General features: G+C 42.0%; 6 protein-coding genes across 7 annotated transcripts in view; 5 read left to right on the forward strand and 1 right to left on the reverse strand.

Moving 5' to 3' along the window:
* The first annotated feature begins 17970 nt into the window (after positions 1-17970).
* On the forward strand, positions 17971-28801 carry si:dkey-174m14.3 (uncharacterized protein LOC563117 homolog). Its single transcript, XM_061091898.1, has 6 exons — positions 17971-18068; positions 20695-20856; positions 21732-21798; positions 23197-23304; positions 23671-23751; positions 27389-28801. Exons 1-6 carry the CDS (start codon positions 17971-17973, stop codon positions 28799-28801), a joined length of 1929 nt encoding a protein of 642 aa, XP_060947881.1.
* A 1799-nt stretch (positions 28802-30600) lies between these two features.
* On the reverse strand, positions 30601-33270 carry rdh14b (retinol dehydrogenase 14b). Its single transcript, XM_061091803.1, has 2 exons — positions 32857-33270; positions 30601-31729 (listed from the first exon to the last, which is right to left on the reverse strand). The coding sequence occupies exons 1-2, from the start codon at positions 33208-33210 to the stop codon at positions 31112-31114; spliced, it is 972 nt and encodes a 323-aa protein (XP_060947786.1). The 5' UTR covers positions 33211-33270; the 3' UTR covers positions 30601-31111.
* A 1357-nt stretch (positions 33271-34627) lies between these two features.
* On the forward strand, positions 34628-42681 carry LOC133024645 (interleukin-31 receptor subunit alpha-like). Its single transcript, XM_061091804.1, has 16 exons — positions 34628-34833; positions 36640-36909; positions 37005-37122; positions 37225-37394; positions 37487-37605; positions 37778-37801; positions 37910-38063; positions 38464-38546; positions 38676-38892; positions 39016-39180; positions 40199-40300; positions 40378-40527; positions 40612-40752; positions 41045-41129; positions 41315-41396; positions 41780-42681. The coding sequence occupies exons 1-16, from the start codon at positions 34779-34781 to the stop codon at positions 42230-42232; spliced, it is 2388 nt and encodes a 795-aa protein (XP_060947787.1). The 5' UTR covers positions 34628-34778; the 3' UTR covers positions 42233-42681.
* A 1308-nt stretch (positions 42682-43989) lies between these two features.
* On the forward strand, positions 43990-115374 carry rngtt (RNA guanylyltransferase and 5'-phosphatase). Of its 2 annotated transcripts, XM_061091146.1 has the most exons (16): positions 43990-44375; positions 46933-47042; positions 47122-47225; positions 47325-47413; positions 49155-49230; positions 50035-50287; positions 52310-52419; positions 53561-53662; positions 67293-67428; positions 69652-69723; positions 76628-76792; positions 92686-92754; positions 101323-101423; positions 105980-106046; positions 114389-114512; positions 114785-115374. In XM_061091146.1, the coding sequence occupies exons 1-16, from the start codon at positions 44312-44314 to the stop codon at positions 114949-114951; spliced, it is 1809 nt and encodes a 602-aa protein (XP_060947129.1). In that variant the 5' UTR covers positions 43990-44311; the 3' UTR covers positions 114952-115374. The 2 variants fall into 2 exon arrangements, with proteins under 2 accessions (XP_060947129.1, XP_060947130.1); XM_061091147.1 differs by lacking the exon at positions 92686-92754.
* Positions 115375-138544: 23170 nt separating this feature from the next.
* Positions 138545-139942, forward strand: cnr1 (cannabinoid receptor 1). Its single transcript, XM_061091935.1, has one exon. It carries the CDS (start codon positions 138545-138547, stop codon positions 139940-139942), a length of 1398 nt encoding a protein of 465 aa, XP_060947918.1.
* Positions 139943-143396: 3454 nt separating this feature from the next.
* The window catches only part of LOC133024659 (akirin-2-like), a 5224-nt gene continuing 4441 nt past the window's right edge, over positions 143397-144179 (forward strand). Inside the window, exon 1 of the mRNA XM_061091823.1 lies at positions 143397-143916. Coding sequence (XP_060947806.1) covers positions 143745-143916 — 172 coding nt within the window. The 5' untranslated portion in view covers positions 143397-143744. The remainder of the gene's footprint in view (positions 143917-144179) is intronic.

A 144179-nucleotide genomic window follows, 5' to 3' on the forward strand; every position in this document is an offset into this window, starting at 1 on the left:
TAGTGTCCAAATTAGCTCATGTTAAAAACACAGTAAGAGATCCTCTGCCGGAATCAGGCAGGCAAGTGGGCGTGTTGATGACTTTTAAAATATGCAGCAGATGCAAAAGAGAAAAAAAGAAAAGCAGTGCCACACGCGTAGAAGACACCACTGAAGATGTAAGGGCACAGAGAATGGAACACCTATCTAATGCATTTTTCACAGAGGTTATAAATAGCTCCAGGTGCATAACAGTCAAATAAGAAATAGCTTAGCTAATGTAATTTGAATGCAAAAGAGCCCAAAAGTAAACCCAATGAGTCGGACTGTGCTGTGTGTCGACTCATATGTGTGTGTGTGTGTGTGTTTTACATTAAGGCTCTGCTGACAGAAAACTGTGGGTTATGGTAATGACATGTATTGAGGTCAGCTGGTCCCCCTCCCTGGAAACGCTTCCTTATAGAAATCAGGGTTCATCCAGTCCAGACCCGCTGTAGTCGAAGCTATCGATTGAGATTCTGTCGTTGTGCAGTTCATGTGTTCACGTGTTTACATCTCTGAAGTCTTTGATCCAGCACAAATGCTTTGGAAGAGTCTGTGCCAACATGCTTCCTGTTAGAAACAGAGTGTAATTGCTGTCTTGCTGATGCTGCAGCAGACCTAACTGTGTGCTCTGCAGGGATCCCGGGAAACCTATCTCCACATTTCCAGATTTAGCTGGCCCTCATTCAATTTAGTCCATTCTCATTTGATTGCACAGTGTGCTCCGCTGAAAGCGACCCCACGAGTCCAGAGGCATCGACAAGTGTCTCCGCATGAGATGGATTAGTAATGCATCATCGACGTGTTGCTTCCTCATTTAGCTCTTCACACGTGCACCTGTTCTCCATTATTGACATGCTCAGCTAAGATACAAGATGCTGTTAGCGGGCTCCCTACCCCCCGATACCAATTCTGCAGACCTGCAGACGGGAACAGGTTAAGTGATTCTCTGAAAATGCTTCTAACGGGTTCGAAATCAATCGCTGCTTTGAAAAAGAGCCGAGCCGGAGAGGGAGGCAGCATTCGTGCTGATATCACGTCGCTTGAAGTTTTTGGTCAGGTTGCCCTCATGCACGTTGTAAATTCACTGACACATTTTATGAGTTTGTGGGGTAAAAATATTAAATGGTGCAGCGTGAGAGTAGAAAGGCTTTTTCCCTCCAGCGTTTTAAAATGTATCTGGCCTGTGCGAAAGGGGATCGGCTGCTCTTTGTCACCGCCATCTTTCATATGTGTCCCATGCTGTTTTATTGCCGGTCAAACTGTCTTTTGTCATTTCTTTAGAAGCATCCCAGTGACCCCGTGTCCGGCCAGTGTTTAGCACGAGGCTGTGAGGACAGATGGGAGAGCAGCCTCTGATGTGACGAGAAGTGCAGGCCGAGCAGGGACAAGAACAATCTGCCATCGTAACAGCTGAGCAGGCCATACCTCTTCGTGGCTAGAGCGGATTGCATTGAGTCTTTTCTGCAGGCTTAGCAGGGGATGTAGAGCGACACCAGTAGCCAGCGACGGGAAAGCAGGGTGCGACCACTGGGCAGGCAAGCATCGCCAATTATCTCCGTCTCTGTGCTGGTAGCAGGAATCCATTTCAGCACCATTACCTCTGGGCGGCCACGGTCTGACACTCTCCCCCATCAGGGCGATAGTTCTAAATTGGCTCCCACCCTTTCTACACTTCCTGAGATTGAGAAGAGATTATTAAAGTCATTCATCATAGTGGAGGCCTGAGCCTTCCTGCAAGGTCTGGAAATGGTGAGAAATGGCAGCACAAGTCGCGAGCGCCTGGAGGAAAGAGGAAGAGAAAAGGAGAGATGGAACGGAGAGGAAGTGATAAAGAGATATGTCTGGCTGGAGGCTCGGTGCTCCTCCCTGGTAGCAGACACGGGGGGGGGTCCGCTGGGGGTCCTGTGAGCAGCAGAACAGGGTGTGCGGCCCCAAGCCTTGAAGAACACATGCGCAGAGCAGGCCACCCTGTCGTGACTAAAACCCTACATATCGGATTCAGCGCTAATGATATCCCCGGAGACCCAAACAGTCTGGCTCCTGCATGACAAGTTGCACTGTACAGTTTATTATCCTCGTCTGATCCCGGTTGATTTCCTGGGGGAGGAAGGTAAAGGTAGGCAACGGTGAAGGTCTCCTGGTTAAGACTGTTTTACATTGTCGCACACAGCACAATCCTAAAGATGGAATGCTCAAATCTGAACCGTGTGGTCGCAGAGCCGCTGCTGAGCCGGCAGTTTGACGTCAGATTTCCTACGAGCACTCATTTTAAACCGCTTCGCATCCTGGTTTGACTTTAAGGAGACTCCTGTGGCCCGGGACGGCTTTGTGGCCTTCGATTCCTGTCCAACCGCTGCCACTCGCTCGCCAGCCATGACTCTCTTCCACTCTCCTCCCATGCACCAGCCGACAGAGGTGTTATCGATGCAGTTATGTAACCACCTGAATATTGATGAACGTCAGCGCTACAGTATGCCCATATGAATACACTGTTCAGTATGTGAACGCTGTCTCCACGATACAGATGGCATGCATATCAGTGGGTGGTTACATTTAGAATTAGGACAAGACATAGTGTTGCAGCACAAAATGTGAAATGTGCATGTAACATGTGCATAGAGAGTAGAAAAGGGAAAACCAGAATCTAGTATTACAAATACTTACACGTCTTGGTTGGATGTGAGGTGAGTAATATAAAATATGTTTTCCCGCTAGAACGAGAGGATCAATACCAGGTATGGAGCTGTAGCAGGGAGGCAATTAGCTCAAGGGTTTTGTTAAGTAATGAATTTTGTGATCTCGTCAATATTGCTTAAGAAAAAGCTCTAAGCTGAAGAGAGAGGAACAGAGGAGAGTTTGTGATATTATTGACAAAGACGTAAAGACTGTAAACATTAGTTAAAACAACGTGAACATTGTAGAACTCATAAAGACGGTGTTCCTGTTAATATTATGTTCTTGCTTAGGCATTTCTTCTATTTGTGTTTATTTATTGTTTATTTTACAGAATAAATAATGTAGAAAAAATGTTTACGTTTGACCCCCCCCAAAAATATCTTATATCCTTTTTTCAAAATTCTATGTATTTGGTTGTATTTGTGTTTAGGAATCTTTTCCATTTTAAAAAAGAATATATAAATCGGTCAAGATATTGTTTCTCCCTATTAGCGGTTACCTGCCGACCCCCTAAAATTGATTTTGGTCGATGTCTATTCTGGAGTTAAAAAATATACCTATCAGCATCTCTAAAGCTAACTTACATGTTGTATCTTGTTTTGTTGGTCACAAACAACACATAAACATTGTTGTAAAACCATCAATCTGCTTAGGTCTTATGGGAAGAAAAACTGTATTTTTCACCAGAGCCAGACTTTCTTTCTCCCTCAGCTTACAGTTTTAACAGACATGAGAGTGGTTCGAGTTTTGTCATCTAACACTTAGCGAAATAGCAAAATAAGTGTGTTTTCCAAAGAAGAAAGAACAGAAATGAAAAGAGAAAGTCTCCCTCCATTTTCAAACATCTCAGAGTCTTTATATAAGCTCCGCTCCTTTGTTAATGAGAGATATTGACGAGATTGCCGTGATCCATATTTCAAAAAGCTCGTCCATTAGTCCGTGTGTCTGCTCAACATGTGCTCTGTTGGATCAATCCTCGTCTACAGCCGCTGACCTGGAAAAAGCAGAAAAAAGCTTTGGCTGCTCTGCTATCAATAGACGGTCTAATTACGAGCAGCACCTCGGAGTAAGCTCTGCTCAACTAGCAAAGACACTCGCTGTAGGACTGCATTCAGATTCCCTCTCATTAAAGCCCGACCTGAAGCTTCTGCAGATTAACAGCGGCGCTGATTTTCACTCTTGTTGACTTTCGCCTCAAAGTATCTGTTTATTCAAAAGTTATTATGATGTTTGCAGGCAAATATTACAGAAGCGCTGATAATTTTACTAGAATTACAGTAATAGTGAGTCTCCATAATTCTCTGCATTAAACTTTAAGTCGTGGATGTCCTCCCTTATCTTAGCAGGGGTTTATCCTGGCACCGAAGGAGGCCATCTGTTCAGCCTAGAGTGAAAAGTGTTGGCCCTCTACTGGGTCACGCTTGCACAATAATGACACAGGATTGGGGTAGAACTCTTTAAAATCAGAGCGTTCCACCAGACCATGCATTATCTGCCAGTTGCATCAATTAGAGAGTGAACACATCCATGCAGACAGAACCCAAACCAATGGACGGTACATGGCCGGCCATCAAAGAAATGCTGAGCCTCCTCTACAGCCCTAGGTCCTGTGTTTAATGGTGATCAGGTCTGTCCATCCAGCAGTGAAGGCACCTGGAGTGATTACAGCTGGAGCTCGGGAGTGACCTGCCTCCTGCACAGCTCCATCAAGAAACAGAGCCCGGGAAGCTTTTCATACTCGACTCAGGGAGGAGAGGAGGTGGAGAGCAGGTCCCTCCACAGGGCATTGTGGGAGAGTTCATCAACAGGCCGATCAGAGAGGAGGCAGCGATCGTAACAAGCTGCACGCATGGCCAGAGAGAGGTGGGCTGTGTCAGGGGAGGGGCTCAGCACGGACCCACACGAGCCCTGTCTGCCTGTCGGAGGAAGAGATTGAAGCCAAACAGAAGTTTTCACAGTTCCTGGATGAGGCTGCATCCAACGTGCTCGACCCAAACAGCCTGAAGGCATTTGGGAAACCGGTTTTTCCCTCCAGCTCCACCAAGCCAAACCCAGATCAGCCTGAGGAAAAGGTCCAAGTGGTGAGACAGTGGAGCCCCAGGCCGGTCCCGCTCAATGGCCCAGCAGCAGGGCTCTGTACTCAAGCAGAAGAAGCCCCAAGAAGAGCAGAGTCCCCCTGACCTGACACAGAAAACCTATCAGGAGACGGACATTGACGCCGTGAGGAGCAGTGGCGAGCAGCCGGACCTGGAGATAGGTGAGGAAACTGTGATTCCACCTCATCCAGAGTTCTGTCAAGGGTTTAAGACGAGGAGTCCTTTTCCGTGAGTTTTACCGTGACTTCAGTAGATAGATACCCCTGCAGATCGGCCTCTCTGCCCAGGGGCGTCAACATGCTGAGTGATACAAATGGTCCCAGTCTTAATTCAAAGCCAGGCCTCCGAACATATGTTGTGATTGGAGCGGATATTGTGTGTCACAGTCGCAACTGGTGTCAGAATAGATTTAGCTTTGGGTCATTTGAGGGAACTGTTCTAGATTCTTTCTTTTCTTTTCCTCCTCTGTTATTAAGAGATATTGGGGGAAAGAAGAGGCAAGACAAGTTTGGGGTTTAGTTTTAGTCCAAGTTTTAAAACACATACAGGAAATACATTAATAGAAATACAGAAAATAGAAATTATGGCAAATACCTAGCTGTCCGCTGTGTCCAAAAAACGATGAGAGAGTCAACAAAAACCAGAAAACCTAAAACAAAGAGCTGGAAGATGCTATAAAGCTCTGCATGGCTGATGTGTATCACAAAGTGCTGATGATCCATTGAGACGGGGAACCCCTTCCACAGGTAGATATCAAAGCAAAAGCAAATCCAACTGCTTTGACTTTTTGACTGATTCTGGTCGGCCGAGAGGTTGATGTGGTTGTAGAAGCTTGATGATGAAGGAAAGGAACGCGGACCCAGTACTTACAAGTATAATGATGTTTATTACACAAAAGTAGTACAGGTCAGGACAAGCTCTAGAGCCTCGGAGAAATCACACAGCCAAACGGTGAAGTCTGTCTTCTCCCTGCAGGGCAAGAAGTTTTATAGGTGGGAGGTGGGACCCCAAAACTAGAGATAACATTACATCACACAACAGGGCTTCAGCCTAAATAAGGGCATGTTTAGTCTCTTGTAGTGTGAGGCGTCTCCATGGTAAAGGTCAAAGAGTATTCTCTGGGGGAGAGGGTTAACGCATACATTCCATAGTGTTTAAGGAGTGTGAGAATTTGAGAATCAACACACCGAAGATGATAACATGTCATCGTGGTTAATGACCATGTTAAAAAGAGTTATTAGCTAAAATCATTAACTCTAGTGAATACACGACACAAACAAAACAAACTTGAGGTGTAAGTTGATCCAGACCGAGGTGCCACCGCTCAGCTGCTCCTGGACTCAGGTGGTGGAGGATGACGCGTCCGAGCAGGAGCGCTGCTTCCTGCTGACCAGCGAGCGGCGTGGCTTATGTGCTCATTAGCTTTCTACACATCAGCAGCTCCTCCACGCAAACAATCTGACCTGAACAACGCAGCCATTTACTGAGTCAGCCACTCGACAGCATTTATTGTATGACCGTCATCATTTACCAACAGTTCCTCAAGTGGCTGTGGATGCAGAAAAACTTGATTAAACAATTGTTTTCCTCGGGAAAAGCAACCGGTGGTTACTCCAGACGTGTAAATGTCACAGGAGGACATGGTTGAAGGCTCAATTAGCCGTTACTGCCTCAATAATGAATGTATTCATCACAAGTGGTAGATTATTACTACAAATCTTTCTCCCTGGACATTGAAAAGCATCTCTGAACGACTGATTCCTCTGTTCTGATTCACAGTCCGTCCGCGTCCTTTCACGCAACACACCTGACAAAACAGAGCCGTCACATCGCCACCAAACCGAACCGCTGCCATTTAATAATGAAGGAGAAGATCACGTTGCCTTAATTTATTGTCTGATTAAAATTCAGCCATTGCCGTCACCTTAGCAACTGCTTGAAAAAAAGGTGGGTGGTGTGGGTGCCGAGAGCCGAGGCATGTGAGGCTGTTGGTGTTCATCGCAGTGTAGTGTGTGAGAATCTGTGTGTATGTGTGTGTGTGTGTTTGTGAAGTTTCCTCTCCTCACACAAGTCCTTGCAGTAACAAAACATTCTTCACAGGCACACAACCTTCTGCTGTGCACTAGCCGAAGACGCAACCTCAAAGACCAGGGGCAGATCTACGGTTTTTCTAAACTGGGGGGCACTAATGGGGCCCAATTATATGGCCAGCATGCATGCATGCTCAACTCCTGATGAAAGTGCATTTTTAAGTAATTCCCTACTGTTAGCTCTATTATTTTGTGCCTAGTTGAAGCACATTGATTTCTTCAATAAAGCTTAGAAAATAAAAATTCTTAACAAATTGTCCTTTTTACTGTTAGTATTAGTAAGAAAGTCGTATTTTTCAACCCATTTAGACTGAAGGTGTTGAATAAAAGCTCACTCTAAACCTCAGCATTGAGAACGACCTAAATCCTGAGGGTTTTCCAAAGAGCCAATGTTTATGAAAAACCTTTAATATCTTTAAATGTTTTGTTTGCTTAAACGTGCTTTTTATTGCAAGTCGTTGCCTTCTCCTTAAACTTTGGGAACATAAAAAAAAAAGGCAATACAGCCAGCAAACTTGCAGAGATCCCCCCCTTCCTCCTCCTCCTCTTCCTCCTCCAACCTGTCTCTCTATGGACTAAGCCTGGGTCAGGGTCTGAATCTTCATTGTGATTTCCATTGTTGTTTTCATCAGTGAAACCCTGCTGTGCTCTGCTTCGACATCGCTCCCCTCGCTTAGAGCGTCAACTTGTATACAGGCTAAACTACATTAACCATAATGCATTTCACCTATCCCGCAAAACGTATTTCAGCAGTCACATGTCTGGAAAGTGAGGACATCATGGATGAACGTGTCTCTAAAGGTAGAAGCACGCAAAAACCCCACGCTTAAAGATAGATACACGCATATATCGCATCAGAACTTAATCGGTTAAGACTACTGCTGCGACAGGAAATGGGCACTTCAGGGACCAATCGGATTTCACCGCTGCTGGCTCCGCCCCTGAATACATTTGCAGTCTTAAATAAAGACATTTGTTCTTCGACACACTGACTAACCTGACTCGCAGCAATCGCCTCCCCCTCATTAGCTATTCCCCCCAACAGATGGGCTAACCCGACTTTTCCCGCCTTTTCCAAATCACGGAACGCGCTAGCACAGCCGCGCGGACGCCACGCTCCGTCGGGCCTGCACCCTGAACCTGAACGAAGAGGAGGATTCTGGGGGAATATTCTCAAAATGATGCATCATTCATGGCGTTCAGAAAGAGGGCCGTCAGCAGACTGGTAGATTCAAAAAAACGTATTCTCCCAAACAGCTTGGGACTTGAGATGTAAGATTCAACAGATTGAACCACCTGTTCCCCCTCACCCCCCTCTCTCCTACAGCTCCCCTCTTCCTCCATCTCTGTTCTCACCCTCCTCCTCCTCCTCCTCCTACTCTTTTTCGATCCAGCACCTCGACTGGGATATCGAGTTGCGGTTGGGGGTGGGGGGGGCTTGCCATGTATCTGCAGTCTGGCTGCAATGGAGGTTTTCCTCTTCCCTCCCTCCCTCCCTCCCTGCTTCTCTTCTCACCCTCTCCTCTCACACTATGATATGATTGTTCTCTTCTCACCTCGAGTGTAAGTGTAGATGTAGACAGCCGGGATGCAGTCTGATGAGTGTTGCACAGGCTTGCTCACGAACACGAGGGGAAGGGAAGAGGTGGGGGGAGTAAGGAGCGAATGAGGGAGGGAGAGAGAGAGAGAGAGAGAGAGAGAGAGAGAGAGTAGGAGAGAGTGGGAGAGAGAGGCGAGGAAACATAAACAAAAACAGAGGGAAACGGAGACTGTACCTGCTGAATATGTATGTTTAATTTCTTGTTTTCCAATGAGTGTGTGTGTGTTTGTGTGTGTGTGTGTGTGTGTGTGTGTTGCAGTGGGACTGGTCCCATCCACTAACATGCTGTCATTTCTTTTAGGTGCCTGAAAAGAAGAGATGAACAACATAGACGCTATCAGGTGAGCCTCTCTCTCTCTCTCTCTCTCTCTCTCTCTCTCTCTCTCTCTCTCTCTCTCTCTCTCTCTCTCTCTCTCTCTCTCTCTCTCTCTCTCTCTCTCTCTCTCTCTTTCTCTCTCTCCCTCTCTCCATCCCTCTCTCTCTCTGTGCACATATCTTCCAGCGCTCCATCATCACACCCCCGCGTTCTCCCTGTTTTCTTCCTTTAAGCTCCTTCCCTCCCACTCTTCCTCTCCTGTCTTTCTACTCTTGCACAGTCTCTCTCCCTCACTCCCTCTGTCTTCCCCCCCCCCCTGGCTCAGCTGCTGATGCTGCTGGTGCTGATGCTGATGCTGATGCTGGAGTGGCGTGGTTGTGCTGGAGGTGGCGACAGCAGCAGCAGTGGTGGTGGTGTGGTGGCGTCGTTGGTGAGCATGTGTTGGGGGTCTCTCTGAGCTTTAAGGGGGAGTAATCCATCCAGATAGCACACAGAAGAAAGAGGGGTTTTCTCCCGCTTCCCCGGTGAGCCTGCAGGGAGCAGGACATTCTTTTTTCTTTTTTTTTTTAAACCTCTCCAGGATGAAGCTCTGCGTGCGTGGAAGGTATTGCAATCTTTGATTTGGATTACAAAGCTGCCTTGATTTTGTCTCTGCCTCCCTGTGTGTGTGAATGTGTGCTCATCTGTATGTGGTGTGGCTGCACTCGCACTGTCAGTCCATGCTCTCTGTGTACTAATGCAGCTCTATGGGAGGAAGGATCTGCTTTTGCTGATAGTTTGTCGAAGAATTGAAAAAAATGTGTTGTTTCTTTGGTGGCAGGAAACCTCTGGGTTTGAAAAGCACTGCAGTGTGTTTGTGTGGCGTTACTCAAAAAGCTTCTCCTCTCAGGGATCGATCAATAGGGCTTTTTAAATCTACTCTTCTGTACATTAATGTTGCAACACATATACGCCTCTGCATGTTTTTGGACTGTCACCTGTCGGAATGCACCTCTAACAATAACTCACGATTTTCACTGTTTTACAAATATATAAATCACTAATTGCAGCTGTAATAGGGGATTTTTGTTGTGTGTGTATTTGTTTTGTGCATTTTTTGCGTCTAAAATCACGATATCACACAGCTGATGCCTTCATACGCCTGCACAAACACATTTTTAATGAGCTCATTACAAACATTGAAAGCGCTCCCCCACTTTTCTGATTAAAGTTGCATTAGACGGGAAATCGAGGCGACGAGGCAAACATCGCTCTCCCGCTCTTCCTCTTCCTTTTCGTTCCTCATTGTGCTACCGTAGATTTTAATTAGTGCACATTACTAACGGGCCATTATTAATCTGGCACGGGAATAGATCCCGCGCTTCCTCTCTTTTGTGTTTGATCACTGATGGGTTTCTTATTATTCTTAATACCGTGATTTCAGGCAGATTAGAGTTTAAAAGCCGTTTAACCGGCGGATGAGGAGTGATTAATGTGTTTCTCAATACGAGGCATCAATTGTCCTCACCTCTGTGTCACAGCTTTAATTGAATTATAGCAGCTCTGTCGAGATAAGAGAGAGAGAGAGGGGGGGTCATGTGCTTTTTTTCTCCTTGCTTTTTGCTTAAGAGGAAACAAGTTCGCCTGTGGCCTCTGTGACGAGGTTAAACAGGATGCTGCCCCCACCTGAGAGTCTGACCTGACATCCCAGCCACCCCCCACCCCTCATCTCCGAGACGCCTTCCAGACTAAGTGATGAAATGTCCTGAAATCTCGCGTCTCTTTCTGTCTCTCTCCCTCTCCTCCCCCCTTCCATGTCGCTCCCTTGGCCGGGCTCCTGCGTCGGGGGGGCCCTGTGGCAGAGATAGAGATGCAAATTCTAACATGGAGACACATCAGAGCGTCGGAGCTTACACAGCCGAGCAGAGCAGAGCAGGGCAGATCTCGCTCATTTAAAGTTTCTGAGAGTGGTTGAAGACAGAATATTCAGGCAAACAGCAAACGTTGATCTTCTGCTCGAACTAATTAGAAGTGTGTTATTCTAGAAATTAGATCGACAACAGTTGAGACTAACAAAAAAAGGGGGCAGCTGCTTTTTGGGAATGAAACAAGGCAAAAAATATTCTGCCGCTCTCTGAAAGATGGATGACGACACGTTGTCCCTGAGTTTCAAGAAAACACAGTTTGATTCAGGAGGAGTTTCCTCGAAAATTACATTTTGCATTCATCCACCAGTCCCCTCGTGAAACCACAGTTAAGTTCACTAGAGCTGGACTTTTATTTGGATCTTGACCAAATTAAATACACAAAACATTCCACATTTTTGTCATCAAGAACCATGAATTATTCTCTGAGAAATGCCTGGATCCGACCCCTGATCTGTATCAGTACCATAATTCAATGAGTTGTTTCATGACCCTGACCCAAACTGTATCCCTCCACTAAGTTAAATATAAATCAGTTCAGTATAGTCTTTAACATAACTTGCTTAAAAACCAACCAACAAACAAACAAACAGACAGGGGGTGGAAACATAACCTCCTGGTCAGATGTGATCTTGAAGAAACTGTTTTGTATTTGTTAATAGTATTAATACTGTATATTCCTCTCATTTTATTTATTTATTTAGTATTTGTTCGTCTAAAATATAATTACAGTTTGCGCGGTTATGCCCAAAGCTGTTGCGGGGTGATGGACCAAGTAATGACATGATTAATAAAAAGGACTTAAGTACACACAAGTATTCCAAACGAACGTTCTTTCATTTCCCTTATGGATACAAAGCAGACGCATTGAACCCTCTGTGTCATCATGGATGAATCAGGACTTTTATCCGAGATGAAGTGGTGATGGATGAGAGCGGGAGCAGACATGTATTTGTATGGAAGTGCTGTGGGAGCGTGGCTGCTCTGAAGAGGCTAGAAGTTAGTTTTAATCTGCCTAAGTGGACAGTGTTGGTGTAACAGACTAATGCTCTCATCTCTCCTCTGAGGCTCGCGCGGCCAGCCCCTCTCTCCCACTCTGTCTCCAGGCCTCTGTCTCCTGGAGCACTGAGAGCTCCTCTGGGGGTCGTTAAGCGTATTTTATCTTAACCCCTGTTAGGACCTCAACAACCCCATTACTCCTCCTCCCCTCCGCCCTCTTCAGCACCAGGGGTCCGACACATGCAGGTCGGATTTATTCCTCGTGACGATGAAGCAGTCGACCGTATAAATGTCTGAAGGGCTTCAGTGCATAACTCAATTTTTTTTGGCCATTTGACTCAGGTTGAAGCTTTTACACAGAAGTTCACAGGATGTGTGTTGAGTCAGGGCCGTGATGCTTCTTGCACCCGTAGCCAGGAAATGGTTTGTGTAGCTTAGCATGAAGACTGAAAACAATAGGAAACTCAAAGTGTGGTGATGTTTAAAGATTGAAATCAGTCTACTTGAACCTCTAAGGCCCAATATTTAGATGTTCAATATTAATTTGTATTTCTTTTTGCTTGAGTCGTACAACAATGTCTAAAAGAAACTATAAAAACAACACAATTGTCTTTCTGTTTCTGCACTCATGCCTGTATGCTCAATATGAAGCTAGTGAGTATAGCATATCCCTTTAAAACTCCTACTCCTCGTTTTTAAACACTGTTCTGTGGATTTTGTCTTGACAGACACAGACGAGCTGTTCGTGATCTTGTAAAACTCTTTGCTGTAAACTGAACATTCTGAGCGTATTTCCCACACTGTTGAACTTTTTTTTTTTTTAAAGCATTGAACCAAACATAAACCTTTTAAATATAAATCACAGTGGATGCGCAGTATCAAACTGGGAGAGGCTTTTTATTTCCCCACAAATGAATGTTCTCTTGAAAATGTCTGTTGCTGTGATGATCTCAAGCGGGAGGTCACAGATTACGAGTCCTTTTTTTAGCTACACTACATTAATGGCGGTATGCGGGAAAGCTGTTAGTGCTTTATTGCTTTCTATATTTTCCCCTGCATAGTCTCTCTCTTTTATATAAAAGCTCCATTTGTGCATCCCCCTGAGTTGAGGCCTTTTAGGATGCCTCTTGAGAGTCATGGATGGACCAGTGAGTACATCAGAGCCGCCGCCCGTGTTTAAGAACGTGAGGCAAACACTTACGGACGCACACACTCACAAACAACACTAGCCCGCCAACAGGGGACCGAGCCAAGTGTGGACCATAAGTATTACAATTCTGTAATGGGGCGACTTGCAGCCCTGTCTAAGAGGGGACCTCATCTGGGAACAACAACTCCCATGATCCCACGCTGCTTCACAAGGTCATGAAACTAAGTCTTAAAATTATATAGTTTCACACGCTAATAATATATACCTTGAAATACCAAAAATAACTTTATATCGTGTATGCTGTTTATATTAGCATCTATTGATCTAGATGGAGTAGGCAAATATAATAATGACTTCTGTTCTATTATGGATCTTTCAGTGCTTTCAACATTTCTAAACCATTACCTTAAATCTACAGAGCAGATCTTCATCTTAGTCAGAACCTCTGGGTGTGTCTCAAAAGGTTCAAACTAAATCCCCGAGCTAGATGAAAAACAAAACATATTTCCAATATTGAGTCTTTTAAGTAGTTTTTAAAAATCATTTAGGAGATGTTTTTTAATTTTCAGTGCAGTGTCTGGGGATTGAACCGAAGACCTGTGGTCTTCTAATGCCATCAGCAATTTGACCAGCAACACTCGAGCTTGGTTTCTTGCAGCTTTCGACTTTTTCCTTTTGACAATGGAAAATTCAATGAGCATCAGAATGATCCAACCTTTGACCTCAAAATTGATAAATCCCTGAGCTGGCCAGGTCCATTTCAACAGCATTTATGTCTTCATGTCTTTACTGTGACTGCAAGACTTCAATCTTCACTTAGCCTCTCAGAGACATGGAACCTCAGAAGTGGTCATCAGTGATGCTGAGCTAATTAGATGAAGAGTGTTTGCTTCATCTGAAGAGATTTTGACTCTTTCCTTTGGGGGCTGTCCAAGGGAAAGATTGGGACGAGGTCATGGTGGCCAAGTGGAAAGGAACTGGAGTAACAGGATCATTCAGACGTTTTAAGGTTGTGTGTTTGATCCTTAGGCAACTTGTTGTACTTTGAAGACCCAGCACCCAGAGGAAAGATTAAAAGGCTGAGGAATAAAGTCCGACACCCAAAGTGAAGACTGATAAGTGCTCAGAGAAGAGCTCCCAGCGCAAACCAGACTTGGTGGGTTCAGGCACTTGTGTTGTCTGGTTGGAATCCCACCCATTGTCGGAAACCTCGAGCATCAAAACACATCCCGCTGCGGGGGGGTTGAGAGAGTGTTTCTGTGCTGCTGGTGCCCAAACAGCCCGTTCTGTCATGTTTGTTGGGGTGCATGCAATTCAATCTATTATACGGACGCGATTAAAAATAGTATATGTGAATATGTTGTCGTAATACCTGCTCCAGCCTGCAGAGGCAGTGCGGAGTAAAAACATCAACTCTCAAACATCTGCAGGTCCTCTCTTGGCTCAAAATAAAATGGACCTCGAAAATGTCCTCTCCATGGCTTCATTGTTGGTGAGTTTATAAGGTCTGTTTGTGTGTGTGTGTGTGTGTGTGTGTGTGTGTGTGTGTGTGTGTGTGTGTGTGTGTGTGTGTGTGTGTGTGTGTGTTTGTGGGTTAGTTACCTTACACAGATACATGGAAACAGAGCAGTGCACTGCAGACCAGCAGATTTGCAGAGGTGGTTTCTTTTGTTGTGTTTAATCACTACCTGTCTATCTGAGCTCTTCTTGTAAACAATATGTTGTGATGGTGGGCGGCGTTCTGTGTGTGTGTGTGTGTGTGTGTGTGTGTGTGTGTGTGCGTGTGTGTTCTCTATTTTTAATGAGCTGAACCCTTTTGAAAGCTGCCTGTGCTTCTCCGTCCTGTCTCCTTTTGGTTGTGGCTGAAAAAAGACAAACATTGGCCTTATTTTTCTGTTAGAATGAGCCAAATATAAATGACTGCTCCGCCAACAAGTCATAAACCAAAGAAATGAGCCAAGTGAATTAAGTACAGAGGACAGATTTGGGATTTTATCACCCCCTCACTTATGTCAGAACTAAGAAGCGAAATTAATTAAGAACCACTGATATGTAACATACAATAATGAGAATGTTTGGAAATTGAGTTAAAGGTTTGAGTTTTAGTGAGTGAGCTTGGATTCTGGGTTGGGTTCCAACACGCAACAGACGCAATCAAACGAAAATTAAACAAATATCTCCCTGTGAAAAAGTGGTTTCATACATAAGATTAATATGTCCAACGAGTGTTTGTGCTGAGAGGAGACGACCCTGGTGTCGGTGTGTTATCAAGTAAGAATTACGTGATCTCAGCAGCGGAGTCGATACATCGCTTCCACTTCTAAACTGAATAATGCAGAGGATCTGTTGTAAACACGTCTTTGCAGAGAACCTCCGGCTGTGTTGTGTATGTGTGAAAAGCAAACTTGGTTAAACTCTGCATCCTATTCTCCGGATTTTCTCCCAAACGTCGTGACCGAACAGGGCTCTAGGTGTCAGCTTCTGGGAGAATCAATGCCCCCCCCCCACACACACACACACACATACAGAACAGCACCTTCATTTGACGGTTCATTTTTTCCAATAAGGTGGTTGAGTCACACTGCACTTGTCGTGGCGCTGAGTGACTGCTGCAGGTTAGCTGCCTTGTTAATCTGAAGGCACACAGGGCAGAGCATCGTCTTGGCTTTCTATCCGTGCTGCTGCTGCTGCTGCTGCTGCTGCTGGATGAGTCAGCCACTCGGGTTCCCCCGCTCTGACGCTGAGGTCTGGGCCTGTGATAAGGGCTTTTCCTGAGAGCCAATCTGTCTGCAAGGTGGATGCAGGAACCAGGAAGGCGGAAAGGGAGAAATGGATGGAGGCAGGGGAGGAGGAGAGGATTGAGCTGATTTGCAGCGAGGCGTCACACCCACTCTCTTCGCTTTTCCTCTCTAATTTGGCTTCTCCCTCTCCCCCTGTCTTTTGGGTAAAACGCAGATACTCTAGCTGGCGTCCTCTACTTTTCCACCTCTCCTTTCCTCTCCTTTTTTTCATTTCATTGCTCTGAGTTCCTCTCAAATGTCAGCGTGGCACGAGTGGGTGGCAGGCAGCGCCATCTGAACGAGCCCCGGCTGTGGTTTTTGCTGCAGTGTGAGGATGGGAAGGAGAAGCAAGGGAAGGAATGAGAGCGAGGGAGGAAGTGTGGTTTTGACACCTGCAGACGTATCGCTAAACTAACAGCTCTCCCTTTTCTTTTCCTTCTTTTTTTTACTTTAATGGGCGATAGCGTTCGGGGATTGAATGGGCAGAGCAGCAGCTGCAGCAATAACACACACATATAAATTACACAGACACTTGCAGGTACACACTCATGCCAGAGCAAAGAGACCTGAAGACACATGTATTGTGCTCCATGTAGAAAAACACTTTTTTTTACAGGTCACGCAAAAACAAGCTCCCACCCACCTAGTCCTGCACACATGCGTACATACACACATCCAAAAGCTGGTGTGCTATGACTCACAGGGAAGCAGCTGGAGTGAAGGCTCCAGTGGCAGTGGTGAGCTGTCACCATCTGGAGGAGTACACGTCTCCTCTGCCTCCTCTGCCAACAGCACAAATCACCTCCCAACGACTGGGAGGCAGAGGATCAACACGTCGCTCTGTACGTCTGGTTTTTACATTCTAGTTCTAATTGTTTGTCTTTCCGAGGTGGACAGTCCGGCGCTCGGATTCAGAGCGGCTTTGATCAGACTTCGATGCCGCACCATTTGTGTGGGGAGGGGTGGCGGGGGGGGAGATATTGAGAAAGGAAGTGACGTACGATGTATTGGCCTTGTCACATGCTTCCCATCGGGATCGAGTGGAGGTTTCAGCTAATGGGTTTGGACGTGAAGGAGATGAAGATGTCGAAAAGGGATCCAATCTGATATCTGCCTGTGACAAACTCCCTGCTTTGACCACCAGTGTTACGAAGTAGCTTGTGTCAAAAAAGGATGTTACTGTACGTGTAAAACTCAAAAATACATTTTATTTAATTTTAAAGGCCGTAACAATACATGTTCCCCACCACCCCTTTATTGCTGGTGATGGGTTTCTACATTAAAGCTATTTCTGTACGCCTGGTTTCCTCTGGGCTCTTCTGACTGGTTTGAGCTAGACGAGGCCCAAATGTAAGAAAAGAACATTTCATGTATTTCCCGGGTGACAATCGTCGGGTTGTTTGAAATCTGATGAAACCAAAAGCTCACACTCGCAGAGATCTCAGATTAGTGTTTGAGTGTCAAACAGTTTTATCTTCTTCATGAATATTAAGTGTCATGGAGAAATAACGGGTTTTTATGGGTATTAAAACCCACCAGTTTATCCCCATGTAGAATACATGTTGAGGGAAACAGTTCAATCAGGTTTGTTTGAAAGCATGGAACATTTCATTTAATCAGAATATTGGATATTGTGATTGTTGAACTTTAAATCTGAAGGACTGAGGCCAAAGTTTGACATTTAACACTGACGTCTGATTCTTTCATTTCCACTTCCTCTGTATCTTTGCAGGAAATAGCACTGCGGCTGTTGACCTTATTCAGAATAAGACATGATTTTGATTATAATGTTTGCACCAGTTGCTAATAGAATATTCCATTCATATTCCTGACTAAGGCTTGAATAGCTTATCAGAAAATACTGTTTTTATGGGGGTGAGTATTGGAATTCTGGCATCCGTGTAAACGTGTCTACTAGTGTGATATTGTGAAGAAGAAAGTACAACCCCCCCCCCCAATAAAACCAGAATAAAATTAATTCCAAAAACTACATCCGCAATTGTTTAATTATGCATTGTACCATCCAGAAAGCTGCTAACCTTCAAAATGGGTTGTTAATCTGGATTTAGTTCACTGCTGTTTCAACATTTCCTTCCCTGCTTAAAAGAAAACTGTGAGGAATTTTGCTATTGGCGTGACTGTGATTGCAAAATATCTTTGTCCTTCACACAGGTTCCTCTCTTGAACCGTAGTTAATTGCCAACTTGTTCTTTTGCTTTGTCCGGCAGGGTCAACACAGGTAGAGCGCTCAGTAACTCAGCAGTCCAGACTTAAGTGGTTTCCTTTGGGAAAGGCACACACATGCTGGCACCCTGTGGTCAACCCCTATAAACACATGAGAGGGAAGGAACACAGACAAACCATGAAAAAGATATACATTGGCAAAACCGCCTTAAAAGTCGCCCGAAATGGCGGCAAACATCCGAAAAAGAGGTAAGAGTGAACCTGTCAGACGCCGATCCATCCATCCGTGCTCGTTTGTACCTGTTTGTCCGCTCATCCGCCCACGAGGCGTCCCCCCCTCGCCGCCCAGTGGCGCCCAGGCAGCCTCATCCCGCCTCTCTCTGGGCCCGGGAGTCACGCTGCCTCGTCATCTCATCTCGGCGAAATGAAAGCACTCATTTCGTCTGAGTCAGCGCCCGTTCGCACAGGAGGTCACTAATGGGGGATTTTTCATCCCTAGAGCTACTTCACGTAAAATCATCCTCCATCAAACAACAAACACCTGTATTCCCCTGCTAATGCCTGTCAATCAAAGGCAAGCAGGAGGTGAGGAGGTCCGGGGCTGCTGGGTAATGCGGCACTCAAATGCCATCCAGTCCGTGGAGATGTGCATTGAAACGCTTTGTATTTCTCACTCACTGACTTGATTGTTGACGCTGCGGTGCTCTGTGTAAACTGAGGCTCAACAATAAACAACATTCAGGGTGAGGAGTGAGTTTATAATTTCCATTTTTAATTTATCAGCGTTTAACCCATTCTGTTGAGTTAGTTGATTTAGTAGCGACTGAAAAACAGTTCTTGGTGAAAAGCTGCTGGAGGCATAAATACTTGTAATTGGTTGAGTGAAAAATAATATAAAGGACAAAAAGTCAGAAACATAGGTTAGTTTGCTGGAAACCCTGAGAGGAGCTGTGGTCATAAAATATCCAGAAAACATCAGATTGAGCCCGATTGAGAATACAGCAGGAGTATATCCGGGAAAAGGACAATAAACAAGTGTGTGTGTTCGTGAAGTTTCTAACATGTGACGGACAGAAAACTGAAAAGAGCAAAAACAATTCGAACATCTCAGGATGAAAAATAGACGCCATACACATAGAACCCGTTGGAGAAGAAAGCTTGTGAATCTGTCTGACTCTGACAACCTCCTGCTGTGTCTTTCATATGCGAGAGACAAACTCCAGATAATATCTACACCCAATTCTCTGGACTTTTTCCAGAGTTCATGCCTGAAAACAGCTTTAGAGAGGATAGTGGTGCCTTGTGGCCTGTTTCCTAACGTTTCTGCTCCCTATGAAAACCACATTTCATAAGCCAAAGTGAAATGAGTTGCCCAAACTTAATCCTGCACCGTGTAGTTTGTCATATTGAGAACACAAGCGATTAAAAAACAAAACAAATGGCCTAATTTGTCGTCTTGCAGGAGGACTTGCTGCCAAAAGAGTTGTTTTGTCACTGGCAGTCAAAGTTAGCACCAACCACTGAGGGGGTTTTTGCCTCTGAGGCAGCTTCGTTTCTGAGAAATAATCTGGAGTATACTTCAAGTCAATCTATGAATATACTTGTGACCGAACAAACCTCATGTTAGCAACACACGCAATAACAAACGTGGCTAATCCATTAAATCCACCGGGTAGAGTGAGTGTTAACATGTCAGTAAAATCATATTTCAATTGTTTGTGTGACTCCCTGAGATTAGTCATCATGTTTAACTGATTTATACGACCACATTTTTTAAAATGTAAAACTTCCACATATCCCCAGAGAAATGGTTTGACTGGTAATATTTAGTCTAACAAGCCGTAGTTCTGTATAAAATGTGGGCGGACCCAGTCTACCTCTCGTTCCCCTGATTGCTTAAAAGATGACCATGCGTGTTAATTAGACGGAAAGTGGATGACACCCCCACTTAGTCTGGAAAATGCACTGAAACTAACTCGCACCTGAATTCCGTCTCCTCGCCCCCCCCTCCCACCACCACCACCACCACCACCACCGTGGGCTGCATCTATAATCTCGTTAAAAAAGAGACAAAAAGAGGAAGTGAAAAGAGCAAGGTGACCACATCTCCATCCGCTCTCCCCTGCTATCTGTTATCTGGCGGCAGATAGAGTCATTACCCTCCTTCCTCCATCTGTCCGTCAGTGCAGGCTCCATTAGGCCCGGCCGTGCACACTCAGATACATCAGGGCGGCAGACATTTCCTCTTCTCCCACTCACACTTGCCCTTTTATTAGATTGAAGCCCAGGTAATGCACATGCTTTAAAAATAGTCATCATTGTGCTGTCTCGCTGAATTACATGTGTGTGTGTGTTGGGGGGGGGGGGGTGGTATCGCTGCTCCGTAAATCTGAGCCTTCACAGTCCATTCATGTGATGTATTAGAGTTCATTGGCTCATATTTCATCACAGATTACACCATCCATTATTTTTTTCTCCTCCGTCCGTGGGGCCAATCTCACTGATGATTGGGTTTTCTGTGTGATCTGCTGCATGGCTTTAATACAGAAGAGAGAAAGAGCCCTGGACCCTCGCCTGGATTCTTAATTAGAGATCTGTGTTTTGGTCTCATGCTTTCTTCATACAAAGCACTTTCACACACAACTTTTCTGCTTTCATCGCCCCCTCATGATGTTCTCATCACTTCTGCACGGCCATTCAGGGGCGCATTAAAAAGATATATGGACCCTTATAAGTCCATTTAGATAAGGATATGCCCAAGTTACAGGCTCGTCTTCCTCACCATATGCCCTAAGAACAAGCATCTGCTGTGTGCGTGTGTGTGTGTGTGTGTGTGTGTGTCTGTGTGTGTGTGTGTGTCTGTGTGTGTGCACAGCTCGTTGGTGGAGCAGAAGGAGGACCTACGGAAGAGGCTGTCCTACACGACACACAAGCTGGAGCTGCTGCAGAGCGAGTTCGACTCCACGCGGCAGTACCTGGAGACAGAGCTGCGCCGAGCACAGGAGGAGCTCGACAAGTTCACCGACAAACTGCGCAGGTTGGCCCCGAGTACACCGTTCAACACTTCAGAACTTTGATCCCTTACTCATGAAAAATTAACCAAAAGCACCAACGAACTAGAAGACTCAGTCGAGTGCCAAGGCCCAACAGTCCCCTTATGAATCCACATTTGGATTCACTAGATCTGGATCTTTATTTGGATCCGTAAACTACACATTCTCATAGATATCAGTCCCCTAAATATGCCTGATTTGTTTCATGTAGTAAAGTTGGTGGAAATGTCTTAAAACGCACTTTCTCACAATGTTAAAGACAGGGATCTTGGATCCGCCCATTAGCCCGGATCTGTGCCGAAAGTTGAACTTTGATTTTCATTTTGTGTATCAAATCTCAACCATTGTACCTCAAGACCACAAACATGATGGCCCTTGAATTAAAAAGGAAATAATAAATAAGTAGTAAATTAGTTAAGTTTAAATGCAAACACAGACAATCAGAGGATTTACGTTGGTTCTCACAAAATTATCGTTCCTGAGGACTAATGTAATCAGACATTCTCAGATGGGGGGCTCTCTCAGCTCGAGACCCCAGGTAATCACCTGCTTTGCCTCCCCTGTTGCACAAGCCCTGCCCAAACATGGTCCTGTACAGTCTCTGCTTTACAGGAAAAAATAAAAGGAATGAAGCATTCACTAAATCATCATATCAGTAGTGTGAGGTCACAGGAGCTGAAAACTGGAGCCACAGCCTGTGATTTATCTCATCGGTACACTGAGGTGGTTGTTCTCCTCTCAGCGAGGTCTCCCACTGTTACACTATACACATGTACAGTGTGTGTAGGTGTGCGTGTGTGTGTGTGTGTGCACAAGCAGTTATCTGCAGATGAGCATTGTTGTTTATTGTGTCGTTTAGAATACAAAGCAGCTACTCAGCACTGCAGCACATCAACCAAGACCTGGAGGAAAAGATCCATAGAAATGTAAGTGTTTAGAGCCTCTGTGTGTGCGTGTGTGTGTGTGTGTGTGTGTGTGTGTGTGTGTGTGTGTGTGTGTGTGTGTGTGTGTGAGACTGTGTGTCTCTGTATCCAGGCCTATGAATTATAATGCGTATGCGTATACGTAGAATAAAAAGAAGCATGTAAGCAAGTCGTGGGGTTACAGAGTTGCTACAGAGCCTATTTGAATATGAATGCCTTGCTGTTGGGCCCCCTGACGTTAATTATGGCTCATTACAATTGGCTGTCCTCCTTCCAGTGGCAGAGTGATAGCGAAGCCTTTGTTTCCCAGTGCAGCGCACCTCACTTCATTTGTCAGACATTGCTTTTGCCAATGGGAAGATACAATTAAGCCGGCAGCCTGAGAACACTGCACGACCATCAGGTGTCTCTGCTGAACAGACAGCTGAGAAAAAAAGGTTTTCTGTTATGCCACAAGATAATAATCACATCGGTCATCGTCATGGTGACGACAACGTGAGATACCAGGTTCAGATAATAAGGAGCTAGAGGTCAAACGACTTTATTGTGAGAATAATTTATTTGTAATAACGGCCACCAGTTTTATTTCTTTTCTGTTCCGCTGTTATTGATTAATCTCACTTATTCCTTCCTCGTGGGTGAGAGGTGATGAGTCGGTCTCTCTGTAATCGTGAAAGCTTGTTTTCTCAAGAGGTGCCACAAACCCATCTGACCCCGTGGCCCTGCTCAACCACAGACAACGTAATTACAAGACCGATAAACGCGTTGATAGAGCGCAACAATATTTCCAAGGAGGGAAATTCAGAGTCTAAAGAGCTCATGGCGATGAGTTGAAAACCTTTTATTAACGATTACAGAATTTGACGCCAGTGTAGCTGGTGTACAGTTTAAAGAAAGACGGTCCTCTGATGTTTGGTGCAAACCTAAATTATGGACTTCTTGTTCTCTTCAGTGTCTCATATGAAACAGAATTGAGCTCAAACAGTAGAATATTCTCTGTTTGCTGTCACATTCAGATGTTTCATGATTAGTTGAAGAAACATAAAATATGAGGATTTCAGGATTGTAGTTTTAGGAGTAAAATGTCCCTCATTTCTTGTGACTTCTTCTGGATGAATTTTCATAAAATACCTGAGGTGTGTTTGAAGGACAGGCAGCTTTTATTTGTAGTATCTGGAACAGGAAAGTTGACAAATGCTTCACTACGGTAACAGACCTTTGGTTTTGTCCTGAGCCGACATCAAAAATCTGCTAAGAATATGTAAGAAAAATTAAAAACTGACCTACTAAAATCGGTATGTAAGTTCTGTTGACTGTTTTTCAGCTGTACACCGTCTGCAAAATGTAGTTCTATTTCAACGCTTGTTTTCATTTCTAAATCTCCTCTCTTGTTGGCTTCAGTCCCAGCACCATGACGACGAGAAGCGAGCTCTGAGCAGAGAGATCATCGTTCTCAACAACCACCTGTTGGAGGCCAAGCTCACCATCGAGAAGCTGCAAGAGGACAATGTACGTGAGAGAACAGTGAAAAAATATCTTTAGAGTAGAAATGGTGACATAGAGTGAAACAGAAAAGATGATTTCATTTAGCATTGCCTCAGTTGGTCACAGCAACCATTTTCAAACATCATCACTTACTTTGGCTGTTATTGCTCTTTGACATGCCACAGAAGCAAAAGCCACAAAACCGAATATCACCATTTAAAGTAATTAACTACCAGATTTATTTCACACTTCTTAGGAGGAAATGTAAGATTTTGTGGATAGAAGTAAAAGTGATAAATATCACTCCAGCAGAGACCAGAAAAACAATCAGCAAGGTTATTTTCTGACTCTCTTTTCTCGTCTTGTTGCTGTGACGTTGTTTCTCAACAGGATCTGTACAGAAAAGACTGTAACCTGGCTGCTCAGCTCCTCCAGTGCAACAAGTCTCTCTACAGAGCCCAGCTCTCTGAGGTGAGTCTCAGTATGACTGTCAATGTCATTTCATCTTTTATTCAGACTCAAATCAAAGAAAAACATAGTCTGACTCTTGTTTGACCAGTTTCTTTGATTTTATCTAGAGTTCAATCAGTTTAAGTAGAAAATTCTGTCATCCAACAATTGCTAAAGCCCATTTGAGCCTCAAGCTTGTTGCCCCCAACTTGCACGTTAACTCAAGACATTTCATACATGAGGAAAAACCAATCATCTTTCAATATAGTGGGATCCAGAAATATTTGGTAGAATGGCTGTGATTTGTGGGCGAGAAGAGGAGACGTGAGTGAGGTGTTTCTCTGGCGGCGCTAAGTTGGATTTTTTCAGCTCATGACACGAGACGGGGGGGAAAAGTGCTTTCTTGACTAAAACTGAAGGTCATCTCATCCTCTGTGAAGCGGAGGAGATAAGAGACGAGAGTCTGTGGAGAGATGACGATTGCAGGTCACAGCAGGAAGGGCAGAGACTGAAGAAATAAGTGATTTTGTCCAGGGCAGAATAACCTCTGCTGAGCTGGAGAGGTGGGAGTGAGACAAGGTTTTAAAAGTTTGTAGCTGATTCGCCAGTAAGACATATACATATACACACACAATATATACAATAATACCATACTTAATAAATCCATATAAAAAAATCTGTCATTTCATATTTTAAATTACACTTTGTAATTCCCAACCAGGTATAGAACCGTTCTGCTGAACTAGAGCAGCATCGTTTGTAAACCTGCCTGTTTGCAATAAAACCTCAAAAGGTGTTTAGTTTGTTCAGTCTGGGCTACTGTAAAAAACATGGCTGCCTCCATAGAGAGGACCTGTTCCGGATGTAAATATAAAGTATTTAAATATCAAGGGCTGATTCTAGGGTAAAGAAAACAACAAGGAGTATAATTTAGATGAAACACACTAGTGAAAACAGCAGTAATATCATTTTATATAAACATTTCTACCAATAGATCCCTTTCACCTAAATCTTACACACTGAACCTTTAATGCTGGTTGCCGTTTTCTTCCTGGAACTTACTGTGACCTGCAGTCATTAAGCCACGGCAAGTCGACCTGATGCTGAAAGAGCTGTTGTGAACCAGGTGTTGTTGTCCTGATCCACGTCACTTACGTTGATGAGTCCCAGCCGCTGCTGTTACCGGGCTGTGTGGTCATCTGTTTATTCAAATTATCAAATTATCAAATATCAAACGTAGCCTCGAGCCACATACAAACAGAGGTTTGTGGAATGTGCTAATGGTATGAACAGTTTGATTTTCAATGGCAGAATGGTGCTATACCTTGTAGGTTATCCGTATTGCTGTTTATTTGACCGTTGTCAAAAACACCCGAGCAGACGGACAGACAGAAAGAGAATTCTGGAATTAATAGATAGATCATTAATATTTAAACAATTCAAAGAGCTAAAACTACAATATCAGTCAAATTGTAAATACAGAGCGCTCCGCGGCGTCGCCATGGTTCCCTGCTTGTGCTTGTGAAAGGAGATTCGTGTGTGTATTGATGAGCGTTGTAGCACCAGCACCACTTTTTACTGCGTCAGCCCTGGGCCTTGTGCCTCGTCCATGTGACACGAGTAGATTTTACAGCTGGCGTGCGTCCAAAAGGTAAAAGAATGCATCCCCTCCTCCCCCCACCACCACCACCATTGTTTTACCCATATAGGTGAATGGAAATGTCAATGCAAACTGCATTTGGTTACGTAACGCATCCCCCCCCCCCCCACACAAAGACTGCTCTCGCTGGCTCTAAGCGGTATAGGATCTGTTGTGGAGTGAAAAACTGTTCCGCAGGCTCACTGCCAAACATAATAGAGGTCAGAGGTTACATATGCACTCAGTGTATGTCCATCGTTCCGCTGCTCCTGTGGGTGGAAGCTAATCGAAAGCGTATTGATGAATGGTGCTGCAGCATTTTGAGGAGTGCAGTGGCTCTTCAGCGCCCACTGAAGTGCTTTGGTCGTTTGTTTTGCTGCAAAACAAGCACAGAAAAGGGGGGGGATAAAAAACGACCGGGCTCGAGTTTCTGAATGCCACATAAAAGCTAAACGTGATCCTGTTTAAAACAAATGTAAAAAATGTGGGGACTGTAATGAAGTGCCTTTTAGTTTGGTCCAAGTTGCGATAGAACTGTTAAAAAATGCATTCGTATATTCTCTGAGGAGTTTGTCTCTTCTCTATCGACTAAGTTATAATTAACTCTTCTCTCGTTGCCAATTAGGAACAAGCGACTAGATCCCTGTTGATGATCTGCTGCAGTTGGTTTAGTGCTGGTTGCTATGGAGAGGCACAGATATTGGATGAAGGGTTTTTTTTTATTGAGAAATGCTCAGAATAGAACAATGTCTTTCTTTCTTTCAAAGAGGGTGACTGAGTTCTCTTGAATTCTCACTCAAATCATGTCTCTTTGTTCTTGAGGCTCTTGTCACTGAAAAGTATCCGTTAAATTCTTTTCCCCACCGTGTTCACAAACACACATGCTGTGGTTATATAAATCACCCGCTGTACTATATGACATACTGACACACATTGCGCAGAAACTACAAGTAGATAAAGAGACGCATATCAAGATTATTACTGTAATGAGAGCAATAGATATCTTTCTATTGATATGCACTCATCGAGTATAGATGCAGTGAAAGGTTCTTCGGTTTAAAGGAGACACACAATGCTCATTGATAGGTTTGTAGTTTTAATGTGTGTTATTAGTTGACATGAGTTGCTCTTATGTTCAGGAAACACCTTCCTAAGACTGTCCATTGCTGCAGCTCCTCTTTTCAGCCTCTGTCTAAAACAACTGGTTCTAGCTCCTGTCTCTTTAAGGCCCTCCCTCCTGATAAATGCTCCGAATAGCCGTGTGCATTAAGCAAATGTTGTCATCCGGACTACTGACAAGGTATTTCAGGAGCTGGAAAAAATGTTTCTGTGGGGGAGAGGAGCTCCTTTTACCACTGACTTTGGGGCTTTTTAACTTTGCAGAATCTGTACATAAACAAAAATACTAGGGCTGGGCAAGTTTAATCGAGTTAACTCAAGTGATGAGTTAACTCGATTAATTATTTTATCTCTCATTAACTCAGGTTTGATTATTTATTGTTTTATTGTGAAAGTCAGGCTTTTATTTTGTGAAAGTCTGTTGCTGACTGCTGCAGAACAGGAAAAAAGAAAATAATTGGCGGATAAACAATCGAGTTAACTCATCACTTGAGTTAACTCGATTAAAACGAGTTAACTTGCCCAGCCCTAAAAAATACTAAATAAAACATGAGAAGAAAGAAAAATTGAAAAAGGCATTTGAATGTCTTCTTTATAGCCTGTTTATGTTCAATGGTTTTGTCCTGTCTGATGCCACTGAAGTGTAATCATGAGAGAAGATGTATGCATGTGAAACCAGAAAGTTTGCCCTAGAGCACACGGTGAGACATGTCCACCAACAGTTGTTTAGTAGCTACAAAACACAGACAGTGTCAGATGTTCAGGGCCAGTTTCCCACAGGGTCTCCAAACCAACCAATGAGAATAAGGTGTTCACATTATCATATAAGAATTATCCATCATTTGAAGCAATACTTTAAACATCTATTTCCCTGCCCTTCTCTTTTCTCTGATATTCCAGCTGCCTGCGGATTTTCAGGAGCGACTGACCATGCACATGGAGGATTCTCCGCTCTGTCACACCTATCCGGACACTGTCCCGGCCTCCCTCATTGCCAAAGTACTCGAGAAGCCAGACGAGGCCTGCTGCAGCAGCCAGGTCTCCCGTTCTCCAAGCCCCCAAACCCAGCAACAAGCTTTTATTTTGGAGCGCTTGGGCCCAGGAGCGCGTCTGGGGCTCCGCGCCGCCTACAAATCTGACCTGTACGCCAGCGACACGGCCCTGTACGTCCCTGATGACCGGCAGCGTGAGCGGAGGCCCAGCATGGATCTCCACGGTCAGAGGAAGCTTCTGTATGGGCCCCAAAACTCCACCGACAGCAATCCAGAGGAGGGCTCTGTCGGGTTGATTGCCGGTTTCTCCCAGGAGCACTTCGCAAAGTTCCAAGCCACGCTGCGTGGAGGGTCGAGCTCCTACTCCAGCTTCAGTGGAGGGGGATCTGAGGACAAAGGCAACGGTCCTCCCAGCAGTGTAGCTTCCTCCCCTCGACACCATTCCCTCTACATGGAGTGGAGAGATGCAGGGGACTATGAGAGGAAGAGTGACTCATCCTGGGAGAGAGACAGTCCAAGAGGCTTCGCCAACGCTCATCCCTTCCAGCAGCCGGAGCTGAGCCACCACCAGAACGGCAGCTCGCCCGTCTACAGCCGCACCATGTCCTCCTGTTTCAGTGAGCCCTACGAGCCGCTCCCTCCCTCCTCGTCCCCAAGTGTAGCCTACGGAGACAGTCGTCGAGGCAGTACCTTAGCCCCCGAGGAGGATGAGCTGATTGGTCGATGGAGACAACTTAGCGTGGAGGACTTAAGTGCCCATGCCTACCCCAGCCCGGGCCGGGCTTCACCCTACAGCTTCTCAGAGCAGCACTTCTCTGTACGGCCCGCTAAGATTCGACTTGGGCCGCTCTACAGCAGCTTCCAGGAAGGGGCTGACCTTTATCATCAAGCAGCGGGCGCCATGGACCCTGCGTGGGTGGCCGCCAGCCCCAGCCCCGAATGCAGCCCAGGGTTGCGGCAGGCACACAGCCAAGCCCACCTGTACCGAAGCGAGGACAGCCAGGAGTCAGAGCACAGCCTCTACCACTCAGGGAGCTCCAAAGACCGGGAGGGCAACGTGGCGGCTGGGGGCCAGGGCACGGATTACGTTGACCCCAGCCCCAACAGCTCCACAGAGTCTCTCCACCAGAGGTCCATGGAGATGGCCGCAGAGCTGCAGCACTACCAAGTGGAGATGCACAGCCTGCCAGCCCAGCCCAGCCAGTCGCCTCCACCGGTTCCAGCCCCTCCTCCTCCGTACAAACAAAAATTTGGCTCGCTGGGACTTTCCAGGAAGGACAGTCTGACCAAGGCCCAGCTCTATGGAACTCTTCTGAACTGAAGGACTTTTCCCCATCAGGTTCCTTCTTTGACACAGAGCAGAACCACTTTGGAAGGAAATGGTTTGATTAAAAACCCAGAGTTAAATAACTCAGCATCAAGAACCTGTTACTATTGCTGGTTCTTTAAAAGCTTGTGGATTGTGACAGATTACACCACAACGGTCCAGAGCTGGTATAGTGACATAGTCATGTGAGGAGTTGGAATTGGGCCGACTTGAGAAGTGGAGCTCAAGCAGCACTTACATTTGTATTGATATGGATTTAAATTTACACATAAATATATACTTGTAACTGCAAATTGAGTGATATATTTTGTATGTGGCCGTTAGCAAGAGATACATCCAAAAACAATCCAACAAATCTTGATAAACCTGGAACTTGTACATAAATTGAAAAAACTGCCAATTCTATATTTGAAAACTCAGAGAGGTATATTACGTGACAATTGACCCATAGATTAGTTTCAGTCATTATTTTTTAATCGACTGAAACGGCATTGGCCTTGTGAGGATTTAAATGTCAGTGTTAAACTTAAGAGAACAAATGATTCACTCAAATGAACAATACATTTAGTTTTCCTTTGTTGATTGAACTTGACAGTATTGATGAGTGTTATATTGTTATTGATGGAACGTATTGAGATCTGTCTGAACAGTCGGTATTACATTATTTCTGCTCTTCTATATTTCACGGAACGTTTTTCTTATTCCCCCATTCTACCTCAGATTTGGATCCCCACAACCCCCCCATTAAGCCACTGTAAGTTTGTTTCTTTGACGACAATGCATGTTTATATATTTTGGTTGTTTTATTCACCTATTAAAGCACAAACTACACATACGAGCCCGGAGCCTTCCTTTCATGTTCTGGTGCAGCCGTGTGGGGTTTTGAAATGTGAGAGCGCAAGCGAGAGACATCGTGTTCAAGCGTCGTCTGTGATCAGTTGTTTTTGAGATAATGACTCGTCTGCTCAGCGTAAAGTCGAGCGCCTGAACTGAGAGGCAGACCCTTCATCACTCACATTGCTGCAGCATGTGGTGCGAGCCTGCTGAGTCACTGTATGAAGCCCTGCTTTATTACAATTTTGAATTTGGAAGTAGGTTAGTGGAGAATGATTTGTTTTTGCCAAGATCAGCAAACTTAAAACAGAGAGGAAGCTGATTTGTGTTCCCCAGATATGCATCGTCAAGAAATTGGACAGACTGAGGAAATTAATCTTGTGCAGACTATTTATGATATTTGACACACTTTGAATAATAGAATTAAAGCTTATACCCCAGCATAGTATATTATGGAGTATATTTGCCTTTAATATGTTTGACATTTGAAGCAACATTATGCTTCATCTTTAAAATAGCAGCTCCTACCTAGAATGGGGCCACTTTATGATATTCATGTTTTTAATTCTTTCAAGTCTTAAAAAACAGTTTAAAAATGTCAAACCCAAGTTTTAAAAGTCACATTTTGTTTGTTTTAAAGTTCCACACCCAAAGATATCACTTCCTTTTATGGAAAACAAAGGATATCTGAAAATGTTCATATTTGAGAAAGTGAATATTTGTGTTGACAGATTAACAAAATTAGCAGCCAATTTAAATCAATTGACTTAAGATGAGATAGTGTAAGATGTTTGGGGGGGACGAAGCAATTTTCTGGTATTTACAGACATTTATATTGATTTATTGTGAAAATAATCCGTGGACTGATCTATAATCAGTTGTTTTTACTCCACCCTCTGTATTAAACATCCTTTACAAGCAGGGGTTTTATAAGCATATAAAGGACATGCAGTCATCTCTGGAGTTTTTCTTGTATTTATTCTTGTGCATCTGAATTTCACATTATAGATAATTGCTTCATATCCTTTCACTTCTCTCTGGGGTAAGACAGGATTTATATATGAGACTCAATCCATCCACAGGAGGGAGCCACACTTCAGCAACAGCAGCAGCAGCATCTCGAGGATCACATCTGGAGTTTATCTATACCTTGTCTTTCTAGTGATGTGAAAAGTAAGACACAAACTCTTGTCCACTCTTTAGAAGGCCATCAATTTTACAGGCTCATTTTTCACTTTTTAAAATTTCACACAATCTCTGCAACACTTCAGCAAATAGACTTAATTTACACACTTATTACAAGATGACATAATGTCAGGCCATTAATTATTTGATCCCAAAGGTGGCAACTGGTCTTTACACAAGCCATCTCTCCCCGTCCAGTCAACATAAAGCTGCCGGGGATTAATTATCTTGTCCGAGAACTCCCCCCGAGTCCCCTGAGGAACCATCGGCAGAGCAGGGCTGTGCTCAGTCAGTGAGTCCCACCATCCTGCTGCTTATGTCCCACAGTTTCTTGGCTGCCTGGTCATCTGTAGCTTTGGCCATCAGCTCCTCCTCCTCGCAGTTAGCGAAACACTTCCCCGACACTCCCTCCACCTCTGGGGAGCAGGTCAGGTAGAGGGGAGTCTGGGCCCCCTCCAGTGGACTCTTGAAAAAGATCAGCGAAGCGAGATAGAAGAGCGGCTTTGCCAGGAGAGGGATTTGAACGTGCCTGCCGAGCCTGGTCCTCACGATGCCCGGGGTGAGAGCGTTGACCGTGACCCCCGTGCCCTCCAGCCGACGAGCCAGTTCCTGTGTGAACAGCAGGTTGGCCAACTTGCTCTGGCTGTAGCACGAGGCCTTGTTGTAGTCGCGCTCGCTGTTCAGGTCGTCGAAGTTGATTTGGCCGTACTTGTAGAGCTTGGAGGAGACCACCACGATGCGGCTGGGAGCGGACGTCTTCAGGAGGTCCAGCAGGAGGTGGCTGAGCAGGAAGTGACCCAGGTGGTTCACACCGAGCTGCATCTCGAAACCATCCTCCGTCGTCATGTGGGGACACTGGTAGAGTCCTGCGTTGTTCACGAGCACGTCAATCTTGGACTCCTCCTAACGGGTCAGAATCAGAATCAGGTTTATTGGCCACGTAAGTTTGCACAAACAGGGAATTTGACTCGGTAAAGTGGCTCTCAGTGTGCTTACACAGAATACACATCACAAAACAAAACAGTACAATACGAACAGTCACAAAAACAATACAAAATACAAACAGTGCGACAGTCTAAGAAAAGAAGTGTAGGTATAACACGGTATGTGTATTACGGTTACACAGTGAAGTGAAATAAGATAACCATAATTAAATATAATTATAATATATTATAACATATATAGAGACATCTTAATACCAGACTCAAGGAAGGAATAAGAAATAAATAAGAAATAAACTTAATTTAATCTGTATAATACAGCGCTTGTAACAGAGAACATACTATATATTTATCTTATATACACAGCAGACCTTTACCTTGAACCTGCATTCATTAAAGCTCCAATAGATTATCTGAATAAGTCTTTTGGTGTTCACACTGAGACACCCAGTGGTCGTGGGAGGTAAATGTTGGCTCAGGGAAAGAAATGATGAGTACATGCAATATTTCACAGAAATATCCCAAAGGAAACACGACTTACATGAGTTAAAGTGATGTAACAATTTGGGGGAAGTCTGAACTACATTCATCCCAGTATCAAAAAAGTCTGATTAAAACCTAGATGTTTCAAATTACTTTTTTGGGGGGTTACTAGGAATATTCACAGGATATTGTGTACATATATTACTATGTACAATATTTTAATACTATGCATATTTTCATTAATGTTTTACTTATTTTAGTGTTTCTGTCATTATCTCTCTCCTTTTTTCTTAATGTGCTTTATATTACCCTCTATTTTTCTACTCATATGTTTATTATGAAATACTGATTCAACCTTCACTTAGGAGCAAATACGTTTAACAAATACAAAAACAAAACTTTGACATATACTGCAATGATTACAGATAAAGCCTGATATGAAGTTCGTTTATCTTGATGTTATATTTTGGACTTTTCAGGTGACTGTGGGTTTATTGACAGTTCTGAAGTAAACAACTTCTACAGTCATTCGTAAAGCAGAGCTAAACCATAATGAATAAACTGATGAATGAACATTTGATCCAACTTCTCCTCCATCACACTGACCTGAGAGATCTCCCCACAGAACCTCCGGACCGACCCGAGAGAAGCGAGGTCCAGGTGTTTGACCACCACCTCCCCTTGCTCCGCCCCGGCCGTCCTCCGGAGGTCCCGGGCCGCCTCCTCCGCGGCCCCCCGGTCCCGACAGGCCATGATGACCCGGGCCTGGAGCTTCAGCAGCTCCGCGGTCAGGGCCCGGCCGATGCCGCTGTTCGCCCCGGTCACGATCACCGTCTTCCCCCGCATCGTGCCGGCCGCATACCGGAGCATCTTTCCGGCCTTTTTCCCGGGAAACAAGCGCCGCAAGAGGACGAGGACCCCTCCGCCGACGACAGCGGCGATCAGCACCGCGGTGGACATGGAAGCGGGGACCGGAGACAGGTCAGCGGGGACGAGGACCGCGTTACGGTGTGTTATGTGTCCAAGTTACAAAATAACCCCGGAAGTAATAACTACACAAACCACAACACACTCATATCAACGTAACACTAAATATTATGGGTTATATACTTAAATACCAATACAAGTCATAATACTGTAATGATAATATTAATAATGATGATATTAATAATAAACTAATTTTGAATAACTGCTAAGTCGTTTAGCAGCAATGTAAGCATGGCTAATAACAGCAAGCTAACAAAGCTAGCTGCATTAGCTTGTTTTCCAATGCACTAAAACTACTTCCGGGTTATTTTTTTGCAACCGAACCACACCACACGATAAACTAATTGTAGCTCTTCACCTGTTTAAAACATTTGTAAACACAGAAGACATTATAACTGAGTTAATTTATAAAGGAGCAGACTATCGGCCCAGATCGGCTTCGTATTAATATCCATAATTAATGAGGGATAATATTAAAATGATCATTTTACTGATATTGTCTTTGCACCATATTCCATCTCCTTTTAAGTTACAGGCATCAGCCACTAGGTGGAGCGATATGCCTACAAAGTTGTTCTATGTATCTCTCTGTCCATCTCTATCTGTGATGAAACCAACTGTTCATATGTACAAAACAAAACTAGTTGCTGATTAATTATCTGTACGTCCACCAATCCATTAAAAAATCAATTAATTAAGTGCAGTAATTGTCGCATATAGAAAGATTTTCTTATTTTTTAAGCATTTAATAAAGATTGACATTGCTCTTATTTACCTTATTAATATTTATATATCTATTTATTCATTCATTCGTTTATTCATGCAAGTCTTTCAATTTTGTTGATCTTCTTTCTGCTCATGTTCCATGGTTTTTATCTCATCATTTCTTCCTTGTAAAGCACAAAAATTGTTAAGAGAAGAGCTATGTATATATATATACACAGCCTACTGTTATTATTGACATTATTAGTATAAGTAGTAGTAGTACTATTAGTAGTAGTAGTAGTAGTAGGGGTGGTAGGGGCTATAATTTTCCAAAAGGCCATTTTTGTGGCACAATAAAGAGTTTTTGCTTTTCTGATAAGTCCAACATTTTTCATAGTTGATCATAATATAACATTACTGAAACATACCTGGCAGAATTAGATTATCAGGCTCTCTGTCTTTTGTGTATGAATTAGCAAAGTTATACACAAGGTGCGCTGCCAGGGATGATCTGAGTCACTCTCTCCTGATCCGTTGCCACAAAACCGACACAATTCATTTAAGTCTCAGAGGCATCGGACATGTTACTTCACTTCCTCTTGGCTCTCCGTGTCTCCAGTTGTGTAATCCCTCTCGTTTGTTACAGGGTTTGCTGTACTTCCCGTTTCCTTGGTGGCTGATATACAGAGTTAGAGAGGAAATGCGGTGCAGTGCAGGAAACAGTATGTTTTAACAGCAACTTTAAAACGCTGTTATCCAATGCCTCTGGATATCCGACACCTCTGAATTTGTCTAAGACGGGACTTTCTTTTATCTGTGGTAACCGGACAAAAGAGATGTATCCCTTCCGAGTGACATTTATCCTGGCTTTAATCCTCTTGGTTGTTAAAGGTGAGAAATGCTTTTATATCTTAATTTGACTTGGCGTAGGTGACATATGGTGTTAAAATTCAGAGGCAGGACCTGAATTGTTAAAAGCTGTAATGAGCTTTCTGGAAAATTCTTCTTTTGTTTTGGTTTCATAACATACTGTTTACCGTGGTTGATAGGGGATTGGTATTTATTATCTCAACAAAAGCTGAAAATGTTTATAAATCAAATCAAACTTTCTTGAGAATTTTGTGTCCAGAAAACGTGTTTATCTCTGTGACAGGAATATAACGATGTAGTGTTGCTGGAGTGGATGATGTTTGGAGCCCATTTTTTTGCTCTGATTGAAACAAGATATTTCTGTAATGGGCTCTTCATACCATCTGAGCTATTAAGAAATAACTCGTGGCACTAATGTACTCTAAATGAAACTAAAGTCTTCCTGTGCCGCCGCTTCAACTTGAAATCTAAGTCTGTGTTAATCAAAATCATGGAGATTAGGACGTTTTTTGCCACTTCTTTGTAAGAGGCTCAATTTCTAACACTACATGGACAATTAATGTCTCAGCTGAGTTTTACTGCATGTGAGGAGGAAAACAACAGCACATCACTGTTAATCTCCTGTGTCCATCCCCTCAGACTCTGGATCGCTGCCATATTTGACACAAGTCCGGAAAAGGAGTTAAATTAAACCAAAGGCCGCTTTCAGTCATGCACGGAACTACGGGCTGAGTGTGAAACAGAAAATATCTGAGTCATTTTCTTTGGAAATGTTCCATAATATCTCCAGCTTTTGGCGTTAAGGGCCGACACCTGTGTTGATGTGCCGTTTACAAAAAAATTAGATTTTCAGTCCTGTCCTGCCTCCTGCATGCTCTACCCTGAAGCCCTCCTTCTCCTGAATGATCCAGACTTTTCTCTGGTGTCGTGAACAAGACCGATCTGGACAACCTCCTGCTGTGTTCTTCATACAAGAAAGATTAACTCCAGAGAATGGCGGATATTTCTCAATAAATTAGTTAATTCAGTTTCTTTGTGATGGAAGATTTCTGGAAGCTGGTGAAAGGAGAACTCAGGCAGCAGCTGATGTCTTATGCAGAGGATTTTAATGTAGACTTGATGCATCAAAGAGACCAGAAGGTGAAACAATGTACCAACGCCAACAGAGAAACATGAGCAATCGTTACCCCCAAGTCTGAAGATGTCTCCCCCAGAATCCCAGTATATCTCCCTCACCCTGAGTCACCCATTCCAACAGCACGTGAATGAAAGGCTATCACGGCTGTCACTCTCTATGTTACATGTAGGTGTTCACATCCCATTGGATAGTTAAGCCTAAAGCATGCATTTCTAAATCACATCTCTCTACTGATCTAGTGTAGAAAAGAATTGGATTTGGTGCCTCACCGTCTGGATCATCTGAATTAGGTATAAAACTTGTGCGAACAAATGAGCGTAGACACTACAATGTACTGCTATGTGGCCCTTTATCTACAACCTGACCTTGGGTATTGCTTGGAGAGAAAGGAGTATGTGTGGAATGAGTCAGGCTGGTGGTGTACAGATATAATGTGTGAGGACGGTCAAAGATTCCTTCTCAAGGGTGAGACGATAGAATCGATGTCTGTTAAGTACAAAGTTGCAGCCTGGTGCTTTTAGCCTAGTTTAACTTAATTTAATATCATCTCATGTAACCCTTGGCAAGATGAAGTTTATTTCACAAAATGTCAAAGTTTCCCTTTAATGTAATGGTTTGTTGCATCATTAGGAAGCTCTAGATTTTCCTTCACATTTTGAGGTGTCGCATTACATTGTCTCTTCCTGCAGGCCAGCACGTGACCAGCTGTGATGTTTACCCTAAAGATCCGTACATTGAGGTGGGATCGGACACCGAGGTGTTTTGCAAGAGGTGTTTCCCAGGCGAAGTCTACTGGACTCAGGACAAGGAGCGAATCGACCAGAGTCTGTCAAACACCATCAACAACCAGACACACTCCGTCCTGTCGCTGACCAACTTCACAAAACACAGTGCTGTGCTGGAGTGCCACAGTGCAGATATACACCAAGTCCTGGGGGGCACCATCATCAAAACTTACAGTACGAAGCCTTTTATATTGATGCATTCTAGCTGTTTAGATGAAATATATACATATTTATTTATATTTATGATGCAATACTTCCTCTTTCCACAGCAAAACCCAGCAAAATATCATGCATGTTGGATTATGATAATCAAGAAAACGGAGGTGTACCGGACCTGCTCAAGTGCAAATGGGAGCATCAGCATCGTAAAACAAACTACACTCTATCGTGAGTAGCTTCTTGTTTCTTTTGTGTCTGTAAGAATCATTATAGTAACATTTATATTTCCTTTGTCATTTATCTACTTAACTCAAAACGTATATGTTTCAGTTTCTCCTCGCCAAGCGATTCCTGGAGTAAGAGCATCTCGAATGTAACCACATGCACCTACCCAGGAGATGACATATTACTGTTCGAGAACTTCACTGTTACTGTGAGAGCTAAAACTGATGCTTGGGAAGCTGACTCCGACCCTTACGTATTTGATCCCTTTAAGATATGTAAGAATCAAGAAGTACATTATTTAATTTCTCGATTATTTTATATGCTCATTTGTGTATTTGAAAGTGCTGCTCTTATTATGTTCCCCTAGTGAAAATTATCCGTCCGAAGATAAAGGTATCTGTCGAGTCTAATAATCTGAAGATTGAGTGGAAGGGGTCAATAGCCAAGTCAAAGGGAGAAATAAAGTGTCAAGACAAATACACCGAGGTATGTCCGACAAATATAAGTAAGAAATACAAAACAGTTATTTAAATGTGAAAAACTACCATTGCTGGGTTCGTTGATAATTTAGTGAATGCAAATTTGAAATATGTGCTAGTAGCTGTTTAAAATGCTGGTAGCTGGTTTTCAAATACCTCGGGTGTGTTTTCTCTTCCAGGCTGTCGGTAACAAAACTCCAAACGTAAGAGACACATTTTTCCCTGGCACCTCAAAACGGAATTCATGTTTTCAAGTAAAAAAAAAACTACTCGTCTCTAACTGATGTCCTTTCCTTTTTTTTTTCTCGAAGGTGTCCGATATTACTGTAAAGCCTGGAAAAAATGTGTTAGTGTATAGAAAGGTAGAACCCTGCAGATGCTACAAGGTTTCAGTCCGCTGTGCTTTGGACGGCGCCCCCTGGAGCGACTGGAGCCTGGAGAAGACGGTTCTGACTAAATTCAATAGTAAGAAGAAATGTTTACTCCAAACTGCATCACACTATATCCAGCTGTTCAGAAGGTATCATCTCACTATTCAAAACCACTGAAAGATTATTAGATCTGATAAAAGGGGATCATTTAAATAGATCACTTCCTTTCCTTGTGTGTTGGTTGGTTTGTATGTGTGTTTGTAAGCAAGTTTACATAAAAACAACTGAACAGATTCCCGCGAAACTTGGTGGAAGGATGTAACATGAGTCCCGTAAGAACATCAGAAAACGCCAAATAAGCGTAGTTCTATCATCAATTATTTGCATCTGTTGTAGCTTTAAGTTCTGGGCTTCATTTCGAGGTGTGAACAGTCTTGTTGTGTTGTGATGTGTAGTGTTGTTCCTTGTGTGACAGTTTGATCATATGTTTACAGAGAGTGATGTCAAGCTGCACATGTGGAGGACAGTAACCAAACCGGATACAAATGGAATCAGAAAGGTTCATGCCATGTGGATCGTAAGGAGCCCTCTTCATGTTGCCTTTGCGTCGCACATTTTGAAAATCACTTCCTTCTTTATAACCCACATTTTCTAAAGAAAAACCTGAGTTCCTTGCATCACTAAGTGCTTCAAACTTTCTCCACAGCCGATTCCTGCAACATGTGAGGGCACATTTCACTACAAAATCCAACGGATTCCCTACAAGCAACACACAACTGGGCTCAATTACACGGAGACTTCATGCAGCAATTCGACTTGTGATGTTGAACTGAATGAAGAGGAGCACAGAGTGGATCTCACAGTGTTCCATAATGAATCTCCGCTCGCAAAGGACTCTGTTTACGTTCCAGCCGCTGCAGGGAGTGAGTCTTAATGTTATAGATTTTTTCCTTTTTAGCAATGTATTGATCGACTTGTTTTCAGTGCATTTGGCCTCATGCGGATGTTGGCGATGCGGCATTAAACAGTTTCTTTTCACTTGGCAGGCCTCCCTCAGGTGACTGAAATCCAGACTTCAGCCGAAGAAGGCGTCATCCTGGTCAGCTGGACGGCTCCTGTGCAGCCCGTCAGAGGCTACATGATCCACTGGACCCACGATGGAAATCAATATTACTGGAATGAGACCACATACACGAACACGTCGCTGTTTGGTGAGTCAACCGACCTGAAATGGAAAATAAACGTCAGATAGAATGAATACTGAGTGACAGTAAACAGGAAAACATAGAATAAGTGGGTAGAATCTGAGTCAAGCCCATCACTGACTCACTGTGAACTTGGCTGACCACCAGATCAATTAGTGTCTCATCTTTCATCATTCAAGTGTGGCAAATAATGGATACACTGCTCGGTAGTGCATTCGCTAGTAAAATCTTGAGGTTTTTGAGAAATATGACTCACCTCTCACAGTGATGACTCATACACTCAGTGGTAGAACGATTCTGAGTTCCATTGAATAATCCCAGTGATGTTTTCACTCGTGTATTTTACTTTCATTTTAGGAGTTGTTGTTTTCTTTATCTTACAATGGGCCATTTATATTTAAATATTTTTTATGTACATTGGGAGCGGGTCCTCTCTACTGAGGCGGCCATTTTTTTTTTATAGTTACCCAGACAGGCCAAACTAAACAGCTTTTGAGTTATAATGACAACTGAAGGCCATCACAGGGTCTTTGAGGTGAGGGGTATTAGGCTACAACATGCAACTTCACCACTAGATGTATCTAATATCTACACACTGAACCTTTAATTCACCTCATTCTATGAGTCTGTGCAGTAGAGATTGGGGGAAAGCAGCCAAGCCAGGTCCTGCTGATACATGTTTTCGACCAATCATGAGTCAGTCTCAGCTGTTGATCATGATTTTTCACACTGTTTTTAAAGCATAAAAGAAGTAATTAAGCCAAACTATAATTATCTCTTCTTTAATGCTAAGAACTACCTGAAAGAACAAAAAACATCTTTGTGAAAAATGTATTCACTGTTTATCTCGACTTTTTAGTTGAGCTAATTTAGTGCATCTACTAACATGAGCTGTTTTCAGACGTGAACTCAGGAGACTCATGGGCTCGGACTTTATTGGGAGTTTTTCTTTCACACATGAACAACACAGCAGGAGCTGCCTCTTCGCTGTGATAGATTTTCAAGTGTCTTCCCTTTCTTGCAGACCTCCTGGATAAGACGCAATACACCATCACAGTGACTCCCTTCTTTGATAACAAGACGGGTCGTGGCTCACAAGCCGATCAGATCTGCTCTCGAATAGGAGGTACAACCCTCTTCATGCTATACAATGACTTAGAAGTTTAACCACAGTCTTTAAATTTGAAAACATGATCTCCACAGATCCAGATAACATCACTGCCAGTGTTCGACCTTACCACAGAAGTGCCAGTGTGAGCTGGATCACACAGTCGCAGGAGGAATGCAGTGGTGCTGTAATCTATTACACGGTCTTCTACAGGACCTCTACAACTCCGGAAGGACCGTTGCTCAGTAAGGCAAGCACAGACTTGTATGAAGAGATTTATTTCCTTTGACAATTCCATTCATGAAATGTCTGTGACGGTTTTCTCCTAGATGTAACTGTTTATAGCAAAAAGTGGGACGTACTTCTAAAAGACCTGAATCCAGACACCCAATATAGCATCTACATCGAGGCCACAGCTTCCACTGGAACTTCTAACAGCAGTCAGAGTTTCTTTAAAACCAAAACATCTGGTAAGTATAACTTTGAAAGGGCTGAGGACATTTCTGGCTTTCAAAACGAATGTTACACATCTTAGTTTTGATTTTTATGAGTACTGCTGCAGCCCTCATGAATTTGCATATATCCTTGGTTGACTGGGGATGAGGAATTACATCATCAGCAAGTTTAGAGCTGCACACGCCATGACTCATTTATGTTGCTGTGACACCAACAGAACATAACAGTGATTGTATGGAGATTTGAACATGCTCTCGCTCCACCGTCTGATACTGCTGTGACATGGTTTGGTTTTTTCTATTACAGATCCGTGGATGATAACTGTGCTCAGTGTCTGTGGAAGCATCTCCATAATTATTGTGATATCTCTTGGATTATGCTGCGCTATTCAGTAAGTTTCACATTGTTAGTGTCTGTCATGATTTAAGAAAGGTTGATTTCGAATTAAACCAAAGGACATTTTCATGTAAGCAAATTTAAAAAAAGCTGAAATTGGCGCATTAACACTTAAGATTGTGACCATTAAATCTTAAAACGTGTTTCCTTCATGATGGTTATTAATCTGCTTTTTTTTAGATGTAAGAAATTCAGGGAGAAGCCGATGCCGGATCCAGGCCTCAGCTCTCTGGCGGAGTGGCTGTTACCACATCATCCAAAGGTGAAGAGGGAAATGGGAATAATGACTTAATACCATATTAAAGTGGATGAGATGAGTACATTCCAGACTATTTTCATTCATGACTCAGTGGATTTGGAATAGACAATAAGAAAGTTCAATCACAGTTGAAACAGATTCTCTTTGGGTGGCAAGAAAATTCAAACATTTCATCTTCTGCAATGATAAATTATAATAGACATACAGCATTTTACCTTCAGTTTACAGAAAAAATGTATACTTTATTAAAAACATAATCTTTCGGTTAAACATAATAAAAATAATGCTCTGGGTTTTTTGTAGGTTTTATCTCCTGAGAAAAATACAACAAAAAATCGCTTAATGTCTCTTTGGTCTTTTCTTTTACGTGAATGTTATGTCCGCAGGGAATGTGCCTCTTCCAGCCTTTCAGTAATCCGTCTGAAAGCTTCTGCGATAGGGTTTACACAAAGGAAATGCAGAAAACACCCGACTGTCCATCAGCTACAGGCTATTACCCAGAAAGTGACGAGGATGAGGAATACAACGCTTCTACCGCGTCTCTTACATCCAAACTACACAATGAAAAACCAGATGAACACGTTGAGACACATCCGTGCTCGTCTGGAGAATCCACAGAGCTACTGTCGCCAGGGAACAAACTTCTCGGCCCATACCGAAGTCAGAGGTCTGTGGAAACACCTGATCTAAACATGAGTAAACAAAGTAAGGGTGTTCCAGTAAAACAGTCAGAAAAGAAACCGATGACTGTTTACGTCAGTTTGAGCATGTTGAAAGAAGGGCCGGTGATAGAACCAGAAACAAACTCCAATATCCAGGAATACATAAGACCTGACTAAAGATTTCCTAATTCATATTTCCACACTAGTTTGTTGCTTGGCAACGTGTCCACAGATCGTATGTTTGTAGCAGCTTTATGAAATCCAGCTTAAGTATTTACCTGATGTAAAGAATATTGTGACAACTGTATATGCCTTGAGTAACAGTTTTTCATTTGAACAAAATCTATGTGGACTGAACATTATGCACTGTAAAACATATTCTTTTTTTATTATTATACAGTTTGAGATGTTTCTTTGTTTGTTTTTACTGAATAATAACACTGGTGCCAACAGTATTGGGTTGTATAGTACAGAGGTTGTGTAAAGTTGTACAGTTTATATTATAGGGAATGATAACCTCCACCTTTTTGTCCCTCAGTGAGCAATTGTAAAGAGAGTAATTGATATTTAGTTGTTAACCCCATAATATTAGCTATGTGTTGTAATAAAAATAAGATTTCCTGTCATTCCCTGTCTGTTATCACTGACATATTCAACGTAGATGGCATAGTTGGGACTATAATGCTCCTACCCACTTGCTCACAGCCATTATCTAATGTATGATCACAAACAGCTAACTTTGTGAAATGTTTTAATCGGTTAAGACTTTATTAAGTACCACATAGACACTCAAAATAAAACTCGGTCTACGATTTCACGTTTAAATTGTGTTTGGGTGTAATTGAATTTCAAAGGCATGAAGGGTCTAGAAAATCACAATATTCCTTCCTTTCATTTACAAAAAACATTCAAAATATTGAATATTTCAGAAGAATATATAACGGGATAAATCTGATCCTTTCCTGATGGAGTTCAGTATTTTAAAGTTTATATGTTGAAACATATATAATTGGTTACAAATGACAAACGAGAAAAAAACGTTTTAGTAATGTCTTCTTTGATATTGATGCTTAGCTTTATTTTTTTAACCCTTTGATACACAACATGGGTCAAAAGTGACCCGATTGAGTTTTAATTGTAAATATCTTTGCAAGAAATTTATTTTGTCATTCAGAATTCCAGAAATTTCTCAATTAACTTGTTTTTGATCATTACAAATTCTTATTTTAATTTGTCCTTTTTTACTTTTTTAATAAAAATCATTTTTGTATCACTACCCTTCTAAGGCACAACATGGGTCCAAAATGACCCATATTCATTTCACATGTTATGTCATGCATGGCTGTGCTTCTTTGCTATATCTTTTTAAATCTATTTATTTAAACAGTTAATATTACAAAGTTTTCATCAAAATTTCTTGTTTTTGATTACCACAAATCATTATTTTCATTTTCTCTGTCTTCATTTTTTAACTAAAATAGTTTTTGTATTACTACATCAAGTTTACACACACATGGGTCAAAAATGATCCATGTATGCAAGTGTGAATTTGATAGGAAACTTTGATTTGTAAATGTTTGTAGTTAGGAACATGTTTACTGTGGACAACTTTTCACATGCCACACTTGTCAGAACTACTAATTTGAATATTAAATGATGAAATTAATTGATTTCCAAAAATATAGCAAAGAAACACTCAGCCGTGCATGAAATAACATTGTAGGTCAATACGGGTCATTTTTGACCCATGTTGTGCCTTCGAAGCCTTTGAAGGGGTTTGCATCTTGTGTTTCAAAGCCATAGACTGTATATATGCTGAAAGCATGTACCACAGGGTTTAACTCAGTGTCACTGCACCCAGCGTCCACAGTGGGCAGTGTGACGCATGAAGTCACCTCAACTACAATTATTAACAACCAGAAGAAGAATGCTAGTTTATGTCCTGAACTAGCTAGCTAGCTACCTCCATCTGTGGCTGCTGTGGATTAAAGGATAAACACACAGGGAATATAACGCCGTCGTTGGGATACTGATATGCCGAGAGTCGCTGGAACATATGTTTCGTGCACTGGCCCGTCGGCCCGGCAGAAAGTGGACCGGCCTTAAATTTCTTGGATGATTCGCCTGAATTAGCAGCTGAAGGGCCTCGAGTCCGCGGTGCTCGGGTGATCGACCAACCGGGGGAAAGCCACGACCTCGCGGGGGGTAGCATCAAGCCGCAGCCTGCTATTTACCGAGGATTCACTGCACCCGAACATGTCGCACGTCGGACCCCCTCCTCGGTGGCGGAACTGCCCCAGAAAGGGAAATCCTGTGGCGGGTGAGCAGAGAACCAGAAACCCAAACAACTCATAGCACCAGCGTTAGGGTCGAGGTTAGCTTAATGCTCGCGGGGCTAGCTAGCGTTAGCTCCGCGTTGTGTCTCACAACATGCTGGTGCAACACCGCCTGGTTCACTCGTCCTGCTGCTACGATCACTGTGTTGCTATCTCGGTTCATTCCCTGTCCCTTAAAAACTGCCAGGTTAGCATCACAATGTGACGATGTTAGCATAATTGTACACATAGCTAGTTGTTGTTGCTAGCAGGTAGATAGCCGATGTATTGAATGAGCGCTGTGGATAATATAAGTGCAAAGTTTGTTAAATATTAGTGTGAACTTCTGTCATTGTCAGCGAGACAGTCTTTATTTTCCACATTTTTAAATGGAGCTTGGTATGAAGCTGTATCTATAGCCGACTTGCTCCTGTAGCTAACGGGCTGTCAGAGCTCAACTCCTCCCTGATAAACGTGGAATCTGCGAGTGTCTAACTCTAAATTCACTTTACAATAAACAAAGTTGTGGGCTGTGTTGAGGTAGTTAGTTTACCAGGCTTGTACAGCGCTTAACTTAGGTGTTGTTGATGTTTTAGCCTCAGCTAGCTGCGTTGTGGAGGCATCACGTGTCAAAACAAACCGGGAGCATGGTGCACTGTACATGATGCTGGGATTCTGTCACATGTCCTGTAACATAAATACCACATTTCTTCACACCAGTGCATCATCCAGACAGGGATCCAGATCCAAGGTGCACACTTATTACTCTTTAGAAAGTAGAATCCAGAGTTTTATTGATTATCACCTAGATACATTTATTTGTCCCAAACACATGCACAGACATGCACAAGCACACTCATGCAAGGAGGGAAATTTAACCTCTGCTTTTAACCCATCTGGTGCAGGACACACAGAGCAGTGGGCAGCCATGTACGGAGCCCGGGGAGCAGATGTTAGGGGAGTAAGGTGCCTTGCTCAGGGGCACTAGACAGGGTAGTTTTGGACAGATCAATCCAGGTTCGTCTCTGGTTCGACTCCACGGAGAAACAACCACATAGACGAACCTGGATTGATCTGTCCAAAAATCTATGACCTTTTCTGCCCATAGTCCAAGTTTCTGCCACTAGTCCTGATGGGACCTCAGGACAAACTTCTACCTTGTTGTGTTTACTTTTAATCCAAACAATAATATCCTGTCTTGGCCTCTCCCCGCAGGGAATTTGACAGTTTTGTTTTTTTGTTTAGATATTACTGTAATGCAGTTCATAGTGTAGCCCTCAGCTCCATTGGTGAATCCCTGCTCCCCTATGAACCTGCAGAGCCTCAGGTTCTCCAGCCGGGCTCTGCGGACTGTCACTAATTCCAGACTCAAGAATAAAAGGGAACAGAGTTTTGCAGTCAAGGCTCCTCTGCTCTGGAACTCCTGGCCCGAGGATCAGAGACTTGCATACTTATTATTTAAATGTTTTATTAATACTAGTACACCATTATTTTATCTACAAACGTTGGCATGTTTATTATTATATATCGTTATTCTTTTCATCCCGTATTTCATATAACGTATTATTCGATCTTACAATCTTATTTGCCTCAGTTGTGAAATGTTTATTTTATGTTTTAATCTTGTTTCAACCATGTAAAGCCCTTTTTTTTAACCTGTGTTGAAAAGTTTGTTATATTACCAGGCCAAAGCAGAAGACTAGCCAAGTGGCCCCAGACTCCCACATTTACTCCGTATTATTTGGATTTTCATATTTGCAATAATCACAAACTTGTTGGAAATTCTTACCAGTGAGAGGCAATATCAGCTCTGATGGGTCGTCCATCTTCCACCTGCTCTTTTTGTGGGACCATCGGAGGAACTCTAGTTTGAAGAATCTAATTGGTTTGGTTCTTTCATAATAGATAGAGAACTTTAAGGCTGTAATCAACAAGTATTTCCATTCATAAGATGTCTCAAAATTATTTTCTATTTTCAGGTTAATATACCATAATATCTTGTTTAGTCTGAAGAGCTGTCAAAAGTTTGAGGATGTTGGGGCTACTGCAATAGGAAACTAGGGGAAATTAATTTTTGGGGCATTTCTTCTTCAAAAAAAGACTTTAAAAAAAAAAAAAATTATTAGCTATCAACATCACTGCCAGTTCATTTTCTGTCCACCAGCTAAGGGATTAATAATCTAATCATAGAGTGAGGGCACCAAGGGGAATATAATGAGACTGCCATCCATGTGTAATGGGGGTCAGTCGGGGTCCGAACAACAAATCATCTCCTGAACCCAAACAGCATAAATCTGGTCATGCAGCTTTAACGCATAACCCCACATGATTCATCAAATTTTTGTATCTTTAATTTGGTAGGGTGATAAAGTGTTGTCAATATGGTGGCTTTGGAAATAATTTTTTTTTTTTAGAAATTTAGGTAATTGAATCGATAAAAATACAGTGTGCACGAGGGCTCTAACAAAACTATCCACCTTTAAGAGTCTCTACTCCACAGAGGTTTTATACTTCATACTTTAACAAAATCACAGATTGATTGGTTTTTATTTTCCCTCTCAGGTAAATTCCTTCCAATGAAAACAATGTTGGGCCCCCGATACGATGACCAAGTTGCAGAGGGGAACAGGTTCAATCCGGAAATGCTGTCCAACTTCTTAAAAAGCCTAAAAGTAAGTAACTCCACAATGACCTAAATCCTGATTCTGAAACTGAAAAATTAACAATGCGCCCTGTTGTTTTCGTCTCCAGGTGAAAATGGGTTTGCTTATAGATTTGACGAACACTACTCGCTTTTACGACCGCAATGACATCGAGACGGAGGGCATCAAATATTTGAAACTGCAGTGTAAAGGGTAAGAGTGTAGTTGCCTTCATGAGTTGGACAAATTGTAAGTTGTTGTTCCTTCAGTGATAATTATGTAGTAAGTCTAACGAGCCTCTGTTTGTTTTAGCCACGGGGAAAGCCCTTCAAAAGAGACCACTGAGATGTTCATCAAACTCTGCGACGACTTCATAGAGAAAAATCCAACAGAAATGATAGGTAAGCGAACTGTAGAAACCGTAACAGTTGGATCCATCTTTCTTTTATCTATGCCACTTATCCCCTGGACAGGTTGCCTGCGTAACACAGCGCCTCACATTCATACCCACGGTCAATTCAGAGTCTCAAGTTCACCTAACCCAAATTTAGCACGTCTTTGAACTGTGGTAAGAAGCCAGAGAACCTTAAGAATATCCACACGGATGGGACATGTTAACTCCACACAGAAAAACTGTATTCTTGCCTTGAATTCACTTCAATTTGTGAAAAACTAATTGAAGATTTCTATTACAATGTTGTAAAATGATTGCATTACTCTATGTTACCAGCAGAGAGCAGCCTTACTCCAACATTGGACAGTTGCGAATGAAAGCAAGGTTATGTCTCATTTAAAAACAATTCTGTAATGGTAGTATTGTCTTTGACATCCAACAGCTTCCCTGTACAACCAGTCTGCTCAGTGTTCTCGTGTGTTACTGCCCTGAGTTGCACATGCACCTTTCCAGATGTGCATGACCGTTAAACAGATCATATATCAACACAGTCTTGTGCAAGTCATTTTATTTTTGGTTTTCTAAGTATGTAGGAGTTCCACATGAGAAACAAAACACTTTCCTCCCACAGAACTCTGTGTAGGTGATTTTCTAGGTGCAATGGCATCGAAAGGCACCAAGGCTGAAACCTGGTTCAACATGTGGGCTAATGCTTTTATTCTCTGTTGTTCTGACTACATTGTATTTTTTATTTCCTTGAAAATTATATAGTTGTATCAGTAAACATTTTTTAGCAACAGCAGCAGTTACAGTTAGATCAGGACCCTATCAAGTCCACATATCACAGGGATATTGAATTGTACTTTCACCTCAGTGACAGCAGGGTGCTCTCTTACATCGGTCTCACACCTTCTCATCCTGTCCAGATCCGCTCGTACCTTTTTTAACAGCTTCTGATGTGTAAATCCAAACCGCTCAAACATCAGCACAATGTGTGAACATCACATCAACCATGTGCCGTCGTGAACCAGCCGGTGATTAGGTTTTGTTGTCTCTGCGGTACACATGTGCAAATTGGACAGTTGGGCTGCTAAATCTGATCCTCGTCCTCTGACACTGGTTCATTTTATCTTCATTAGCGTTGCCAGGCTAACCTCCTCTACTAGGGAAATATGAGATTCAGATGGTTTGAACTCGTGTGGCTGAATGCTGCTGTGAACCATTTAATGAAGATGTCACTTTGATTACGATGTTTTTCAGAAGGCTTTTATATTAGCCCTGGAATCCAGTTTCTCCTTTTATAGACACGTCCGCTTCACTTCAAAATGGACTGCACACTGTTTGTCTGTTTTCTCTGTTTCTTTTTCCCTTTTCATCCACTCTTTACCTCTCTGAATGGTTCAACCACCTCTTGGTGGCCCGTGTGTGTGCAACGGCTGGTGTCAGGCTGGTTTTTGATGTTGGTATAAAGGCAGGACCCCCCACCTCTCTCTCTCTCTCTAAGAAGAAGGGGATCTGCTGGTTAGTCTTTTGACGGTGGGACTTCAAAACATGGACTCAGCCTGAACACATTTCAAAGAGGACTTTTTTTGTGTTGTGTTAAACCACAAGGCACAATTCAAATGAGTGCTGATATGAGTTTCTACATATTGCACCTCCAATAGTGTTTTTTAAAAATGCTTATGATATGTATTATAAATGTAGACTTGAGGTAGAGTTCTAAGTTTTGGTCCCTCTTTGTCCCGAAGGTGTTCACTGCACACACGGCTTCAACAGGACAGGCTTTCTGATATGTGCGTACCTGGTGGAGAAGATGGACTGGAGGTAAGGGCTGCCCCCCCATTAATCACCTTGCCTGTTAAAACATACACACACAAACACACACACACACACACACACACACACACACACACACACACACACACACACACACACACACACACAAAGCTTCGCAGATATGCTGGCCGACTAACAGTGACAGGATTCGTTACTTCACAACTGAGATGTTTGAATAATTTACCACAGCTCAGCAGAGGTGGGGCGGGTGGGGATACGCCTTTAGTGAGAGGTGGAGCAACAGTCTGAGGAGGCAGAATCCCTGGAAGCTGCATAAAACCCTCCCACCACTTCCTGTGTTATGAATATTCTGAGGGCATTTACAGCCCTGTTCCAGTATCATGCGATGGTAGATAATTCGGCGATCAAATAATCAACACTGCTTTATCTTTTATCATTTTGCATGTAAATATATGCATTACAAAAAAATCTGCATTTAATGGCAGTCATATCTTTAAAGCATTTGTTCAAGCAAGTACATGTAACATGTACTAATAAGTTACTGATTAAATAGTAGAATAATTTAACGGGTAAGGACCTCCAGAGAAAAGCTTATCACAGACTGAGGAATATTTTTTCAATATTATGATCCTATGGGCAAATATTGTTTGTTTCCTTTGAAACCAAATCTTATCTTTAACCGATAATGTTTTTTTAAAAAGAAAGTCTTTAGTTAGGCTATATTCATGAAATAATTGCAAGTTACAGCCCTACATATAATTAACGTACACTAAGGAATATAAGATTAACCTTATCATAAGACAACCTGTCTGTGTTTTCTTTTCTTATCAGCATCGAGGCAGCTGTGGCTGCTTTCACCAAGTCCAGGACTCCAGGGATCTACAAGGGAGACTACCTCAAAGAGCTTTTCCGTCGCTATGGAGACGAAGAGGACACACCCCCGGCCCCCGCACTGCCAGAGTGGTGCTTTGAAGACGTCAACGAAGGGGAAGTGGACGATGACGGCAACGCGGTCGGCCAGGATTCTGGCCCCAGCTCCTCTGGGTCGGGGCCTGGCAAACGAAAGAAAGAGAAGCTTAAACTGGTAAGACTTCCTGGAAGCAACAGGAAATGGACTTTCAAGCAGAAAGTGGGGTCCCTCTCTGCATGACACGGATCCCATGCAGGGCAATGCAGTGTCTCTGGGGAAGCTTCCCTTCTAAGTGATGGAACTGTTCAACTTCATATACAAATCCAGTAAATTTAATCTTTAGATTAAGAGAAAACAAGCCTTTCATCTCCTCAACAGCTGGCAAAGGTATAATTTGGATTCGATGTCAGGCGTGTCGTGATGTGGCGCTTTCATCAGCGCAGTCGAGTGAAATTAGAAGTGGTGAATCATCTCCTGTTGCGTGTAATTAGGTTTTCTTCTGTTTGCAGATGCTCTCATCCGAATAATCTTGAGTAGTTACAAGAAGCTCAAATTAAAATGGCAGCACCAACATTTCCCGCACTCAGAGTAATGGAGGCAGAATGGAAAGACAGAAGTAAATAGAAAACATAGAGTTGTGCAAATTTCATTTACACTCGGATACAAACTGTAAATTATTCAGTATCAGCTTTATTGCTCATATAACCAACGGAAAACCTGAATCAAGCCGAATCTAATAGTTGAGAATGTGATGCAGCAGAGATGTCTGGGGGGAAGAAGCCAGACGAGAGAGAGAGAAAGCAGCAGCAGCTCCTCTTGCAGACGACATTACTTCACTGTCATTAAACAATACTGTCTCTAGGTTGAGTGGTTTGCCTCACAGTCAGACTTGGTGGCCAGTTGGCTATTATGCAGAGAAATGTCTGCTCGGACGATGTGGAAAGTAGAAACGCTGCTCTGCTATTTTGGAAAGTACATAGATTAATCAATGATTGGCTCCTCAGTGTTGGAAAAGTGTTCCTGAGCTCCCCGGGTTAGAGATACTGGATGTGGTCAAGGGAATCCGGTTTCAGCCTCTTGTGGACTCGTTGCACTCTGCTGTAATGTGCTTGAACTATCCAAGGAGGAGTATAAATGTAGATGGCCTTACACTTAACACCCGGCTGTAATTCAATATCGTCGCGGATCAACTTTCTGAGGAATCAGAATGATTTGATACTAGCTTTTAAAAATACGAGCACGTCACAGTTGCTCAGAGCCAAAGGTGGCGTGACATGTTGAAGATATTTGATTTACTTCTTTACCGTATGCCATTCATCCTGAGATATTTGTGTTCCATTTGTGGAGCTTGTGGTAATTTGAGCTTGGAGCTTGGTGTAATTTGAACAAACTAAACGTTTTTTTAGGATTAGAGCTTCAGCTAATGATTAATGTGCCATTGATCAGTTATTAGATCATCAACCGTTTCCTCAACCTAAGAGCCAGAGTCCAAACCTGAAGAAAACCAACAATTATTCTCCCTCTGACAAATGAAGAAACTGCAATGTTTTTTTGAAATATCATTTAAAAATTAAACTTTTAATGATGAATTACTTGTCCAAAATATTACAGTTTCATTTTTCTTAGGCGAGATACCGGCTGATTAATAAGCTGCATTTGTCATCTTGATACCATCAAAGTCAGATTAATGAATATTTCAGCCACGTCACCTAAAGCTGCTCATACAGCACCTTATTATCTCTGGTCTTACAGATGCATTTAACTGTGGAATGTGTTACCTGAGCATGAGGAGTCATTTATTTAGATGACATTCCCATAAAACAGACACTTTTTAAGGTGGCCTAGTTTGACTCTTTTGTGTTACATGTAGAATTTAGAAAGTCGTAATTAATACAGTTTTCAAAGAAAAAGTCCTTAGAATGTAATGCAACTGCTTGTGTGCTGTTGGATGTCCCATATCTGTCGGCTGAAAGCACTAATGTCCCTGAAGTGAACTGTGTGAAGTTGCAGTGCTTGAATGCATCAAAGCACATTGACCCTGTGCTGTACTGTGTCTCACAAATTTGAACACTTACTCAATTTTGCTTTTTTACCATGTGTACTTTCACCTCAATTCAGAGGGATATACTGCTGCTTTTTTTCTTCTCTGAACTGCATCCAAGTCCAAGCATCTTTTTCTTTCTCTCCTCCTCCCAGGGTGCAGTATTCCTCGAAGGCATTACGGTGAGAGGCGTCACACAGATCACCATACAACCCAAACTAGGCGAGATCCAAAGAATGTGTCAGGAGTTTTCAGAGTGGGACAGGTAGGTCTCTCCGTCTCTCCTTGGCCTCCACATCCCCCTGTGGGAGACTGTGCATGTCTCTATGTACATGTGTGGGTGGACTGTTCTGTGTTGTGTTTGACCCATTGGTCCTAAACCACCTTTTCTGTAAGTTCGAGACGCCTCCAGACAAAAGCAGTGTAGGACTATTTTTTTTCTTTCTTCTCTGAATTAACAAGTTGTTACAGCTTTTTTAAATGAAATCATCAAGTTGACTCTACTGCTGTTTGTTGTCCCAGCAGATGACATGTCAGGCTGCCGTTTTTAATCAATACCTGCTGTTGCCATTGTTGTTTCTGTTATACCTCTTCTCCCTTGCGGCCCTGTGCTTGCTTGTATCTCTCATGTATGTGTTGTGTGTTGTGTTGTGTTGTGTTGTGTTGTGTTGTGTTGTGTTGTGTGTGTGTGTGTGTGTGTTGTGTTCCTGTATTTCTAAGACTCGGCTTTATCATAAAAAAGACTAGTTTATATCTACAATTCTTTTATTTAGTCAGTGTTGTGTTTTCTTATTCTCTCAGTCACACTTACCAGTGTTTCTGTATTTTGCAGCTCAGTTAATATTACACATATCGCACCTTCCGCAATTCATTCTTATTTATTTATTATAATTTTGTAGTGAGGACAGTGTGCTAACACTCAGGAGTGTGAGTGTGAGTGTGAGTGTGAGTGTGAGTGTGAGTGTGTGTGTGTGTGTGTGTGTGTGTGTGTGTGTGTGTGTGTGTGTGTGTGTGTGTGTGTGTGTGTGTGTGTGTGTGTGTGTGTGTGTGTGTGTGTGTGTGTGTGTGTGTGTGTGTGTGTGTGCGTGTCACTTTAAATAACACTGAGGCAGGTGTTTTCACATCTGGGTTTCGATGGAGTCTAAAAAAGTCTTTAATGTCCTTAAATATGTTCAAATATAATGTACTAGGTCTTACATACTTTAGGTCGGTCTTAATTTTGTTATCCTCATTTAATGCTACTACCGTCATGCTTAAAAATATATTTTTAATAGAAATTTTCTGGCGACCTGCATAGTTAGCAAATTGAGGTCGCCTGTAAAGATTAGATACAAGAGGGCGTATTTGTCGGGGTTGGTTGGCATATAAATTAATGTCACCCATTGTGTTTTGATCATTTTTTTCAGGTCTGGTTTTCCCGGTGCTCAGCCCGTTTCCATGGACAGACAAAACCTAAGTTTCCTGGAACAGAAACCATACAAAGTCAGCTGGAAAGCTGATGGCACACGGTGGGTCGACTGTTCATGGCTTTTCTTTCCCATTAGTAACTCTTTGTCCCTGTGTGTCGATACCAGTACCGCTATCTCCGAGCTATTGGTTCCTCTAATTGCTACCTTTCTGAGTCAATACAGACAGTTTGTGTCCATGGGAGCTGTCCATCAAGGTTGTATGTATCAGAGGTGTCAATTTACTTTCCTGGCTTGTTAATGAAGACTGAGTAGAATACTAACACGGATTATATTTCTTATCTCGTTTTAATTACAGTACCTTTACATAGCTAATAGGCGTCAGTGGTTTTAAGTATAGCTCTGGAGATGTGGACTGTATTTTTATAAATTGGCTGCAAAGAGCAAACAAGGATCGTTTTCTCCAATGTAGAATAAGAAATGTTGCGGAAGATCTTCCTTTTCGTTCCTTCGGGGGTTGAATTTGCGTTTTCTTTTGTTGTTTTACTTTCTTGCCTAAAGCTAGTGTTGAGGGGGGAAAAGGAGTTTTAGTATTCCTGTAGTCTGCTGTCTCTCTCGCTGGTGCAAATATGCAGTGTGCTGGTGAATATTTAATGACTGCAGTCAATTTCCGATTTTTACATATCGCCGCTTTAATTTCCTCCGAGCAGAGCACAGACATGGCCCCAAACCAAGATGCTGCTGATGTGGGTAATCGTCTGCCGTCATCTACGAATACTGGGAAGTGTATTTAAAAAAAGTTTTGCTCTTACATTCAAACAGAGACACTGATCCCGAGCTCCTCCTCTGCCGTCATGATCATGCCCTGCAGCTACTTGAGTCTGGGAGAGTAGTGACACCTAATGTCTTCAGTCATGTGAAACAGAAATAGAGGCACAGTATGATGGGTATGAGTCATCACTCAACTGCAGCACTCTCACGTATTACTTTCTCTTCATATTTTAGGTAAAAATGGTTTGGATGCAAAGCTGAGGATTTTTTATGAAATAAAATGATAACAGAATCAGTCAGTGCACTGTATGGAATCCTATACGAAACAAGGTGTGTGTAGTAATCCATTAGCATTCCTTGTGCCTCTTTCTGCTTTGTGCTGTGTTGCGTTATCCTCGTTCCATTCAGGTGATACGGTTTTGCTCACAATGGAAGAGAGCTTGCATTTATATGCATAAAGTGGATGGTCTTTATTCTGTCTGAGGTACGGCTGGTCTGATATTACTTCTACCATTACCATTCAAGCGAGCTGAACAATGGATGACAGCTTTTTAAAAGTGTTTCTACCTTATTAGTGCCTCGCCTGGACTGCCATGCATTTTAATTTATCCAGAAAATAGTCACGTCTCTCCTGCCTGTTTGGCTTTTGTGCGAAATTGAAATGGCACCGAAGAAGTGACTTTCAGAGGCATTCTGGTGTGTGTGTGTGGGGGGGGGGGGGTTGAGGGGGGGGGGAGTGTTATTAAAATTCTTTGATGTGGCACTTCATTAAATCCAGGTGATACCTCAAATTGATGTACAACAAAAATGGTGTAACAGCCAAGATACTGAGAATTTTCTTGGGATCTGTTACAGTGTTAATTTCGTTGACAATAACGAAAAATATTCGTTAACGCCCCTTTTCCCATGACTAAGACGAGACGAAGACGTAACGAAATGGATCTTTGAAAATAAAAACTATGACGAAATCTATTTTAATTTTCGTTAACGAGACGAGACGAAACGAAAATGTTGGCGGTTGACTAAGTCACAACAATTTTTAAAAACATAATCGTATCAGGCCGTCATGAAGTACCCGGAGCGGCGAGTGTGTGTGTCTGTGCGTGTGTGCGTGTGTGTGTGTGCTGCCAGACAGCGCACAGGTCCCGAGGCTCCGCCCCCGTGCACTCGCTCAGAGAGACAGTGAGATCAGAGCTCGTTCATGTGAAGCAGGCCGGTCACTGACTCACCGGCTGCTTCTTAACTATGGAAACAGTGAAAACACAGAGTTTCTCTGGTCTCAGCTGCGCTGAGATCAGCGCAGCAGCTTCTGGATCAGAGCAGAAGCTGCAGCTGGTTTCTACAGAGCTGCAGTTTCACTGTCCGCCTCCAGTCTGATCTGCTTTCACTATTTGTTTTCACATTTCGCCAACTAAAATATATAGGCTGCAGCTATATGTTTTTATTTATTTCAAAATAGGGTTCTTCTTATTTCATACATTTCCCACAAATATGGGGATGACTCAAATAACCCTACATAGTTCTGCGTTTAATTTATTTCAAAGTAGGCCTACACTTGCCTGTGTATTTTCTTCTCCTCTTCATAAGCATTTGGTGTTTCCCTTTGTTGTAACAGGTAAAAATAAATAAAATGCCAACAGTTTTCTTTATTGTTGTTCTATAATTTCATAAATGCAATAATCTACAGATTAGTATAGTATAACTTTATATAAAATTTTATCAGCTTTGTTATCAAATATGTTTTGCGGCTCCAGACAAATTTTATTTGGGGGAAGAGGGGGCAAAATGGCTCTTTTGATAGTAAAGGTTGCCGACCCCTGCTATAGACCTATAGGAGGGACATCTAATGGACAACCTAAGTACTGCAAGCTAGACTAGTATGCAGTTGTAGACACAACACAGGGGGTCCCTGGGCCTGAGAAGGGAAGATAAGGAGTTTAATGTGGCTATTAAATGTGACTAAAACTAGACTAAAATGTAATTTGTTTTCGTCGACTAAAACTAGACTAAAACTAAGAAGGATAAAAATGACTAAATGTGACTAAAACTAATATGCATTTTCGTCAAAAGACTAAGACTAAATCAAAAATAGCTGCCAAAATTAACACTGATCTGTTATCAACATTAAGCAAAGTTAATGATTGTATATATTTGTGCCACTTGATTCTGCTGTTAATCACCATTTCCTGGGCTCTGTTCATCCTAAACTGGCTTTAGTGTTTGGATCATTTTAATTCTGAAAAAATATAGCTTAGGTGTACATAACGTACTATACAACGTAGGTTTTATGAGTTTGGAGCTGTGACTGTGTAATATCATTGAAATGTACTGACTCAATTGTGTTCTCAGTTTGTCATTCTCCACATGAATTGTGCAGAGTGTGCAGAGAATTTTCCATTAAATGTCCTGCGTTGTAGCCAGTGGCACCTGAGGATCTGAAATGGGTTTTTAATGGGAAATTTTTCTCTTCAAGGTGGACTGGCAAGATCTTTTTCTCTTTTGGATATCGCCCGTAATTCTCACTTAAATATGACGTAAAGTATTCTGAATCCCTCTGGCTTTTCATTTGTTACTGAAGATTAGAAACTAATTAGTACTTTTAGAAGAAGCAATCTCCTTTTTTTTTTCTTTTTGTATTTCATACAAAAACATCCTAAAAAAACCCAGTTGGCAAAAGTGTTCAAGAACAATCAAAGCCCTGGATGTTTCCATGTAAACGTGGCTCAGTTTTAAGAAATTATGTCATCATGCATTGTTGAAATGCATCGTGGGTCCATTGCTTTGCTTTACTTGCAGTTTTTGTGGTAGAAGTTGAGAATTAAACTCTCCAAGCAGCAGCACTGGTACCAGCCTATTCAATATTAAACAAATACAGTTTCTGTCTGACATCAAACGCAAAATGAGCCTGGAGAGAAGAGGCAGCTGTTGCACCTGATATGTGTTCAGCTGCTTGCTTACTACCATTCAGCATTGCGTGGACAGGCAATTTTGAATGTCCCGAGCGGTTAACTGTGATTGGTTGTGGTCGTTATCTTTATCGCACCTGCAACAAGTATCAGGCCCCACCGTCAATACGAGTGAGTATTGTGTTACACTCAGACCCTGTTTGAGGATTTTTGCAATCTCTTCCTACGGCTGCCTGGCTCTGCATCAACCCGACAGTTAAACTGCCTTGCTCAGCAGCAGGATAACAGGCACGATTCTGACAAAGTACTGCAGCTACTTCACTTAAATATACATCTAATGCAGCCACTCCTGACAGACGTTCCAGTCATATAGAGAAAAAACTGTCTGTGCAAGCTATCTGTCAACAGCGGGGCTTCTAATGGGCTTTGGAAAAGACAAGAAAATCAGTGTGTTTACCAAGAGGGGAACCAAAGAGTTGGGTTTTTAATCAACTTGTTGTAGAGTCTTCTGTCAGGCTTAGATTGGTTTGTGCCCCAGAGAGGAGGACTGGGAAGGAAGACAGGGGCCAATTATTTGCCTGGGACCTAAAACAAACAATGCTGCTCAACTTGGACTTCATCAAAGAAACTGGACTTGAGATAGTCTTTGGCTCTCTTAATTTTTTTTCTCCTCAAAGTCCCTGCACTATCTGAACTAACACTTCAGGCGCTGATTTAAAACATGGAATCAATAACCCATTGTTTTTTCTAATGCCAGATGGAATCTTTTTAGCAAAAGAGTGTTCTCTGACTTGGCTTGTTATTTATTAGTTGTAATTAACAGTCTCTTTAAGGGCTGTCATGGTTTAACTGAGGTTACACCATCACAGTACAGTTAGTGCAGAGTCAAACTGACGACTGCACTACTGTGATGTATATGTATAGCTTCATAATAATACAAAAATACTAATACATGAAATTCATTGTAAAGATGCAGCGCTCTCTTTGTTAACCTTGTTGTAACAGCCTAAATTAGCATTTTTTTTGTTAATATTTGTAGCAGTTTATTGCCAGATATAACCTATAAATTGAGCTGAATAGATGCATTAGTGTAAATACTGGATGTTATTTTGATGTCACTGCCAGCAGCGGTGCTCATTCATTCTGCCAACAGCCTTTCTATTGTTCTTTTGGCCCAGTGGGAGAGACAGTCAATGTCCAAGTCAGAGGCTGATGTGAACGGTTATTGCCACTAGTCTGCTTGTAATTACTGTTGAACCTGAGTGACTCTGTAGGAGACCCCTGTCAGTAGAGGTAGGCATTTTACCCTGCTGCAATGACGAGACATTTGTATTTGGCAAAATCGAGTCCTTATCAGCCCAGCTTTCACAAAACTTTAAAGTATGGTAGTATGAAAAAGTTATTTTAATGACAAATGTTTAAATGCCTGTGTAGAAAATTGACTTTCAGGCAAAGCAATTTACCCTCAAATGTGTCTCTTATGCACTCCCTTTGTTGCTTCTCCAGAAAAAGTAATCATCATCAAAGATTAGACTGCGGAATATAGTCTGCGCCCAACAACATCGTGAGACCGCTCTTCTTGTTTTCACTCTCAGCTCTGCTGTCACAGATGAGAGATCAGCCTGGCCTCTTTGGGGCTCAGAGAGCATCCCTGCCCGTTGACGCACCACTAATGATGTGCAAAGCTTGTGGATCTGATCTCAGACCCCCCCCGGAGCTCAGCTGCTGTCAGTAAAGCCGCGGGACTCGACTGTTAAAGCAGACACAATGGCCGTCTGTGCCTCATTAGGGCTAAAGTGCTAGGGGGACAGGGCTCGGGGATAAGGACAAAATCTGAGTCTCACGGCACCCATCAGGGGACGGGCGGAAAGGCGAGGGCGTGCAGAGAGGCGGGCAAACACTTGTCTGAATAAAGGCACATGGGATTGACTATTTTCCTTTTTGGCCATATAAAAATAATTCAGTCTCTGCTGTTACCATAGCTTCAGAGAGAGGGAGATGTAGGTGGGACTGCGCCGAAGAGGAGGTACAAAGTACTAATGGTCTCCCTCTGCTTTCTTCTGAACATGCTTGACAGCGTTAGCCATGGCTAACTGGCCAATTAGACAGTAGAGGAAGCACTTGTGCCTGTTTTGTCCTTACTGGTTGACAGATCTTCTCCGTTGTGACGCTCATCCTATGCGTTTGATCATCTCTCACACTGGTCCTCCCCTGAGATTAAAGATTCCATCCCTGTGCACACGAGGACCAACCTGTCTGCGGGAATCATCATTTGCTTTCACATGTTCAGGCAATTCTGTTCCCTCTCCTTATTCCCTGCATGTGTTTTTAACGCATTCATTGTGTGTCCACTCCCATCCTGAAAATGGAAGTGAAGCTCTATCTGGCCCACTCACCATTCTTTTTTGTTTTGTTTTTCCTTGCTGTTTCTGTAAGACTTTTGGATGACCCTGATTTATATCTCAAGGCTTGTCTTTTTTTGCTCCCTCGTGTCATAACCGGAGGGGGAGCAGGGGTCAGAGTCATCCCTCTCCACCCATCCTTGTTAACCAAAGAGCGTGATGAGGGTTGTGATCACCACTTTCCCTGGCCAGCACGCTTGAGAAACATTTGTGTCTATTCGAAATAATTATCTTAAATGTCTAGCTGCTCGTTTCCCCTCCGAAAACATAAAAGCCCTTTGTGAAACTATAACAGTAAAGGGAGTGCCATCTACCTACACATTTAATCCCAGGGGTACAGACAGCAGAGCATATATTGCTCTGCTTTCTCGTCCCCACCCAACTTCATTCTGTCTTACAACTATTCACTGTCCTCCCAGGCCAGCAACTGAAAGTAGTTATTCCCTAAGATCAGGGAATTTGTACACCACATACTTCAAATTGATGGACTTTGTAAAAAAGGAAGAAAGAAAGAAATGCCATCTAAAGAAATTGAATTCTGTCTTGTGTTTGGCCTCGGGTATGATGTCAACCTCAACAGGACATTTTAAAGTGGGGAACATCTTATTTCTTATTATTTTATCTGTTATTTATTTTCTTCTGGTTTTTATGCCTCTGTGCCGACCACAATCGCTGCTTGAGGCTAAGAATTCACATGATAACTGTGACAGAAAACACTCAAACCTTTCTTTGTTTTGTTTAATTTCCTCTTAAGTTCTTATTACATGTATTACGAGTTGGACAGATATTGATTTAGACTCTTAATGATTAGCAGCATAATATTGAAACTAGGCAATTTGCTCATATTTATCGATTTACAGCAATGATTTCCGTTAAGTTCCATGGCTCATCCATAAAATAATTTTTTGGTTAAATCATTATCTCTTCCACGGATGACACCACAATTTATCTTTCAGTATATCTATTTAATAACTGATACAAAATGCTCTAATCTCAAAAGATTAGTTTGGTCCAGTGTGAAGATTTCCCACCTTTTTATCAGATTTACATCCTTGTTATCCATCAAAATAACATCAAGTTGAGTTTCTGACTTGACCGACGAAATGTTTTTTTCAATAATTCAGAAAGTATGAATTGACAACGAAAACAATCATTAGCTGCAGCCCTATATTTTACAACTGAAGAACTGCTTACTGTTTAGAACAATGCTTTTAAAAGCCACATCTCTGCTCTCAGTGCAGACTATAGTCTGCTGGTGTTGTGTTTTACCAACACACTTGCTTGTCCAAGTTTCCCACTTTGAACCAGCTGGTACTGATGGCATATTTATTACCTCTAATCCCTTTGTGATGCTGGTGGAGAGACACAGCAGGTATGAGAAATGCATAGCTTTGTCAGGGGGAATCATTAATCTCAAATTCATCTCTGTCAAGGTGTTCTCATATTTTCTCACGGAGTTGCTTCTAAGATCAAATATCGTAAGAGCTGTCTACTCACAATGGTCCAAATTTGCCCTAATATGCTCCCTGCACAAGATAATTCGCCTCAGTTGTTAGTTGCCTTGATTAAGATATTTAACCTTTCAAACTCTAGCGGTTGCTCGTTACGATTTTGATTTATCCTGCTTTATTCATCACTTGGTATTTTGTTTTAAAGAGCAGCAGGAAGTCCACAAAGTGTAATTGGATTCATAAACGGTCTATACAAGTAATTTCACAAGAGACAGTGACAGACATTTACTTCTCGTCTGTGTGTTGTATCACCATAAACTGAGTGATTTTAGATTTTTTGGCTATTTCTTAAACACATTTCAAGATGTTGCCTTAGGCTTAAAGAAACTTCGAGGAACCTGGCAAAAGTTGAATTATAAAGCAGTCGATTGGAAATATTTTCCCAGTCAACGTCTGCCGTTGTTACAGTTAAAGATGATTCTCGAAGAGGACACAAAGGCAACAAAGGTGTCTGTGTTTTTGCAGTCTAGCCCTTTTTATTCAGTTTCTCTTTGAAAACTAACAGACGGGAGGATCAACGATTTTGTCTGAATGTTCCCACTTTTGAATTTGCCTGTCTAGGCTGCCAACTCAGTGATTAGCCAACTCTGTTGACCAAACGATAAACATTTGGCATGAAGGTGCCGGTACCTTTGCCGGCACTCTAACAAAACATGTCTTACCCTGAGATGAACACTGTTTTATTTATTTGTTTAGTTATTACCTCTGTTGGGATTCGTGTCCAAAAGATTATGTGATTTTCATGTAGAGTTAAAAACAAAGCCTCTCAATTGTGTGAACGGAGCTCTGACTGCGTACTCCCACTCACTGATCGGAAGCACAACTGAATGGATATTACCCATGATCCCCGGCTTCCTAACCCAGAGGATCTGTCACAAGTTGACAAACTCTGAATATTGGGTATGAATGGTGCTTTTTGATGACTTCTAAAGCTTTCTAAATGATTTACAGTTCAATATTCCTCTAGAACTTGCTGGAGCCTGATTCTGGCAATTTAAGCTTCTCACAGGAGATCGTACCCGCTCACCAAAGTTACACAGAGCAAGAACAGACTTTTAGGTTGACAATTGGGAATGAAAAGAGACATTCTCCCCATTTCAAGTCAGTGAACCATCAAGCTTATTTTAAAGCTGCTATTTTTTAGGCAAAAATATGTATATTGTGTTGCTTTTAGTCTTTTTTAACTAATCTACCATCTAAGTTTGACTTTTTAACTTGCAGGGCCTGATTCTTACTAAGTCTAAGTTGCTGACGATCACTCAGTTAAGCCCTTCTCTCAGGAGATCATACCTGCTCACGAAAGGCTTCATATTGCAAGAGCAGGCTTTCGGGTGCAAACTGGGAATGAAAGAGACACAAATCTCCTTGTTAAAAGTCATTGGTTTAAAAACTAATGAACAAACTGTTGTCATTCAAAGAACTCATCAAGAATCTTTTAATTTGGCCTCAACCATCGTAAAACATCCTGTTGCAGGCGTCAGTATTGGTCTGTCTACATTTAGCATGCAGAGAAGAGTGGAATTGTACCGGCAGTTCAAATGATTTTACTATTGTCCAGATGGAGGGTTTATATCATCACGTAGTACATTGTAGGAGTAGTGGTGCTGCGAGCTGTTAACAGATCTGAGAAGAAAAGATTATTATTTTACAAAGTAGAGAATCTGAGTTCACACCTGCAGTGTACTTGTGTTATTTTTAAGATATGCCCCCTCCACTTTGAGATTTCTCAGTGCAGAAGGAGCAGTGAGGCTAATAAAAGTCCAAAAGGATTGAAGTGGAGTCAAATTAATACCAACCAAATGCTCATATCACGACGCATGCTGGTAAACTGATCTGTTTTGACGGATATTTTAACAGTCACTGCGGGCGAGTTTTTGAATATTTCAGTCGAGTGCAGTGCACTCATGGAAGAAAAAGTAATTTTCCAGCATTATCCCCTCTTAAGGGTTTCTCTTCTAAAATGCCCCATGAAATGAAAAGAACATCTTCCCAGTTTTAATCCTGTGTCCATCTGGTAATTTATCATTCATCAAAGTATTTTTATATCAAAATCCCCCTTTGCTTTTTTCGGTTGTAACAGTTTGATGACTCATCCTCCACTAAGGGATGTTTACTAATTTTGCGACGAATAATGATGCTTTCACTTGGAATCCATCCTTGTTATTATAAATTCTGCCAGCCACTGACTGGTGCACAGGGACCAACGCTGCCGGATTCTTTCCATGTTGAGCTGCTATGGTTATTGTCAACTCTTCTTGTGGGGGCATGGTGCACGCTCAGAGCTAATGGTGCCAGTAAAGGCCGATCAATATCTACGACATTACTTAGTGGTTTTACTAGACACAAAATCAAACGGCACTCTGACATTTGTTAAATAGCGTCTCTAATGAACCTCGGACTAAGTGCAGAACATCACACCACCACTAACAAAACTAAACTTCTATAACTAAAGTAAACTAGGGTATATATATAGACTTCATTGCTTCAGGGTTTAGAATGTTCCTAACTAAGTGCTACACATTGTCCAATTTCAGAACATCATTTCCTCGATGTGTTCATGCAGCGTTGGGACAGTGGAGGTGATTTTTTTTTTCTGTTTTGTTACTAAGTCGTTTATCTCACCTCTAAAGGCTGGCATGGATTAGCCGAGCTTTATGCTCATGCAAAAAAATCACATAACCATCGGTGACGTTTGCAATTTGCAGAACGAAAGTCTTTTTTTTAATGTTGGTGCAAAGCAACTGGTGACTACTGGAAAATAAACCAAAATATTCAGCATAAGATCCATTTTATTCACAAGTCTGTAAATAGTTCAGGTATTTGTGAACTTTAAGAATCTCCTCTTTTGTATCACAACTCAAACTGCTATGGTTCTGAGGCTGGTAAAAGTTTCTGATTGAGATGTTTCGAGCAGCCACATTGATCAAAAACGCCTTCTGCTTGCAATGATAAGTGCTGCGAGATAAAAGGAAAAGTGGTCGCTTTGATAATAGGTGTTAATTAACAGGTATCCGTTTTGAAGATGCGTTTCCTCTTTCAGACATGATAAAAGCTCTCTTGCCTTCACCTTACTTGTTTTCATTTGGATTGAGTGCAACCAATTTGCACATTAGAGGATGTGCACAGTCTTTGTTGTTTTTGAGCGCTAACTGGAGCCCAAGTCTCCAGAGTTGTTTTTCTTTGCTCACAGCAAACAGGGTTTAAAGTATGATTAACATATTTAATCCTCCAAACAAACTAATTAAATGAAATTAAAGGCAGTGTTGTCCTTACCTCCCCCAAAGAGGTTATGTTTTTGTCTACGTTTGTTTGTTAATTAGTTAGCAGGATTGTGCAAAAACTACTTTCCAGGAAAGTTTGTGGAGGGCAGGGTCATGGCCCAAGGAAGGATTTTGGTGCAGATCTGAATCGGGGTGGATCCAGGAGGTTTGAACCTTGTGCAGCTGTGCGATCTGAGAACCATTGTAGTTGAAGATTGAAATATGAGTCTTAAGATTGTATACATTTTTGTTACAGCTACATTGCCAATGTTTGCATTAACGGCTGTTTTCTTCTCAGTCTAGCCTAGGGATGCAAAATTCCGGGAATATTCAAACTTGGAAACTTTCCATGGGAATTAACAGGAATTAACGGGAATATACGGGAATATACAGGAATTAACGGGAATTAACAGTAATAAACTGTAAATGTTGTAGGTAATTTATACTAACTGTATTTACCTTGTCATATACAGACATAAATATAAACATTTTATTTTGTCATGATTTGAGCCCTGAGGAAACTTTGGGCACTTGACTATATGCTTCTGCATCGTTGTGTCATTCTTTACATAGGTCTTTGCACAGTATTTGCAAATGTACACAGCTTTTCCTTCTACATTGGATGGGGTGAAATGTCTCAACACATGACATAGTGCACATGGCATTACTCTGTAGAATAAGATGAGAAAAAAGTTTGTAAAAAAACACTAATGCAATGCCAGAGATATAAATAGTTAGCCAAACAATTGCAATCGTCTGTAAACATATTTTACAATTGATGGATAAATGAATGGAAATAGGCTAGATGAACAATCCTCAATCAGCATGCTTGTATATTTTCCCCAGTAATAACATCGAAACTTACCTGACTAGTCCTGCTCACTACAGCAGTCCTTCATAGCTCTGCTGTAGTGTGCAGGATGCTGGGAATTATCTGTGCATGTGATGGAAGAATGCACAGTGGAGGGTTGAAATAATTCAACGTGCAGCGTGTGCTGCATTCCATTCATCTTTAAAATAGAGTTTTAAATGATGTTTTTATTACTCAGCATTTAATTTGCCTATTTTTTTTTTTTTTCAAAATTCCCCAAATTCCCGAGCTTAACTTCCCAAGGAAAATTTACCTGAAACTTTCCGCCCCTTTGCAACCCTAGTCTAGCCCTAATGATTCATGTTCATGATAGGGATGCACCGATCCGATATTTGTATCGGGATCGGTACCGATATTGAAGAAATTTCTAGATCGGGTATCGGTGACAATGGGCCGATCCATATCGGCTGATCTATTCAGTGTAATTCTATGCTGTGCGCTGTGAGTGACGTCATACGCAAGCAACACGCCGTGCGGAGCCGACAGTGCCCGGCGCCTCTCCCCTGGTTCCCGGTGCGAGCCGAGCCGCCTCCACCGGGGCCGCGGTGCTCCCCGGAACCGGGCTGCCGGCTGCTGGTGCTGCTGCCCCGGTACCGGGACCTGGACCGGGACCCGGAACTTTGCCCACTCCGCACGTCGCCGCCGCTAGCTTCCCCCGGGCGGCTGTGAACCCCGGTCCGGGTCCGGCTCCCGGTCCGACTCCCGGTCCGGCTCCCGGTCCGTCTCCCGGTCCGGGTCCCGCTCCGGGTCCCGCTCCCGGTCCGGATCTCCCGCCCTGCTCAGTTTGAACGGGACCGGCGGAGCTGCAAAGTTGGTGAACTCGCCCGCGGGTGACTTGGAACTGGTGCGGACCATGGGAATCCGACTGTTTAATTAGTATCGGTATCGGATCGGTATCGGCCGATACTAAACCTCAGATATCGGTATCGGAGGTGAAAAAGGCGGATCGGTGCATCCCTAGTTCATGATTAGACTTTATCCTTTTACTTGTCACGAGCAGGTCTTACTTCAACTCCTTTTCTTTTACTGAAGTCAGCATGCTAACCACATAGCCCTGGCCTGTTTCGTTTTGAAACCCCACTTTGCAATGTAGCGTCTGTCCTCAGTCCAGCCTGACAGGATGAAGAAGGGGCTTTGAGATTGTATTCCATTTTTATATTTCATTTTTAAAATTGTCTTTAGTCGCTAGAGAATAGAAAGACAGACTGGGTTTCTCTGTTGCTGCCTCCAAGCTCTGGAAAAGTCCCTTTTCCCATATTAGGTTCTGTCCCTCTATCAATAATTTAATTGATCTAAATCAAAGTTTGATTGATGGTTTAATCTTACTTTTATTTCAGCCTTTGTATTATGATTCTGTTATCGTATTTACTTTGATCTATCTCTGTCTGTTACGGCATTCTTTTGCATTGTTTTTCAATTATATTCTCCACACTCGTTTTGTTTTGATTGCTAAGCACTTTGCTGCAGCCCCTGTTGTTAATGTGCTATATAAATAAATGTGACAGTGACAACTTGACAGTAATATGGTTAAAGAGAGAAAGGGAATGACCTTTAGCAAATGGCTGCTGCTCAGGTCAATTACGTTCAGATGTACATAGCCGAACCAATCAGCTACCAGGTCGCCCTCAGAGAATGTTTTCTAACCTTGTGTTGTGTAAATGTCACAATGTCTGAATGTCTTAATGAGCAACCATTATTACCACCGCCTCAATGCAAATGAACAATTTCTGCATTACAGTTGTGCTGTGCCACAGTTCACAGAATACTCTATTGAATCCTGTGTGGGTCTGTTTCTCAGCAAACAGTCACCAGCTCTATTCACACTGTTTAAGATAATGAAGGTGCAACAGCTCAAGGCTATGTCTTACAAAGATAAAATCATTCTCACCAATAAATGCTTACTTTATCCGTTGTATTGTTTTTAACAATGACTCAAAAACAACAGATAACATTTCATTATTAGTAACACTGTGATTACAGCTGCTTAACGTTTCCTCCTCTCTTCCTGCAGGTACATGATGTTGATCAATGGAAAAAATGAAGTATTCATGATCGACAGAGACAACTCAGTGTTCCACATAGCAAACCTAGAGTTTCCTTTCCGGAAGGATCCACGGCACCACTTAGCAAATACTCTTTTGGATGGGGTGAGTTATTGTCCTGGCTTATACTTTGATTTTTGCAATTTTCCACATTGTGCCACATAAGCTGTTCTTCCAACTTTGCTGAAAATCCCATAAGTCGACCTGTTCTTCTCTTGACTGGAATTGCATGACCCCTCCATCTCCAACTTTGTAGCATTCCCATTCTGCTCCTGCTGCTCAGTCTTGCAGGTAATTGACATCAGTCGCCAGACTTTAGGTGAAAGAAGAGCTCGTCTTGGTCTGTCGGCAGAGCCCGTCAAAGTCGGCAGATTTAAAAGTGATCTTCCATGTTGTGGAGAAATAGCTAGTGGAATGTTTTACAGTTTTCTGGCGATGTTGCGTCTTTGTTCCGCTCTGTTTTGTTCTGGTACTCTCAGCTTTGAGCTCCCTGGGGTGACACCTGGGATTGGTGACTTATCCCTTCCCTGTAATACCAGGCTTAGGCTTTTATCGGCTTGTTTTTGCGGTTCAGGTCTCAAAGGTCCCTATAGGTCCCCGCTGCTCCCCAGCAGCAGGTGCACATGCATCATTTGTTACTCTCCTAAATTAAAGTATTGGCAAGGATTGGAAATTGCTGCATGCTCATGTACTCAGATGAGATTTGATAATAAATATATGGCTGTGTTTTTGTGTTTGGTGTTCCAGTGCTGTTGATTGCAGTTGCCTCATTGTTTTTGCTAAGCAATTTTATCTAAAATAGGAGCGCGCTTCCTCTTTGAACAGCTGCTGATTGATGCGGTGGATTTAGTTTCCTCACTTAGGCAGGACATCTAATTGCAGCGTATTATTTCTCCGTTTGGAGGAGCTGTGCGGATGTGCTTCTAAATTGCTACAAGCTTTGTTTTGACTTGTGTTTATTCATCTGTTGACGCTTCTGGCTCTCCGTTCAGAGAGGCGTGTTTGGCTGTTAGCGGCGAGCCCTTAGCAGCCGAGCTGTGTCGTCTGATATGTTTCATCTATAGCCCGAAGGCACTGGTCTTTGTCTGATGCTATTTTGTTGTGCAGTTCCCAATAAGCCTTACATCAGCTTGTGGTCCAATATTTTATGAATGTGCAGTATAGATTGAATTCCTGGCATTCATCTAATGCATTCATCTACTGCTGTGTTCCCGTGCAACAGTCTAGAGCCCCAGATGCAAATAGGGTGGCAGCCTCCGGGAAGAATATAATTTCCTCCCTCCAACTTCTCCCCAAGTGTTTGTAATACATGCCTCCCATTAACTCCCCCTCTCATCGCCACCTGTCTGGCTGCAGCAGTTTAGTGTTGTGTGTGGTCGGAAAAAACCTGCCTCCTCCACATGGGCCCAACTAAAAAGCCAAAGTTTATATATATATAAAAAAAATTCAGTTCTACTGTATGTGTGAGTGATACGAAAAGAGCAGAGGACCAGAGTCCCTTTTTGACCGACACTGAGTAATGAGCCCAAAGGTTATTTAACTAATTAATTAATCATCAATTAATCATAATCGAGGCAAATGTTTGAAATAACGGTGATATTGATTGGAAGTCATATCATCCAGCTCTAGTCTGTGGTCAGAATGGAAAACTGAATCCTGACGTCTTACCGACTCGTCCTCTGCCCATCAGTTACCGCAGCAGAGTGCAGCTCCTCACTTAAATATTTGATGAGGGTGAAGGTAATAAATATAGTTTTCTAACTGCAGTACTTCACTCTTTAACTATACCAGGTGAAGTATTAGGTCGTACTTTCAATTTGGATACTTCCGCAGCGGTGACGTTTACACATTTGTCTCTGAGGTCATAGTGTTGCATTGTTGTGTAACAGTTCTTTGAAAACTAATTGTGTGTCTGTCAGGTGTCCTGCACCAGCGCTGCACCTGCCTCTCAACTCGAGTCTTACATAATGGATGTGCAGCGCTATTTCTGCTTCATGTCCTTCCACGTGCACACACACACGTGCACGTCCCTAACTCCCTGCTATCCTTCCCATCCCCGCCGGCATCTCCCTCTATCTCCCTCTCTGAACATACATCCACTTGAGAGTGTTCAACCCCCCCCAGTGTCCCATCCTACATAAGGACTTACGCACAGACACCATTTTCCACTTGCTGTGATATAAAGAGCACCAAGACTCTTTCTGTATTTTTGTTCATCTTCTCCATCCCATCCTAAATCTTCGTCTCATTTACTAGGTGTGTGTCTCTTTGCCTCTCTTTTGTTCTCCGTCCCCTCTCCTGACTCGACTCTTGTCTTTTTCTATGCAGGAGATGATCATCGACAAGGTGAACGGTCAGCCGGTGCCCCGCTATTTGATATACGACATCATCAAATTCAATGTGAGTAGCTCGGCCGTCTAAGAATTTCCTGTCTTCCATTGACCTGTCCCCCCTGAAAATGTGCCAGATAAAGTTCTCAGGCAGAATAAACAAACAGCACCTTGTGGGATCCGGTTTTGGTTCATCCAGGCTCTGTAGTATGTGCAAAGGGACATCAGCACTTTGTCAGTCTTGATGCTAGAGCAAGGAGCACGACTTTGCTTGACCCTCACGCCCTGTCACACACTGGGCTCGACCACAGCATTGAGTCTCAACTGACTACGACTCATACAGAATATTTATAAGATAAGTTTCTGAAGTTTTTACCTAAGAAACCGGTTTTCACAAGCTCTGACCTATTTTTATGACAATTGCTTAGAACTAAAATTAAATATTGATTCAAACCTTTCACTTTCTTTCACCTGAGTCAGTCCATCCCCGCGAGTTATAGTTTGCAAGTAGTAGTTCCTCAGGTGTCTCCTGTGTGTATATAATTTTATCTTGTATATAAAATAATAAAATAGCATATTTCTCCTCTCACGTCATTTTGATTCGGCCATTTCTCTTGCACAGCCCAGAGGACAACATTACAAGGTTGTTAACTGCTACCACTCTGTAAATGATTTCATCCCTTCAACCAATGTGCGTGCTGCTAATGCTAATGCAGGCAGGCACCAAGACAAATGAGCTCACACTTTGCCCTGAGCAAGCCTCTGCTTTCTTCCTTATAAAAACTTGATGAGTGCCTCGGGCTCCGGGGCGAGGAGCGGGCAGCGGGTGAGGGCGGTTACTCCGGCCATTATAGTTGTCTGTCGCCTCCTTTTCTCCATCGATCAGAGGATCGCACAAGCAAGCGGCTCAATAAAGTCTCCTGTAGCGAAGGGAACGTCTTTGTAAGATGGTGCAGAGGTTAGCAGCTCCACATGCACCACAGCACCCTCCCTCCCCCCTAGCCATCACCAAAGCGCTGTTGTATTGATCCTCGCTGGCCATTATTAGCCTTCACCATTATCTGTGCTGGGCTGCTCCATGGCACAGAGGCTCCATCCTGAGATCGAGGATGGAAATGCTGCAGGAGGGAGAGGACGCCTCCTGCCAGGCCTGTGGCCTTACGTGACACCTCGCTTGTTTGGAAAGTCAGGGAGAAACACATCACTGGTACGCTTTTGATTAGTGTGTAATGAGGAGTGTGTGCCTTTTGCCGTGGTGGGTAATCTGCGCATTGAGTCGGAGTTTGCCTTTCACATTTGAACAATGCAGCAGGACATTCTGTGCTTGCACATATTCACAACAACACAGAAATCTCTTTAGGCTTTCAGGGGAGGGTGCAGCAACATGCAGGAAGCCGGATGTAACGTTTAAATTCTGCTCTGGAGATCCCCTGCTTTTGTTTCCAGCACATCAACACCAGCATTGGCAGATTTCACCAAAAGCTCTCTTGACATCTTTGTCTGTGTCTTCTATGCATGTGGAAGGTTTTCTCACCGGAGAATGTCAGGAGATTATCCGGAGTTCAGTGCATGTCTGAAAGCAGCTAAACTTTAATAAGTTTAGCTGCTTTAAGGGAGATGGCAGAACAAAGTTTCGAAAAATGTCCGGAGCAACTAACTGCGCTCTCACACCTAGAACATTTCAGGAAACTGTCAGGACTTCAGTGTTTGTCTCAAAGCAGCTTAAGAGAAAATAATTGTCAACATCAGATGAATAGCTGAGCAGACATTAGTGCTAATAACGGTCCGAGTAAGAACCTGATCTGTTCAGGGACTCTTCCATCAGCCCTGTTTACGTCTGCTAGAAAAGTTTGTCTGAATAGGTACATTCTGGATCTCTGCAGGACTATGAATAGTCACTAGGCTGCGTCACTCTTTTCAAACCACCGGCAGCATCACTCCTATGAGGCACTGCAGCTCCTCTGAAGTCACTTTTCACCTGCAGTTTGCTGTCATGCTGAGCACAGTTCAAGTTTGTGTGCCTGCAGTTCTAATGCTGAATTTGTGTTGGCGTCTAGTGACTTAAACCGCAGTTGCTTTCATTTACTCATAAATCTCTTTCCAATCCAAATTTTGCCTGTGATTGCGACATCAGTCTCCACCCTCATGGGACATTGGGACATTGATTAAAGAAATAAGTGGTTGTTATGGGGATAATTATAGTAAATTTCGGCCAGTGCAATGAATTTTCTGTCGTATACTGATGTACTTTATTGTCAGGCTCGAACCCCTACCACTCTCACTGTCTTTATTTTCAAGTTAATCCCTTTAACTGTTGTTTTATTGGATTAATAATATGAAGATAATGAGAAAATCACGAATGAAGACATTTGTGATTCAGTTATTTTCTCTTTCTTTGAATTATAGTCCAGCCCTTTAAAGCGTGCTGTCGTGATGTGACAACTCTTCGCCATGGGTAACTTTTTTTGTGGTGGTTTGGAAGCTTATCTGACAGGTTAGCCCATCTCCTCATTAAAGTGACTCATAAAGGAGCAGGAAGAAAAAACCTTGGAGGTTCTTGCATAATAACTAGATAGACTGTTGTCATTAACTGGGGCCTACAGCCTTTCAGTCTAGAGTTTCAGACACAAACCGTCACCCAAAGCCAGAAGAATGGAAAGAGAGAGGAGTCCCTGCTCTTAATGTTGATAGATGGTGATCAAATTAAGTTGTAGGCAGGTTATTTGTTCCCATATTCACTCTTTAGAACTCCACTAAATTGTTCTTCTCTGTTGAGACACGCCGTTTATAATACCATTTATTATCGTAAAAACACAGAATAATCCATCAGACCGATAATTAATCCTTTACAGTTGTTGCCATATTCTTCAGTTGATTCTCTTGATTCTGCATCCCTCACGTTTAATATTTAATGTGTGTTATATGTAGATTTCTTATGCATTCTGCATAACGTAACCTGAAGTGGGTTATGTAATGCATTGCACTGTTTCATGTTGGATTTGGCACAATCGGTTAAGTTTCTTATTCAAGCCGAGTGTCCATTGGTGATGAATGCATCTGTGGATTAATTGTGTTGTATTAATCAATATTATTTAAAGAATCTATAGAACTTCATATATTAATAGACACATATTATATTTTAAAGATTGGAATCAGCAATTTCATGCCGTTTCTTGTCAAAAAATGAGCAGAATGCAAATAAAACCCACAGTGATGATAGTGAGTGAATATTGAGCAGAACAAATGGCAGCCAAAAGCTATCGAGACACATTACCCCTGAGAGCGCATGCCGCCACCCAGGTCCAAAAATCCTCTTAAATTCAATCAAGCTGCACCAGATTGCACACATTCATACATATCAGTCCCCTTAATGTGCCTGGGTTTTTTTTCATCAAGATCCATGAATTTTTCCCTGGGAAATCTGGGAAAATGGAAAAATAAAATGGCCTTATCTCGAAATGTTAAAGAAAGTCATTAAAAACTCCTGGATATGCCCGTTTGTCTGGTTCCGGGCCAAATTTTCAAGGAGTTCTTTCTCTGTGTTTGTCCAAGCCTTCCATAAAGTTTCCTGGAAATCATTTTTGGACAGGGAAAACATAACCTCCTTGGCTGAGTAAAAAAATAAATAATACGGTCTGATTTCATAGGTGTAATAATCAATCTTTTCCTTCTAATGTTGGATTAACAAGCCACGTATTTGCTGCGTTTTCCCCAAGGAGCAGGCATGGACAGCACATGCCTTGAATCATCCACACTTACATCTCGTTCTGTCCTGGTGACACAGATGACAGATGGTGCAGAGTGTGTGGGAAATGATACCAGCTGTTGCTCCAGGAGAGTGCTGTGTGGTTTCTGCACTCTTTTAAGTAAAGCCTAAATGAGATCTGGAACTTTGTTTTGCCTGTGACCTTAATAGTGGTTGATGGATTGTCCATATAGAGTTGTTAGGGATGCATTACACGAGTTGGACAGACTCAAAAACAAAGTCGTGGAGACACAGTCACAGCATTCAGCTCCATTATCAAGCGTATGCATTGGCAAACAATTGCCTACTTAGAAATCCAGGATGGTGCAACATGAGCAATGAAGTCATAGCAGGCAGCCAATATCCGTTTTTTTTTTACCCAGTTTGGTTCACTATCTACTTATGGCATTTACATTTTTTTTGCAATAAATTTTTTCTTTTTAGTTGTGTTTTGGAAAGGTTGTTTCATAAAGTTTTTGATTAAATAACTAATTGATTTTAGTCAAACAAATGTTCATCATAGAAACACCAAAGGTTAATTACAGACAGGCACTCACTCAATGAGACATACCAAACAGTCCCCTATTGAAACCACATTTAGATTCCAGATTCTAAGCAGGCCTGATATTTTTCCTCATGATCCATTAATTATTCTCTGACAAATCAAGTACAACGTTGAGAAACGCCCTGTCTCCCAATGTTGAAAAAGGTGTGGGAGGGGGGGGGGGGTTCCTGGATCCGCCCTCTGATGCGGATCAGCACCCAAATTTAATTGGTTCTCTCCTGACCCATACTGCATCCTTCCACCAAGTTCCGTGGTAATCAGTCCTGTAGATAACCAACAGACACACATAACCTCCTCAGCAGGGGTATTCATATTAAATAAAGAAAAGCAGCAAATTTGAGGTTCCGAAACCAGATAATATTTTGCTTTTTCACATTAAAAACCAACTAAAAGCTGCGTTGATTATCAAAATACTCCTTGATTAAATTCCCTGAGATCTATTAATTGCTTAATTTCTAAGTTGAACCTGGTCAACTGGACTAAATGAGCTGGAGTAAAGCAGAATCCTCCCGTACCACATGCAGTTCTAATTGTGAAACTCGAATATTAGTTGAAGTTGGTTTCCAAACTGTGTATTTCATATTACATATAACAGCTTGAATGCAATTTTCTTCCTCCTGAGAGCTATTTTTTCAAATCATCTCTATATTGTGGAGAAATAATAAGTACAAAAAGGACTCCTTATGAAAAACAAAGCAGTCAGGCTTCCCACCATGTTTTAAAAGTAATGATTGTGTTTTTATCTCACTAAACATCAGTACACATAGCTTGCAACACTTTATTTTCTCTGGTTATACAGTCTCATAATTGCACCCTGCTGTTTATATGTATATGTTTATAAGATTTTTATTGTACTTGCTCACAAAAGGACATCCATTCTCTGATTGAATTTATCTTTTTTGGGATATTTATGACTCACAAGTCAGTACAATGTTGTATTTGTAGTTAATCTTGACTCATTATTGTTCATCCACCTCCTCATCCACTTTGAACAAGAATCTTTTCCTACCCCCACTTCCAATATTCCTATAGAAAGCTCTGGAGAGGAGACATGGTCTTTACCAAACAGTAATAAAAGCAGAATACAAATGCATCTACCTGCTCGATTCCTCTCTATATAGATTAAGTTGTATTGATCCACAACCCCCTGGTGTCAGAACAATACAGGTGTCAATGTAACATCACATTTGTTTTCAACCTTTCATTTTACATTCAACATTCTAAACAACACACACTTTACAGTGAACAAAAAGACTTTGAATATCAAGAGAATCATTATAAGACAAACAAAACATAGATACTAATGTCAAGATGGTTTACATAAGGAAAAATCAAGAGTCCTAAAATAGTACCCTGGGGCCCTCCATAGGAAAACAACCTTCAATTGAGGAAACATTATCCCGAATTTACTTTGCTGAGGATACTGGTGTGTTCGGTAGATTACAGCTGTCAGAAAGTATTTGTTGGAAGTTATTTTTAAATGATCTTTTCTGCCCGACTTATCCAGGTGACGTAGGAAATTCTTTCTTGGCACAAATGAAATGTCAGCTTGTTTGCTGAGTTTGAGCTCGCTCTCTCTCTCTAATAACTTGTGAGAAATATTAAATGTCAAATTGTTGTCCTGCGTTCCGTCCATGTGGCAGAGTTACAGAACTCACTTTTCTCCTCATTTCTGTTTTTTTTTTTGTTCTGACAAAAGTGAAACCAGTGAGACATTTTTGTTTAATCACTTTTTTCAATTTAGCCGTGGAGATAAGTGGTGGTTTGACCGTGCGGTACCAGGGTGGTTTCATCACAACTCCTTTGCACCGTTAAACACTTTCAAGTGGTCATACAGTGCTGTTGGGCTGTGTCGCTTCGCTTGGCTGCTCTCATTTTCTTCTGAGCTTCTTTATTAATAGCCGGGGGGCAGGAACTGAAGTTTTGTTGTCATTGCGTTTTTTTCCCCCTTTGCGTCCGTCTCTGTGGTTCACCAGATGGGTTCGATGCCCCCTTTGCTCCGCCTTAGTGGCCCTGTCTGTTTCAGAGGCAGTGATGGGGCTCCGGTTGCTGTGCTCGACTGTGCACGTGTGGCCAATCATGGGAAGAAGCGGTTGTCATAGTGACAAAAAAAGCTAATTCCACTGTGCTGTGTTATAATATTCCCCCAGGCTCCACTGATGCTGAGGTCTTGTTTTCCATTGCCCACTGTACTGCTCACCTATGGTGTAGCTGTAAATGAGACATCTAAAGCTGGATGTTATTATGTACAACAAGGTTTTTTGTTACTAGTTAGGGCTGCATTTATTGTTTTCTTGAAAGATCCACGTACAGGCAGAAATTACTGGAAACACGTCCAATAACTTCCCTAAGTCCGAAAGACAATATGATAGCGAAAAAGTAAAAGCGCAGTAATCAGATATAAGAAAATCATAGACTGCATGTGCATGTAAAAATGGACGTAGACTTTGCGTCCAGAAAATGAAGTCAAAGCTGAAGCGTCTAAAACTTGTATGACCAGCAGAGGACGTCTCCACTGGTTGTAAACAATTCCTTTCTATAGAAGTCTATGAGAAAATGAGTTATCAGATTTATGTCAAAGGATGAATGTAATGTTCTTAAATACATGTTTACATCAATTACCTTCTCGGGGTACATTAAGAAATGTTTGCTTTTGTGTTCCAGGGGCAGGCTGTTGGCCAGTGTGATTTCAACATTCGTCTGTTATGCATGGAAAAGGAGATAATATCTCCGCGGCTTGAAAAGATGAAGACGGGACAGATCGACAAAACCAAGGAACCTTTCAGTGTCCGGAATAAGCCCTTCTTTGACATTCATGCAGCAAGAAAGGTGAGGTGAACTCTCTCTCTTTGAGTTTGTGAGAAAGTAATTTCACAGCTACCTCACTGGTAACTGTTTTTCAGGGCGGCAGTTCTTTAATTGACTTGTTTATACCGGGAGACGTGCTAGAGCAAATGCAACTGAACTCAACTCGGACTGGTGTCTTAAAGAAGGTGCATTCTTGGGTTGAGTATGGAAACAGGGCCCCTTGGGGTAAGCCATGAAAAGTAATATGCCACAGTCCTTGATGCTGTCTCCTGCCATTTGTTACACCTCAGATTCAGGAGAGGACATTTGCTAATTTCAGACCAGGAGGGACCTTTTGATGATTGTCCGGCCATGTGTCGTAAACCTTAGTAGCATGTCCCTCCAGATGCATTCTGGTATGTAAAAGTGTGTGAATGTTGAGCAAATATGTCCGAAATGATCTTTTTACTTTGTTTTTTGGAGTCTACCAAGAATTTCATCCACAGGATGTCAGGATCTTTGATTCAGTTTTGACCATTGGAGCTGGTTCTAAATGTCAATACTGGCCCCTTAAAAGGTTGTTCTTTGTGGTAAATATAAAATTGTTGTAGCCCAGGGAACTGTCTTATACCTCTTCTACACCAAAATTAGCAGGTATATGTGGGACTTTTAAATCTATTTTTTTACTTTTATGGAACAAACAAGTTGTTGTCTAATCAAGAAAAATAATCAACATATTAATTGATATTGGAAATGATCATTAGCAGTTTGAACTGCTGGGTTCCACTGATTGGTGAAACACATGCAGCGAGCCATGACCATGAATCTCTGCTGCCGGAACCTGTTGTGTGTGTTATTCATCAACTGAAACTTATTGCCTTCTGCCTTACTGAATACACATTTCATATGAAGAGATGGCATCTGAGTAGAGCATTTCAATACACTGCTTATGTAAGTCTTTATTGTTTGCTTTTGTAAGTAAAGGAACAGACATGATTTCATAGATGTTGTGGGCCTTAGCTTAGCTCCGGGCATTTCTGTAATTTGCTCGATAATACCAAGAGTAAAATGCTGTCACTCTTTACCACTATTCCAGTTGACATGAGAATAAGTTTTGTGTTTAGCCTTTTCTCTTGAATTTGTAAGATAATAAATGATCACAGCTCCGGTTATAGCAGTGTGCAGTTCACAGTATGAGGGCAGCAGGGCTTTTATCCTCTGAATAGCTGCTCAGCCCTCCTAAGGCCTGCACTTGTGCCCTAATATCCGTCTGTGGGAGGTCAGAGCGCATTAATTTCATGTTCTGCTCGGGCCGAGATCAGTCGGAAATGTTGGCTCTGCACATTCACAAATGATCAAAGTATAGGGAGGGGGTGAAGTTTGAGACATTTCTCGTCTTCCTCTGCCAACACTGCTATCTGTGTGGTTTTTTTACCTAGTAAATTCTTGGTATGAATGGCTTGGTTATCCCTGATCTAACCCTGTGCCACCCACTCCTCTAAAAACCTTTTGTAAGAGATCACCCCCGACTCTTTGGGGGTTCGTGTTGATGAAGATACTGAAGAAATGAAGTCATCGGGACCACGGCTGCTTTCTGACTGTGCTATTGTGTTGTTCGTCGGCCATCTGCTCCCCATACAGTCATATCTCTGTTGTACGGGACATGAGAAGTAGGAAACTGGAATCTATCTCATTAATTCATTGCAGCACAAGTCTCCTATGCATGGCATATCGAGCAGAAATTCCATTTGGGGATATTTCAGTTCCAAGCTTGAGTTGTGTGATGGCTTTTGTCTGTTGCTAGGCTGCTGTTTTTCATCTCTGACACTTACATATTCATGTCGGCATTTTCTCACCAGATAGGTTTGTTTATTCCTTTTGCTTCCTCCACTTGTCCAATTATCTTACAAAGACCCCCTTTTGTGGCGTGGAATTTGTACTCCAGGACAACCAGATAATTTCGGTTTGGAATTTCCCTCTTGTTGTATGTTGAATGGACGTGAAGGAAAATGCATTTTGAACAGAAAATAATTCAGAATTTAATGAAACTCTGTGGATCCAGTTTATCGTGGACTTTCTGGGTTGCAGACATACTTGCATTATCTTTAAGCAATTCGATTAATTTGATTTGTTGGCATACATCTGATGTGAACCAGGCCCCTTCGGTTACAGTATATGCTAGAGTCATGTTGGTATCTGCGTTTGTGTTTGCTGATATGTGCTGACAGGAAAACTTTTATTTTACGGAATAACCAATGCAAAAAACATGTGCTTCTATGTTCATATTTTATGTTAAAAGTTGGATATTATGAATTCAGGTTCTATATATTTGCTTGAATTTAATTTACCGAAGAAATATAATAAAATACAAAACTCATTATTCAAATTAGTTACTTGTATCTACTCATTAACTGTAATATCTACATAAAATGTGATGTGTAAAAAGACCATTATTTTGCTTTTTGTCTTCAATTATTGAATTAATTGGTCTTTGTTGTACCTCAACTTCATATCAAATCTTAAACACCAAAAATAAAGTAGTTTTCATGAGGAGCTGTGGAGGTGTAAGGAACCTGTTTTGTGTGCTGCATCTTCCATGCCAAAATGAAAGCAATCAAATGTCCAGTCACAGCCTGGGGGCACAAACCCTGATTGCAGCCTCTCATGTCTGAGACAAGCTGACTGCAGCACTGACAGTCTGCCATTCTTGTATAAACCATTTCCTAGGGCACCCCAGTGGCCTGGTGTTGATGGTGCAATCCACATAACTGCAAAGTCCACAAGTCGACCCCTTGTTGCTGGTCATACACCTCTCTTTCTTCTCACCTTTCCTGTCTAGATCAGTAAATATCGCCAAGAAATAATTGAACAAGGAGGAGCTGCTAAAGTAACCAGGGAGGCAGGTCTCCTCTCTAAAGTTTAGGTTTTTTATCTGGGTTTTGTGAACCTTCCATAGAAATATCCAAGAACACAGTGTGAAGCAAAATCCAATCATTACCTGACATCCTTGGAAACAATTCTTCGGGTTTTACACTCATGTCTGAAAACAGCTTAATACTGTTCATGAAATCCTGTTCCCCAGTCTTATTATGTCTGTGTCCACCGTGTACCCAGTCAAAACATTAATAATTCCATTTATACAGCACCTTTCGAAACTGTCATTATAGTGCCTCAGAAAGGACAAATAAAGACAACAAGAAAAACAATCAAAATCCCAGCAAGGGCTGTCAAATAAGCTCTTGTATCAATTTAACAATGTGCGCAACAAGGAGATTAGTTTGTTTTCTCAGTGTAATGCACTTGTATAATGTGATTTGATGCTTGCTGACACAGTACATTAAATACACACACGCATTGCAAAGCTTAGCAATTTTAGAAACGTCTCTGTTGGTGAGGGCACCGGTCAGGTAGCCACAGAGTGCGTTTCTTTTCAGGGAATTGGGAATCAAGTGAATTCTGGGATTCCTGGTCATTTTCTTGCTCAGTGAACCCAAGGTGGAAATTGGCAATTTGGAAGAATGTAGGAATTCATATTCCTCTGAGCTTTATAGGAGTGAGTGTGGGAGAGTTATGAGGCCATAGAGAGCTGAAGCTGATATCTGCAAATTTCCATAGAAAGTGGGCTTAACGAGTCAAGGAGCGTGAAGTAAAACCTTGGTTTTATTCCATCAAATGCAAAGCTAATCTTTTTGTAAAATTGTGTTTCTATACTAACCCTAAGTTTTCCTTAGATTTTTGTTAACCACATCTCTTTAGAATTTAGAATTTTTTTGCTCAAAATCAAAAAATTCCTAGGACTTGTCACTTCCCCTTCATTAAAACTATCATCTTGATTTAATATGATTTCCCATCTGAATACATCCCTTGATGTGACATCCACCAATTATTTGTACAAACTAAAATTGTCAAGCTCCAAAACTGGAAATATTTTGAATAAGAGTTATTTTACCTTTTCAGTACTGAGAAATCTAATCTATGAGACATTTTTAACATTTGCAGAGCTCAACCGTAATTTATTTCTCATAGTATATCCAGATTTAATAAAGTCACAATTTTCTAAAGGAAATTGGATGGTGTTAATTGTCTTTGCCCTCACAGAATATCTAATATCCCTCGCTCGTTTATCATCCCCATAAAGAGATTAGAGCCTAAACTGAATAAAGTTTCCCCCTCATAAGATTGAAAACTCCAGTTGACCCCAGGCCACCACCCAGGGACTCTGAGGAGTCCAGTTAGTGTTAAAGTGATAAAGACTTCAGGTGAGAGAATGGATTTTCTAACCCGAGAGTAGATTTCTTGTTGATATACCTTTTTGAGATTGAATTTGGATAGAGGCCTGAAAAGTAGTTATCTAGATACTTTTTAAGATTGTAGTCTTTTAATGGAGCTCGAACCTAATCACACCGGTTGAGATTAGAGTTTAGTTTAGGAACGGAATACTAAGCAGCTGAGAGAATAGACTAGAATGTGAATATTGAAGTGCAGTGTCAGTGTGGCACTTGTATTGTTTGCTTTGTTTTTTTTATCTTTCACTGAAGAACGCCACTTTGCAGCTGCAGTTTCATCAAAAGAATATGACTTTAAAGGTAATTTATTTTCTGTTTTCAGATTTCTGATTGTGTTCTTCATGGTTAATTCTTGACTATAAACCAAGTTTTCTGTTTCTTGAGACAAATCTACATCAAGGTGTCTGACTTATCATGGGAACCTTTGGCTCTCACCGTTAGGAGCTAGCTTCTTTGTATTCAAGACATTTAAAGTAAAGATAAGCTAATCCACATTGATTTATAAGTTAAACCAGTGTTTTATCTGTGCAAAGAAAGATACTCTCTCTCCCGGTCCAGGTTTCTAGATAAGTGGTAGCGCAAGGTTCACCATTGTCTCTGGTGTAGTGGGTCTTGACAAAAAGCACAAGTGCGATGCCAAGACTCTTCATTCTTTCCTTCCCCTCCCATCTGCTCAGTCATCTGTGACAGTCCTCGAATCAATGTTAATGTCACCCTCTCATTGTCCTCCTGTTGATGTTATACCTGGACCCAGGATGAGTCAGAGTTCGTGTCACAGCATGTTTGTGGTGGCCTGGCTGGAAATAATGGAACTCCTCCCAAACAGCATGTCTCATTAGCTGAGTGCTGTCAGTCTGGAGGTTCCTTGCTGCTCAGCGACCTCACACCCCTGTGAGCTGTCGAGTCTCCAGCTGTCTGAGATGGAAAAGCAAGACCCCTGGTCTCTACTGGCCTGGTCGCTGCTTTAACAAAAGTCAAAATTATTTGCTGGTACATGGCTGAATGAATGTACATTTAAGTAATTATTTCTTACCGGCGCTTGTTAATTGATTATCAACCATTAGCCGATGAGATAAAAATGTTATATAATGGGGAATTTCTCTCAGTTCTTTTTTTCACAAGGGGGTAAGTCTTACATAAGCATGTAGCAGCATAAACAACTTAAATTGAGGATTCTCTCTCACTCACACAAACCCGTCGGTCACAGGCAGGAGAAATCCAGGTGCTTCAGGTGAGTGATTGACCGTTAAAACGACCATAGTTTTTAGTGTCCTAGGCAGGTAGACATCAGCGTAACTTTCCTCTTTTAGGTGTGGATGTTCCAGTAAAGGCAACAGGTCACTCCAATGCACATGAGAGTAAACTGCGTACACTTTTATAATAATTACCCCCAGTATGAGACTAGGCCAACTAACAAGAAGCCCTGCTCATTTGAATTCAATTTCAAATAGCAAAATGTCCACATACTGTGGGGTCAGCCTGCTCAGATGCTAGTGATGTCCAATTGAAGACCAATTGTATAAATTAGTCAAATTCCTCTTTGTTAGTTAATGTTGAAAATCTTTTAGCTGAATCTGAGCTTCATATCTGAGTTATTTTGTGAATACTCCAATGTATCTATTTGAGTTCAAATTAAACCGTAGATGGTTCTTTGAGTCTGTGTTTCAATCACTTCTCAATGTTGTTATTGTATATTGTTAGTATTAATTAGTACTAACGTTGTTAGTCTTAAGTAATGGCTGATTAGTTAAGCAAAATCTGCCTTACTGGCCTCTAAACCTACTGTCACATTTGTTTGACAGAAAGAAGGTGGGATCTTTGTGGCGTTGATGGTTAATATCTCACAGCTTTAACCGCATGTCCTGCTTAATTTACGACACGCTGCGACAAAGCATTCATCGGCCTCCACCTTTGGCCTCGGTAATACTCTAATCCTCCACAGTTGAGTTCAAGAGCAAGCTGCGCTTCATCACCTGCATCGTCTCCCCCTCTCTCTCGCTGCTTCACCCACTCACAGAGGGAAACATGTTCACGGTTGTGTAAGGGCCTATGCTGCTTGGAAGCACACACGACATGGACTCGATGACTAATATTTGTTTACCTCAGTTGCTTTGAGATTTTTAAGTTTTCTCCAAAGCCTCCAAGACATTATGCAACATCTGATGATGCACGGCACATCTATACAGTAAAGGTCAGACTCGCTGTCGAGAGAAAGATCGGCTCAATGTGAGGTAGTATTGAGTGTAACGCCTCATTTAATTTGTTCTGCCCGCCTGCTCACCATGTGTCTCGCAGGCTCGGAGTGGATGTACCGGAGGAAAGGAACATGCGTCCTCTGGGTCAGATTAACAGGTGTTTTTCTGCCGCCTGTCCTTTCTGTGGGACCCATGGTGATGCCCAACACCGCTGCCATAAAACCCATGTCCATTGTCATTTTTTTTCTGTACTGTGCGGATTTTTATATCAAAACTTTATAAAACAACCTCTTTCTCATTAGAAGAGATCAGCAAGAGATATTTCAAGGCCAGACATTGTGGGTGGCTGTTCAGAAGATGTTTCAATCCTACCGCCTGCACGTTTTAACGAGGTGCCACACCTCACCTGAAATAGATGGACAGTTTCCTGTTGTGTGGCAAAAGGGCAACTCCAGTATGTGTCTGATTCTCTGGACTTCATCTAAGAAAATGGCTATAGGCAGCATAGATATAGCAGCATGTCATCAGATCACAGGGAAGGGCTGCCTCCTGGTCTCCTCTTCACACTGACTGTCTGCTCTCTGTATGAATGCGTCTGAGTGTGTGGGCTGTGACAACCAGCAGAGTTCGGCTCTACTGTGCGTTTGTAGTCGTCGGCTCGTCTTTTCTCTCCAGCAGAAAGGCTGGTAATGTGTCTAACTGGCAGAGATCAAGCCAGTTAGCCCAGGCGTGCACTGTCCGATGTTCCATCCCTCCAACCTGAAGACTAGAAATAAAAAAATGCTTATTATTATAAAATGATTGTACATTCACTATTCTGTTGCATAAAATCTTGCATTCTCAGTGGTCCCGGTGGGAAATCAATACTCTCTTTGCATTTAGTAACCTGATACATAGACCGGTCCTGTACTATAGCTTAGGTGTAGACGTGTCTGTAGAAGTAAATGTTCTCTCCTTGGTGTTATATCCAGACCCAGACCCTGTCACAGGAGGTCAGTAGTAACCTGGCTGGAAAGAAAGGAAATAAACTCCTCAGCATCCTCATTAGCTGAGTTCTGTCAGTCTGCAGGTTGCTTGTTGTTCAGTGACCTCACATCTCTGTCAGCTGTCGAGACTCCAGAGAAGAAAAGTGGGACCTCTGGTCTTTTTTGGCTTTGTCTCTGTTATGTGTTTGCTTTAACAAAGTAACAAATCAAGTTTTGGACTTGATTATTAGTATTTGACTGAATCTAGGCTTAATAACTGAGTTGGTCTGTGATGATTCAACTTTCCACTGAATTAAAATGCTGCTTTGAGTTTATCCCACTTATGTTTCCATTACTTCAGTATGTTATTACAAGTCTTAAGGATTCTAATCTGCTTTACTGGCCTGTAAACTTACTGTAAAACAGAAAGAATGTGGGGTCCTTGACTTTGACAATCCATATCTCATGTTCTGCCACAAAGCATTCATGAGCTTGCACCTTTGGTCTTGGGCATTGAGATTCACTAGAGATCCCATGTGCTGCTTATGCGAGCACCACATGCCCTGTGCAGACATGGGGTGTGTTGTGTTGGTAATATTGATGGTGCGCTGGGTAGCGTACTAAAAGATTCCATTTGTCTGACCTTTCGCTCTCCAAGTAAAGGCCTCAGCCAATCATTGTACACTATCATAGTTTGTACTACAACTACTCGCTCCTCTGCAGGATCCTGTCTGATAATTGGAAAAAATCAAGACTTTTCCAACAAGCTTTATGATACAATAATTATTAATAATAGTAATTAATTAAAAAAATTGACTGAGGTAATAAATTAAGAGTTTAAATGAATTAACCTTAAATTTGAACCTTAAATGACAAACGCTTCTTAGCTTTTCGCTATACAACAATTCAGTTTCCTGCTGTGCCTTGTTATTTCTCCTCCCGGACTTTTCTACTTTATAGTTTATTGGTTTAATCTCTAACTGTTAATGTCCATATTTATCTTTTCCATGTCATCACCAATGGCCATGTAAAATATGGTTTTAATTGTAGTTGCAGTCAAAGAACAATCCATCAAAAGTCACATTTTTTAAAGACGTTTAAGTTCTGCAGACTCTGTAACCTGGTTTGACTCTAGGCCAGCCAGTCAGTGGTTCAGCAGCCACGTCTGCACACTGGGATATGGGCTTTCAGTTTAATATGGAACTGCAAACTGACTTCAGAGGGGCTGTTCACATTAGGCTTGAAAAAAGCCCCTAGCAAGAGCCTCGTGGTCTGATTGGAATATCAATCCAGCCTCTCTAGTTTTGATTCAGCCCCCGCAACGAAACCTCTCAGTGCAATGAGCAGGAGCAGGAGCAGACAGCATGGCTTCAGAAAGGGAACATCCATCGTGTCCGACCAGGGGTTTATGGAAAAGCTTGAGATATTTTACCCAAAATTAACCATATTGTCGTTGTTTTTTTACTAAGGCCTTGTGCCATTGATGCAGTGTTCATAAAAAATCCAAAGTATATTTGACTATAAGTTGAAGATATATTCAAAATACATATTTAAAAATACTTATTTTTCATTCTAAGCTTAAACTACAAAAGCAGGAAGAAAAAAAAACTAGTTCACCTCAAGCTGTATTTGGAGCTTTTTAGGAAATTGTATTATCCTCATTGCAAATTTTTACAGATGTTTTGTCAGCAATTAACTTTGAACTTATGGCCAATGTCCAAAATCTAATGTCAGTAAGGGGGTAATTTCATATCTAGCTGATGACTCGTATCGTTACTCGTTACTTTTCTTGCCTGTGTAAATTTGGGTTGTGCCGTAGCAGATGGAAGTTTTAACGACAGTCGTTATCTCCTTCCATCTCTGTGATTATTTACCATATGGTGTGCCGTGGGCAAAAGCTTTTTGCGACGTCGTTTGGGATACGTTTTTAGAAAGTTTGTTGCCGTGCTCTCCTCCGTCGACTCTCTCCCTACTGTTCAACATGATTCTCACGTAGGTGGGGAAAGAGGTCTGTTGTGGGGTCTTCAGCATTATTTGTAAAGTACAGCTTTCTGGTCCCTGTCGGACTTTTCCTACCACACAAAAAAGTCCATGCAACAGAAGTTGTCCGGTTTCTAAGTGCAAGCACCTCATTTTTTTGTTGCCTTCTCCGGTCTTGGAATGTTAAACTGCTCTCCGAATGACAAAATGACATAAAGAGCGTTATTTTCAGACTGAATCATTTAGTTGAATTTTTCACTTGTAGAACATCCTTTTTTTTCCTACACTAGTTGTTATGGTTGTGACGTTCATCCACAAAGTAAAGTTCTAGCTTTCTCATGGTTTGTTGTCACTTTGGTCTTCACCTGATCCCTGTGGATTTCACCTCAGGTGGAAATGAGGAGAAAATGTATTCTACATTACACTGATTCCTTGTGTGTTTGCTATGCAGCACGTATGTTCCATTATTCTAAACCACAACAGGGAATAGTTATTCAGAGTAAAGGTCCAAAACCCTCATTTCTACACTGGGGATTATTGTAAGTTGGCAACACATAATAATGTCACAGTCTGATATTTTCAAATAAGATAACGTGTCTTTTAAACAAAAACAGCTCCATTACTCTAATAAAAAGTCATTCTAGGAATAATAGAACAACATAGCATTAACACACACATATATATATATATATTTACACTTGTCAATGTTTTACTCTTAATTTGTATTTGTAGTTGAGTCTTTCTTGAGTGCTTATATTGACAGCTTCTTAAAGTTATCAATACCTTAATTAAATCACATCACCTCAAACCAATTGGTTAAATAAATGAAAATTTACACATTTTTTGTGTACTCTTTCTAATCTGCATTTTATCCATGTTAGATTAAGAGACAACCAGATTTTATGGAAAGTGTTCCTTCTGTCTGATTGTCAAATTAAAATCAGTCCTTGCTCTGCAAGAGACAGACGACAACGTGTGTGCGTGAAGGTGAAGGAGAACGACAGACTTCATGTCATTTCAGTGCTATCATCATATGATCCATTCATCTTTGTGCCCTTCTGTGAAATGAGCCCAAACATGAATCACTGGAAAGGAAAATGGTCCTACTTCCATCACCCAGACATTTACTCTCTCAAGGGGAGAGAGCATGTCCGCAGTTGATTTGTCTCCCCAAGCGCTTCCGTTGTCCCGTCTCTGCCCCGGAGTCTCCAATGAAAGCTTGATCTCTTAATGGGCCTTTGCTGTTTGCCTCCGCCCACACAGCAACACTGTACCAGGCAGCGCTTTGTATTTTCTTCCTAAAGAGGGTTTACCATGAAAGCAGGGTCGCTGCCCCCTCTCCACATTATCGCTCCAAGGAACTTCCTTACTGTAGGAGGATGTGTGAGTGGAAGTCTTCTTTCTTCTCATCTTTCCCTGCAAGGTTCACTGTGCTCGATGAAGGTGGTGGGTGGGTGTGCTAAGATGGCAGAAGAACTGAAATGGAACTCCCAGATCTTACCGCCTACGCGCCGTTCCCTCATAAAGGCATCCGTTCTCTTTAGTCTGGCTATCTGCCTTCTCCCTGTCAGCATGGTTGTCGAGCTTTGTGTGATCTGCCGTGACTCATTCATCATCGTGGAAAACAGTGATGTTGCTCTGCTTTATTTGCAGATAGAGCGGGGAGTGAACGCTTTAGTTTGCTTTTGATAAATCTATGCAGTGTCGAGGGGTTGTGGCTTGTTCAGACGTGTCAGCAGGACAGAGAGGATTTTACACTGCAGATATTTTGCTGGAGGACATTAGAGACCTGTTGACAAAGCCTACAGTACTTTTAGTTTTGTGCAGCTGTGTCTGTAGACTGTAGATGAATGTGAATATGCAATTATGCTCATATTCACATTAGTTATTTTAGCTATTACTTGAACAGACTGCAGGTTCTAATGTTCAGAAAACACATCACTTTCCTCAAACTGTACATTTAGTTCCTCTCTCTTAAAGGCCCTCTCCCATTGGAGCCAAGTCTGCTCTGATTGGTCGGCTGACACACCCTGTTGTGGTTGATCAACACATGGAACACATGTCTCCTATTAGACAGTTTGTTTAAATCAGTTTCTTTGTGTCCTGATTTATTTTCTAATGTGAATAGAAGTCCTTGATATTATTTAAAGTCAGTATCTTCAGATTTCTAAGAGGATTTTTGCCAGAGACTGAATGTGCCCTCATAGATGTTTATCGAGAGACCAAGTTGGTCTGAGGCTGTCTCTGTTGTGGTTTGCCAGCGTTGCATTGAGCACGAATATAGTTTTGTTATATTCCACGCTTTGTTGTGTTTATGATTAAGGTTTTAATTTGATTAATCTCCAAGCAGATAATGACAATCTGTCATCTCCTGCATACTGAGTGCTACTTGGCTCTGATGATAGTTGAACAGTTTCCTATGAGCTCATCAACAGGAACCTACGATGCCCGTGCCTACTGATTAACAGTGAGTGCAGAGATGCAGGGAATCTTAAGTAATATTTATTCATTTCATTTTATTGTCTGTCAGTCAAACATAAGATACAATATGTTATATAAGTTTTCTCTTATGTACAATGTTGTTGTTCCACTTCGAGCAGTATGACTAAAACGTATTGCTTTTTGCTTCAGTTCATCTTGATGGGTTCTATATGACACCTGATATCTAGTGTGGTGCACTAATGCATTTGCTCTCTATTTTATTGATCCATTTCCTGCTTGCCTAAATATGTTTACTGCCCTGCATGAACATACAGAATAGCAACGATGAGTTGTCGAGTTTTTGCATGAGGGGTTTCAAAAAGTACACAAAATAACGATTCAACTACTTTGACTGCCAGTGACTCATCCTAATGTTCTGCACATGCCCTTCTTTTGGATTCTTCTTTACAGTTTTGACCTATTTCTATTTAAGACATTTAAAAAAAAAGAGTCATCAACCTGCATCACTTGTTTTTCTCTTGACAGCCATTCAGAGGCTGCACAACAAGCTGTAAAAATAACATTGACACAAATTTGCGGGGCCATTAAACCAAAAGCGAGTTTAAAGAGTAACAGTAAAGCTATCTAATAGATTCACAGTAGAAAGTCAAACAAGTAAGCTAGGAAAGTAATTGTCCTGTATTCCTAGATTTATTTGTGTGTGTACTTGGCCGTCAACCCAGATAGCAAAAAGCAATAGCATTCATTCATTCATTCATTCTAAGTATGTATTTGTGTTTGACAAGGGTTGACCTGAGCCAGGCTACACAACAATGTTAGTAATCAGTAGCATACAGCTCTCACAATAAATTTATGATTTTTGGCGTTAGTTTTTTTGGATTAAGTAAACTGGTATCTGATGGGTACTTATTTTGGAAGGGGGGAAAGTATTGGAGCTCTCTAGCTCGCTAACTAAAATCCATATTTGTGACCATTCTTTGCTTTGCAGCCCTACAGCCCTTTTTTTGAAATTGATGATCGATAGTCCTCCTGCAATTTCAGATTCTGCTCTGTGTAGATATGTGCAGTCATATATTAGATTTGATATTTTGGTATTACATTACAGCTGGACATTTTCTGAGGTATATGATACGTTTTTTAGATTGATTTCTCTCTGAGCAGCAGCAGCAGATTTCACTTGCATGCCAGTGCAGAATACTAATATATTTGCTTCAGTCTGCTAATCCATTGTAACATCGTCATACACAACATCACATTGAAGTCCAGGCACATTTTTATTTTGGTGAAAGTAGTTGAATTTCCAATGCCGTTGCAGTTTCATCTTGGATCACATGTTTCGATTTTAAAACATTGATTTAAAGGTCGTGCAGTTCTGCTCCTTGCTTTTCAAATTACACTGAAAATTGAGTTCAGCTAACCTTGCTCACGATCGTCACATTATTTTTTTTCTGTCTGAGCACAAAAGTCTTCACATTCATACTTGACTGCAGAGAATGTTTGACTCACAATTAGGCTCCTCTGCTTTCACACTGTTTGGATTTGTTTCTAACATCCAGCCTTATTTCCTCTCTAATATTTTATTGAGGCTTCTGCTAGTGTTCACACAGTCGGTGGAAGCATTTGCCTCAATTTATTCATCACAATAAATGTCTGGACATAGCAGAACATGATGAACTCTCAATAACACAGTGACACGGAGAAGAACATGCAACGGGACAAATAAAGAAAACACAAAATAACAACAACAAACAAAACACAGATCTGTTGTAGTTATGAGGCACAAGACGGTTCAGAGTGAGGAGGAGGCATCTCAAATTACTCACAGCAGTGTAGTTAAAAGTCAGACTTTTAAAAAACACCTACCTGAAGATTTGAAATTCTTTCAGCTAATCTGATCATTTTCTTTTGGTCAGTGTTGTGTACAGCAGGTGGTTCTTGTATTCTCCAGTGTTACAGAAGATTTGTTTTTGATTTTGTAAGTCCATAAGCCACAAACAGTATTTGCAGCACTCACTTTCATGTTCATGTTTTTTCTCCTCTTTCTCAGTAACTGGAAACCTAATCACATATTCTTGCTATACAAAATTGGTCGATTTGCATTTATGTCTGAAGATATTGTTAGTCATGTCAGGAGTGCCAATATTTTTGATGACTGTATTTAATAAGGCTCTTGCGCAGCAGAAATGTCGACCTGTTGCTGTAGAAACAGCACAGGTGTAGTTAAAAGGAGTCTCATTATGCCCTTTCAGTTTTTCTTTCCTCTCGTGTGATGTTTAGTTATTTTTATGAAATACATGTAAAGTTAAAAAGCCTAACAAATGAAGAAGGAACAACGATTGGTTTTAGATCAAACATTTTCGAGATGGAGGCTGGAAAAGCTGAACAAATTCAAGTGTGGAATGAAAACCCTACAGTTTCTGTAATGAGAATGCAGAAACCATTGTAGGAGAGCACTCTTGAATTAAGGCATCTCTTCTTCTGTGCAGTTCTCACATTCCGTTTTAATTTAGTGCCTCTTATATCGTTGCTCCGGTTGCCGTGGCTGTTGATGTGCTTCATGATGTTGAAAATATGCTTTCATTGTACCGTAGCTCTGCCATGTCCCCAGGGAGTCCCCCCTCCATCTAGGTAATGTAGGTTCCTTTTCCCTGCAACAGCTGCAGCGTTTTATGGTTGACGCTCATTGTGGATATGAAATTCACTCTCTCCAGTTATCGGGGACTAAATGATTTGTTGCTATTCTTGTCCTCAAACTGGCCTGTCACGTTACAGATATTGATCTCAATCAAAGAGACGAATGCCTAGTTTCAGGGCTGGATGGATAAAAATAAGGCATCAGACTCTGCAGGATATGTAAGCCTTGAGGTTTTGTTAAAACTAGGGCTGTCAGTTCAACGCGTTATTAACGGGGTTAATGCAAACCCATTTTTACGCCGTCAATTTTTTTAACGCGAGATTAACGCAGAGCTGCAGCTTCAGTATCTGTGTTCGCCTCCAGTCTGACCGGAACTTCTTCGTGGTTTAGTAACTTGTATTTTCCTCCACACGAACATGTGCACGTCTCACTCTTACTCCGTCACTCGCACACATCAACAGCACTTCACTTCCTCATTGATCCCCGATCCCCAAACAACCCCACCCTATTGGTCCAAACAGTCACATGTCCCACCCCAACCCCTTCACTGACCCTCAGGATATCAGAACGCTCCTTCAACACAGTGTTTTACTGAACATACGTCAAAACCAAACATAAACATAAACCCAGTCCGTTACACTATTAGACTGCAGCTATATGTTTTTATTTATTTCAAAATAGGGTACTTCTTATTTCATACATTTTCCACAAATATGGGGAGGACTCAAATAGCCCTACAATGTTCTTTGTTTCATTTATTTCAAAGTAGGCCGACACTTGCCTGTGTATTTTGTTTGTTTGTTATTTTGTTGTTTGTCTGTTTGAGTAGCTAGCTGAAAGCAAAGAAGTAGTACGCTTACCTTTTATTGGTAACCTAACTGTTATGGTTCATTGTTTCTGAAATAAGAGGCCTGACTGCTATGTTCACAGCAAACTTGAAAAAAATAAAATATTAAGCCATGGTTTAACTGCACTATAGGCTGAGTCCTTGTTTACCTGAAATGTGCACTTTATAATTTTATTTTGTACCGCCCTGTTTGGCAATGTTGTTTTTCAATAAAATTAAATATTTGCATCAAGGAAGCCAATCCACTTTTCCATGTTGATAAGAGCATTAAAACGTAGGTAAAATTATGGAAAAAAAATAAATGAAGGGACATTTAGAATAGATAAAAATTTGCAATTAATTTCGATTAATCGCGAGTTAACTATGAAATAAATGCTATTAAATATTTTAATCGTTTGACAGCACTAGTTAAAACTCAATACTCGCCTCACTTTTTGAGGGATAGTTGTTGTAACCGACTCTATGCATCAATGTTACTTCCTGTGTTTCCAGGTAGAGCTCTCAGCTGCCCATCTTGTCATTTCTAATCTTTTCCTTGGCTAAAACTGTATCCTCCTTTTTTTTCTTTTTTTTTTTATATTTCAGCTACTGGAAGGCAGCTTCACATCCCAGGTCAGCCACGAAGTTGACGGGCTTGTCTTCCAGCCATGCGGGGTAAGCCTCCATCTCTGTATGTACGGCAGTCTGTCATTTTTCAAAGCCGCAGCGCCATAGCCGCGGGTTGATTGTCAGACGCAGTCCTTTCTTCCACCGAGCTCCTTCATGACACAGTTTGTCAGTACCAGCCGCCATTTGTCACTCTCCATTTCAATCTTGCCTGCAATTGTAAAGGAAACCACCCTCCTGCATGGATTCACATAAACACAGACCTCACTGTGAGATGCTGCACAGTAAACCAGACACATGGCAGCGTGTGTGTGTTTGTGTGTTATGGCAGAACCGTACTGTTTGGAATACTGATTTGTAGAAATTCATTTTTGAATACGTGAGAGTAATGCGAAATTTCTTTTGTCCTGCGTTGGACTCGAGGAGCCTTATTCCACTGTGTGATACACCGACCAGCAACAACATTAAACCGGTTACAGGTTTTAAACCTGTGGCTGATCTGTGTAAATAAAATATCCTATTGTAATATTAATGTAGATAATACCGTTTTTTCGGCCTCATGCTAAAACTGTTTACTTTTAGCTCTTCACCTACACTCGATACTCACATTGACATAAGTATTCAGACATTTTACCACCACCCTCAGGTGCTTCGCTTCGTTTGATCATCTTTGATCACACGCCATATGAGCTCTCACAAATGACAGTGGATATCAAGAGGAATAATAAAGCCCTGAGGTCAACTGGACTGCCTGCAGAGCGCAGACAGGATTGTGTTGACAGGGGCTGCAGAGAATCTTCTGCTATAACTATTATTATTATTTGTTTTCTACTTACTGTAGATATTCATACAGAGCCTATAAGGGATAACCTAAAAGTCCAACTTGCCATGTTTTGGATCCAAAACCTTTGAGTGACACATCTTTTAGTGAAATACAGGACAATGGTTTTGTTACTAAAATACCAGCATAACGTATCTTGGTGACATATGAAAAAATAAACACTCAACATCACCGGCTGGGAGGAAGTTGAGCATTAAAATGGAGCTTTTACATGAATATGAAATGAAGCATTACAGTGCAGCTTTGATAAGAGGATTTTTCAGAGGGCTGCATCTGTTAATTACATTTAATGAATTGGACAGAACGATTCCAGATGGCACATTAGCATGAGAGTTTCTGTTGTTTTAAAGCAGAATATAACTGATTTCAAAATTCAGGCCCCCGCCTCTACCAGTTGTTTGTTTCTCCCTCTTGTTGAGCTTTGTTGGCTCCTGTCTGTGATTTGTGAAGTAATTATCATACAGCCATCATAAAGAGACAGTCCTCTAGAGAGCTGTCGATGAAATGTGGCGGCGGTTTGTTTCAACAGCTGTGAGAAGATGTGCATCTCTAAAGCAAACCTAGCTCCAATGCTGGCAGATTGCTGTCTTGATCAATACATATACCCAAAGATACTGTGTATTAGCATGTGCTTGTAGTTCGTGACACTGATTTCTTTGTGCCTTGTTGAATATAATCTTTCCCCTATATACTTGTCATGTATTTGGATGTCAGTTGGATTTGAAAAAGGGCTTAATTTACGACATTTCTATCACATAAAAACAGCGCAGCTAATTAGATTAGTTTCTAATTTACCGCACTGTAGAAAAATGATCCTTTACTGCATGTTTATTTACCTAAAAATAGGATGTGATAATTAGTTCTTTTTTTAAGCCGCTCCATTATGTAAGAAAAGCTTTTGAGAATATTTTAATTATTTTCCAATTTACATGGAATCGACAATGGGGAATGTTTTGGGATTTAGAGCACCGGTTTTGATGAAGCCCTATATTGATTCGAGGTGATGTTGTCCTCTCTAACATCAGTGAAAAAGATGGATCATAAACAATATAGGCAGGAAGAAGGTGTTGAAAGCATCGAAGCCCCCCCACGGATGTTAATCAACCAGGGATTGATTTGTTGTGGCAGAGGTGCTTTTTACAGTTTTTTGAAATGGTTGCTGTTCATCAAGCAGCAACAGAATCAGATGCACCAATGAGCAGATGTTGTGTCAATAAGTCGACTGATTTTAAGGACAGGTCGTCGTTCAGTTAAATTTTTATCAGATGCTTTCTTCGAAAATCCCTTTTCATATGATTCGCTGTCAGGGTGGAAGTCTGCTTTATATACAGTTGATTTCAGAAATGACCACCCTAGGCAGAGATTTCCCTCATGTCCCATTAAAACTCTTCAGGCTGATCTGTTATCAAATCACAGTTCACAATGTTTTTATAACGGTTGCATAAATCTGACAAGGAAATCGCTCCAAACTCTTGAAGGTCAACAGCTGGTCGCCTCTCGAACAAATGGGCTGAAAAACTAGTGATGGTGATTGTAATTAATGATGATGTAAATAGTCAGTCATCTGATATGACGGCCTCACTAAAGAAACAATTGTTTAACACTGTCTAGGTTTTCTTTTCTATTGCATTAAACATGCTAACAGCTTGTGCAGGAGGTTTAGTTTTTTGGGATCTGCCATAGACAAAGAGAGGCTGTCAAAAGAAATACAAATAGATTAATTAATTCACATGCATCTAACCACACTCCGCTAATAAGACAGAGCGTTGCGAACAGAATAATCTCTGTTATATCTTTAATCTCCATTCATATGCAGATAGCTGTTAATAGAGACCTGAAGCACCTACAAAAAGTATTACTGTTTTGTGTAGAGGAACGTTGGACCTGTGTAATTAATTAAACTAAAACGGTGTATAGCGAACATTGGGTCTATATCAGATCCCGTGAAATATTCATCATCATACGATAGTCGTTTAGCTCTAAGATTGCTAACAGAGGGCACACAGGTACTGTCCTGATGATACCCAGGCCATTGTTAAAGACATGTTTTAATGGTACTAACATTCCTTAACAACCACAATCCGGAAAAAGCAGAGTGACACAATTAACTTACCAACATAACCAATAAAATTCAAGTAGGAATAGTTTAGTTTGATATATATTATGTAACTAATAGAAAATGGTTGTGCTTATATCAGTAACTCAAACTGGACTGTACCAGTTGGTGTGTGTTGTATGTGAGTTGTTCCCTAGTTACAGTGTCTAGTCCTCTTGCTGCAGTGAGCATGTTTAGCAGAAACACACTCAATAACAAGAATCCTAGAAATGTGAAAGGAGATAGTGTTTTGTGATGGCCTTCACAAAATACAATTTGTACAGCACAATTGTAAACAGCCATTTCCAAGAAGTTATTAAATATTCACAAGGAAGAATTAAGATTGCGATGGATACGGGGATAGAGCCTGTCTGCTGCTGCTACTGGCTTTTTTTAAATTAAACATTCTCTTTTATAAGAAAATATTTAATTGAGTTGAATATTTCATTGTTTGAAAAGGAAAAGGATTAAGATTTTATTTTGTGGTACATTTGTAGCCCCCCCCCCCCCACACCTGTTCTGTCTGCAACACACGCCCAAATCCAATCATGAGCTGTGCACACAAACCATCCCATTGTCATGGTCACCTTGAATATAAAAGAATAAGTTTGTCACCGAGTGTTTTTCTGAATTAATTCGCTTTTTAAAAGGCATTTACTCTTTCGACCTTTAGCCTGTGTCATTGCATTATTGATTGACACTGTTTGAAGTCCCCTTTATATGCCAACCTATGTAAATAAGCCATTATTTGTGATGGATGCAGAGCAGTGGGAGCTCACATTTTGGATGGAGGGGGATGTTTTAAGATTTGATGATCTGCAACTGGAAATATTTTCTATTTTTGTTCATTGTAGAAATCCTCTGTTAGTAAAAACAATGACATACTGCTTAATTTGCTCTGATTTATTAATTCATGAGTAAATCAATACCAATATATTGTCCTGTTGTGCCCTATACGTCATGTTCAATTACTCTTTTTACTGCATTGTACATCACAAGTACATTTTAAAGTGAAGCTGTTAACCATTATGCGTACCACCGTTTATAAAAATGGACGTCGACTTTCGCTTTCACTTGATTTATAACACCAGGAGCCATTTTCATAAGAAGTTCATCTTTTGGTATTATTTTCAGTTTCACCTTGTCAATGGGGAATTTTCCGAGAACAGAAAGCATTTGAATTAGATGTGTGAAGATGCATTTACCTGGTTTCAGTTTGAGAGTAAAAAAGATGGAGCGACCCATCCTGTGTCAAAGAGAGACACTGTTATCTGATTTATAATCTGTATCCGTTCCCCAGGTGGAATCAATATGAGGAGATGGAAAAAGACATCATTGCTGTGAAATCCCATCTAATCAATAACAGAGAGCAAAGGGTTTCACTTCGTAAGACTATTGGTCTCAGACTAAATATTTGATAAGACTTCATCTTACAAACTCATTACTCGTATATAAAGGTCTATTCACAGCAATTTACAGCACATGCAGCACTAGGAGGAATTAAAATAGCTTTTTATCACCAACACTGCAGGCCTATATTAATGTATGTCTGCCTCAGATTGAGATTATTTTCCAAAGTCATTGATGTTTTGTCAACCACTACATCATTTTCTGTGATGTTAATCTCTTTATTTGGATAGGATTAGGGTGGTCTCTAGGTTAATCTCAGCAGGGGCTTGAAGTCAGTTTATGTGAGCACAAAGGTCTGCCTCTGCAGCCGCTCCGCCGATTGCTGGGCGTGTTATCTCACCCAACACACAGCGTCCTTGGAATATGGTTTCTTTGAGGAGGGAGTACTGGAAAGACTCTGAATTTATAACAGGGCCATTGTCACAGATGGCATAATTGCTTATGGGGGAGCGCTCCAGGTGGTGATCTCTGCACAAGGAGAATCAAGAAGCATTTCACTTCTCACTGTTGTTTTATGGCAAATCATTTTAACTCCACTCAAAAAGCCAATGCAGCACAGAAGATGTGATTTGTATCAATTCCGAGCCCAGAGAAGTGAATTTATATTGGGAAACAGACTTGAGTTCGGGTCGAAACATTGATTATGGGGAATTTGTTGGTTTCATGAATCCATTTAATCATTTTATGTGGGATTTGTTGTTCTTGAGAGTGTCTGTATGTCACAGCTCTGCCCCATTCCCCTCAATATCTAAACTTTCCCCTTTCCCTGTATTCCTCAACTAAAATTTATTCTGAGACAGATCGTGAATACTGCTTTACCATTTTGTACATTTACACCAAAAGACACACACACACACACACACACACAATGTGACTCTCAAACAAATGGGCCAGTGTGTCTGAGCTCTGACAGAGGGAGCATTTTCTCTGGGGAACAGATTTATTGGACTTTTCCAGCCTTTTGTCTGTAATCCGCAGCACACTTACACAATAAGTCTGCCTGGAAGCAAAAAGCTGTTATTGAAATGAGGCTTTGAAAAAAGGGTAATCAAAGGATGCATCTTGAAGCACATCCTCAAGCAAGATTCTTTCTCCTCAGTAGAATAACATTTTCTACATTTATTTAGCTTTTATTTACCATGCATGGCTTCTGGCATAATTTCTCACATCCATAGTTAGCAATTTGTGCATGATTATAGACGATCAGCCCTTTTCTCACTTTGTTGTTCTCCATATAAGATATCACTGTTAGGAATAATACAAACACACACAAAACAAAGCAAAAGAAACGCCGAGACAATTGCAAGACAACAAGACAGTTGTAAAAGCCCTTTGAATATTTTAGTGGCAAGATGAGCCTGTCATACTCTATAGTCATATGGTAATGGAGTGTTTCTGTCACAGATCTGTAGGCACAGAGACATATTGGCACAGAGCGGGAGGGAAGGGAAAAAAGGGGAGAAACGACAACAGCAACTTTACAATACAGGGAGGGTGTGCAAGTTGTGTACAAAATTGGATATTGACAAACTGCAGTCAGGGAAATAGAATACCCACTTATATTTAATAAAAGGAATCCAGGTTCTTGAATCATTTTTAGGGGGTCTAGAAGATTGGACCTCAGCTCCTCCATTTGAAGACGTGTCATTGTTTTGCGTCATTCTGCCAACAGTGAAGTATTCCAGATATCATATTGTATATCACATCTATATATATAAATATATATATATATATATATAAATTAATGAAATTTCTAACAGATCTAACAGAAGCTTTATTAGTCTGCAATTCCCATAAAAACATTATAAAAGAGTTAATTTAATTGATAGTTAGATGATATGACAGTCATTTGAATTTACATTTACTCTTAATGTGTTTATCTTTGTATTTGTTAGAAGCCATGCAGCCACACCTGTGCTTTCACAGTGTGTATCACTCTCAGCTATTCCCCCCCCCTCACCCACAGCCTCTGAAGTCACATCCCAAACCAGCAACAGGAGCAGATTTTATGCAATCATTACATGCAAATGAGTTTTGATAGATTGGAGATGTGTTCCCTGAATTCAAGCCAAGGTCAGATTTTGAATGTCTGATGGGCACTTCAATAGAAAGCTCTTGTTTTGTATGTGCAGTCACTTATTGACAAGTCTAACAATGGTAATGAAAGCGCGAGTACGACTGGCAGCACTCTTTCCACTCTGGCATTAATTCGAAGGTTGTCTATTTATTTAATCTGCAGTCTGATTGGGTTTTTCGCGATGTTGTTGCTCTGGCTCTGCCGGCTTGGATTCATTTCAAGTGAAATTCATTCTGGTTGAAAATGTGGTGTGAGAGTTTTAAACATAAACCTTGTGGATTCTCCAGGGCCGGTCACAGTTTATATACTGTTGTTTTCTTAGCACATAAACCATGCAGACATTCCTCATTATGCATCTTAGCTCTTCAGAAGTTGGTATTTCTCTCTCTTTAGTTCAAATCATTTATCAAGTAGCCAATTAACGGTAGGAAGAGGAACATTTCATCACTTAATGCATTTGTAGATTTCCCTTTTTCTGTTTCATTTCCCATTACAGCTACATAAGTGGGCAAGTTATTTCACAAATGGTTATCTTGATGCCTGTGCAGTATAGCATAACTAAATGCACTGAAGAATGTTCCCGTCCACTCCCACGTTTTCAGAAGAGGAAACAAAAGTCGAGGTTCTTCAAAAGATACGTGCCCTCTTTCCGTGCTGTCTAGTTGACTGCGGTGAATAGGCTTTTAAAAGAGGATTGAAGGACGCCTCCCACACTGAGAGCACCACAATGGACAATGCAGAAGGACACTTCACACTTTGTTCCCTTCTTTTTACGCCTAAAACGACACAGTCAAACTACCCATAACTCAAACAGATTACTTAGGTTGACTTTTTGATTTAGCAGACCTAAAGCGAGACCTTCACATACGAGTGAATCGCCCATTTGCTCATTCTCATTAAGCCAATTACTGCAGGTTGAATATCGTTTTAGTTTCTATGACGACAACTCTGCACTGGCCCATCGGAGCTGAAAGCTGGACCGACGGTATAGCGACGGAGACGAGTATTCTTCAGCAATGTGGAGAATGGTGAAAAAACGTTGGTGATGCACCAAATGTAAAAGAAACTCAGCTTTCAGATGAAAGACTACAGTCCAAAATTGAAATGCATGCATCAGCTGTGTTTGAGTAGTTACTCTCAGAACCAGACGGAGGAGACGTGGCACTGAACTTTGACAAATGGAATACAACATTGGATGTAGACCAAGACAATAGCATTGTATAATATAAAGAGTATAAGGGTAATTTTAGGGACATTGGCCTTCATAGAAAAAGCCTTTTGGAAAACTTTTTATCCACCTGCATGATTTTCATGCTATCCAGCAAACTAAGGCTTTGGGCTTTGTGTTTGTGAAGCAGTGGGTTTCTTTTTGACAAGTCGCTGTACTGTACGTTTCTTTCCATGGTGATTTTTTTTTTTTTTTAATCCTGTCAGAGGACCATACGTGGGTGGAGCCAGGAACTCCTCATTTGGTCATGTTGTTCTGACAGCGCAGGTCCTCCTGAGGAATCCTGTCCATTTTCCACACAGTTCCTCGGAGTAGACTTCTGTTACCGGGCAACCTGACAGTGACAGAATCTGGTCATCTGTTCCCGCCTCCACCCGTCATGCCTTTACATTGCTCATGTTCTAGTGCACTTGTTTCATGTCGTACCAAATGTCAGGCAGGCATAAATAATCCAAGAGACGTTAATGCACAGTGAACCACAATGGTGATGTGTGAAAAACGCAATCATATTAAATCATAATTTGGAAGCCTCATTATATTTACATATCTATTCTTATGCATATTTATTTTTATTCATAAGCTTATCCGACCGTAATATTTTACACTTGTAATCGCTTCATTTCGAATATGAAGTTCATGAACAAATTATACATTCAGCTCTCTTTGTTTTTCATCAGGAACTTGTTTGCATTTCCTGACGCTGTTGATACACAGACACATTTTTAACCTAAGATTACAGTGGAGCCGAATTAGAATGAGAAATGATGCTGTTGCTTAAAAATTCTGCCTGGCTCACAAATCACTCAGCCAGTAAGACGGCGCGTAATAGGGTGACAAAATGAATGACTTCTCGTGGAAACACATTTGTCATCCGTGTTCAATGAAAGGAGATTTCATATTTATTTACCCCACAAATCATCTTCTTCTGTATTGTAATTTGTTTTTTGTATCGGGTGTCCCTGCAGAGGTACAAGGCCGGGAGGTGTGATGACATTCTCAAGTGGAAGCCCCCCGAACTCAACTCTGTGGACTTTCGCCTGAAGATCACCAAAGTCGGAGGAGAAGGGTAAGTCACAGTTGCTAGGGAAACGCTCTGCTTGACGAATGGGATAGAATCTGTCACTTTGCGAGGACACGCATGTACATTGTCTATGTGTGCAGATGTCAAAAGCAATCATTTCAAAGAAAGGCACTGAATATCTTTGGCATTTATCCTTTCGGTTTCATGCCGTCTTTTTTCTACATTTCCTTTTCGGCCTTGGGGTTCAGTTTCTCTCACGGTCCGCAGAGTTAATATACTTTAACATCATCGCCTTCATTCACTTTTTATATCTGCAATCCCATAAAGGACTTACTTGCTGCATGCGGCTATATGTGCAAGGGGAAACATAACTGCCCTTCTCTTTTCCATCGTTTTATGTTTATTATTCTCTGTAGTATAAATTATTCAGATGCACCAGTGCTTCTGGTAGCCCTCGTCCCGGTAAACATCACATCTCTGCAGACAAACAATTCTACACTAGAAAAAGACAATTGACATCATGTAGGTATTTTGAAGCCTTGGATTTATTTCTGTTATTTTTATTGAGAAGCACAGATTGATATTTTCTAAAGTTCCAGTCTGAAAGATTTCAACAACTTTGGAATATCGTTACATTTTTCACAGATGCTCATGTTCTCCAAGGGTTGAGGCACCATCAGCAAGTTGGTGTTTTTTTGAAGTATGATGTCACAGAGGCTGTGGCTGAGGAGGATGAGCAGATCGTCCGCTAATGACTAGCTCCTCCTGTCCACATGTCGAAATGTTCTTGGGCAAGACCGTAGACTATAAATAAAGACGGATGATGCATCTCCACTTCCGCCCACTGTCCACAAATGAAGCTAAAATATACGGCACACAAACACAGCCATCTTGTGCCTGTGGAGCCAGATTCTGGAGCCACAGTTGCAAGGTCTTGAGTCGGTCTCAGCTGTCAATGTGATAAAAAATCAAACTTATATTGGTCCTAATTTAATTAAAACTTGAGCACACATATGAACCCACAGTGACTGAAGCCATCTTTTAGAACAATTCGATGAGGTGTAACACAGAGGAGTCCAGTTGCTTCACCTTTGAGAAGTTGTCACGTTGTCCATCTGAACAGACGTTAAGCCATGTGGAGGCCGTTTCCCAACAACTATTAAGTGAGTTGGATGATGATGCACTTTGTTAAAGTTTAAGTAACCATTTACAATTTCGTGTGGTTACATTCCAACCGAGCATTTCAGCTGATGTTAGGATTTAGCTGACCCAGCTGCTAGCATGGCTGTAGCCTGTGATATTTTCCATCAGCACGATACACATCCCTCGGTGTACTTTACCGCCGCCCGGTCTGTGAGTATTTTCCCGAGTGTGAGTACACAGAGCCACAGCTGTCAGCTCACTGGTCAAGCTGTCTCTTCCTCTGAGAGCCAGGTGACCTCTGCGACCGTCCAAGCTTTGCAGCAGCGAGCCTGCCACCACCCCCCCCCGACAACAGACTGAGCTGATCAACCAGGCCACCGTCACTCATCGTGCACCAAAGCCGACCAGCAGGCCAGTTAGTCAGCGTCTTGACTCGTCTCTGCGTGGGAGAACACAGACCATTATTGTTACCGTTTCAGAGCGTTCTGATATTTTCCCCGAAAGATGCCTCTGAGGAGGTGGAACACTTCTCAGAGCTCGCACTCAAATCTTTCCTTTAGTTACTGTCTGAGAGGGAGAGATGGACAGACCTGTAAGGAGGTAACAACTGTTTATTCGTCAGCCCACACAACAAAACCTTGCGCACGTCTTTGTGTACTGCTGAAGCATACATACACACCCTTGCAAGTCTTATTACCTTCTCTGAGAGAAAGCACAGAGGCAGACAGTGATTATTGTGGAGGGGAGGGAAAGGACAAAATGAAAGTTGAAGCAATTCCATAAAGCGTGATAGCGCCCCTCCCAAGTGTGGAGGTGAACAGTCCTGAGTATTGTATAGATGGCTTGAATAATGGATAATTGGAGCCAGCCATATGTCTCAAGTGGCAATGAGTAATGGTTACATCATTATTCATTAGGTGCATAGTGACATTGAAGACCCAGAAAGGAGGAGCGGTACAGTCTGACTGGCTCGGTTCGGCTCTCCAGAGGCCTGCATCCACCATTTTCCTTACTCTGTGGACTCGAGTGTCATTACAGCATCCTTGTCTGTAATTTGTATAAAGGATCCACAGTCTCAGTCTCAATCAGGTACTCACCGTCTTGAAGTGACAAAGTGACAAAGAAAAATACCCGAAGAAAGAAGCTTTGGAGGCTTATGGAAATTCATTCACACAATCCTTTTGATGGATTATTTTCCACCCCTCTTCTGTTGGTGCCTTTGCTATAACGTCCATTTTCCTGTAGGTTGTGCTTCTTGACTCCAGATGTCTGGTTTTCCAATAAGAAGATTAAGCCAGTGATTATTGGCCATTTCTCTTTTATTTACAGTTCTTCCTTTCCCATTTCCTTGTGATAGCTTGAAGCCAAATCGTCTTGATTACCCCCCTGGTGGCTGCAGTATGGGTCAATTTGTTGTTATAAGTAATTATTAACACACTGGTGCCCAAATTTGCATTCAATTCAATTTAATTAAAATTGCCCCTTTTCTCATTTTTCCAATTTTAATCTTCCGTGTCCATTTTGCCGTTAGAGTTAATCTATTTTGAAACAGAGTGTACATTTCAACAATATTATGAAAACCCTGTTTTATGTCTGGGAAATTGATTTGAGTTTTATTCCTACAGCTTCAGTTTTAAGATCCAGACAAATGTCACAGGCCGTTTTAATAAGCTGCAGAGAAGGATTTGTGTGAGGGAGACATTCATACTGCACTTGTGGCGTAGTTCACAGCAAGTGGATTTCAGATGTGTATGTTTCAGTCGTCAAACAGGAAGGATTCTGCACAACAGATACGGAGCCTATCTTTGCGCTCTGAATCCCTCGTGAATAGATTTAGCTGCATGGACACAAAGTTGCTGGAGTTGGCGTCTCAGACGGCCCGACTGTATCCAATTGGCTTAATCCAATAAACATATTTTATGGTCTTTAATGTCTAATTTTCCACTGTGGAAGTGAATTTGAGAAGTGTTCAAAGTGTGATTATGATTCATGAATATTAATATTCCTTTGCAGCATACGCCTCGACTCTCATTCACTGTCGAAAAATCCCCAAAAGCTAAACCAGTAATGCATTCGTCAGTCTCATAATAAGTTTACAAGTGAATAGTGTGGACCAGTACTACAAACACCATATAAGTTATTAGCTTATTGTCCATTACTCCTTGTGAAGTTATATAAATACACATAGTTCCACAAAGTGGTCCTTTGAACAGGAATGGGTTTGATGACTGCTGAGGCAGAAACTGAGAGCTACCAACATACTTGTGTTGGATCTTATTAAATGTGGGGACATTTAAAAGCTTCTTGATTTGTTTTAATGAATTAAAAAAACTGCCTTGTGTCAGATTCTATTTTTATCACTGTTTTGTGCCGTAAAGGTCTCTCGGTTTAACATAACTCATCTGACGCTCAGTCTGTGGAAAATTGAAATGCAATTTAAGACAGCAGGACTCCCTCACCTCCTACATTACGAGTGGAACCAACTAAGCATCATGAAACAGCTTGTGAACGGAGGAGTCGGTTCCTCTGATGTATGTTCTCATCTGTTTCCTCATCTGTTCCGCCGCCTCTGGCAAAAGCCTCGCCGACATGTTAGTGTTGTTTTCAGAAAACTGTGTCATCAGTACCGTGCTCTAGCTTTGAGTCCTGCAGGTTTAGGGAAGAAGTCTTTATCACACAATATATAATTCACAAGTATTAATAGAAACAACAATGGGAATAGACTTGGCATTGAAAGGTCTGCAGAGTGTCCATTACTACATGGCAATTTTGCTCTCTTAATGTCTACTGCTGCTTCCTTCCTGCTTGTGCTAGCTATCATTACACAGGAGGGGGGGCTGGGGTCGATGGAAAGACAAGTCTCCAATTTCAGCTCCAATTGAAATCCCTGAATGAGGTTGCAAGAAGTCGCACGGTAGTTTGGTGGACAACGTAGCTGAATAGTCCCCCCTGTTATTTACTTTTCTAAAAATGGTTCACTAATATGAAAGCAGCGCTCGTATTTTGGGCGTATTCGCTTCTGCAGGCACATGGGGATGTTGGTGGTGGTGGGGGGGGCAGGGAGCAGCGTGTGATTAAGACATCAGTTGGGTGTGAGCCCCTTGGATGAGACAAGAGAACCGCAGAAGTGTTAACATAAACCCCAATGAACCACGGTGAGGGCTCACAGTCCGCTCTCTGACAGAGACACTGTAATACCATGAGTCTCTAATATTATTGCCTCGGTGTCTGAATGGGCTCATACGCTTGTTTTTCTCTGTGGGTTTAGAAACATGAAGCTGCACAGGGAGACAGAAGGGCTCGGATAGGTGTAATCTCACATCTCTGCCGTTCTGTTACTAGCTGCAAAATGGAAGCGACGTAGTGTTTTCTCTCTGCACCACTGTCAACACTCCGATTCTTCTCCTGTTGAGATCCTGCACTGAGGGTGTTAACCGTGATCTCTTTTATCTCCCTAGGCTGATCCCGCAGACTGTCGGCTTGCTGTACGTCGGCAGCTACGAAATGCCCTTTGCACAGATGAAGGTGAGAAAGTAAATGTGTTGTTTTGTTGAGTTCATCTACTAGCCAAGAAACAGCTTCCTCTTTTGCATGGCATAAGATTTTAGTTTTGGTTGGAGGCTTGTAGCAAAGCTAATACTGCCAAAAGTTAAAGGAATACACTAAACATTTGGCAAAATAGTTTTTTCAAGTAATCTGTTGTGACATGAAGATGCAACACGTAGCAGTTAGATTAGTTGTTTGTGTAAATGTACTGAGCCAGGTCTTTATCTGACGTGTTTTCATAAATAATTTTAATGAATTCAGAATCATTGCAGCAATATTTTCACATCACCACCCTGCTGCTGCTCTTGACTTTTTATTTCTAGCTGAAATACCTTAATTTCTTCTTCATTTATTCCAGTCAGCTTTGCTTTCAAAGGTGAAAAGTCCTGATTCAGTCTTTTGTAGCTTTCAGCAAGGTTTTCTCAGTTATATCATTAATTGATTTATCACAACTACTTTAATACTGATTAATTAACCGATTCAACCACAGAAGTTTCATAGACCTTCTATAATTACATAGTTTATAAGAGTATCTAGGATTTCCTTGACTTTTGACCAAACAAATGTCACCTCTTTGCTCCAGAAGATAGATATTTTTTCACAATTGTTCGGACAATTAGATAAATACATTAGATAGATAGATAATGAATCAAGGCATTGAAACAAAAAATGTAGTTTTACACTCGTGATTAATCAATTTTCAAAGTAGCTGCTGATACATTTTCACATCATTCAGATAAACTATTAATTAACTAATCAAACGTGAACTCTCATTATCTCGCGGCCATTATTCTCCCATTTTGTCTGTCTGAACCATTATCTCAGTTGCTCTTACTGTAATAATGAGATTGTGTTTCCTGGGTTACAAATGTCTGTGTGAATACAGAGTTGTGCATTACAATAGTAACTTACCATTGTTCTATGATTTATATTCTGATGCACGTTTCTATACAGCTTTTTTGCTGTGTGGACATTTCCACATGTACTAAATGGCTCTTGTTATGGCCTTTCTGACAGTGGTGGTTCAGACACACAGTAAACAAGTGTTCATGCTCCCTCAGGTATTGTCACTGTTGTGGTAGATTCCCATTTATAAGCCCTGAGCTCTGTGACTGAACAAGGTGCAGTGTCTGTTCACTGCTCGGCCTGTGAGCTCCTCTGTAGGAGACCGAGCTGAGACCTGCGGCCCCGGGGGTCCTCTTCTGTCTGCTCCCATCTTTCTATTTTTGTTGTGAAACGTGTTTTACAGTCAGACCAAGTGCGAGTATGCTAAAAAATGGTAATTACATTCCGAAATAGGACGGGGCGACTCGTGGTTCTGGCACCCTGAATAATGTTCCTGATACATCTGACATAAAGTTCCACCTCTGCACAGTGTGTGTGTGTTTGTTTGTGGCCTGCAGGGCTCCACAGCAGATATGTATTGCCTTGCTCATCGGCACATTAGAAACGTGAATGTGTCGGTTCGATCGCACATACATTTTCCAGCTCATTTGGAAACCCTCAGCTGCTGGTAAACAGAGATTCAGCTACTTTTTTCTCTAATTAGACAAATGTCGAAATCCTAATGAAAACCTGTTTTATTTGTTCAATTCTTCCAATTTATCTCATTGTTGTAATTCCTCTCACAGTCGATACCTACAGGGGTATAAATGTTAACTTTTCTAGACTTCATTACTAAAAGTGGTTTAATTTGGAAAAGCCTTTCCAGACCTACATATGAATTAATGCATGTTAAAGATAAAATTGTGATCACGGTGTGAGATGTTCTGATTGTTTCTCATCCGTGAGGAAGAAATGTAATGATGTGGTTTCCTGTGGCGCTGCTGCCTTCTTGTTTATCAGGCGTAATTAGCGAATGCTGCAACTAATGCACTTTCTACCACTGCATTTCACGGCCAAATAGTTTCTGTCAGTTGTAATCACTTTGTAATCAGCAACTTAATTTGTGATTTATAGGAACACAGTAACAGGTTGCCTGGAGGTCCAACACAACAAGCAAGATGGCCCAATGAGGCAGCTTTTAAATGAAAGGAAAGGTTAATCAAACATTCAACGGTTTTCCTGATAACGTGAACTGTTGTGAAAGACTCGGCCCAACTCACTTCCAGCTAATAGACCGAGAACATCGGCTTGTTTACAACCTGTCTCACCGTTCATGCTTGTTGGACCCGATGCACAAATCTGTCATGTTCTCCCTGAGTGTTGATTCAGATTCCCAGGCTCGAGGTGTTGACAGATACTGAAACTGTTGTGACACCAACCTCCCCCCCCCCAAAATCAAACATCTCTTTGCATCTCTTTGTAAAAAGTGTGTTTATATTTGTGCAAGATAACACAAAGCTGCAACTCTGTCCATTCTTATCAATAGGAGAGATTGTATTGTATTTATACTTTTTCAAAGGTTGGATAACTTATTGGTCCATTTTCCTAAACATGATGGTTTAAGTTTTAACATTACCAGGGAACGGGTGAGAAAACATTCGTCGACAATATTATGTTGCAAAGAGAAAAGTGTGAATCCACTGCAGCAGCTCAGTGAAGCAGCTGGATGCTGTGCACACGCGCGTGGCTCCTCTTTGTACCTTTAGAAATACGGCAAGGGCATGCAAGATAACTGTGAAGTATTTTGTGAATATTTAATACGCCCACACCTACAGACCAACCAACACCCACTGCAGCACTTTACAAAACATTAACCACCTCTGGTGCGCTGAAGAGAATAACTCCAGAGTCTGTTTCATTTCTAAAGCCGGTGCATCACTACAGCTTTTTGGATTACGGTCTTAGTATTGGAGCAGAGAAGCTGTTCTCCACATTTGGACACACAACTTTAAAAATAACAACAACACAGTAGAAAACTCTTTTCACCTTTTACTCGCAACTCACTTTCTTTACAAAAATCATTTAAAATGTGATGTTGATTAATGCAAGTTACTCTTTCTGTAGTTTTGAGACTTAAAGATGAATCCAAGTTAATGCAGTTAAGTCAATACCTTAAACTTAAAATCCCTCTTAGCCCTTTTCTGTTAATCAGACGATGATTCATTTCCATTTCATTGGGCAAAGGAAAGGAATCAGTTTATTGGAGTTGAAATATAGTTCCTTAGTCAAGACTAGTTGGGGATCGATTTAAATTCCCCCCCGCCTGAAAGAGTCGCAACTCATTTCAAAAGTTTCCAGAGAACATTTGCTGTGTTCCAGATCTGACTTGTAGAATATCTATAGCCTGTTCTAAATTTAATGGCTGTTGATTTCCCCTCATTTAGGTTTAGTTTCACAATCTGATTGAGTCGGCTTCCTGTGCGGCGCTGTATGAGCGCTGCTCATTAATCATAAACAATCTGAATGGTGCCTGACAGGTGGAGCCACCGGAGGCGGAGATAAGAGCAGCTCTCTGTCAAAGAGCGGCGGCTTGATGAGGCGGTGAGAGTCAGGCGTCGTGCACTTCACCTGCTGAGGGCTGATACGCCTTCGACTGTTTTTTTTTCTACCTTCAGTGATTTCCCCAATTTGTTCGACCCCGTATGCATCATTAAGTGAGTCGGAGACCAAGTGCTTTTAGGTCTAATCAAAAGTAGCAGCTCCTCACTGAAGCTAAATGAAACTAGAGAGCAGCTCATGATGGAGCCACACCAGCAGCAGCAGCAGCGCCTGTCAACATGTTGACGTCTCCGACTCGTGAATACTTAGTTTATCGCTTCTCATCGCTGACGTGCATCACAGGTGGCGTGATGTCATCGCAAGTTCATCTGTTGCTATGCTCGATGGAGGGAATGATTGAAACTGGGATACAGAGATATCTGAACTAGGATGAATGTGGGCTCACACATGCACATACTAGCTATCCATATTGGGACTTTGCATTGACTTCTATTCATTTTGAACACCCAAATCAAATTTCCCTCGAACCTTAACCATGACCACAATTCACATCTTACCTCTAACCTTAACCAGGACCTCAGAAAACAAGTTACTGACTTAAGTACACACATGTTGTACTTCTATCTTATTGAGGACACTCATTGGCATAATGCATTCCTTAGACCCTTACCATAACTATCCAAAATAAAGTCTTAACTCTCAAACAGCCCTTTGAAGAAGTGAGGGCTGGCCAAAAGGTCCTCACTTTGCAAAAAATGTCCTTCTACTGTAGAGTCTATGCTTACCAGGGTCCTCACAAAGGCAGAAGTACAGGACCAAACACACTTTCTGCGCCCTCTAGACCACAGCCATTCTAAAACCTGACTTTTGTGACTTCTTTAGTATGACTATGAATCTATTACATAGTCAAAATCTATCCATAATCTCACACACACACACACACACACACACACACGTACATACAGCATTTACAGGGCGAAAAACAACCCCGTCTCAGCTGGTGAATATTTGCATAAGTTCTAATTTTCTCTACTTTTCCTGACTTTTGTTGCCCACAGCTTCTGTCTATTATTTAAGACCTGGCATTTAAAAAAAGAAGTTATGACTGACAGTAATTGAGCGTTCTGCCCACGGAACACCTAAGAAGAGACGCTTAATGATGCGGCACAACAAACAACCTCATTATTTAAAATGTAAAAGGTAAAAAAAACACTGCTGTGGGTTGTGTCTTGAAAGTCTGTCGAGATTCTTTTTGTTGTTTTGTCTCTTGTCTCCTGTGGAACAGCCACAAGTGACAGTTCCTCACATTAATAGGATGGGTTTTTTTCGCCTCAGTCCGGATGCGACCGTCAGTCTGAACACACGAGATGATGATGAATGTTGTGCATGTTCACCGGGGACCTGGCGCTGATGTCATTTAATGGGTCGTTGGACTGGCGTTGTAATTGGTAGTAATCACGTTGTAGATGCTGCAGCATTTGTTTGAACTCTACAATTGGGTTTGCTGGGTCATTCAGGTGGCTAGTGCTTATTTTAGTGGGAGCTGATATTACTGGAGAGAAGGCAGATAATGTATTCTACTTGAAAGCATATATTAAAGATTGAACATTGGTTTTGATGGGTTCCATCGCGCCTCTTCTCCTTTCCGTCTCTACTTATATATTCTTTCATCTAGTCTGTCCTTATTGAAATGGGCCTGAGTGCTGCCGTGCCGCAGACCTCGGGGGCCGCTTCTGATTAACTCTGGAAACGAAAAAAACAAAGGCAGGCTCAGAAAAACAAAATATGGCTACTCAAGGAAATTACAAACTTTGAATGTTGGCTCGTCTGTGTCGGTATCTCAGCGAACGTTTTAATAAGCCGCGGCGCCGAGTCCGGGTACGACAGCCCACCCGGATTTTATATTTGATATAGAATATTTGATATAGAAGCAGGTTGACTGTGTTTGTTGTGCTGAGGTTGGTAAAAGGTCAGATGTCATAAACTTGGAGTAGTTGTTTCTGGTCCCAGTTTCCTCCTCGCTGCACAATGCTGTGAGCAAAACTTTATTTCTATGTGTCGTTGTTGTTTTTCCTTTCTCAGGTTGAGATTAAGGTTCGGATGCTGTCAGTTTGGGGACCAGATATATCCTGGCAGTCCAAATCCTCTTCTTTTCTCATTAAAGAAAACCCCACCTGTGGGATCCCAGTATGCGTTGTCTGGCTGTGGCTTTTGTACTCTGCTGAAGATGCACTCCAACCTTGACATTCTGTTTCTAAAATAAAATAGCAAGTGGTGGAGGAAGTGTCAGGACCTGTTTTTTAAGTAGTAGAAGTCGTCGCTGTAAACAAAGTCCATAACAAGTAAAAAGCTTATGTTTAAAACTTTTTCTTTACTCTCAGTAAAAGCATCTAAACTTATAATCCATTATCTTTACCACTAAGATATAATATGTGATAAAAGTGCTTTGCCCGTCTCTTCTGTAACGGCTGATGCAAACAAAGGATGACGATGGAAATACACACTGATGGCCAGTTAGCCTGTTTGTACATTCCCCTGTTTGTAATGGATCAGGAGCGATGTGAATAAAACTTTAAGACATTACCCGGAGCCAGAGCCAATGACAGCTGTGATTGGACAAGAGGCCGGTTACAGTGTAGACAGGTCACCAGCGTGTCATAAGGCTTGTTAATGGCACGACAAGTCAAATCATCTGTGTACGGCTGCTACTCCACATATTAAGAAACTGACGACAAATATACTGAGCTAAACAAGAGAACGGCATCAGGTGATTATGTGTATTTGGGATTTGTCCACGTCAGAGTGCAGAGATTTCATTGGGGTTTCGTGAGGATTTCCCATTTCGGACATAAAACAGAATCCCTTGATAGACTAGAATGAGCGCTTGCATAATTTCAACCCCTCTTATTATTCTTTACAATAAATATGAGCTTTATATTGGAGAACAAAGCAGAGGCCGAGCTCCTCTTCTCCGCAGCCGCTGAAGAGTTCGACCGCCAAAGTCCCTGAGAACTGGTGGCGCACATGTGTCGCCGTAATGATACGGATTTGGACGGATTAGGCGCCAAGTGGTGATGGAGAATGGCAGCCAACATGTCACCCTTCACCAGCAGGAAGAGATCCCAGCCTGTCGCAGCGCGCTCCCCGGCTGCCTGTGCGGCCCCGTGCAGTTTCCTGGCAGCGTGTTGCGGCGAGCTTTAGGAAAGCTTAGCGATTCTGTCGCTGCTTTCACACCGGCCGCCGCCTCTTCTCTAACAATCATTAACATTTAATGTCCAGTCAGTCTTGCTAATGCACTGAATGTCTTGAGATGAGAGGGAGAGGGAGAAAAATATACACATTTTAAACAACAACTGCGACTCCTCGTCCATGCTAATGAGTCGTCAAATGTCATCTGATGAAATCCAATATCTATCACTTGTTTCTCCTGGCACGTATTCTCTCTCTCTCTCTGTGTGTGTGTCGGCCTTCCTCACACTTTTCTTGCTTCCTGTGTGAGTCCGACCCCCCCGCTGTGAGCCCAGATGCCCCACACACACCCAGGATCAGACAAGCTCTCCCTTCGTGTTTTTTTTTTTGTAACTTGCCAAACACCAACGCCGTCCTGGCACCAGCGTTCACGCTCTGACCTTCGCAGCAGGTCACGTGCTCGCCCTGAGCCCCGGAGGTCAGCCACCGGGGCTCCACACAATCATTTTATGAAAGGTCACAGACGAGCACATTGCAGGGACTCTGTGTTCTCCGTCTCTTTAAAAACCCCGTTACGCTATTTCAGTTTCACGTTCTGCTTCCCGGCCGCTCCAGGATTTGTATTTTCCAAGTCCCGAGAATTCTCAGTGACTCCTTCGACAAACAAACAACAGATGCTCAAATGTCTTCTTTGACTCATACTTGGTCGTCAGCATCGTGAGCCATTTCATACACTTCAACAGTGACACATTGTGCTCAGCGTGTAGTGAGTTGATTTTGTTTTCAAGGCAGAATATGATGTAATAATCAGCGATGGGATTGAGCTGCTCTTGCTCTGCGTCGATGATGGTTATATCACAGACATGCAGATGAGGGGATCTGTCTGAGTGAATACGACAGTTTTAGACTCAAGTCTTCATTAAAATGTTTGAAAAGGACAAGACCTGTGTTGTATGTTTTGTCGACATCATCCAAAATGTTTCCAACAATGTTTGAACTCGTTGAAAGCCACAATTTTATTAAAGGATGTTTCCTTTTGGCGTCACATCAGCTTCACCCCTTGGCTTTGATTTTCTAAGAATCATAATCATCTCACCTCCCTCATCACGTTAACATTGATTTGAGTCATCCATCATAATCAGGTCATATTGAACGGGACTCTCACTACGTCTCGTTTATTTTGTCCTTGAAAATGATAGAAACACAAACTTAAAGTTACTCACAAAAAGTCACTCTAGATGCCACCTACTAATCTGCAGCAGATTTAAACGAAAGTACCATTCTACTGTTTTGTTTTCTCCTTCTCACCAGTTTTAAAAGGCAGAAATATTAAACCAACACATGTTTGCTGCTGGTGCCAGAATCAACAGAATCCATCATACTGGGCCGCACATTTATTGTTTATCGATCCCACTTGATTTTTAACTAAATATTCCTTGTAGCTTTCTTTCGCCTTTGTAAATTCCATTTATTGCATTTTGATTTTCAAAGCTCCCAGAAGTCTCATTTTGCCTTTTTAACTGCTGCTGAGTCAAGATAATAAGTTTCAGTGTTTCATATCAGCCCTGAAACTGCAGGTAGAGTCGTTATGTGGCTGTCGGCAGCAACGCCTCTGAAGACCGGCTCATCACCATCAATGCTTCCCACTGAGACGCCATCCGTCTCCATTTATAATCGCACAAGAGTATTTCTGTCTCTCTTTTCTAAAAGTAAAAACGGTTGTCTCCCTCTCATCTGTGTCTGCACAGGCTTCTAAAGAGCTGAAGAATTACGACAACAAGATCATCGAGTGCACCTTCGCCGGCAACAGCTGGGTGTTCATGAGGCAGCGGGTCGACAAGAGCTTCCCCAACTCCTACGAGACAGCCATTGGTGAGAGGCCACAGATTACTCTCTACTAATATCTGAGTTTCTCTGATACCTTCCATCAGCCTGAGATGTTCCGCCCGTTACCTCCACTAAGCAAAACTGCTCGTCTGATTTCCACGAAGTTTGGTGGAGGGTTGTTTGAATAATGTCGTTTAGAGACAGAGATCCCAAACAGTTTCATGTCGTTGCCTGTGATAACTGCAACAATACATTGTGCTTCCACCACGTGTGTAGTAACTTCCTGTGTGTGTTCTTCCTCCCTCCCCCCCCTCCAGCTGTGTGTAACAGCATCAAGGAGCCCGTCACTAAGGACTTCCTGCTGCAGTTCGTGGACCGCTGCACTCAGGGACTCCAAGCCCAGAACCGGAAACACCCCCCAGACCCCGACGCCGAGCTAATGCCCCCTCCTCCTCCAAAGAGACCCAACCGGGCCGTCCCGTAGCCCACAGCCCGGGGGGGTGCGGGCCTTCTTCCTGGACTGCTCCACAGTCACTGTGTACATCCACGTCGACCAGCCTCATCATCACAATGACGGACGTTTCAAGGCTTTTCTCACCCGCCACAAGTTTGCTAGTTCAGCGTGTCCATCAGAAACCTTTCATCGACAGCCTCAGCGTCATTCATTTACCTTCCTTTACTTCTTTGTAGCTTTGACTGCTGGTGTTCTTATTAAAATGGAAAACCTGATGCTTAGTTTTATTTTTTTTTGTTTTTCTATTTATCTTTTTTAAAATCTGAGCTAATTGGAATCAACAGGGACGTTGTTGTGGCTTCAACTTACACCCGCCAGTGTCGACCTTGTTTGTGTTCTGTCGACCAGTTCCTTAATTTGTACTGAAGGAGGAGTAAACATTATCAAAGCTCATTGTCCTGTCGTAATGTATTTAAACCAGGAAACAACACTTCAGAAATCCGAGATCTTATTTATAGATATAACACAAAGCTGAGTGGATTCTGCTTCTGGGTTCAGTTAAGTTATTAATGTCCTTGCTGTTGCTCAGTCGGAGGCGTCCAAATGTCGTCTGATCAAATGGATCAAGACGGAAATCTCAGTTCTTTACTGATGTAAGACTTTGTCCATCTGTGTGAGGTCTTTGGTTTTGAAGGCTCCAGTCTCAACAAAATACGAAGCAATAAAAGGGACAAATAAAAGAGAGAAGCATCTTTAACTTATCATAGAGATAGATTTGATTCTCCCAGGAGATTTCAATAGATGTGGAGATTTGATGATGGTGTTGGTGGAGAGAGCGACGTTCAACTGGTGGATCACATCTGATGACTGCGACTCGATCGTGACAAATCCTCATCGTTTTCAAACTTGTGGGTGTGGACGTCCTCATTAGGATACACGATGTATTACGTAATAACTATATTATATATAACCCTATATCTACACTTTGAAGGAAGATGGCGTCGTTAATTCAGCTCCAAAGTGCCGCTCAGTCGTGTTGTTCCAGTTTGACACAACGCGATTGTCACTAGGCAAATCTGAAATTTTTGGCGGAAAGACGTAGGTTTCGAACCACGATGGATTTGACCTTAAGGAAAGTTGTATTTATTGATTATTTCATTATTATTTCAATATTTATTAGATATTTTGAATATATATATATATATTAATTTTAAATACATGTATATGAATATATTTCAAATATTTATAATATATATGATATATATAAACTAGCGTTCGACAATTCTCTAATTTTATCTAATAAAAAACGAAAGGCAAAATTTAGAAAAAACAAATCTAATGAAAGCATTGAAAATATTTCCGATCGAGCTGCTGGTTGCCTCTATCAAACCATTCTTCTGCCTAAATCGTTTTTATTATTAGCTCAAATGTAATCTCACTACTGAATATTCATCATCCACCTCCACAAATGCTATTTTGCCTTGTTGAAGAAAGCAAAGACAATCCTGGATCCGACCATTTATCCAAATCCCCTCTGTTAATGTTGAATCGTTCCCTGCATCCTGTCCGACTCCTTCACGTAATTTCATATAAATGAGTTGAGTAGTTTCGCAGTCCTGCTAAATAACAAATGAAAATGTCACATTCCTGGCGAAGGGAAATCTTTCTCTGCAGCTCCTGGTGGAAAAAAATGTGATTAGACAAACTCCCATCAGCCGTGTGTGAGGAAATGTGTGTGTTGCCATTTGCAGGGGACGTCTCGCACAATAACTCATGGACCTGCATCCCAGCAGCCACATGCTCCACTGAAGGATCCTCTGGCATCAGCATCCATCCGCTCTCCACCTCACGCTCCCATTGTTAACCACTGACCTCCCTGTGAAGGGCAGGAACATGCAGATCATTTCCCCTCAGATTTTAAACGTGCTCATACTGCTTCCCATTGGAAAACCTTGTTGCTAGGGAACCTTTTTTTTCTTTTTTCTCTCTCTCCTCTCATCGTTGCTATAGGTCTGTTTCCCATCTGCACGTTGATCAGTGTTTGTGAAGATGTACTCGCTCGACACGTAACGAGAGTTGACCTGTGCATTGAACGGCTTTGACTGTAATCAGAGCAAATGAACATCTCGATATATTGTTTCAGTCTCTGTCCGAGGAGCCCACCTGCTGCTGCTGCCGAAGCGATTCCAGTGAAAGCATCTTTAAGGCGTTTCAGAGCAGTTGGGTCCTGGCAGCTTGTTTTCAGAACTCCGAAATGTGTGTTTATTTTAAGACGAGGGTGACGACAGCGCTTCGTCATGCAGCGGGGAGAATTTAGATCCGGAGTGTTAGAGGAGGACTTGCGAGTCGGTGGAACAAAGCCTGTGAGTGAGTGAGTGTGGTTGTTGGGGCCAGAGGCGACTGCTCCTATGGCGGAGATGGATGAGCTGGACTCCCCGGGCTCTCTTCCCCTCTGGCTGCACATGAAAGCCGGACTGACCCCCATCAAAGCCTTCGCTCACCTGGTTGCTGTGAGCTTGAGACACATCTACAGCTTCCAACATGTTAACCAAAACATACCCTTTGATAAATCACCCTTTTTGGCAAATACCATTTTTTCTCCTGCATCTTTCGACTCTCGTGAAAACACTGCGGCACAAACACACACCCAGAAACATCAATAATGTGTTTTTCTCTTTGTGTGCATGTGTGTGTTTGTTCCCCCGAGTGCAGGAGGCTTGAAGGGCCCTGCTGTATGGATCTGGAAGTGTAAACACTCTCTGTGGCTTTTTGCACGGGCCCAGGTGCTGCAGGGCAGATTATGCAGCTCTTGGCACTCTCTCTCTTTCTCTCTCTCTCTCTTTGCTCAGGTGTTGGAGGTTGGAAGACGCACGGGCTCCACCAGGATATTAAATCAGCAGCGACGATTTCCAGGCCATTATCATTTCAATATTATCTGCGTTTTGAATAATGCATTCACGCTGTCCTCCCTGTGATCCGAGCTTTTCTGTGGAGCTTGAACCAGCGTGTGTCCTGGCGCTTTGTCTGATTGCACCCACTTAAACCATAAACGACTTATTATTATTGTGTTGAAAGGGCAACAATGGCAAAATATACATTCATGCCTTTAAATATAGTCATTATTCCAGGCTGGAGCCAGCAGCAACGGCCTCAAGCTGAGACGTGCTATGATTTTAGTTTGTGGACTGCTGTGAAGTGAAGCCACTCAAAATTGCACTTCAACATCGTTTTGTTTAGGTGCTGCATCCTTCACCCACCAGGGATCCATCCGATGGAGACTCAGTTTCATGGGGATGGAAGGAAGCTCAGAAGTTAGACGGTCTCCTCTCGCCGCTGTGAAGCAATTTGTCTTGAAAACGGAAAAAAAGGACACTTGCAGGTCAGGACGGTGGAAATCGCAGATCACTAAACTTCAAGGATTCGTCATCACGGACTCTTTTATTCACACGGTGGCTTCACGATTATAATTCACTTCCGCAGACACGCCTGTGAGTGAATGGAGTGAATTCACAATGAACGCAGCCCAATTTGAATAACAAGTTCTTGATCTCGCTGAACGAAGTCAGACAATTGTGACTCGACCCCGGTTAAATTAGAAATTTAATTGCATGCATTTTTTCAGTCGCTGGAGTCGAGGAGAGAAATCTATTATCTCTGATTCTCCCTCTCATGAGCTCTTCTCGGGCCTGATGCCACCCGGAGACAAACCACTGCCGTTTGGGGCCGATGGTGATGAAGCTGCCGCGCTGATTCGAAAGTTGTCACGAATTGGGTTTTATTTCTACAGGTTCAGCCCCAGTGGATAGTGAGGAATCCACCATCTTGAAGCTACACGGCAACTTTCTCACCTTGAAACAGCAGCTTCCACATCAGTTTGACGGATCACTGACTTGGAACAGAGGGAATGTTTCTCATCTCGTTTCCACTCGTCACCCTGAACGTCTGCTCTGGCTCTTTGCAGCTTTGGAGAGCAGCTACGAGTTCAAGAGAAACGCAGAACTGTGGAGCAGGTGAAAAGCTTGAGTCGTCCAAACCAATATTCAGTGCGGAAACCTAAAATAAAGAAAGAAATGAAAGAATTCAAAACAGTGTTGGGTGTAGTTCAGGTAGCCGGGGATCATGGGTAATATCCGGCGTCCAGTAGTGTTTCGATTTCTTAACATGAAAATCACTGGAGCCGAGGCGAATTAATCACCATTTGTGGCTCTAGGGGGCGCTGCTGTGCTCAGTAAAAGTTTCACAGTGTTGCTTTAAATTTTTTCTCTCCACAGGTGAATCAGACCTGTTTAGATTTAAAACATTTGCCACAATACACGCAGAGATAGACACACATACAGGGAATTTCCTCAGCCGTGTTTGTCCATAAATATATCAAAGTGAATGAAGAAACCACAGAAAACTTTTATTTAATACAAATACAAAAATGTAACAACTGCAACAGAACTATAATGAGATTTATTCCCAAATGAAAAGTGAATCACAATGTGAAAGATGAACAATGACCCTTTTTTTTTAATTTTGCTTTTGTCTTTGGAATCGATTCTTTCAGGAACTAATTTCTTTTTATCTCCTCACATAACTTGGTCAATCTGCTCAGATGTGGTTTCTCATGACGATTTTATACACCCAGAGATATTGAAGCGCCCGTGAATAATTTATACGACAAGAAAGATTTTTAATTTCTTTATTTGATATCAGACTTAACAAAATTCTTCCACAGTCACTGATGAGCTGTAGTTCTGTGGTTACTGTGTTTTGTATTCTGTGGTAGCTACTAGCTGTGGGCCACTTCAGGCAATGAAGACTGGATGTGAAGCTGAAGTGGTCCATGTGGTTAATGGGGACTTTGGCCCAAATAGCACCAAACAAATGTGTGCCGGTTGTGGGATGAGCGCCCACACACTTCTGATGTGTTGGCTGCCACGTTCCCTATTCGCATCACTTCCTCTGTGTCTGCTCCATTTACGCTTCGGATGCAGAAAACTAACAATCAGCTGCACGTCGTCTGAGAAGGTCGGGACATTTTTTATTGAAGTTTCTTTCTTTCAAAGATGTCTCCAGCGACTGACACGCAGCCCTCAACATTCGCCGTAATCGCTCAGGTTTTTTCTGCAGCTCCCTCCAGTTTGTTTACAATCAATGATTTTGTTTTCTTCCCTCCAGCGACCGAGGTGTAAAAAACGCTGTAAATATAAGAGTGGGTCCAGATTCATGCTTTTCTCTTTACCCCATTAACTTTGCTGCGTGTTAGAATGTTGCCCCTGAAGGACACGGGGGGGGGCGCGTTCACCTGAAGTGAATCCTCACGTGGTCAAGAGGATATAATAGGATTTAACATGCAATATAATAATACTGGCATAAAAATAATATAATTTAACATATAATTAACTGTTTCCTATGAATAGACTGAAAATATATTTTTCTCGTAATGTGTCATTCTGTTTTGGGCAGGAAACTTTATTATAACTGTCACAGCACAGAGTACACGCGTTTTAATTTTTATTCTTGTTTTGTGGCTGTGACATTTTCAACTTCTTAGAGAGTCATTAACGGTTCCTGCTCCTCAGACTAAAAGCTGTAAAGTGGATGCTTTAAACACAAAGTGGGCTGAGAAGACAGAAGGTTGCAACACGCTTCATAGAGAAGCTGCAGAGTCCTGTTGTAAAACTTAACTTTGGTCATTCCCTCTGTTATCTATGATAACAAAATAGTAACTTAATTACTTCGTATGATGAAGCTAAATATGAAAAGCTTTAGAGCAATGATAAATAACCTCTATGTGCTGTGCGGACCTGCAATCAGCAACTTTTTAGTATTGACAATACGAAAAAGGTGAAATTAGAGCATAACAATACTGTATTGTTATGCTCTAACAATAGCTCACCTTTCACCTAAACAAGCTGTAAATTGTGTCTCTAATATTATTGGTCATCACTCCACTATATGATGACATTTCTGGATATCATAGCGATGTCATGATGGCGTTGTTTCTACTATATGATCATGAATAATTTTTCTATCTATATATAGATAGAATCCTCAGGTCGTGTTGAATTATTTAAACTCTGCATGAATCCATTTTCCGACTCCTTCATGAAACCAGGCAACTCAAAACGCTCTCGGGTCATAATTCCACCAAATTCTGGTAATTTCCATCAATGTGTTATTGAGATATTTTGTAGATATACACACAGAAATGTGCTGAAGCAAAGTATCATATTTGGATCCCCCAGTATTTTATAAACTTGTTGAAAGATCCTGCTCGTGTCTGATGGTTGTGAAGCTTCAACTATCGGCTTCACTTCCCTAAGGATTCATGGTGGTACTGCTTCGTTTTCTCTGTTTTGTCCGTGTCCTTTCAGAAGACGTCCACAGTACGAGTGGGCACAGTGGGATCTGTCCGTATACAGTATGTATATGGAGAAGTTGCAGCAGCGTTTATTCTATTCGATGCCTTCATAAGTGTGTGTGTGTGTGCCATTATTACCATTTCCGTCTGCAGCACCGGCACCAGAGTGTATCAGCAGCGATCCTCAGCCGCCCTCACGCTCTCACATCGTCAATATGAGGTCATCGGTTCAAAGGCCTGACGCTCGCGGCTCCTTGTTGATGATCAGTGGGAGAGTTCAGGTCTGCATGGCCCCTGCCTCTCTCTCTCTTCCCACCTCCCTCAGTCGCCTGTAGGAACAGACACCGGGCTGCGGCGGGTGGCGTTGTCACGGAGACCTTGATGTTTCAGACAACAGCGGCTGCCGGGTCGACATTGATGCCCTGCAGCAGACATGTCTCCTGGGAGCTGCTCTCACTCGGCTGTCGGCATCCAATCTTTTATTTATTTATTTATTTATTTATTTATTTCACTTCGATATTACTCTTCTGACTGAATCCTCTCATTTTAATTTTTCTATAAATTGAGTCTCCGGAGCAAAAACACTTTGTGGAAACAACACTTTGTTTGGATTTGATTCGAAACAGAACTTCATTTAGGAATCCAGTCCACGTTAGGACGATGTCAACTAAAGAAATAAATGTATTAAAAACCAGACGGGACAGATCGTTAGCTAACAGCACAGCACGCAAAGAAACTTTACACATTAGTGATAAATCAAATTACAAAAAACAGTTTGCCCAGTTGTTAGTCCAGTTCACAGAGCTCACCTCTGTGGCTCCTGGTCAACTCACATGAATCTTGGATTTGAGTCACTGGGAACGTGGAGACGTCTGCTACACTGGGGGATTCAGCCACTCAGTCACCAACTGCCGCCATTTTGGGTCCCTAACATATCAAGTTGCCAGCTTCAATATCCAGTTAATGGTGTTTGGAGGCTCCATGTTGACCAGCAAATGGTTTTATAGATGCTGTATTTACGTCACATGAGTGGACAGTGTGTTCTAATGTTGGTCTGAATGAATCTCGGCTTTTCCCTGCAGCATTGTTGTTGTCACCTGAATATATTTATCATCCCTGAAGCCTTAAGGGCAATTTCCAGATGTAATGAATCTCTCCTCGTGCAGGTCTGCAGATAATCGCACTCACAGAGGAAGCAGAGTGTTTTGGAGACGGGTAAATTGGATTTTTCTCATGTGGCATCGCTGCAGGACCATGATGCTGCTGCTGCTGCTGATGTGTGAAGATGACGGACTCCCTGCTCAGTGGGCTCGTCTGCATACTTTACTTTTTCCTCGACAAGTTTCATCGCCAGAGGTAACGGCCTCATCGTGGCCACGCGTCATTATGTTCGGGGGGGGAAGCGGCGACGGTGAGACGTGAGGAACGTTGTAAAGAAAAATGGCCTCGACAAAGTTACAGCTGCAGCGGCAACGATGACGCAGGAGAAACACAGTTGTCTGCTCTGCCTGTGGCTCTGAGACAAGACACTGGTGAAATATCTTTACATTATTGATACGTCTCTCGTGCTCTCGGGTTTTTCAGCCCTTCGATCTCTGTCTGTGAAGCTGCCTTCATGTTTTCCCTTTAACGAGCAGACGACGCTGAGCACGGCCCCATTTCAAACCACAGTCCATTCACCCACCGGACCCATTACACCGGTGCACAATAAAAAGCAGAAGACACAATTAATGGTTGGTCTCGCTCCGCATGGACTAATTGTTACATGAGTGAATTTTGCATCAGTGAAAACGAGGCAGACACAGTTAACGTGAGTCTCATCAACACACGATCGATAAATGGTGAATATTTCAATCAAACTGCCGACTGAGGAGAGATTAAAGGGATCGATTGTTCCATTCCAACGAATACAGTCGCTCAGATGAGTCCGAACACCAGTTCATCTGGGATCTCTACAACGTCTCCACGACATCACATTCGAACATCGCCTCCTTATTACTTTTGTGTGTCTCACTCACGCAACAAAACAGTGGCAGAGAGATGGTTCTCATTGGAATTCATAGACTGGCATGTCCTTCAGTGGAGCACACACCTCAGCCAAGGCCCAACCTCCATGCAGCTATTATCTGTCCTCCTGAGGGTCGCAGTGGGGGGGCTGGAGCAAATCCCAGCTGACATTAGGCGAGAGTCATGGTACGACCCTGACCAGGTCGGCAGCGTATCACAGGGAATAATAAGAGGTGTTTGACTTCTCTAAAGAATGAGGAAAGGAGCTTCAGTGCTTCCTATCTTTTCTCCTTCAGCATAGGAAACATTGGCAGCAACGTCTGAAGCAACACAACCTCGTAGTTGCACCTGGACACAACCACGTAAATGTAAATCAAGCAGAACAGCTGTTTTATTCTCATGACACGATCCAGACCTAAAGTGAATCCTCACGTGGTCAAGAGGATATAATAGGATTTAACATGCAATATAATAATAATGGCATGATAATAATATATATAACATATCATATATAATTAACTGTTTCCTATGAATAGACTGAAAATATATTTTTCTCGTAATGTGTCATTCTGTTTTGGACAGGAAACTTTATTATAACTGCCACAGCACAGAGTACGAGACAGTCTGTGTAACGTTCTGCTATAAATAAAGTTTAAAACTTTTTTTAAATGCAGAGTGTAGGTGGAGTCGGTTCTCCTCACCATTTTGTTTATTTGTTCTTCAGGCCTCGTTTGCTTGCTCACTTCTAATTTGACTTTACTCCTGATTCCTCAACTACGGGCCTGCGTCCTTCTCGTCAGAGCCAGAGAGAGTTTGAACCTCCTCTAACAGAAACTTCCTCCTCTGCTCTGCCTCTTCAGCTGTCTCCACAGGGATCCATTTGATTCCTGTGAACTCCTCCTCCTCCTCTCGGCTTTCCAGCTCCACTAATGACACGACTCGGTGTCACCGGCGAGGTGTTTGATACCCGAGGACGAGGCGCTTCAGAGCGGTGGAAACTGGAAGCTTCATTTAGCCGACAGTGTTCAACACCCTGTTCATCCACTCCGACGCCGGCTGAGTGACGTGTCAATGGAAACGTACGACTGTGTCTTTCTTATTCAAATTTCTCCAGAGAAAGAGAAACACAATAAGTCAATTTTCACGCTGATGAATTTTGAAAACGATCGTCAACTAAAAAAAAACAAACAAAAGGAGGAATCTATTACAAATTGCCTTTCAAAATTGTTATGCATCAACACGACATGGCTGAGAGGCTGGAATGAGAATAGATGCTGGAAGCTTCTTTTTGTAATTATGCTTTTTTGAGCAGAAAATGGAGTTGAGGATTTTGGTGTGAGGGGGAGTTTGTAATTGATATAATGGAGCTCGGGGAAAAGCTTTGAAAATGAGAGCAGAGAAAACTCTTTGTGCTGCACAGGCTGTTTGTCTTTGTGAGCAGCTCAAAGTATTATTTTGTGAGGATTTAAGAGTATGTTATATTATATTTGCCTTCTTATTCCGAATAAACAGTCGCTGTTGGTTTTAGTAATGAACGTCTCTGTGTAACCAAACTTCTCATGATTAGCGTCTTCCTTAAAACGACTATTTTTTTTTAAATCCTGAAAGCGTATTACATCATGTTTGCTCCGATTCTTCTTAAAACTGGAATGAAAGAACAAACCTCTGCCTCATAATTCATCAAGCTGCACCACACACTCTCAGGTATCACCCCCATAGACACGTTTTTGTTTTTTTCATCAAGATTGACGATACATTCCCTCAGAAATCGGTGAAAAAAAAAGAATCCCTAGATCTGCCCCTTTTTCCAGATCCATGCGATTGAAACATTTAGTTTGGGTCAATGAAAGACTCACTGATGAGAACATGAAGGTCTCCAGCATGAAAATCCCATGCACACTCACCAAAGCACATATAAACTCTCATGTATTTGATATAAATGTATATGCATATACAGTTATTCATACTTCCACAGTGTTTGCAGTGAAGATGACTCTGTTACATGTGTTTGTTAGGTAGGTGTTTCACAGGATTATGCAAAAACTACTCACCCGATTTACATTAAAATGTCATGGAGGGGTGGGGTGGGTTGGAGAGAAGAGCCTATTAAAAGATCCGGCCTCCGGCTCATGATCTGGATCCTGAGCAATGGGTTATTTTCTAAACCACCACATCCAAATCAAAAGAACTGACTAGCAAACAAGCGCACAGAGACAAATACATAACCTCGAGGAACCTTGAAAAGTGAGGACGTCTGAGTGTCTGAGGGAGAAACAAAATAATAACGATATGCATTATTTAAAGCACTTATGAATATATCGAGTAGCTTATTGAAATTGGGAGGAGTGATGGAGGAAAGGAGGTCACACACCGATGACTCAGCGCTGCACCAGGGGATCCAGAACAGATGAAAGTAAAGTGGAGGAACCCGGGGAGGTGCGGCTCAGAGAGAGATTTGTTGATGAGACGGGTCCTGACACCATCTTCACCCCCGGAGGATCTGCACTGAGTGAGAAGACGAGCGTGGAAGGAGAGAGGGAAATAGTTCATGTGAAGCAGCAGGAACTTATATTTGTTTTTTTTGTATTTCCCTTCTTTGAATATAAAACTGTCAGAAAAATAGAAAACACAACAAACAGGTATAAAAAAAAAAACAAGCTTTTTACCAATGTTTACACGCTGGTACTTTTAACTTCATGAACTTAAGGAATAGAAAAATACACATTAAGTGTAGACGTGCAAAAGTCAGAACACGAGCAGATAACACAGCTCGTAAACACTCTTTGTTGTTATGAGTCCTTCTTCTCTTGATTCAGGAGTTTTCTTCCTCTCTTCCTGCAGATCAAATTTTGACAAATCACACACACACACAAGCACACACACACTAACACGCTCCGTTTCTTTTTAGATTCACTTTCTTGACTAAATTACATCCAGGGATATGTTGATATTCAGTGGAATCTCCTCTGTGTGATGTCTCCTGTGCCGCCGGCTGCCACACGGTCTTAAAGTCGAACATTTCTACTTAACAAACCACAAGTTCTTCTTTTAATCCTTTAATCCGACTCATTTTTCCCCGCGAGGACTGTGACTAAAGCTCAATTTGAACCTTTTACGTTCCTGCCAAAGACTGTTCAATGGAGTATTATGTCCTAGTTAAAGGAAAAAAAGAATCATAATATAATGAGAATAAACAGCAACACGTGAGCAGCTCTTGGAGAACTGGTGCTCGCAGGAGTTCACCTCCTTCTGGATAAGGAATCTTGAACTAACAAGATGTTCCACATTCCTCATTTAAACACGGATCTTCTAGAATTCTGACTTAATTTCTTGTAATATTTTGACTTTATTCTTGTAAAATCACAACTTTTTCCTCCTGATTTTACGACCTTATTTTGGTAATACTACGATTTACTAACTTTAAAATGTTTACTCTTTTCTTTTAATATTTTGACTTCATTGTTGTTATACTGTGACTTTACTTTTCTAGAAAAATCTAAACTTCCTCTCTCGTAATATTGCGACTTCACTCAAGCAGAATTACGACGAATTACAAATTAAGAAATAAAATACTTTGACTTATCCGCATGCAGCTTGTACTACAGACACTGACTTTGTGATGAGGTGTCTATTGGCTCAAATGGAGGCTGATTAGATTTGGAGCTTGTAAAGTTTGTAGTATATCAATCTGTGTCTTTATGAGGAATTGGACATTTGTGCATAATAAGTCTTTTCTTCCATGTCTGTGCTCAGTGGAAACACTTCCCTCCAGCTCCTTCCTCCACCGTCATCTGAGGGGGTTTCTCTGCTTTTCTTTCCAGCAGACTCAAGTGTTTCTGGAACTTTTCTCCCAGATCTTTTCTCGGTTTCCACACTTCTCCTCAGCTGCGTCTCGACGACTCTGTGAACCATGACGCCTGAAAGCGCCAACTTAAAATGTACGCCACGCCAACGCCTCAGTGTTTTCCTTCTTCCTCAGTGTTTTCCTGACAAATGAGCACCCTTCAACTTTTTCTGCCCCTTGTCAGCTCAGGCACGACTCTGCAAACTCTGTCAAACCTCCTCCTCCTCCTCCTCCTCCTCCTCCTCCTCCTCCTCCTCCTCCTCCTCCTCCTCCTCCTCCTCCTCCTCCTCCTCCTCCTCTCTTTTGAGAAGCAAGAAAAAAGTGACTATGACAACGTGTGTGTGTGTGTGTGTGTGTGTGTGTGTGTGTGTGTGTGTGTATGTGTATGTGTATGTGTGTGTGTCTCCCGTCCTCCAGCTTGTCCATCAGTCACGTCCTCGTCCGTCTTCCCACACCAGCTTTCACCAGCCGCACGCATCACTCAACCTAAACTCAGAGACAACACCTCCCACCCTCTGGGACTGCATCATGTTTCCTTCTGCACCGTAAACACACATACACATATACACATACACACATGTACACACATACACATATACGCATGTACAGATTCACACGTACACATTCACACATTCACACGTACACAATATATTCCTGGACTAGAAAATACATTTCCTGCATTTTAGCAACATGCATCTAATTGAATGAAATAATAAACATAATGCATTTTTAATAGTAGCACATTTCCCAGTTAACAGACACCAGCACTTCCCACTAATGTCCTTGTACATCTCTCTGCACGGCACATACCTCCAACAAGCAGGTTCTGTTTCCACGACTGTCCGTTTGTTTGTTTGTTTGTTGGTTTGTTGGTTTGTAAGAAATTACGCCAAAGCAACTGAAGCGGTTAATGTTGTTGAAGAAAATCAACTAGTCACATTAAGGGAACTAATATCGATGGGTTTGTGCGGTTTGGTGCAGCTTGACTGAATCCAGGTAGGAGCTCCACAGAGTGTCCTCCTCGTCTCCATTAGATCCTACGGAGCATGATCGAATGGAATCTGTTGTTAATTGACACAAACATATCAATTAACAACAGATTTCCTGCGAGACTTAAAGCTAATTGTAAACAGAAGGAATGGAGAGAGCTGACCCTTGTATCTCCCCGGCTGCAGGTCTGTCTGAGTGGAGGTTGTGAGTCCTCTGAACTCTCGGGGGACGGGTGGAGGACAGTCTGGTATGAATAACCTCAGTGCTCATGGTCTCTCTGGGACCAGCTCTCCGTGACCATGCGCGTCCCGGGGCCCTGCTCCTCGGCAACATGACGCTCCTACACCATCATCTCATTCGGAGGGACTCAGTTGCCATGACGCCCAGGCTTGGCCTTGTGTTTACAGATTTCGACTCATTTCTCTTCCGTCCTCTCGCCTCACCTTTCCTCCAGGAGCTGTTTCCCTGCAGCGATTGCGAGCGGCTCACCAACACTTGTGGGACCACAATGTGCCGGCCCGGAATACACACCCACTTCGGCCTTGCCGTGCAGCAGAGGAGGCCCCCCCCCACACCCCCCCTTGGATGTCCCTGGGATACAGAACATCTTGTTATTGGTCCCTTTGTTGGTGCTGTTGTGAAGTTGTTCCTCGTGGAAAAAAAGGAAGAAAAAAATAAATTGATTATGTTCTCTGGCTTTGTCTGCGCTCAACCTTGGCCGTGTCATGTGACTCGTCATCCTCGCTGGTTGTCATGCCAACAGCATATCTGAGGCAGTCGTGCCAGTTCAGTGGAGAGATGTGATGTTTGCACTTCACACACAGGCAGGTACGAGCACACAGCAGGTCAGACTGCTGCGAGCTCGGGAGGACATGTTGCTTTGTTCTCTTTAGGTTTGAAACAATAGAACATATTTTATAATCTTGAGTGAATTCACAGGTCGGCGGTTGTAATATGCGGTGAATTGTAAATTCTTCTTTTTGTATCTCCAATCATGCTGTTTCCATTTAGGTTTTTCTGATAATCCCATCAGAGCGAGAAGGGTTTTAACATTTTAGTTTGTAGTTCACCTGGTGTCTCCACGTGTGTCCATGTGTAATGTTCTCTTGTGTAGGAAGATGAAAGGACATCAGCAGAGGCATGAGCTCAGTTCCCTTAAATTCTAATTGAAATCAGTCGCCTGACTATCAAGACCCATCTCCTGCTGACAAACAAAGAACAAAAGGACAGAAATGACAACAGAACCTTGGTTAAGGAAAATTGTGTTAAATCTTTTCTTTGCATTTTGCCCTAAAGGTCCATTTTCTTCTTGTATTTTCCCTGATGTTCTTTTAAAGACCCTCAAAGCTTCGTTTCCAATCTTATCTCAAAACGCATTTCATTACAAAATTAAATATTCATGACCTAATCAGCAGTAATGAAAAACATCTTTAATTATTATAAGCCACATGCTTCATCAGGACTTTTCTCGCTTAAGCTTAAACGCAAGAAGCCAACCTTTTTTCTTCCAATTTCTTGTCTCTGTCCTGTTTATATTTTTCTTTTTTTTCTTTCTAATTTAATTATAGTGTCACCGTATCGCACTTAGATTTCAACTTAAATTACATTGTAAAGTGTCTGCAGCCAAAAAGTGATTTAAGTTGCTGATCCATTTTCAGTGCAATTCTCTCAATTTAATACATTTTATTTGCCCCCTGTGAGATTCTTTCAAACAAACATTATAAGTGGAAATAAAACTTGATTAAATCACTTTTATAGCTTCAAAATAAACTCTCTCAGTGGAGATGTTATCAGATAATGTTACTGCTTCAAATATTAAGATCACGTTCTGATACTTCGGGAGGAAGAGCTGAACAAATTTGGTTTTTATCTTTATTCATCCGCCATTAAAAGCTTGTCGTGACCTGAGGAGAGTCTCAGGGGTAATTTATCATCTGCGATTTCACAGCACAGAGATCACACTGCAGCAGAAGAGGAATAGTTGTGTGTTAGACCCAAATATCCTGAATGTTATTGTTACAACCCGACAAAGATCCCAGGATGTTTCTGCTGGGTTTTGAAGGTGAATTCATAATGGAGGCCTCCTGTGTATCTCTTTGTATCCACGGATTAAACTGCAGCACTTGAACGGGAAACTTCCTCAACAATTCCGATTCTCATTAACGTATCGCTGCGACTGGTGAGATTTAATGAGCCGGAGCCTCGGGCCACGTCGGCCCAGATGGGAAGCGGTGCTCCTCCTCCAGTGTGACCCGGGTCTGCCCTGAGGTCTGCTCCCAGTCTGTCAGCGCCTCGGAGCCGGAAGCATCCTCACCAGCTGTCCTGCTCGGCCCCTGCGTGACAGGCCGACTCAGAGGTGAAGATCCGATCCTGAGTTGAACTGTGTCGAGTTGAAACGCAAAAGTGCCCTAGTCGTGCCCCAGGAGGATCATGGTCCGGTGAAGGCAGGAGGACGAAATATCACAAAATATAAACGGCAGAGACGACGATGTTTCATTGCTCCATCACGTCTGCAGTTATTGCTTGTTACTCACGTCTCATATTGCAAACAAATAAAACGAGATGGAACAGGAGAAACAAACTCTACAAAGAATAATGAACTGAAAAGAATACAATCAAATATCAGTTTTTACAATCTCCAAATGCAGAGCAAAGCTGTAGGGTAGAAATTAAACTGTTCTCTCAGTGGGAGCTCTGAGTGAGCAGACTCCAATATTCTGATAAAACAAGATGCACAAGTTTGAGTTTCAAAGTTTCTTCTTAACCCTGAAACGAGGTGGACAAAAAAGATCTCGCCTCCAGGGCCATTGGGTTACTGCTCTAGAGATTTTGGTCACATCACATGATCGTAATCGGCAGTAAGAACAGAGTTTCCACAGTTTCAACATTTCCAGAGGAGCTCCTAAATGAGGCTATTTAGGAATGAAGCCAAAATATTCCTGATCGGACCACGGCCATCTTGCAAACATTAGTTTTACATTAAGCTGTAGATTTCCCTTTTTCTAGTCTGAGATAATCATAGTTGAACAATTCTGCAAGACTTTAAAAAACGGCCAACAGTTCATTTAAGCTTACAAGATAAACAGTTCTCCTTACAGCTGCCAGTGAAAACACATTAACCGTTTCCCATGTTCATGCCTTGCTCACGTGCCTCTTTCATTAGTATTACAGGATTTACGACCTTCCACAAGATAAAGTAGACGTGAGCCTTTTCTCTATGATTACAAGTTTTTATGCTTAAAGTGCACATGTTCGCTCACATTAGTGGCCGTGACTTATGATTTATGAAATGTGTGTGGGGACGATATATCATCTCTGTACATGCGGCAGCAGAGAGCGGCGCTGTTCACTGATGTGAGACGTCCTGACTTCTTCCCATTTTGTTTAAGTTGAGCCGGAACAGGGAGATAAACAAATGCTTTTTTCTGCTTGGAGTGCATTTTAGTTCCAGTTTCACTTCCATAATGCTTCTCTTCCACTTTGACTTATTACTTTATGAAGAATGAAAAATGCACTTAATTAAACACTGCATATACTGACAAATATGACACATTGAACCTTAATACTGTACATATATATAAACTTATTGTCTATTTCTGGACGTATATTATAAACTATGACATAATAGGTGTCTAACCACTTCCAACCAAATGTTGGGTGCATTTATGCTCAAAAATATATGCCGATTTAAGATAAGACTGGCTCATTTAAGTGCAGATTTCAAATACTCATCAGGAGAGTATCAGTGCATTGCAGTGCTGTCGTTGGCAATTTATCAAATCTACCCAGATGTACCGAAAGAATCATGTGCATGAAGAAATACAGGAGTTGCTACTGATCAAACTTCCCCTTGGAAAACATTCAAGTTTAAACTTTATTTACCTGCACAGCAAACCTTTCATTTAAAGATGAAAAAGAACAAAATATAGAATCTATAAAATCATGAGCAAACCCAGACACCACTTCAATATCTGGTGTCCGTCTGAAATTACAGTTTCTTTCAGGGGGAAAGCAGCGACAATGGAGACGTTGTTTCCCTCCAATCATTTGACTCACGCCTCTAATGACTCCTCTGTAGCTCCAATCGACAACCGTGAGATTGAAGGTCATCGAATCTATGCATCATAATTGCAGAGGTTTGTCCGTTGTTTAATATAATTGAGCAAAAGTTCAGAATAGTGCATTGTAGCAGTGGAATCATTTGTCACGGAGCGATGGTGCAGCTCTGCGACATTAACACACAGACTTTACGGCTGCGTTGTGTTCATTTACGGAGCCGGCAAACAATGGGTCATTTGTCTTTACAGTTTTTCCCGGAACCATGGGAAAGTGCCACATGTGAAAAATGAGCTTGTGCTTTCTAGCAGAAAAAGACCAAAGTATCTGCTTACAGCTCATGACGCCTGTTTTCAGATGGCGCTGACTCAGACGTTGGCAATATGATAACCTTCATCACTGGTTTGGCCTATTTAGTAAAAGCATGAGCAACTAAATTCTCGTGTTTCCAAAGGGGAGCCGAGGTTTCAGGAGTCAGATTAGGGGAATACCAGCGGGAAACAAGGCTTAGGTGAGTTCAAAAATCCTGTGTGTTCAACCTGAGTTGACCTCCCATTGATTGGGTTGTTAGTGGAGCATTAGAGACTTTCTGGCTTGGATTCTGTCAGCCAGAGCTGCCTCCATGAAAAAGCCTTGAGTGCGGAACAACCTGCAGGAAAGAGACAAAATTTCAGATGCGTAGAAAATGTATTGAGTCCCGAGTGAATTCCTATCTGCTTCTCATCCAGGATTGTAGAAGTGTGCTGACTCTTTGCTGTTGACATATTCGTTGCTGTCTTCTACGTACATGGCACCTCTTCTTCATTGTGAGATATTTATATTAGAATCCTCATTAACATGCCCATCCACAGGGAGAATTCTCCAGAAGATGGACTCTGCCCAGCAGGTTTTGTCTGGTCTGTGTACATTCAGGTCCCTGTCACCACCTCTTGGATCTCAGTCTCCCACCCGGACCATCGCACCCAGTGGAGGATGTCACCTCTCATGCTGTGTGGGATGTAGGTGCGAAGCCCATGTCTATTTGAGGTTGACGGGTTTCTTACACCATGGGGGGGGTATGCTGTCACTTGAACTGGAACGCTGCTCACATACTCTGGATCGCCACCTGCAGCTCCTAGTCCACGCTCGATGCTGTTTAATCTGTTGCACCGTGAGGGGTTTAGCACAGGCGACGCCGGGGGGGGCTGCATCCTCAGACGCAGCATCACTGGTAATGGCGTTTGCATAGGGTGTTGCTGCTGTCAGTGTTTTTCCTGGCACATGCTCTAAAGTGGGGCTGTATCTCATCAGACGCATGAGCAGGCACCAGCACACCAGGGAACTGTGTCCAGGTCTCTGTTGTTAATCAGGGGGAACTGGCGGTCTGTGGTGTCGGTGAACTATGAAGATGTCTAGACCCTATACATTAGGTAAGTGCCTTACAGGCCCAAATGGAAGTCGTCACTGTCTTTGCCTGTGACAGCAGTGTTTTGGCTGTGTTTTTTTTGCACAGCCAATTAAGCTCATTAAGCTTCAAGCCTTCACTCTCCAGGATCCCTGCCATGAATATCAAGAATATCATCCAAAAATCCCAAATGGGAGCCATTTGAAAAACCATCTCCCCATGGGTGTGATCAATATGAGGTCGATTTGGCTAATTGACTCTCCTTTGCCCAATTTTAAAAAGCTGCTTGCCCCCTCAAGCAGGGATAACATGCAGGATCCAGCCAGCCACGGCAGCATGTCATCTGTGGGATCCCAAATTAACCTCCCCGTCCTCACAGCCACATTCAGCCATTTAATGTCACTACAGATCCTTTTCTCTGCTGTTTTCTTAACAACCGGAACCTCCGTCGGTTCCTTACAGTCCTTGATGATGCTGCACTACGTTTCCAGCTCTGTGTCTGCACGGTGTCCATTTTAAAGATCGCTGTAATTGAGTTTTATCTGTCAGATTCCATTAAATCTACCAGATTACGAATCTGATGTATAGATGAGATCTAGAATCCCAAAGATGAATTTATCTTGAGTATTCTCTATTTTCACTTAACCTTGTCTCCAGGTTTAGCTTTAATAGCTAAACTGTACCTTTAAGACCATTGCTGCCAATCTGGCCTCTGCTCTAGTCCAGTGAAGTCCATGTTATTGGGTGTGTTAAACTTTGCCATAATTTTCATTAACAATGCATAATGCAGGACACCAATTAACGTGGACATTATTCTGTCCCAGATAAACAGCTTGTAACACTGTATAATACACCTCATTACTGCACATGTAGGCGACAGATAAACACAAAAAGTCCCCGGACAGTTCACTCAGGGGACAAGCACTTAAGTCAAACTAGAATTGATAAGACTTCTTTCCTCTGCTGCAGCTTCTGTTCCCCTGAGCTCTTTTCTCAGATCCGTGGACTCAAAGTGAGTCACTGGAGGACAAACTGTCTTGTACCACAAGTGAAACACAGATGGCCGCGAGCTTTGCTTTAGCCGTCACTCATTGCTCAGTCACAGGTTAGCCCGCCAACCAAGTCAGAGAAGACTGTCACAGTACAACACTCAGTTTTGGCGAAACCACCCCGATGTCTAACGGTTCCTTCTGGTGGATATTACAAAGTTGCTGGGATCAGAACGATATGTTAGACATCTCTGGCTGGAACATTTTGTAATAGCTGTAGCAGGTGTTTTTATTTTTAGGTTAAGATTGATGCTTCTTACAAAGCTAGCAACTGGGTTACGGCAGATGTATGTTATATTTAGAGGGTGCAGGGAACATTTAAGCAGGTGTAAAAACATAATCTTTTACTCTGCACACGGGTGACAGGGATTCAGAAACATTCATCTGACAGAGACACATTGAGCTGCTGCCAGTCGTCAATCAAATGGATGTGAATACTTCATCGTGCATTCTGAAGAAATTGCTGTTCATGTTGATATATAGAGACCTTGCACATTTCAGCAAGCTGTCAAATAATATAAATAATAGAGACATTTTTATATTTTGTAACTGTCACAAAAATGGCAGGTGTTCCATGTCACTGTTCTGTTTAAGGATCCCAATAGTGGTCGGTTAATCCGCCACTTTGGAATATCTCAAGAGCTATTAGATAGATTGCCAGATTTTTGTATAAATGTTTCCCAAAGGACGATTTCAAAAAAACGTTCACGATCTCCTGACCTTCAGTTTAGGTCAGGACATCCATCAATCAATATGTCAATTGACTTCAACATTCCCGTCTGCCAAGTGTCAAATGTTAGCATGCTAATATGGCAAACTCTGATGGTGAACCCGGTAAACAACAACAAGTTAGCATTGTCACTGGGGACATGTTGACTTGTCGATATTAGCATTTAGCTAACCACATGGTACACTCACAGAGTCATTGATAAACAACAAACTTTGATAGAGTCCCTCTATAGATTTTTTTGAAATAGGCTATTTTCCTCTAATTTTAAGGACACTGACACATAATAGGCCTACACAGATAATTCATAACAGAGGGAGTTGAGATAATAAAAAATTGCAGCTACAGAATCATAGAAACACTGGCTTATATCACACAGAGCACATGTAAATGCCTATAAAGTTAACAACTCCTAACTCCTCCCTGTCAGCAGATATTCTTAGAACTGGAGGGAACAGATCGCAGAAATTGACAGGGATGTCGAAGCTGACAATGAAAAAGTGAACTATACGCCGCATGATCAAAGCACAACTCCCAGAATGCACAGGGACATCACAGACTGATGCTCTAACAGTGAAAGTGCATCTGCCGGTGATGTTTCCCTTCCAGGGTTTTCCAGGAAAACTGGTGATTGGGAGATCATTACTCCCAGTTTCTGTGTAATCCAAGAAACCCTGAGCAAAGGAAGCAAACCATAGTTTTTTTCTCCTCTCGCCTTTTTGATGTTTCACAGAACAAGATATTTATCTGCTGGAGCTAATCAGTTATCAGCAGTCGAGGGAGACAGCTTTTTATTTTAGATCCCTCTCAGCTCTGCCTTTTTTCTTTATCTACTCCGGCAGATCACGACTGTAAATAATACCTCCTTACACGGTTTGAATAAAGATGAATATGAATCAGCTTGAGGAAGATTTACAAGTAAGTCAGCTGCTTCCACTGACAACCTGCCAGCCGTCAGTTTTAGCTTCAAAATGAACTTGAAACTCCTCCTTTCTCATATTACTGTCATTTTCACATAAATGTCTCCTAATTTTGTGACATGGAGCATTTTATTCATTGTGGACATTGACGTGTGTGAGTGACAGAGCCGTGGCCTCAAATTCAGTAGCACAAGGTTTTCATGTTCTCTCTGCCGAGGCAAAATATCACATTAACGCCTCTGTTCGGATTTATCTCCCAACAATGACACCACTCAGCCGCTGCTTCTTTGGCCGGCACCGATTCTGCCCTTGTGTTAGACAGAGAACAAATAGAACAACACATCGCTAAAACGTTTGCCCGGATGTGGCCGGATGAATACATGGAAATTAGAGCATTCATGATCAGTGGGTTGAATCTGTTTTCATTAAGGCAGAATCTGACTTGTTAATTTGGTGGCCTGGCTGGATGTGCTGATAACCTCTAGAAGAAGAAGAAAATGTGTATGAATAATTTTCTGGTGTCTCATCATCTCTCAGTATTGTCTGAGTTTTATTTTTAAGTATGCAAATGATTTTTTTTTAACCTTCTTTTCTTTCACAGTTCTTTCCAAATATAAACACTGACTCACATTCACTCGGCTGCTTTGGTTTGGATCAGAAAATATCAGGAGGGAGAAAAAAGCTTGAAAGGTAAAAACAACAGGCGAGGTTGAAGGGTTGCTGCATCAAAACCATGAGGTAGTTTGGAGATTTTCAATTCTGTCTAATGATCCACACGATAAACACACATGCACTGACTGTGGATTGAGTCTGTGACCTCTGACAAGCATTAGAAGTTCACCTGGAGGCTTTATTTGAAAGAAATGCAGCTTTTTGGTTCCAGCAAAATGTCAGAAAACGTGTAATTCCTCCTGAGTATCTGAGGTGGTTATTCTAAGCTGCTCTTCAATCTTATTCTCGTGCGTCGTGCTTCTTCTTTGTCTGAGCGCATCATCCACCCAAGAGCAGCTTTGGGAATTCAAATCAGATCCTTTATTTTAAGCCTCCACCACCACCACCACCACCACCACCACCACCACCACCATCAGCACCACCTCTGTTGTCTGCCTTGTTCCTATGCACTTGACAGCCCCAAGGGTTGGGTGAAGATGAAGCTTCATGGAGACACGTGACGGGGCTTGAAGGGGGCGAAGCTTCATAAGTGTGAACAGGGTGGAGGCTGGAGAGACTGTGGAGCAGCAGCAGCAGCAGCATCATCAGCAGCAGCAGCATCTGACTGGAGCCACGGAGCAGGAGCGCGCTCCAACACCGGGACGCGTCTGCAGACATTTGAAAAACTTGTGTTCCAAACAGAACCTGAAATATAGAAAACCACTCGTTATGAGCGCACTGCTTTCATTTTAACACCAGTCCGCTGCTCGGCTGTGTTTTCGTATAAGATCTGCGCTGGTTCCATGATGCGCTTCTGACTTGGATTAACGCGCGGCGATAAAGGGCGATTCTGCGCACTTGGACAAATTATGTAAGGTAAAGAAACACTTTTTTTCCCTTTTAAAATATTTAATCGAGGCTTTTTTATTGTGTATATGTTTGTGTTATCACCCCCGTGTTGTTTGTCCCTGCATGAAAGTGTTTTCTTCTTTTTTTAATATGCGGATTTCTGCTTCTTGTTATAGATACAGTCGGGTATAATAACTGCACATTGCATCTATACATTTCATCTATCTCTTTACAGAAATACGATCATTTTAATTTCAGCATTTTATTGTTTTACTGTATGTTCTATTACAGAATAAATTAGCCTTAAGATTCCCTTTGCACCGGTGTTCCAGTCAAAACAGGTGTTTATTGCTCTAAAGCTCATAAAAAAGACACATTTTATTTTCAACCTCAGATTTACGTTTTTTTTAAACGATTTTAAAAGCTCAGCGATGAATAATTTCATGTGTTGAAAGGCAGAGGGAGCGGAATAAAGTATTTATGAGCTCACGGACTCCTGAAGAGCAGATGTGGTTCATGTCCAATCCATGAACTCATTCAAAAAGAACATTGTACAAACTGTCAGTAGAGAATTTTGCATTTATAAATATTTCCAATGGCATTTTACATTCGAAGTAGATATTTAGATACAGCACATCTGCAAATATATACTATCCAAAAATATCTTGAGATCAAATGTGTGGGATTTTATTTATTTATTTGTTTAAATATGAGCATTTTCAGATTGAAAGAAAGGTCTGAAATGTTTCTCATCAATTTGTAGGTTTTCCACTGCAGTATTACTCTCAGACACAGCCATGAAGTCTGTGCTGGACGGTGTGGCTGACACCACCTTCCGGACTATCACATCTGGTTTACAGTATCTCGGCTCCAACGACGCTAACTACGACAACCCAGCCAATGATGTAGACTTCAAGGGAGGCTTCTCTCTGCAGAAGCCCTTATCTGCTTTCCGCAGCAACTCCTTCCCAGACAAAGTACCTGCGGACGAGGAGCTCATCCTCAAGGGCATCCCGTTCTTCCCCACCAACGCCACAGACCTCTTTGGCAACAGGAGCAGAGATGAGACTGGCAGTATGCAATGTGGGGAGAACTTTATGGACATGGAGTGTTTCATGATCCTGACTCCCAGTCAGCAGCTGGCTGTGGCTATGATGTCTCTGACTCTGGGCACCTTCACGGTGCTGGAGAACCTGGTGGTGCTGTGCGTCATCCTGCAGTCCCGCACCCTCCGCTGCCGTCCGTCCTACCACTTCATTGGCAGCCTGGCAGTGGCTGACCTGCTGGGCAGTGTCATCTTTGTCTACAGCTTTCTGGACTTCCACGTTTTCCACCGGAAGGACAGCCCCAATGTTTTTCTCTTCAAGTTGGGCGGGGTCACGGCATCGTTCACGGCGTCTGTGGGCAGCCTTTTCCTCACGGCCATTGACCGCTACATCTCTATACACCGGCCTCTCTCCTACAGGCGCATCGTGACCCGGACCAAGGCGGTCATAGCCTTCTGTGTGATGTGGACTATCTCCATTGTCATCGCTGTGCTACCTCTGCTGGGCTGGAACTGTAAACGTCTCAATTCTGTTTGCTCAGAATTATTCCCTCTTATTGATAAGAACTACCTGATGTTCTGGATCGGTGTAACCAGTGTGCTAGTTCTTTTCATCATCTACGCCTACATGTACATCCTGTGGAAAGCACACCACCACGCTGTGCGCATGCTGAGCCGAACCTCCCAGAAGAGCCTTGTGGTTTACTCAGCAGATGGGACTAAAGTGCAGACCACACGCCCTGAGCAGACACGCATGGACATCCGTCTGGCCAAGACCCTGGTCCTCATCTTGGTGGTTCTGGTCATATGTTGGGGCCCAGTGCTCGCCATCATGGTCTATGACCTCTTCTGGAGTATGGGCAATGACATCAAGACAGTATTTGCATTCTGCAGCATGCTCTGCCTGCTCAACTCCACCGTCAACCCAATCATCTACGCCCTGAGGAGCAAGGACATGCGGCATGCCTTCCTCAGCTCCTGCCACGCCTGCAGGGGCAGCTCCCAGCAGCTGGACAATAGCCTGGAGTCAGACTGCCAGAACAGACACATTTCGGCCAACAGGGCTGCAGAGAGCTGCGTGAAGACCACTGTGAAAATAGCCAAAGTAACAATCTCTGTGTCGACTGAAACCTCTGCAGAAGCTGTCTAATTGGCCATCACTGGGGAGACTGTGTAAATATCATCCTCCCCGAACAATGTTATCCAACACTAGGATGCACAAGTTAGATATTCCAGAGAAAGACAAAAGATCCTCTCCTAAAAGTATTGATTTACATCCTCACATAAACGCTTTAGTGGTTGCATTATTCTGTTTGTGACTGAGTACATAGTGTGCCAAAGTGCCAAATGGTATTGCAAGGTCACAGAAGGGACAATTTGAAAGGATTCTAAAGACTATCATGAGTCTGCCGTTTACCATAAGACTTCATGATATCCAGTTAGTGGAGGCATATTATATTTTTGTACTGTGAATTCAGGTTTTGAAAACAACACATCTTCATTTATGGGATAAGGGGCTACTGACATGTTTGATTAGAGCTGTTTTTCTGTGTCATTTAGACTTTAACACGTGTCTTGCGCCATTAATAAGATAAATCCTTGCGCCTTGACTTTCTACAGGCTTGATGTACAATGTTGAGTAAAAACATTCCTATGAGCTAATGTGGAAGAAAAAAAAAAGATCGTCGTTAACATTTTGTACTTCTTCTGACAACACTCGGCGAGTGGCAAAGAGATTTCGAGAGGTGATTCATGCTCAAGATATGAAAAAATAAAACACATTTACCGCCATCACTAAATATAATCTACTGACAGGAGACGGAGGTAAAATAATTCACAGCTTACGAGTGTGAAATCTCACACGGCATTTTCTGTGGCAGAGTGACGATCGTCCCTGTTGTCCATTCCTTTACTCGCTAGCTGTTAGACCTTTTGGAGTAACGTGTCTTTGTTCAAGTGTATACCTAACGACTGTACAGTGTTTTTCCTGCAAGAATAAAAGAGTTCAAATCCACTCGTTCAGCGACACAGCGAAAGCGACACGGACAGCAAGCTTTGGGCCAAAACTTGAAAACATTAAATTCAAACCGAAACTCGGACCCAGTGTGCTGGACACTACTGTGACGAGCCGAGGGGGCTCCTGCTGTCATCAGATGTAGGATTCTTTTGGATTCAGCCTTTGTGTGTGTATGCGTGTATGTGTGTGTTTGTGCGTGTGCGTGTGTGTGTGTGATACCTTGGTGATATGTTTCCAAGGCCCTGAGCCTTTTGGATCATTGCAGTGGGTTGTTTTTAGTGCTACTGTTGCAGCGGGACATCGTTTATGAAAACAAAAGCAGCCCATGCACAGGCCTAGTGAAGTACTTTTGACGTAACTCTGAATAATAATAAAAAAACATGTCTGCTGTTGAGTTTCTTATCCAAACAAAGACACAAGGGTGATTCCAGTGGCAGTGTCTGTGTGCACACTGTGTGGAGAATCAACAACTGACCTTACAAAAGAACATGTGATCTTTCTTTTCATTTCTAATATGATGATGTATTACGTTTTAATCTAAAAAATCTCTCACAGCACAATTGTTCTGTAGGCATTTATCTAGGTGTGAAGTTATCCAGACAGCTGTTACTCAGTATGCTTTGCTGCCTCTCGTATTATTGAAGATCAAAATGTCAAAGTGGCTTCTGTACAGTGCTGGCATAATGAGGAAATCTATGAAAAAAAAAAAGAAATCACAATCAGTCGAGTGTTTTTAGTATTGCTGTTATCAAACTTTTGAATAAAGTCACAGCTGGTTGTCATTTCGCTCGTTTTGATTGATTGTGTGATGATGGTGGGAAACAGGAGGAAACAGTCGAACCCTGAGCGACGGCCAGACAAAGGCCACAAGTGATGTTTTACTGCCCCCTGGTGAAAGCTCTAACACAGTCAGTCACTACTGGCAGTCTCTCTCCACTGACAGAGGGCTTCTCTGGCTTTGTTGCTGTGATTACTTCATGTAACCTCCAATGTGACAGAGTCAACGTGACCGGCTGCCGAGGCATCCTCTGATAGCAACATCTGCTCGGATCTTTTCATCTCTTGGCTCAGAGGGAATCGGGAAATTGCAACATCTGTTCACACAGATGTCAGAAGGATTTTGTCCATTTATCCACCGAATACTCCAGAGTCGTGAGCCAGGTTTACTGTGCCATGTGTGAGAGGCTGCGATTAGAGCTGGAAATCACTCCTGGATAAACAATCTGGGTTGAGTTCAAAGCGGAATTGATTAATTGATTGGTGGGCCGAAAGAAATTTAATCGGTAACACATTTTTTGGAAGTATTTAGTTTGTTTTTCCAAGTTAAAATGACCGGACATTACTCAGTTTAAACTCTACTTCATGAGCACAAGATATCAACCTGGACTTAAAGGATTTGTACTAAACATTTTCCACATTTTTATAAAGGCTGACAAAAAACTAACTATACAGCCGATTCATTTCATTAAGAATAACAGGCACCAACATGTTTTCTATAACCCGTAGCACTTACACCTATAAGTTTAACATTATTACTTATCTTAAAAATACCATTTACATTGTCCAATAGGGTTGGTCAACTTTCCAGGTTGACTTTTCAGGCTATGGAAACAAAAATACAGTTTATCAGATTATATTATGAAGGATATAATTGCTTTTAGCTTTGCTTTAGAACAAGCATTAGCTAGAAACATTACATAATTCTTCAGGTTTGCACAGTTTGAAACATGTGTGTAAACAGGAGTGATCGAGGAAGAACTGCTGATTAAAGGGAAACGTCTCACTCATGATTTTAACTTCTCACTCATGATTTTAACTTAGCGTAACAAGTGTAAACTTGTTGCAAATCATAAACTCCAGGCCAGACAGGGAGTTTTTAAGAATAAGGAAACTTCCAATCATCAGGAAGAAGAAGAAGAAGAAGAAGAAGAAGAAGAAGAAGAAGAAGAAGAAGAAGAAGAAGAAGAAGAAGAAGAAGAAGAAGAAGAAGAAGAAGAAGAAGAAGATCTCAAAGTATTTATCTTAAAAACCCACAAACAGTCTAATTATCAGGAAGGATGATGTTTTCTGAAATAAAAATATGTCTGACTTCAACCATATTCACAATTTACAGGAGTATTTGCTCCTATTCTGATGATAAACCACATTACTGCTTAGACTTCATATTAAAAGCCCAAAGACTAAATAACTTCTCCAGGGATTATAATTAATTCCAATGCAAATTAATTTGAAACTGATCACAGGCTAAATTGGGATAGTAATTCAATATTTGATCTTAGCAACAAACTTTCCAACACGTGTTCCTGCCGATATTATCCAGAAAACATTTTAGTTTTGATATAATCGTGAAACAGAAACTGTTTTAAAGTTGAAGTTTGATGTGAAATTGAAACTTGGTCGTGATTGATTGTTGGATTGGTTGTTCCAAACAAAACAAATTTGAAAAAAAAGCGACGCTGTCCTGGGTTTTCGGGGAAATGTAGTATTCAAGCTCACAAAAAGAACTGACGCCAACGAGGGTAAAAACTACAAGTACCGACATGAGACTGCTTTCTCGCGCATGCGCACAACAGTCCAACTGATAAGGTGATAAAAGCGAAGCCTCAACAGTAGCGTCTGGTTTGTTGAGGCAGTGAAGGTAAATCTACGATCATCAGAGCAACTACAACATTTAACCTGAATCTCTACATCCGGTTTGAGTTCAGGTTTATCCAGCAACTTGAATTCGTGGACATCGACCTGCTCAGGAGACGAAGAGACGATTAAAAGTGTCTTTTCCTGTCGACACCCCGGAACCGCTGCTAGCTAACGGCAGCTAGCATTAGCAACATTAGCAGCACAGCCCGTGGCCCTGGTGGCGAAGCGACCAGACAACAGAGGAGAGAAGCAGCTTTTTGTGTTTTGTTGTGTTGCTCTTTGCTCGTGTTCGGTTGTGATGGCGTGCGGAGCGACGCTGAAGAGGAGCCTGGACTTCGACCCGCTCATGAACCCGGCTTCCCCGAAGAGGAGGCGCTGCGCCCCGGGCATGTCTCCGGTGTCCTCGCCGCAGAAGTACCTCCGGATGGAGCCCTCGCCGTTCGGGGAGGTGTCGACCAGACTCACCACAGGTAGAAGAGCCACTAAAATCAACATGTCAGCTCCAGTGACCGATTCACCACATTTAAACCAGCTCTAAACGCTTGCTAGGCTCACTAGCATCCTAGTGTTAGCATGTCGGTGTCGTGTGGATCCAACCGAACTCCACTCTGAAAACTGGCAAAGTTAGATAAACGCTATGAGTGATCATGTTCTGTGTCTATAAGTGTGTTATAAACTATGTCGTGTGCATCTTTGTAGCCCCGTTTTGAATTCGGCATTGACTGTAGCACAG

Source organism: Limanda limanda, chromosome 18 (assembly GCF_963576545.1).
Source record: "Limanda limanda chromosome 18, fLimLim1.1, whole genome shotgun sequence".
NCBI lineage: Eukaryota > Metazoa > Chordata > Actinopteri > Pleuronectiformes > Pleuronectidae > Limanda > Limanda limanda.

Excerpts from the sequence above, each read along its gene's own strand:
- si:dkey-174m14.3 (XM_061091898.1), top strand. The coding sequence starts at position 17,971 with ATGAGAGGGAAGGAACACAGACAAACCATGAAAAAGATATACATTGGC. Across the intron at positions 21,799-23,196 it reads AGGAAAAGATCCATAGAAAT|TCCCAGCACCATGACGACGA; the intron begins GTAAGTGTTTAG and ends TGTTGGCTTCAG. Across the intron at positions 23,305-23,670 it reads AGAAGCTGCAAGAGGACAAT|GATCTGTACAGAAAAGACTG; the intron begins GTACGTGAGAGA and ends GTTTCTCAACAG.
- rdh14b (XM_061091803.1), bottom strand. The coding sequence starts at position 33,210 with ATGTCCACCGCGGTGCTGATCGCCGCTGTCGTCGGCGGAGGGGTCCTC. Across the intron at positions 31,730-32,856 it reads TCTGTGGGGAGATCTCTCAG|GAGGAGTCCAAGATTGACGT; the intron begins GTCAGTGTGATG and ends CTGACCCGTTAG.
- LOC133024645 (XM_061091804.1), top strand. The coding sequence starts at position 34,779 with ATGTATCCCTTCCGAGTGACATTTATCCTGGCTTTAATCCTCTTGGTT. Across the intron at positions 34,834-36,639 it reads AATCCTCTTGGTTGTTAAAG|GCCAGCACGTGACCAGCTGT; the intron begins GTGAGAAATGCT and ends CTCTTCCTGCAG. Across the intron at positions 39,181-40,198 it reads CACGAACACGTCGCTGTTTG|ACCTCCTGGATAAGACGCAA; the intron begins GTGAGTCAACCG and ends CCTTTCTTGCAG.
- rngtt (XM_061091146.1), top strand. The coding sequence starts at position 44,312 with ATGTCGCACGTCGGACCCCCTCCTCGGTGGCGGAACTGCCCCAGAAAG. Across the intron at positions 67,429-69,651 it reads CAAATACTCTTTTGGATGGG|GAGATGATCATCGACAAGGT; the intron begins GTGAGTTATTGT and ends TTTTCTATGCAG. Across the intron at positions 106,047-114,388 it reads TGCCCTTTGCACAGATGAAG|GCTTCTAAAGAGCTGAAGAA; the intron begins GTGAGAAAGTAA and ends GTGTCTGCACAG.
- cnr1 (XM_061091935.1), top strand. The coding sequence starts at position 138,545 with ATGAAGTCTGTGCTGGACGGTGTGGCTGACACCACCTTCCGGACTATC.